Here is a 103,471-nt window from a genome sequence, read left to right as displayed (position 1 = left end):
AGAGAGAGAGAGAAAGGAGGAAGGCAGGAAGGGAGGGAGGTGAGAGAAAGAGAAAGAAAAGATGAGCTACGACCTCAGTGCCCTTGGTTAAATAAAATACAGCCAGTTTAATATAAATTCCTTGGAATTTTATGATTCGTTGCTTAACTGATTTACAGCACACTATGGAAATATCAATATACTGACAAAATTTGTGGCTATATCTTGTGCTTGTTAACAAATTATCAGTAATGATATTTTCAAGATTTATTTGGAATTGCTTATATTCCTTTAAAATGTGATTTTTTTCCTTTCACCATCTTCCCCTAAAGCAGAATTCCAGAGAGACATTCATGTAAGACTTTTGTTGTCACATACATAGGTATAGCATCAATGAATCTATTTCATTAAGCAAAGCAAGAAAGCTAGGCTAGCTTAATGTTAATTATTAATGCACTTATAACATGAATCACAAACCTCTTAGATGCCATTCAGCCAAGTGATTTCAAAACTGATTGCCCTTGAGTCACATTGTCAAGGTCAAAATCTTTAGATTTTATTTAAGCCAATAGGGGGAGTAGATTTTTCTTAGGGATTTTGGGACCAAATCTCTAAAGTGTGGATCTAAATACGGAATCATGTGAGAATGTTTCTTAAATAGGCCAAATAATACAATGGATATGTATATAGTGAATGGATAGCCAAAAAAAGATAATCAAAAGTAGCTAAAACCATCTGCCATTATTAAATTATATTATATATCATTATGAATTATAATAAAGAAAAGAATACTAGGGGCATCTTTCTCTCATTTTGATAAATATGTATTAAGATATATATCCCTATAAACAGTGAACTAGATTTTTCTAAAACTCTGGAATGCTTCAGAATAATATCTCCAAAGATGATTAAGTCTAAGAAGAAAACACACACACACACACACACACACACACACATCTACCTCCTTCTAAATAAAAGATACAAGTTTATCAAGACTTTACTTATCCAGGGTGCTTTTCAAAATATTTATGTTTTTCAATTCTTCAGTGACCAAATTCATTAGATCAAATTCACTTAAGGGTACCCATGATTCTGAAATTCTGGATAGTTACGCAAAAACTAGAAGCTAGGTAAATATCTGTGAAGTTAAGAGGTTGGTATAAAACTGATTCTCCTCAGCACTTACATTTCACCTCAAATAACTAGAGAGCTAAGCCACTTGCTAACTCTGCACTATAGACCATCTGAGAGGGAATCAAGCAATACAAATCCAACATGAAAACACAGTTCCTATAGTAAACTAATTACTTTCACCTTTACTGAAATTAATGTCATCTGGTGCCTTCATTCTCTTGATAACAGGGCAAGTGCTTGAATCAGAATTATTGCTATTATTGATTTATTCATTCTAAAAATACTCATTTAGTGCCAAGAATTGCACTACGTTCTGGGAATATTCCCTGAAAGATCTCACAAGCTATGGGAAATAGACACATAAATACAATTACAAACAATTATGGATACAATTGAACAAGGAAATAAGTAAATAACCCAGCCTGGGAGTAAAAGTACACAGAAAAGATCCCAGGAAATGATGTTTCCTTGTCTGTCTCAATAATTGAAGAGAAACTTAGCTCTATGAAGGTGATGGCAGCCCAGTGGAATTGGGTAAGGAGGGGTGGTGATACTTGGAGAGCATCCCAGCCAGAGGGGACATCTTGAGCAAAGTCATAAACAAAGGAAAAATATTGCATATGGAAAATTACAAGAATTGTCACTAGGCCACCTGAGACCAAAGAATGCCATTTAAGCTTTTCTTTAATTAATAGCTCCCAATATAAGAGACATACACTCGGACACTATGTACATACCCAACAGATTTTCTTCATGTGTGATCCTCAAATTCAAACACTGAACATGTAATTTTGTGACCTTAAGATCACCAGATTTATCTTTATGCAAAAAAATACTAGTGGTTACACATATGGTATTAATCTGGAGAGATGAAAAAAGCCTTCCTTTCTCTGGGTACCCTCCCTTACCACACCTTACTCCTTACTAGCTTACCTCCCTTACCCCTTGCACCCTTTTCCATCCAATTTTAACAGTGCCTTAAATTGCATTATTAAACAAGTCTTCCTATAGAAGAATGGTCCCCTCTATCCAAGCACTCTTAAAAACAAAAGGTTTCATTGAGTTTATTTAATGTGTGTAGCTTATTACAAATTATGAAAGACTTTCATTTACAAGATCACATTTATTCCTTATAATTATGCTTCAGACTGAACTAATTTCATTCCCATGACTGGAGGAGAAAAATTAGATATGATGAATTGCCTGAAGGCATGCAAACAGTGATGAAGAAGGAGCACGAGGTAGCATTGTTTCTCACAATTTAAGGTCTTGGTTAAAACACAGATTCTGATTCAATAGGTCTAGAGGGGAACCTGAGATTCATCAGTTTTAACAAGTCTTCAGTACCACTTGTTCATGGATCACACTTCGAATCTTGACAGAGTTACAGTGTGAAAGTTGAAATTGGCTGACCTGGGTTTGGGTCCTGATTCTGTTGGTTATCAACCTGATAACTTTTAATCAATCATTTCTCTTTAATGAACTTCAGTTCCTTACTTGTGCAGATACTGGGTTATAGTAAGTGGTTTCTCTTACCCCTTCTACTTGCAAGATTTTATGACTTTTTCATTAATTTATTCATCGATATAAAGCCACATTTCCTTTGCTTATTCCACCATGAGATTTTTTCTATTGTATTTGAGCTAAATGGTTAATAATGAACAGAGAAAAATGCCAGTAATATGGGAGAAATGTGCTTTTTTCTGAAAGTTCAATCTTCTTACATATTCAGAGAAGAGGAAATTTATTGCTTGCTTTACTATGAGTACATACTGAGTTTTATATGCAGTCATTTCAATAATTGTCTCTACAGTATTCTTTGAAATTTATAGAACATATTACCCAATAACAATGTGATAGGTTAGCATTTGTTTATATACTCCTGTGAGGAAATACTTCTGAGAGATCTTTTAAATGACTTGTAAATATTGCCCTCTGGTGGAAGGATAGACAATTATTTTAGTCCTTAATTACGTAACTAAAACTACTGTTTCCTTCCTCTCTTTCTCTCAGTCTCTCTCTCTCTCTCCCTCTCCTTCACTCCCTCTTTTACTGTTCTTAGTACTTGTGAAATTAATATCTATAACTAAAAATATGAAGTCCCTTTTGTGGACAACACACTTGCAATTGCCTGACCAAGCACTTTAGAAGTAAGTTGATTGTCTAAGAATCAGTTAACCAGAGTTATTATAAGGAAATTTAACTCTATTAAGATTTATAAATGATATGGTAATCAGACAGTAGGAAAATGGGTTAAAGTTTCTAATCCCAATAGAATAAATTACGATAATTTTATAAATATTGTGAAATAGTAATGGAAGTTTGATACATTTCCTTCCCCATTACCAAAAAATATATTTTAAAGGCATCCTATTTAATGCTATTCACAAATCTTTGCTGGAGCATTTTTTAAGGCAAATCTATTTCAGAAAATTCTTTGAGGAGTCTAATTCCAAGGATATTTTAAATGCAACATTTTCTATTGTTTTTTTTTTTCAACAAATACTCAACATATAATTTGCACATGTAGTGGGCTAGGCCCTTTTCTGGAATATAGTAAACCAAAGAACTCAGGACAGCACCACAGCTTGTTATAATAGATGTAAAGAGTGTATATTCCTGAAGAAAAAGGTGTTTTGAAAAGCTATTTTTTTAACAGTATCACTTTTTTATTATTTGACTTGAATTCCTAAATCCACATTCACTCTAATAATTACACACTTCTTTCAGGTTGAGGCTATACAAATAAGCTGTAGGATTCATCTGTGACTTGTTTCTTATCAAGGCTTTTTAAGTGGACAGCTTTTAGTTCAGCTTTATTTGACTTTACTTGGCAGTGTTAGCCGCAGAGACATTTCCAAGAAATTATGATTATACAATTTCTTGAGTGTCGGAGTTAGAAGAAATAATTTGGTTTGTCTTATCCACATCTGTGTACATAACCCAATATGCTGCACTGCTGTATTTAGTGGCCTTGTATAAAATATCCTTTGATTTCCCTGTGATCTGTCTGATTAAGAAACTGGAGGCTGGAAATTTTCAATAAAGCACATTGTAATCGTAAGCGTATATTTTAACTACCCAAAATGTATGTATATAATCATTTATGCTATGTGTTCTTTTAGTGTGTATCTTACTCTGTATAATTTACCATTAGAAAGATGTATCCATTTTATTCCCTTCCTTTCTCTCTGTACTCAAGGAAAAGAAACCAGCCTTCTTATTCACTGCACACCATTATGCCTTGGGAAAATCCAAGTTTAAAGTGAATGGAGACCAAACACTGTTGTTCTAATGCCAGAAAAGTACTTCTAATTTTGAATCCCATACTATAGGTAGAGAGTAATGTGATAAATTACAGAAGGACTTTGAACACTCTTTAAACTCTCAAAACTATTTTCTTAAAGTGAAAGATGTGATTGTATAAAGGAATTCTGAGAGAAATTAGGACAGAAAAGAGATGCAACTTGAAAAAAGAATAAAATAAATATATATAGGTCAATATGAAGGAGACCAAGGCAGAGATCAGCATGACTTAAGATATTTTACAGGTAAATAAAGAGATTAAGTGACAAGTAACATGTAATATCCTTCAATCTGATGAAATATTACCTAATTGAAATGTCTCCCTCTCTCTCTGGGTCCTATAAGGGTCCTACTTAGCTTTCATCAACCTAGGTTACTGATTCCCTTCCTTTGAATAGCTTATGCTTGGCATTCCAGATTGTGGAATATTATCTTCCTTGGAGGAAAACATCTAACATTATTGAGATCTCCCACTTGGCTGCAAACACTTAGATATTTTTTTGTTTCATTGTTCACATTTTCTAAGTTATTTAAGCTATCAGAAGCAGAAGGTAGGGGAATTTCACTTCTAGAATAGTTAGAGTGACATTTTCCAAAGTAAAATATGGATACATAGTTTTTTAATAGGACAGAATATTTGAAATATAGAATATTTCACTGCTGTAAGCATATTCTATCACAATTTTGGAGAAGTAAAAACAACAGCAATAACAATAGCAAAAAGATGTAATGAAATACAGTGGCGACTATAAATCTTTTCTAGCTGCTGCCCTCTAGTGGTGATAAAAGAAAAGATTTCTTAAAGTTAAAATGGCTAAAGTGCGCTGATTTAAATTATTTTAAAATCAGCAGGTAAACATGTTTCAAATAATATTCATATTACTTGTGTGTTTTTTTACTAGCATAAAGAATAAATGGGCACTGACTAATTAGCACTGAAAAATTGTGCCACAACTTAAACAATTTTGTTTATGTCTGCCTGTAGGATTATGGTAATGGTAAAGACACCATCATACTGTTGTGAGAACCATGGTGAGTAGGTCTTATTGTGTAAGAAAAAGAGGCTGTGGTCCTTCACTGACATTTTGGATACTGAGTACCATTCTCTGTGCTCATTCATTGTGGAGGAACAGAATTAGAGATCTGATCAAACCATACCTGAAACCTGCTCTCTAACTAGACTGACTTTCCAAAAATTTGAGCCACTGAGTCCCTTTTAATTAATAATCAATTAAGATGTCCTTCAGTAGGTGAATGGATCGCTAAACTGTGGTACATTCAGACAATGGAAAATTATTCAGCACTGGAAAAGAACTATCAAGCCATGAAAAGGCATAGAGGCACTTTAAATGCATATTATTAAGTGAAAAAAGCCAGTTTGAAAAAAGCACATGCTGTATGATTCCAACTATATGATATGCTAGAAAAGGCAAAATGATGGAGAAAGTGAAAAGATCAGTGGTTACCAGGACTTGTGGGGGTGGGGCACTGGGAGGGGAGGGATGAATAGGTGGATCACAGGGGATTTTTAGGGCAGCAAAAATACGATACCATACTGATGGGTACATGTCATTGTACACTGGTCCAAATCCATACCATGTACAACAGCAAGAGTGAACCCTAATATAAACTATAGACTTTGGGTGGTTATGTTGTGTCCATGTACGTCAGTTGTAACAAATGTACCCCTCTAGTTGGGGATGCTGATATTGGGTGTTGGGTAGGGAGTATCGGCAAGTCTCTGTACCTTCCCTTCAATTTTGCTACAAAACTTAAACTCCTCTAAAAAATTAGGTCTTCATGTTTTTAAAAAGACTAGTATAAACCTTGAGCAGATCTCATGTTTCTCTTTTTTCAGGGATAGTAAAAAAAAAACATTTATCAGAGAAACAATTCTAATATTTCAGTTTATACCATTCTGATCAAGGTTAGCTGAATCCTCCCTAGGGAAGCCTACCTCTCCACCTTCATCTTAACTAATCTCATTCTTGCTCTTTACACTCCATGAACACAGAACATGTGCATTTTGGGGTTAGGACCTGTTCCGGCTTCCTACCATATTATCTTTTTAAAAATTCTCTTCATTACAGGGAGCTTGGGTGACTCAGTTGGTTAAGCATCTGACTCTTGATTGCAGCTCAGGTCATGATCTCAGGGTTATGAGATCCAGCCCCACAGCAGGCTCCACGCTGGGTGTGTAGCCTGCTTGAGATCCTCCCTCTCCCTCTCCCACTCCCCCACTCGCTCCCTTTCTCCCTCTCTCTCTCAAAAAAAAAAAAAAGTAAAATTCTCTTCTTTCTGGATCATATCACTATGGAGAACTATCTTACTATCTTGTTTAATTTTCTGCTTACTCTCTGTTTTAGTTTCCTATTGCTACTGTAACAAGGGAACACAAGCTTACTGGCTTAAAATAGCACACGTTTATTATCTTAGAGTTCCATAGCTAGAAGTCTGACACAAGATTCACTAAGCTAACCTCAATGTTTCAGGAAAGCAGCATTCTCCTGGACACTATAGGGAAGAATGCATTCCTTGTCTTTTCTAGCTTCCAGAAGCTTCCTGCATTCCTTGGTTTGTGGTCCCCAGCCACAAATCAAATCTCTCTGACTTCTGTTTCCATCATCACATCTCCTTCTCTGATTCTGCTGCTTTCTTCTTTCATCCATAAGGACCCTAATGGTTATATTAGGTTCACCTGAATAACCCAGCATGCTTGCCACATCTCAAGATCCTTAACTCAATCATATCTGCAAAGTTCTCTTTGCCACATAAGAAAACATATTCACAGGTTCTGTGGATTTGGATGACAACATCTTTCAGTTTGCCGCCCATAGTATCCATTGGTTCTTTGTTTTGTGTTTTGTTGTATCTAAGTCAACTAGAGAAAATTCCTAAGTGGCAGAACTGTGCCTATTTTGTTTTCATTTCTATCCCTGGCACCCAAAATATTCCTGCTACAAGGAAGGTCCTTAATAGGTTTTTTATTGTTGTTGTTATCTGTCGTTTTTAAAGAACATGTTTATTTTCAGTCAACCATATTTTCATTTTTCTGCATTAGAGCTGATGGAAGAACAGCTTGAGACCATTCATTGGCCATCCCTAGCCGTTCAGTGACCTCATCCCCAGTGGCAGGCTGAGTGCTCCAGTCCTCGCTAGGGAACTACTGGGTAGGCACAGAGGGCACCTGCATGCCATCAGACCTCAGGTTGAGTCCCGGTAAACCGACCCTGAAATCCCTCCTTGGTCACAGCCTTTTCAGCAGCAACGTGATCTTCCTTTTCCATCTCTTCAGGATCCCTGTAGAAGCAGAGATCTGACATGGGTTCTTACATGACACCACCCATACTCGGAACTTCTAGGTCAGGATCACCACATCAGACCCCCTGTCGTTGTGCAGAATGGCATGTCCGCATAGGACAGTCTATGTTACGTGGAGTGATGTAGACAGGTTAGCATAAGACATGTCTTTGAGAGGCTGGTGGTCATGCCTGGGATCAGTAACCATCAGAAAATGTGGCTCCTGGGAAGCTGCCTGCATCTGGCTGTGAAGGTTCCAGAAGCCAAGCAGCCAACAGTAAGAGTAGTTCTGGTAGCAAACTTCAGCCCGTCCCCCTGGCCGGTATTCCTGGAGGATGTGCCACTGATGTCAGCCACATCTTCAATGGCAACAATGGCGTGAGCCATCAGCAGAAGCTGCTTCCAAGTGCTTTTCAGATTTATGATGTAGATGCCATCACATCACATCACACCATGGGTTTCCTTCTGTAGACGTAATTGCAAGTCAATGTTGGTGCCACTTAAGCGGGATCCTGCTGCAAGAAACTTGAGGACATCCTTCTTCACTTGCAAGATATCTGGGCTCCAGACATTGTGAACATTTCCCTCTAAGTTAGGGTGGAAACCCAGGACATCGCCATATAGACAGAGCACTGTTTGGATGACACAGAATGGTTCAGCAGGTATGTTTTAACAAATGAGTAATTGATGTTTGAACTTTGAGTTGTTTTCTGAAGAAAGTGAATGGATTTTGTCCTTTCTTATGACATTTGGCTCCGAAATGGATTCTTGGTCACTAGTCTCCCAGGCTCCAGGCCATTTCTCACACCCCTGTGGGATTTATCTGCTGGAAGCAACACAGATCTTTCCACCTGTTTTTGCAAAATCTTTCAGAACTTCTCTTTCAAGAATTATTTCACAGTTCCTCCTGACATCTGCTCATTGGTCAATAGCTGGTCTGAATCTGCCATTCCAAATCGATTTCCCACTTTCCCTTTTTAGTTCTACACACTCCAACAAATTGGAGCCCGCTATTACCCACAGAAGCCCTACTCCATGCTCTCCGGGCTGTGTGCTCCCTACCACTCACCCATAATGCCCTTGCCCTTGCCTTCATTTACCAGTGCCCAGCACAGCTCATGATTCCAGACCCAGATCAAATGCATGCTCTTTAATGAAGTTCCTTCCTTTATCCCCTCACTGGACAGTGAGATCCAGCTCTGTCATTGGAAGTAATGAACAGCCTTGGAGAAGGTAATTAAAACTCATCAAGCCTCAGTTTCATTATTTGTTAAATGGAATGAGTTATATCTATCTTTTGCAAATTAAATTAAATAATGCATGTAAGCCACCTCTCACAGCGCCTGACACATGGGAGTAATTATTAATATGATGATGATGACAATGATGATGATGATGATGATTTATTTAAAACCCTTGTATGAAATGTCATTTTTAACCCTGCAGTCTTCAGAAACGGGGTTCATGTTTACATGATGTGCATTTTCCATAACTCTTGCCAGACAGGCAAACAGTAAATAATGTTGAATAAATATATCCTCCTAAACTTTATTACTGCGTTCTGCTTGTGGTAAAAGGTACTGTATTAGTTTCCAAGGGCTATCACAACAAATTACCACATACTGGGTGGCTTAAAATAACAAGAATTTATTCTCTCACAGTTTAGGAAGCTGGAAGTCCAAATTCAAGGTGTCAACAGGGTTGGGTTCCTTCCGAGGGAGAAATCGTCTCCTGTCTGTCTCCTAGCTTCCAGTGGTTGGTGGCAATCCTTGTCCTTTCTTAGCCTATAGATGGGTCACTTCGACCTCTGCCTCTGTCTTCACATTGCTTTCTTCTCTGTGTCTCTGTGTCCTCTCTCCTTAGAAGGACTTTGGTCATTGGATTTAGGGCCCACACTAAATTCAGAATGTTTGATCTCAAGGCCCAAATAAGGTCACATTCTGAGGCTCAGGTAGACGTGAACTGGGAGGAGACACTGTTCAATCCACTACAAGTAAATTCAAGGCTCCTTCTTTCTTATAACAAATTGTAATTAAGAGTCTAATTTCTAGGGGCGCCTGGGTGGCACAGCGATTAAGCGTCTGCCTTGGGCTCAGGGCGTGATCCCGGCGTTATGGGATCGAGCCCCACATCAGGCTCCGCCGCTAGGAGCCTACTTCTTCCTCTCCCACTCCCCCTGCTTGTGTTCCCTCTCTCACTGACTGTCTCTATCTGCCGAATAAATAAATAAAATCTTAAAAAAAAAAAAAAGAATCTAAATTCTAAAACTGCACTGCACTGGTTCAGGCCCTGGCCTTTTACAGGTTGTGTGGTTTCGGTTACATTGCTGGACTATACCCAGTTTCAGTTTCTGGATAAAGAAAATGAGGATAATAATAATATCTACCTTAAAGAGTTTCTGTGTGGGGCGCGTCGGTGGCTCAGTCGGTTAAGTGTCTGCCTTCTGTTCAGGTTATGATCTCGGGGTCATGGGTCTGATCTCGGGGTCGGGGGATCCAGCCTCATGTCAGACCTCCTGCTCAGCAGGGAGTCTGCTTCTCCCTCTGCCCCTCCCCCCACTCAAGCTCCCTCTCTCTTAAATAAGTAAATAAAATCTTCAAAAAATAAAAATAAAAAAATAAAGAATTCCTGTGTGAATTAAGAGAAATAATCGTTACAAAGGGATTAGTATAGCTTGGTTGTCATTAATCAAGCAGTAACTGTTGGCTGCTTCTTTTAATTTTTTTAGTTTTACAGGGCACATCTCTCTGGAAAGCTCACTCCCCTTTCCACTTTTTACCTCATTAACTTCTAAATATTTGTGGCTTCAGCTTAAGGTTTCCTTCCACGGGGAGGGATTCTCTGACATCCTCAGTGAGATCTAATAGTCGTCCATAGCCCTTCTTTCAGTCTTTATCACAATCGTATAATGATGAACTACTATAAAACAATAATTGAATGCACTTTAGGGAAGAAACATTTGCTCTCTGGCTCCTCATGGAGGTATTCACTGCACAGGGACAAGAACTCTGCCCAGTCTGATAGGGGCTCAGATGGCCTGGAACTGGATCCCGGTCCCTTCACTCTTCTCCCTTGCCCAAGTCCCTCTGTCTGTGCAAGTCTGTTTCCTCACGCAAAGCGGCTTTAACACCCTGACTCACCCCAAGCAGTTGTTGTGAGGATTAAATGAAATCCTGCATGAAAAACACACAGCTCATAGTGTCTCTCACATGCAAAGTGCTTAAAAATCGCTCATCAGTATTGTGTTTTCAGTTCCTGGGACTTAGCTGGTTCAATGAGAGAATGAGCCATGAGCCAGGTCATTGGTCAAATCTAGGAATATGATCTGTGCCCCAGAAGAGTGTGGCAATTCGATAGTTTCCAGTGACCTTGTCCTCATTAGAGATTTAAAGCCCAAGGGAAGAGCTGCCTACCACCACTGCCCCCAAATAATTTTCTTTCTTATAGCCTTTACAATCCCATTTAGAACCAGAATTAAAAAAAAAAAAAAAGGTTCAGAGATCCAATTTCTTTCTAGCCCTAGGGTGGTCTTTTGGAGATGGAGAAAGGCCTTTGGAAGGGCAGTGAAACCGATTAGCTAAGCAAGTCTCGATCCTTACTAGTGACGTGAGGCTGGACGCAACAATGCTTCAGTGCAGGGAGGGACAGAAACTCCTCCGGACTTCGCAGCCTGTTGTGTGCTTCTCTGCAGTCTAGGAAAATAACAACCACGGTGCTGTGTGAACACAAAAAGGCAGCTTTAAAATTTTAAATAAGATTATTCACTACCCAAAGTATAGATCGGCATTCCAGAATAGAGACCACTGAAAAGCATGCAGTATTATTTCTGCCCTGTCTTCACAGCTGGAGAGGCAATTTTGTGGTCTGGTGTTGCCATCGGACTGACCTGGTTTAAAACTCTGGTGGAAATGTCACTTTTTTTTTTTTTAATGAGTCATGAATCACACAGGTTTTAAATCTACTTTTTTAGGGGTTGACAGTTTGATGGCTGAAGTCATTTAATTTCCTTAAATAGAGGGAGCTGAAACAATTATATATTTATATATATATATATTTTTTTTTGCTGAGACACATAATTTTAGAAGTTGAAGATTATTTAGCCATTTTCCAACTATTCATTAAAATTGATTTTTGTGTATTCACCTTACATGCTATGACCTTGCTAAATTCAACTATTATTCTATTAGCTTTTGTTAAGGTGTTCTACATGTGCGATCATGCCATTGACAAATGCAGCTTTGTTATTTCCTCTCCAATCTCTATGCCCTTTATTTATTTATTTTTTGCCCTATTACATTCATTAGGACCTTCAGCACAATGTTGAATGAAGTAGATTAAAGCAAAAACCCTGGTTTTGTTCCCCAAATTTTCCCTAGGTTTGATGTTAGTGTAGTTTTTTGTTGATGCCCTTTATCAAGTTGTAAAAATTCTCTTTTGTTACCAGTTTGCTGAGGGTTTTTGTTATGAATGAGTGTTGAATTGTCTTTTTATTTTTCTCCAAAATTTTAAGTAACGTGATTGCATGATTTTTCTCCTTTATTCTTTACATGTGGCTAATTATGTCAATGAACTATTGAATATGAAACCAACTTTGCTTTGCCCCTTTAGGATAAACCCCATTTGGATGTGATGTATTGTAATATTTATATGTTATTGATTCGGTTTGCTAACATCAATTTAAAGATTTTTGTTTCTATCTTCATAAGGCATAGAAGCCTGTGCTTTTGCTTTCTTGTAATATTTCTTTTTGATTTTACAGAGTAATGCTGGCCTCATAAAATGAGTTGGAAGCAATCTCTCTTGTAAGTCCCTGGATAGACAGATAGATACTAGGTATAGAGATATTAGCCAATTTAAAGTCAATAACCAGTAATTTAATCATCTCTGTCATTTCTACATCTGCTTCTGTTGACTTGTTTGACTTCTGTCATGGATTATAGTTTCCCACTTCATTACGTGTCTAATAATTTTTTATTATATGCTGAGCTTTGTAAATGTTACACCGTTGAATGTCTGCATTTTCCTTTCTTCCTTTGAAAACTGTTTTTAAAATGCAGTTATATTATTATGAATCCATCTGATTCTTTCATGACTTATTTTTAAGCATTGTTGAGTAGCCTATACCCTAGGGCTAAGTTAATCTGTCTCACATGAGACAACTCTAAGGTATCATACAAGGTGTGACCTTTCTAGGATCTCTACTGATTGTCACGGGCGTTCGCAAGTTCTTTCCACCACACATAGTAAAAACTCTGCCTTTCCCCGTATCAGCATGAGCTCTGAGAACCGTTCAGCTGATAACCACCTGGGAATCATTTGCCTGACCTCACACACAGTTTAGTAGTTGGCAAGAGAATTAAGGGAATTCCTGTGTAGATTTCTGGAGCTCTCTACATAGGTTCTTCTTTTCCAGTGGTACATCCTGCAAATATCAGCCTTCCCAGCAACCTGAACTCCAGTATCTGTCCCCTCCACTCAACAAGCCAGGCCCTGGTGGGGCCTCCTCTCCTGGTGGGGCCTCCTCTCCCTATTATTCAGCCTTGAAAGTGCCTCCAGGCAGAGAGCCCAGAGGCTAAAAGAGTTCTCTTCATTCTTTTCCCTTCTCTCAAGAAGCCCAAATCAGTGAGGGCTAGTTGTTTACTCTTTGCAGGAAGTCCAAGACCAGTACCTCTGATATGCCAGAAGCAGAAGTGCCCTTCATAGGGTCTTAATAATAATAATGTCCCAAAACCCTTAATGATAATAATTAATAATAATAATAATAATAATAATAATAATAGGGTCTTACATTGGAATTTAATACTCACGTTTGTGAGTCCTCTAGCACAAAGTCATGAATGGTGGTGCTGATAATTACTGTTCTCCCTCATCTGCCCACCTTTCAGTTCACAGTAGCAATAAATCAATGTTTAGGGTATTATTTAATCATCATGTGTATGTAAATATACTAAAATCCACTGAATTGTACCCTTTAAATGACTGAATTGTATATGATGTATTTATACTTCAATAAAGAGGTCTTTTTTTAAAAAAATGCATTTGGCTTCCATTTGCAAACCAAGAGCTAAGCTTAGAGATGTCACCCATAGAGTTCTTTCAGTGCATAGGAAAAAACAAAAAATAACCTCAGTTTGCTATTCAAAAATAATCTTGAGCAATAATGGATTTAGAACTGGGGAAAAGCAATGTATGACAAATGGGAAATCTCGCTGCTTTGGAGGATGGTGACAGAAAGATGAAATCAAAAAGAGGAAAGAATATTAATCAGACATGAATTTCAATTTCCCCTTCCTAAGTGTCAGTCCAGAGAGGAATACGTATCCTAATAAGGTGAGGGGATGTAAGCAGATGCCCCTGGTGCCCCACCCCTTGCCCTTCACTCTCCTAGAGTTTACTGCAGCTTCAGTGCACAGTTTCCATAGAGACAGTTGGCATCCCACCCCAAGTGCCTGCATCTCTTGACCTTTTTCAGAATGATTTTTCTGGCTGCTAGAATGTTCTTGGCTTGCAGGGACAGGTAGAACTTCATAAGAGTTATTCCTAGAAGCAACCTTTAATCAATGAGCCATGGACGTTGGTGGATAAAAACCCCATCTTGTCCCTCCCTCAGTGTAAGAATTCCGAACTTTGTTTTCAACAGTATCTCTGAGGATTCTCAGTAAAGCTGAACTCTAGTGTCCTATAATGGTAGCCCACTGATAAACACATGCTTTATTCCCTGTCCAATCTTCTCACTCCTTGGAATCACATACTAAAGACAGTATTTCACCCAATCCTTATTGCATTCTCTGCAACAAGCATGGGAAGACTGAGAGCGGGAAGTACTTGCCCTGATATCCAGCTGGGTCTCAAGGAGGAAACTAGGAAGTTATACAGAGGACTCGGCACTAATATGGATCAGCCCAACATAATAACAAAGAATGGGTGGGTGTGATCAGGCCATTTAGTTGTCCTCCTCAAGCCTCCCTCAATTCTTTTTTTTTTTTTTATTTTAAGATTTTATTTATTTATTTGACAGAGAGAGAGTACAAGCAGGGGGAGTAGCAGGCAGAGGGAGAGGGAGAAGTGGGCTTGCCGACCAGGGAGCCCAATGCGGGGCTTGATCCCAGGACACTGGGATCATGACCTGAGCTGAAAGCAGACACTTAACTATTGAGCCACCCAGGCGCCCCAACCTCCCTCACTTCTTGTGTATAGCGGGTCCTAAGGTGAGAACCTGTAAAACTTCCATTTGGCGCCCTTGGAAGACGGAGGGCACTATCCAGCGGAGGTTGAGAGCAGGCCCCTGGGCCAGGGGGCTAGATGAGGCCATCACATAAGCTGAGAGGCCGCTAGCTAGCAAAACCTGAGGGCAAGTAGAGCTGGCAAGAGGAAGAGAGTTGCTCCTCCTGGAGTGTATTATCCAAGCCAATATCACAGGTTTGCTTGTCATAGAATGCCACCAGGTTCCCAGTGGCGGTGCCTACAAAGGTCATTTGCCAAAGAGCAGTGGAGAACAGTGCACATAGTCCAAAATCAGTGGGAGACGAGAGACCCTTCTCCCATTCCACATTTCCCTCCACTAATAAACTGGAACACCATCTTTGCTGTAGAAACAAGAGGGGAGGCAGGCCCCCCTGAGAGACGAAGCATTTTTATCCAGGAATTACGGAGATTAACCTAAGCGTTCTGTTTACTTTTTTGGTTTCAACTAACTCGGGAACTAGGTAACGGTTAGAAATTATATTTCTCCTTGCTACCAGCAGGTGGCGATCAAGATAAGAATGATTACAGACAAAAATAATCCTGCTTATCTCCGTTTCTAATATAAGTTAAATTGTGAACTCAACTGTATACAAATGAAATTACTATTTTGCAGAATCTCCATATTCATTTTATCAAATAGACTGTGTTATATCCCACATTGTTAACTTATTTAATCTTTACTTTCGGGTTATTTCCAATATTTGCCTGTTATAAACAATACTCCCGTGAAAAGAATATACTTGAACTATCAACTTTCCACACAAATTTCTCTATCTGCAGTTTACGAATTTATTATTTCTGTAACATAAATTTCTAGAATTAAATTGTTTGCCAGTTTGTAGTTCGCTGTTGTTTTTGACTGTTGTGAAAAACTTCGGACACATACAAAAGTGGAAAGAATAGCTCTGAAAACAGTTATGTCCCCCCACTGAACTAGAACAAATGTGAACACCTGGTAATCTTGTTTTATTCATATCTCTTCCCATTTAACTTCCCCTCCCCATCAGGGATTATTTTAAAGGATATAATTACTGTGTCATTTCACCCACAAATAGAATGTGTCTCTAAAAGATATATATTCTCAAAATTATAGCAATAATGCCATTACCATACCTAAAATTTGAAAATGATTCCATCATCCATTTTGAGATGAAAAAAATAGTTTTCTGGAAGTTTTTATTATGAATGGGTGTTGGATTTTGTCAAATGCTTTTTCTGAACCTATTGATATGATTATGTGGTTTTTCTTCATCAGTTTATTGGTCTGATGGATTAACTGATCAATTTGTGAAGACTGAACCAGCCTGGGGTGCCTGGCTGGCGCAGGCGTTAAGCGTCTGCCTTCGGCTCAGGGCGTGATGCCGGCGTTGTAGGATCGAGCCCCACATCAGGCTCCTCCGCTATGAGCCTGCTTCTTCCTCTCCCACACCCCCTGCTTGTGTTCCCTCTCTCGCTGGCTGTCTCTCTTTGTCAAATAAATAAATAAAATCTTTAAAAAAAAAAAAAAAAGACTGAATCAGCCTAGCATTCCTGGGATGAGTGCTACTTAGTTGTGGTGCATAATTCTTTTTATACATTGTTGGATTTAATATTTTGTTGAGAATTTTTACATCGATGATCAGGAGAGATATTGCCTGCACACTAATTTTCCTGCATAATAATAAAGTTGAGCACTTTGTCATGTATTTATGTATTTATTTTATTTGGAAAATTTTTTTTTATATTGTGTGTTTAAGCCTCTGAACCATTTTCAATAACAGGTTGTCTATCTTATAAATTTGCAGCAGTTTCCAAAAATATTGTGGATATGTCTTTGTCAGGAACATATGTTGTAAATACCTTTTCCTATTCCAGGATTACAATTTCAATTTTTTTATTGATACATAATATTCATAGAGTACAGTGAACAGATATGTACAGCTTAATGAATTCACGGTTACGTATACACCTGTGTAACCCAACTCAATCGAAAATATGAAACATTTTCAATAGCACAGGAAATTGCTTCATGCATTCTCCCAAAGGACAACTCCCCCTGAAAGTAACCATTACTCTGACCTTTCCTATCATGGTTCACCTTGCCATGTTTTGTAACTTTATGGACACCAAAAACATGTACATTAGACATGCAAATGTACTCCTTTGCGTTGAGCTGCTTTTATGCTCTGTGAAATGTAATCATGATACTTCATTATTTCATTGCCGTTAGCATTCTATTTAATTACTATAACACAACTTAATTCTCCATTATATTGTTGTTAGATTTTTAGATAGTAGCTAGTTTGGAGTATAATAAATAATGGACTATGCTTTACATGTCTTCTGGTGGATTTAAGTATCTAAATATTGTTCAGTCACAGGGTAAAGTAATGTTTAGAGTTAGCAGCTCATACCAAACAATTTTCAAAGTGTTGGTAATAATTTTCGGTCCCATCAGCAGTGGAAGAGCATTCCACTGGCCTCTTTCCTTTCTAATACTTGTATTGTCAGTCATTTCATATTTGCCATTCAGAGAGGGGTGTACTGGTCTAATTGGCATCTCTCTCATGACTAACGGTGCTGTTTACCTTTCCATAGTTCATTGGTAATTTGGACGTCTTTGGTAAAATGTCCGTTTAAAGTCTTTTACCCAGTTTTAAAAATTGGGCAGTCTTTATTTCATTTATAGAACTTACTCATATATTCTGGGTATGAGCCATTTTGGAAATACTTTTTATCTGTGGCATATATTTTCACACTCTTAATGTTGTCTTTTATTGAATAGAATTTCCTACTTTTAAAGAAGTTAATGTATCTACCATTTCTTTAATGGTTGTTTTGCTGGTCCCTGGCCATGAAGATAGTCTCCTGATTTGGGTCATTTGTGATTTCTCTTTCTCTTGATCATTTCTTGCTAGGCATTTATTAATTTTGTTAGCTTTTTCAAAGAATTGACTTTTGTCTTAGTTAATATTCTCTGTTGTATGCTTGCTTTCTGTTTTATTTTTATTATTTGCTCTTTTCTCCATTCTTTGGCTTTATGTTGCTAATTTTCTTCCTATATATTTGAGATAGAAGTTTAATCTATTTTCGTAATTTTGTCTAATGTATGCATTAAAATCCAGGTATTTTTTTCTTAAAACAGCAATTTAGCTGCTTCCCACAAATCATGAAATGGCAATATTCATTTTCATTTAAAAAGGTTACCTAATATCCATCGAGATTTCTCCTCTAATCCATATGGCATTGAGAATTGTGTTGCTTAATTTCCAGATATTTTGAAAATTTTCCAGTTATCTGTCTTCTACTGAGTTCTAGTTTAATCTGCTGTGGTCAGAGAACATACTCCAAATGATTTCAGTTCTCGGAAATTGTGTTCGCTTTATGGCCCAGGATATGTTCCATTTTGGCTAATATTCCATGTGCACCTGAACAGAGTGTGTATTTTGCTATTTTTGATGTAATGTTCTCTCTATGTCATGTTGATTGATTGTACTGTTAAATAGGCCATGTCCTTGTTGCATTTTCTTTTTCCTGTTTAGTCTACCAGTTACAAGAGCATATCAATATGGTTGTGGATTTATTATCCCTTCTAGTTCTACCAACATTTCTTTTATGTATTTTCTTGTATGTTATTAGTTATAGATCTTTAGAATAGCTATGTATTTCAAAAATTACTGTTTTTTATTATAAAATATCTCGAAGTCTAGTTATTACATCTTGCCTCATAATTTACTTTGCCTGATATTTGTATAATCTATCTTATTTCATTTAAGTTAGTGTCTCCATGGAGTATCTTTTTTCCATTCTGTGCCTTTCAACCTCTTTGTGTCTTTATATGTGAAGTCTCAACAGACAGCCCTGGGATTTTACCAAGACTATTTATCCATGGTGGGCCCTGAACTTAAATATTTTCCCCAAGCCCTAAGTCTGTTGAATGCTCAGCTCAGCTTCTCTCCCTTTCAGCTAGTCCTTTTTGCTTTTGGAATCTCCAATTTCCTTTAGGAGAAAAATCACCACAAACACGGGCTGACCTCGCTCACTGTGTTTTTCTCCCCTCTCTTGGATACTGATTCTAAAAGGCTGCGAGTCCCCCCTTTGCTTTGTAATTCTGATATTTCCAACTTTTTAAAACATTTCACCCAACTTTTCTAGTTGTTCTCAGAGTTTCCATGATCTGAACAAAACCCAGGCTATTATTACTGGAAGTGTAATTTCTTTTTGGTGATTATAAAAGCGGCGGGTCTAACATGTTCCCATTAACAATGATGATTTCTGGAAGCTTTTCGTAATTTCTCCTCTTAAATTCATTTCTCCTTCTTTTTCTTTTTGTTTACATTGCTATTCTCTAACTTCTTTTGATGCTTAGCCTATTTTTTCTTCGTTCTGTTTGAATAGCCGAACTGAAGGCTGTACACTTCCCCTAAAAGCAATCCAGAAGTATTTAGTACACTCACAAAATTTGAGCTGCTCAGAACTTCTGGATCCATGTAATTAGAATTATCTTCTAGGTTCTATTTTGATCGATTTTTTTGATCCATTAGTTATTTCACAATCTGTCACATACTTTTCTAGTTATCTTATTGTTTTCTAGTTTCATTTTATTGTAGACAGAGAAAACCTTTCTGATTGATTTTAGTCCTTTGAAATTTTCTAAGTTTTTTTTAATGACCTTACATTTGGTCAGATTTTGTGTTTACAACGTTCTTGAAAAGAAATTCCTATTCTTAGTTATTGAACACGGCATTTTATGAAGGCAAATTGGCTCCATTTTTTAGTCACATCATTCAAATGATCAATAGTTTCATTAATCTGGTAAAATTTTGTTCATACAGTCGTTTTGGTTAAGCTGGAGCTGTAATTTCCAGAAGTCTTTTCCTTATATGGTGTCAGGTGAGATTTGCAAAAGAGGCAGACAGAGTAAAGCGGCTGCTACTTCTCTCTGGAGATCTTTGCAGCCAGATAGAAGGACACACAAGACGGGAATCTTGTCTCACTCTTCACGTCCAGATCTTGCTGACCAGCAGGGAAGCTGGGCTGCAAACTCGCAGAAGTAAGTAGGTATACAGAAGCAACAACCTTCCAAAGACTCCTTCACTCGCCCTCCTTCCCAGTCTCACTTCAGCTCTTGAATATCCACACGTGCTCCAATTTGTCCATCGACGGCAGTGTTCCATGAGAGGTGAACAGTGCCTTTCTCTGACCCTCCAAATCTCCCTTTCCCACCATTGATTTCCATTTTCTTCCACAGTTTCAAAAGGCTTATTTTTCTATAACAAATTCTATATTCTACAATATTCATAGTTTTGCTGTCCTGATTAAATTCTGAAAATCTGTGTATTCTTTCAACCTAAAATACATCTTTCATACAGAGAATGTGATGTATTCACCTTGATTTCTGGCCAGTGTGCACTTTTCTTTTCTTGAATATATAGGTAAAAGCAGATATATTTTATCTTCTCTCTCTTTTTTTTAATTAAGTAGAAACTATAAGTCTAGGGCTCTTAAGGTATAAGATTTGGATTACTTCTGCACACTGCAGAATTAGAACAGTTCTACGAACTTGGAAATCCTGAGTCTACCTGCCCTGATGAATGGAATGACAAGTTTGAGAGTTATTACGAAAAAGTGCTCTAGGCTAGGAAATTTGGCATTGTTAGGAAATTCTTGAGTCTTATACCCACTGAAATTTAACTTGGGAGATTTTTTAAAGCTCCTCTCCCAGAGATTTTTTTCCTAGAGATCTGGAATAGGACCAAGGGATATGCATTTCTCACAATTATCCCAGATAATTCCAATGCATGTGGTTGTGGGTTTCTTTTTCAGAAGTATGGGATTTTTATTCAGATTATACCTCAACATACTATTTTTCTCCCTAGGGCTTTCTATTCACCTTTATCCACCACCAAAGTAGAAAAAATAAAGAGGCAAAACAATGAAAATAGTTTCATTGCTTTCCAAACTTCTGGACCACGCAGCCTCTTACTCTGAGGAATTTGCATCTCTAAATCTCACAAACACATAATCTAGTGAATTAAACATGTTACATGTAACACATTTAATGTTTCTAAACAAAAAGAGGCTTAAAAACCTTTTGAGGAGGTTTTTAAGAAGAAGAATTATATTAACATTTTACCGTAAGGATAAATTGAATTCATGCCAAAGTATTGCCTTATTCACTGCATGAGTTGAATCTCTTGAGATTTATATACGTGTTACTACAGAGCAACTTTCCCTGCGTAACCCCATATTCATCTCCTCGGGGGAAGGGAAAAATGGAAGAAGGAAAACAGAAAGGACCACTCATTTTCTTGGTTAACACCATGGCACAAAATCGCTCATAGGAAAGACATTCCTAGTCAAATGTTTTTGGGGGGAATGGAAGAAGGTATCTCACATACATTCAACCATGCTCTTCTTTTTAATATTCTCATGAATTTTTACATAATGCTGGAATACTCGACATACTTGAATTATCACACATAAAGCAGAAGAGTAAAAATTTTCTAGAAAAAGAACAACGTAATAGTTACAGTGAATCATGGTAGCGGACTTCAAAGCCTAGCCAACAGTACTTCTGGAAATGCTCTTTTCCCCATTAACATTCTTTGCTAACATAATAACTACTGCTAATTAAAAACAACTATTATAGAAAGGTTCTTTCAAAACAATAGATTCCCCTTTTGCATGAGCAGTACAAATTCCTCACCCTCAACTGGAGTCAATCAACAGAGATTCATGGTACATGTAGCACCTCACAGTGCAAAATCACTTTGGAATCAAAGTTTTACTTTTGACACCTAACAGTTTTCAACTTGAAACTTTGGCTTTTCTCTCACCCTCACTAAGATGGCTTAGGAGAGACATTCCTCTTACCACCCACAGCAGCACCACGCTGCCTCCCAAATGCCTCTCCCCATTGCAAGCAAGCACAGCTTTATAAGGACAGAACTTTATACCGTTCATCTTCTGTCCCTCTTATCATCTTCTTTCCATCTTCTCCATGATAACTGCCTTAATGGCTTAGTTAAGAGAAGAACGTTAAAGCCAAGAGGAGTCATGAGATGCAGCAAAAATAGGACAGCATTCCATCTAATTAAGATACTCCCTTCTTGATGGATTCCTCTGAAATAAGTGTTTTGAAGAGGATTCTGCTTCTTGTGTGCAAAGAAAAACTGATGAAGGCAAGGATTAGGGATGACATTTGAAAGAGGTTTTTTTGGTTTTTGGTTTTTGCACTTAAAATTATTTCAAATAAAGTCTCAAATGTTTCTCGGACCATTTCTGAAAAAAATAAGTATGGGTTTGATTGAATGATAAAAACATTAGCCATGCTGATAAATATCAACTTCTTTTTAGTCATCAGGTGCTCTTGATTAAGCCCTCCCATAATAACATGAGTTTAATTAGATAAGCCAAATCTACCTGAATTGATTTGGCTTTAGATTTTGGTTAGCAACCTTTTAGGAAAGTGAGGGATACTTGTATTTCATTTTAAAACCTGTGAAACAAGGAAAAACTTCTTGGTGGAAAATGGAAACATGAATACAAAGTATTTGTCAATAACGTTTTAAAAAGGAAATATCTACCAATCATAGGAATTATTTTCTTGTCTTAAAACTATTTCCTCTCTTGCTAGTTTCTCCATACATTCTAGAAACCTGACACTTGAGTTGGTTTGTTTTTAAGATTGCAGTGTACAGATAACATTGTGAATTAAATTTGTCTTTATTTATCTTAACACTCTGTGTCTATAAATACTGTTAAGCCATACAAACTAAAACTTATATCCAAGAAATCAATTTCCACACTCTTCCTTATTTTTATTAGCACCGAGGAAGAAAGCAATACGTATGAGCTGTGCAAAGGGGCAACACTGTAGTAACACAGAGTTTGATATGACAAACCAAAGATACTGCATCTGTGGCTTTACTTCGTAATAACACTGACTGGTGTTCTCAAGCAAGAAATAGGTCTCCTCCTCCTATGACATCATTCTTCAATAATGAGATCATTTTAAATTACACCAAAAAAAGTGTGTTTTTTTTTTTTAAATAAAATCTACCCAGTGGATGACAAGTCATTACTGCCAGTATTGGGGTAACAGTCTCATGGTTTTATAAAATTCATAATCCTCATTTCTACATGCTTAATATAGATCATTAGTTAATACTACCTGCCATATACTTAATGTTGGCAATTCTACAAAAATGTATTAGTATCAAATAATGAAACTACTTTTAAAAAAATATCTTGTGATAAAGTTTCTTCTTTTGTATACAATTAAAAAAACACCATTCTTTTGGAACTGAAATGTAATTTGAAGCTAGAGATGCAAGTCCTATATCGGAACTGTATCTCTCACTTTTCAGTGTTAAAAATATACACGAAGTATTTTTTTAAGAGAAAGAAGAACTGGTGTACATGTGTCATAGGCCTAAGTATGAAAGAAATAATGCAATTAATTTTTTTTTTCACTTAGCTATCAAATCCATCACCCCCTTCTTACTTGGTTGATCTACTTTTGGTGTTAAACTCTGTGACTGATGTAATATTGACAATTTCTCTAAAACGAGCTAATATTTGAGATGTTACATCACATCAGATGAACAGCACAACCACTTCTTGTGTGTCAAAGGCATAGGGACAAGGCACTGAGCATTGTATGAAGTGATGCATCAATAGAAAACAGTGTAAACTCATTAAAAGATTCAAGATTGCTTTAAACAGAGAGATCAAGTTTCATAAACAACTTGTACCTAACTTACACAAAGAGCTTATGCTCAAACAGGCTTCATGATGCAAAATACGCATTGTAGAAGAAAAATGATTTTTAAAAATAATTCAACGATTTTTTCAGATTAAAGTCAATAAATTAATCAATATTCATTGTCTTGCATTCGTTAACTACTAAGAAGACACATTTACTTCTCTATAATATCTTTCATTTACTTGAAGAACGGAAGCAACCTAACAACTTCTTAATGCTGTTTTCCAGATAAGACAATCCAGCCTTGAAACTACTGTTACCAAAATGTTGTCTTTAAAGAATAGAGTTGTTAGTTTTGTTGAAACCCAAATGTTCAGTCTCTTAAAAAATCAATTCTGCACTGACCTGGAAGGGGAATCTGGGATTCTGATGGAAGTTTAACTTAACTTACTCAGGATGATTTTGGGAACAAACCCCTGCCATGATATTTACCCAACATTTTTAATATGTGAGTTTTCTCAAGTCGTCTGATTTGGGTTTTTCATTCACGTAGTCTGCGATGGCAAGATATACATGGCTCAGGAGGCCTCTTCACTTCCCTTCTTTTTATCCCAACATTTTTCTTGATGGGAGGAGTTATCAAACACCCCAAGAGAAGACCATGAAAATGTGCAGATGCACTGGAACGTGATGGGACAGCCCAAGTCCAGTGTTTAATCTAAACTGCAACATTCCATGATTTTCCAATATTCTGATTCAACATGCACTCTTAACAATCATTTCTAGAACGTCAGAAAACAATATCTGGGGAGAGCAGAGCCAATGAAGCAGACAAGTGGTATTCTTCCAACTTCACAAAGGTGACCTCTGTAGAAGTGTACAAAAACTTTGAATTAAAAAAGAAGGAAGAAGAGGTGGCATGAAATTGACACATGCCTTCTGGCCTCTAGCCCAAAACCCAAGGAAAATTGTGAAGCCAGACAAGCAACCAGTTTCTTGCTCATTATGTTGATTAGACTGTTGATTTAGCCAGTTGTGCCTTGTTTTCCTGAATCAAGACTTGTTTGGCAAGTTCACTAGAATTAATTCTCAAGTTCTCTTTTAATTTGTTAAGCTCAAAGTCATGGAGAATCTTGATAGTCATTAACTTTTCTCGCTTGATTCTGTCCAGAACATCTTTTGGAACATCAGGGATCATCCAGGCCAACAAAAATTTAACCAGAAATGCAACATGCTGGAGGAAACATAAGAGAAAATCAAGGACACTGTTAGAATTGTCAGATGTGCAGTAGAAAGCTCTTACAAATCAGTCCATTCATTCAATAAACTGTGCTCAACACAGAAGGTATGAGGAAAAGCAAAAAGATATGGTTCCTGTCCTGGAACTTTCCCAGAAAGACAAACATTAAATAATATATACTAAAATGTGTAATTACAGAAATTCCAGTTGATCATGGTTATTGAATATACTCTTTATCGGTGCTCACCCCTGAAAACCTAATAAAATATTTGTAAGGGAATTTTATGAAATGTTATAACTCACAAAGACAAAGAAAAAAAAGGAAGGAACAGTGATAACAGACTCAAGAGAGTAAAGAAAGCTCGCACTTAAACTTGCAGTTGGTGATATGACGGTGGTAAAACCCAACAAGTCAAAAGCCAACTTTGTTTAGATCTTCAATAAAGCTCAGGAAAGATGGTCCTAAGGCCTATGAAAGCATACATGTGGGTGGAGTTGAAAACCAAAGAAGGAGCCAACATTTGGTACAAGGAACAGCTGGAATTTTCAGGATCTCTCTCCCGTCGTCATCCAGGTACTGCTCTTCTCCAACCTCACCCTGGCAGCAACTGAGTAATTTACTTCATGCAGAAATCAAACCAGAAAGCTGTGAACTCAGGAGCACCAGAGACGGTGGATGATGGAGGAGTGGTGCCATCCTGAAAATAGGGCAACTACGTGAAATTCAGGGAATCCTAAGATCCTTAGTCTTCTTTGTCTTGCTCAGCTCTCAGAACACAGGCAGCCATAAAGAGCTCCATAGAAAGGAGTTCAGGGGACTTGTCTCTGGGGAAAGTAAATAGTCTGTGAAATTAGAACTGCAGATACCAAATTTTGTAGGTTTCAAATGAAAAGATCCCCTCACTACCTCATCGCCCTACAGTGAAACCCACCAAGTGACATTCTCCTATGTGCACACAAAGCTTATAATCAGCTTTCATTTATTCACCCTGAAGTATGAGCGGATTGCCAAGAATCAGCAAATACGTAAGACAGTCTCTAAGGCAAAAGCAAAAGATTGAAACAGACAAACAGAAACTAAGAAGAAACAGAGATAATGAAGGAGCAAAAGAACAGCAGAATAAAAAGACAAAAATATGAGTTCATCTATTTATAGGAGAAAAAACAATTACAATTTCAAAACAGGAAGTATAACACCTGAATAACAGAGCTTCCAGAAAGACAGAACAGAGAAAAGAAGGAAAAAACAAAAAAAACAAAAACAAAAACAAAACACGTACAAGCAAATTTTCTCAACTTGAAGGGTAAGTACATTTTCAGATTCACAGGGCTCAGTGAGTGTCCAGAAAAATGAGTATTATCCAATAACAAGAAACTGTCTTTTGATGTTTCATAAAAGAAGGACTAGTGAGAGAATCCTTAAAGCTTACTGATTTATAAAAAGATCATAAACAAAGACTGGGGAATTGGAATGGTATTGCATTTTATAACAACATTGAAGTTGACAGAAAAAAGAGGAATGTCTTCAAAAATGTCAGGAATACCTAAATAAAGTTGGTTGAAAATTTTTCAGAGAAAATGACTTTCAATCTCGAATTCTATACCATTTGATCATCTGTGAGGAAAGAAAAGAAATGTTCAATATTCAAGGTCTCAACGACTGATCACCCATAATTTTCCTCAGAAAATTACTGAAAAATGTACTTCATCAAAACAAGCTAGTAAACCAAGAATGGGAGAAACACAAACCACAGAAAATATAGTTTTCAATATAAGAGAAGGTGAAGAGAAGTCCCAGGATAATGGTGAGTTAGAGCCTGGCATAATTAGAAACATTAGTAAGAATAATAAATAAACAAAAAACAAAAACTCTCTGGTGCAACTGACCAGACTGAAAGGTGATCTAAACTTATGATGGAAAATATGGGAATGAAAGAGTGATAAAGTCATAAAGAACAGAGAGAGAGAGGGGAAAAATATGGGGAAGGATACACATAAGACTGCTCTCTTTTTCATCATGGAGAATTTGTGTGTGCTTGCATTAGACTTTACTATTGAACTTCATGGCAGAGTGAAAAAGTGCCTTCCCTTTATTTCTCTCTCCTTTATTGGCCCTCTCGTCTTCCGATATAGAACATCACTATGAAATTTACCCAAATCCTCCCTCTGTATTTGTTCTCTTTTAATGCATGCCCTATATCCATAATAAGATTAGATATTCTACAAAGGGGGAAACATAATATAGTGGACAGAGCAGAGATGTGGGAGTGATAGATCTGGCATTGAAACCCAGCTCTAATATTAGCTGATTATCTTTAAACCCACTGCCAATTCTGCTGAGTCTCAGATTCATTTTTCAAGAGTGAATAATAAAGTCTAACTCACAAGGTTATTATTAGTGTCTGGAACCAGTATGTAATAGCTCTTCAGTAAAATCAGTGCGTTCTCTGTCCTTTTCCTGACCTCGAGGGAAGAGGCCCTATTTCTTCTTTTCTTTATGTCACCTTGATATCTTCAACAATAGTAAGAGAATAATAGGCAACAACCCATTGTACTGAAAATATTCCTAAGTTGCTTTCCAGGACAACGAATACTTCCTTCAAAACGATTTACTGAGATAATACTAGTTTTCTGCTGAGCCAATACCCTTAGAAGTCTGAAGGGAGAAGACAGACTAAGTGGAATGCAAGTTAAGAGAGGCTTACCTCCATAACGATGATGAAGGTCATCTTGGCAGCGAGGACGTGCCAGTACTGCATATTATGAAAATATTTCTGATCATGATCAGGAGGATATCTGTAATCTCTGTACCTGAGAAACAGAAGTAAATGCAAAAAATTAGTTATAGCTTCCAAGAGAGACCTAGCATAAATTCTTATTATTTCTCTTAGACACCTTTAATTGACTGCAAAATTAAGTCATAGGAAGGTAACTGCTATTATGTTACATTTCATTTTTGCGCAGATAAAAATCATGGCCACATGTTACGTATATATAGTTTGGTGAAGCAGGAGACACAAGTGAAACTTCTCTCCTGCCCTTCAAAGTCAAATTTCTCAAAAGAGTCAGCAAAATGATTCTGTCTCCATTCGCTCTCTTCCACTCCTTAACAGACTTAGCTCAATCCACCACTCCACTGAAACGCACTGTCTCCTGTCATTAAACTGAAGAAGCATGCTAATCCTCATCTTTTTTTATCTTTTGAGAATAGGACTTGACATTGTTGACCGTTTTTACTCTTTTTAAATTCTGTTTTCTTTTGGCTTATCTGACACTGCATTGTTTTTATTTTTCTTATTATTCTTCTGGACTTTTCTTAGGGCTCAACTTTGTAAGGTCACTGTTTTCTACAAAGTTTCTAGGCATTGATGTGCTTCAAAGATTTAGTCCAAGTAGGAAGTGATGAAATCAAGAAAACGGACCCATGTCCATGCCCTTAAGCACTATACTATGACTCCTCCATATGCAAATCTACAATCTAACAATTGTTTGGGCTACCTATGTGTCTATCAACATTTTGCTGTCTCTTGCTATTTCCCAGATGAAGTAGCTCAAGGTTTAAGTGAAGTGGTCTTGATGTATTAGATGTATATTATATATATAACCTTGATATACTATACATAATCCTTATATCCTGTATCTTTATTATATACAATCTTTAACTAATTGAGTAAAAAGACCCTCACAGTACATGAGACGCTGAGTGTGGAAACAGGTTCACAAATCTAATTTCATGCTCCCTGCATGGAAGAAACCCTTTACGTGGGATGGATGGTGTATTTATCATACTATTTCTCCTATTCTCACTCTATCTGTTTTTAAGAACATACAGTTAAATTCAAGTAGGTTAAATGCAGATATAATATGATAATGCTGTATGATCTAATAGATGTTATATCTTGGGACCAAGGGGCATTTGTTGGTGAGAAATCTCTACAATAAATTTAGAAAATAAGAAACAATTCAAAATTGATATTATTTTTATCCAGAATATTCTTTTACTTTTGAACATTTTGAAATCAGATTCATACGATGAGTGAAGTCTAAAACTGATGCGCTTTACCCAGGATATTTATTGCCCTGAGTAAATCCTTCACATTTCAAGACATGGAGGAAATGGAGAACTTAAAAAATACATTTTAAAAAGCAAAATTAAAAGCTAAGAAATCAAGAGGAAACCTGCAAGTGACGAAGTCTCGTTTTCCCGAAGGTGCAGTGTGGTTTGGAAAATCAGCTATGAGGAATGTTGACAGGCTGTCATTGACATATCCTTTCATGGGCTCAGTGGCATCTGTTGAGTAGGCATAGTAGTAAACTAAACGGGGAATGATGTCCGATGTAAATGCAACAATAAAAGCCTAAAAGATAAAGCAAGAGGGAAATCTTGAGCTAACAATCTAGTTTTTAAAATACCTGATTTGCGTATCTCTCCGTTCCATATGGATGCAAATAATTAAAATGTTATTACAAATTACGTTAATATATGAGTCTTTGGCCTACAACATGAAATAGTCCTTTTCAAGTCTATGATCAGTATTCCACGGATTCCCAGCTAGAGAGCGGCCAAGTTGAAAACTGAACCTGATGTATCTAGCTGCAAAAACCATGCTCTTTCCACCATGCCTTGTTATTTCTTACATCTGTTTCACAGCACATTTCTACTGCCCTTAACCAAATTCACTTGCTTGAACCAACTCCATAAGCTAGGACAGTGTGTGTGCATGTGTCCGTACGTGCGTGTACACGCACCTGCACGGGTAGGTGGTGGTGGGGAGGCAATGGACAGAGAGAGAGAAGACCACGTGATGGTAAATTTCCCACAGTTCAGTGCAATTAATTTCAATATTTGATTCTATAGGAAGGGTATTTTCCCATCCTTCGTAAAGCTCTGGAACAGTATAAATACCATGTTTCTTTTAGGTTAGGTAAGTCCATTTAAAACCATCTGGCTCTGCCTCCCACATTTTTAGTGATAGGTTGTTTTGTTTTGTTGAAGATTTTATTTATTTATTTGAGAGAGAGAGACAGAGATAGCGAGAGAGCATGAGCAGGGGATAGAGGGAGAAGCAGGCTCCCCGCTGATCAGGGAGCCTGATGTGGGGCTGGATCACAGGACCCTGGGATCATGACCTCAGGTGAAGGCAGATGCTTAACCAACTGGCACCCCTTAGTGGTAGCTTTTTAAAAAAACTTTTAATATTACTTTGATAGCTACTGGTCCAGTCAGGTTTTCTATCACTTACTGAATAAACTTCCGCAGTTTTTATTTTCTAAAAAGGTGACAATTTCAAATAGATTTTAAAATTTTTTAGAATAAAGGAACATATAACAGTCTCATAATTTTCTCACCTGTATCTTATAACTCTTTTTTTCTTGCTGGAGATTTTCAGAGTTCTGTTTATTTTATATGTCTTTTCAATGAACCAACTCTTGATTCACTTAGGAATTATAACACTTTTATTTGTTTTCCAATTTGATTATTTCTGATAATATCTGTATTAGTTATTTCTTACTACTTTCTGTTGATTAGTTAAGTTTCTGAACTCATTCTCAGCTCATGCTTTCAAGTCTTCTTTTTTAATAATAAAAGCATTTATTGCTATGAATTTTTCTATAACTATGGTTTTAGCTAATTCCTATAGGCTTTCATTTTAATTAAGTGGTCTTTATAATTTCAATTTTGCTTCTTCTTTATACAATAAAGCTTACTTAGAAGTGTGAATGTTAGGTGGTTAGATTTTTTTTAATTATCTTTATTATCAACTTTAATTTTTATACCATTAAGTGTATGTAAATATATATGGTAAAAAATTCTGCTTTTGGGGAATTTAGTTGTATTATCATTTTTTAATAAGTACTCCATAAACATAACATGTAAATGTTGCATATTCTCTATTTGTAGTATACCACATCATGTATAATCAAGTTTTAACTGTGTTATTCATAAATCTTTTATACACATTTACATATTTTCTGTCTACTTTGTCATGTGCTATGAAACTGTGTCATGATATTTCAAGGAGAGTGGTTTTGCAATTTTCCTTATATTTCTAAGAGTTTACATGTCATAAAATTTCTCTATGTTGTTTAGTGCATAAAAGTATAGGGATGGGGGGGCACCTGGGTGGCTCAGTTGATTAAACATCTGATTCTTGATTTTGACTCAGGTCATGATCTCAGGGTTGTGAGATCGAGCCTGGAGTCAGGCTCTGTGCTGGGCGTGGAACCCGCTTTAGATTCTTTTTCCCTCTCCTTCTGCTCCTCCTCCCCGACCCCCATTCACCCACATGCTCTCTCTTTCTCTCTCTAAAAAAAATTAAAAATTATAGGGATGATTTATAGTTATGGACTGTCACCATGATGAAATCAGCATAGATAAAAATTGAGTAAAGCATCATTCATATCTTCCCATCCCCAAGAAAACAAAATAAAATACAAAGCCACCCAAGCAAAATGGGTCCACTTACATTAGTTGCAACAGAAAGGACAGCCATTCCATAAAGAATGTCTTGCCAAACACCTATGCTGTGAGCTTTGGCAGCTACGGGTCTCCTGTACTGAGTTGTAAGTTTCCAGGCATCCACTCGGATCTCTATAATATTATTCAAGAGAGCAAGAAGAGGAGCCAAAGGAAAAGAGGCCACAAATAATGTAACAAATCCAAACTGGATAACTGTAGGGAAAAAAGAAAAATTAGTGAACTCATTATTACGAAGGAGGAAAGGGGGAAACTCTGCCCGAATCCTGCAATGTCCTCATTTTGGAGGGATCTACACCAACAAAACACTCCAGGCCTCTTTCCATTTGCCCACTTCCTCCTCCCCACTGGAAGCATAGTGACTTAGTTGCTGGCTAGAATAGAACGGAGAAACTGGGCATGTACAGCTCAGTTCTGTCCTTGCTGTTTCTTTTGACATCTGCTTGCCTAAAGAAAGCATCTCTTCTTGTCAGACAAGAGATTCTCTTCATTCTTCTTAAAACATAGCCTTTTATTAGGGGCTATGTTTAGGTCTATGCTGGTCTAGTCTTTATACTGGTAGTGACACATTAGCGGGGTAAGCAAGTTTTTCTTTTCCTTTCTTTTTTTTTTTTTTAAAGATTTTATTTATTTGACAGAGAGAGAGGCAGCCAGCAAGAAAGGGAACACAAGCAGAGGGAGCGGGAGAGGAAGAAGCAGGCTCCCAGCGGAGGAGCCTGATGTGGGGCTCGATCCCAGAACGCCGGGATCACGCCCTGAGCCGAAGGCAGACGCTTAATGACTGAGTCACCTAGGCACCCCTAAGCAAGTCTTTCTATCTTGCTAAATCTATGAGATCAGGGATAATGACTGATTCATTTGTATGCGTCCAAGAGCCAGCATGTGTTGGGTATATAAACGTATTCAACTACAACAGTGTACAAACTACGCTGTTTAAGGTTTGAAGATGCTAATGGGTGAAAAGGCAGTGCAAAGGAAGATATCTGAAAATAAATCAGAAAATCAATCATCTAAAACATTACAAACATATATAAACTACATGTGGGCCAAGGAAATACACAATATTCTGGAATGAGGTGTTTGTTAGGGTCCTGATCCTCTGTACTATCTTGACATCTTTCTAAATAAATTTTATTCTCTTTCCTCATTAAGACTTAACACCTATGTAAGTTAGCTTCTCTTCCCATTTTTGTTCTATTGTTTCTAACAATGAAGTATAAGAATGCATTCAACTGCTGGTCTGGGCTTCCCACATGAGTGGAAACCATGTAATAAGAGATACAGGAATGGCTTTCCACTGAAGGGAGAAAGAACAACTCTTCTACTAGTAATCTATTTTTAGATGAATTTCAAGTGTTTCTGAATTTCAACTTTTCTCATAGGAGTTTCTCAAAAGAATTAGTCTTGCCATTTACTAAACCAAGTGAACACCACTACTGGACTAAAAGACAGAAAATTCAGAGGAAGCATCATGCAGAAACAACTTGAATTTTCTGGGCTCAAATCCCACATTTTTCCTTAAAATCTTTGTGGCCCATGGCACAAATTGACCCATCCAAATTTCAGTATCCCCTAAAACAAAAGGCAGTGATTAATGAGTACTCTGTGAAATGTTTCAAGATTAGGGATAATGTACATAAAACACCCAGAATGAACTAACTCGGCTGTGTCTCAATAAATGGTAGTTAATTTTCTTATGAAACCTTGATTTCATTTTTTAATTTCAGTGATAATCCCTAATGCATTTATGTACAAATGCATTTGATACTTACACAATTAATTAAAATTACAGCTGTATCACCCTATAAAGTGAGGACTGCCCAATTTTACAAACAGCTATATGAAACGGACTTCTCTCGATTTGTCCTACATTTACCTATTTCTATCCAGGTATCATGTGTATGTATCACAGTGGAGAATCAGTAGCAATTTCAGGTCATTTTTTCATTCCACCATGCTTTTATGGGCCTTGAGAATAAGTAAAGCAAATTGTCCTCCTTAATTCTACCAGAGAAGCAGAGAAGTAACTTGAGAGGAAACATTTAAGTAGACTTTACAAGCAGTCTCCATCATCATCCCTCCTAAAATTTCACCTCAAAATCTCTTCTCTGTTCAGTCCATAGCATTTTTTATGCATTTCTTGTGTTCAACGTGAACTTGCCCACACAACTGTTTTTAGCCCACTTCTTTACAGCCTGAAATAAAGGACTTCCACTAAATGTATGTCAGACTCTGGAAATGTCTTTCAACTTATTCTCTCTCTGGGCTGTCAGTGAGGCAAACAGGAGAGCTATGCAAGCTAATTTGAGACAGGAGTTAAAAAGTGATCCTTACTTTAGTTGGTTCAACAATCTTAACATTCAATTGATAGGAAAAATATCTCTAACATTGGTGTTTTGAAACTAAGCTTCATTCTGCATTCTATCTAGTAAGGAATATAACAATTCACCTGTCTTTTCATCCACCATTCAATGATTTATTGGACGCCTATTATGTGCAGGGCAGGAAGAAATATGAAGAGCTAAAAAAACACTTACTTTACTCAGCCTGACTCTATGTTTCAAGACAGTGGTTAAAAATTACCTGTTTCTAAGTACTCATAGAATAGCCCGAGAGATCCAAAAGTTTCAAGGTCATGATCCTGCTCCCATCGACTGTAAAGCTTTTCAGAGTTGGTCCGAGCTTTTCGACGTCTCCACCAATTTAGAACCATACTGTTGGAAGTCATAAAAGTAAATACATGATTAGAATTTAAAAGAAATGATTTAGAAAACCAGGGTGTTAGATCTAGAAATTGGTGGTAAGAGAGGTTAAGTAACTTAAGATCACAGAACAAGAGTGTAACCACAGCTAAAGTCGAAATAAGGATCTAGTCTTTTTACAACACATGCTGAGGTCAAAGTTCATTCTTTCTTTTTCTTTCTTTCTTTCTTTTTCTTTCTTTCCCTCTCTTTCATTCTCCCCCCCTTTTTTTAAAAGATTTTATTTATTTATTCGACAGAGATAGAAACAGCCAGTGAGAGAGGGAACACAAGCAGGGGGAGTGGGAGAGGAAGAAGCAGGCTCATAGCGGAGGAGCCTGATGTGGGGCTTGATCCCATAACACCGGGATCACGCCCTGAGCCGAAGGCAGAGGCTTAACCACTGTGCCACCCAGGCGCCCCTTTCTCTCTTTCTTTCTTTCTTTCTTTCTTTCTTTCTTTCTTTCTTTCTTTCTTATTTATTTATTTATTTATTTATTTATAAGAAAATAAGACAACCCTGACTCTCCCCATGGCAATATATTTACTCAGAGACAGTTCCGTTAAAGAGCATGAGGAGGACAGGGTCACCATAGGACTGCTTTTTTTTCTATTTAATTTACTAATCTTTATGTTGTCATAATACTCAGAAGGATGCTCAAGGAAATGAGAAATTGATTACAAGAGAAAATATATGGCAAAGGAAACATAGAGGTCTATCAAACACATGAAAATAAGGGCAATAATCCTAAACAAAATATTGCCTAACTAAATTCCATACTATTTGAAAAATAATGTATCATGGTAATGTTGGATTACTTTAAGAAACAGAAAGGTTTTTTTATTAGAAAAGCAATTGATGTAATAAATGACAGTAACAGATTTAAGGAGAAAAATATACAATTATGTTGACTAATGCAGAAAAATGCATTTGATACATTTCAAGCACCTATTAAAACCTATTTATGATGGAAAAGCAGGAAAAGAAGGAAATTGCTTCAATCTGATCAAAACCATCTACCAAAATGCCAGGGCAAACATCATTCTGAACAGGGAAAAGTTAGAAGCTTTCTCTTTAGAATCGAGAACAAAATAAGACTTTGCATGATCTTACTCAAGAATCTATTAGACAAAGCAAAGGAAACAACCAACAAACTATAAAAGACAGCCTACTAAATAGGAGAAGATTCTGCAAATGACATATCCAATAAAGGATTAGTATCCAAAATATATGAAGAACTGATACAACTCAACACCCCAAAAAACAAATATTCCAATTTAAAAATGTCAACATGAATAGCCATTTCTCCAAATGGACATACAGATGGCCAAAAGACACATGAAAAGATGCTCAACATTGCTCATCATCAGGGAAATGCAAATCAAAACCACAATGAGACATCACCTCACACCTGCCAGAATGGCTAAAATCAAACACAAGAAACAGTAAGTGTTGGCAAGGATGTGGAGAAAAAGGAACCCTCTTGCACCGTCGGGAATGCAAAATGGTTCAGCCACTGTGGAAGAGAGTATGGAGGTTCCTCAAAAAAGTAAAAATGGAACTATCCTATGATGCAGTAATTGCACTACTGGGAATTTTCTCAAAGAATAAAAAAACACTAATTCAAAGGGATACATGCATCCCCATGTTTATTGCAGCATTATTTATTATAGCCAAATTATGGAAGCAACCAAAGTGTCCACTGATAGATAAATGAATGTATGAAGATGTGGTAGGGGCACCTGCGTGGCTCAGCTGGTTGAGTGTCTGACTCCTGATTTAGGCTCAGATCATGGTCTCAGGGTTCTGGGATTGAGCCCCACATCGGCTCCACACTCAGCAGGGAGTCTGCTTGAGATTCTCTCCCTCTCTCTCTCTGCCCCTTACTTGTTCTCTCTCTAAAATAAATAAATACATCTTTTTTAAAAAATGATGTGATATGTGTGCATACACACACACACACACACACACACACTCTCTCTCTCTCTCTCTCTCTCTCTCCATGGAATATTATTTAGCCCTAAAAAAGAATGAAATCTTGCCATTTACAACAATGTGGATGGATCTAGAGAGTATAATGCTAAGCAAAACAAGTCAGGGAAAAACAAGTACCATAGGCTTTCACTCATATGGGGAATTAAAAAAAAAAAAGGGAAAAAAAGAGAGAGAGAGACAAATAAGAAAACCAGACTCTTAACTGCAGAAAACAAACAAATGGTTACCAGAGAGGAGGTGGGTGAAGGAATGGGTGAAATAGGTGAAGGGGATTACTAGTACACTTATCTTGATGAGCACTGGGTAACGTATAGGATTGTGGAATGCCTATATTGTACACCTGAAATGAATATAACACTGTGTGTTAACTACATAAATTAAAACTAAAAAAAAGAAAGTCATCTTACTTCAATAAAGCAGCACTATGCCGAGCAAATGTTATGAATTCATGGTCAATTTAATAAATAATTTTCTGCAAAAAAAAAAAAAAGAATCTACAGGAGATCTTAGCAAGATGAAAAAGAAAAATGCAAAAGAATTGAAAATGAAGAGAAGAAATCTCTGACTTAGATTATTAACAGTACTGTGAATGAACTGACTGCTTAGAAAACCCAAATGAAGTTAGATAAGAATTATTAGAAAAAATAATGGAGTTTATCTACATATTTTATTCCTATATACCCACAAAACACAGGAAGAAAACATAATTTTTAAAAAGATACCATTTACAATAGCAACTAAAATTGAAAGTACCTTTAGATGGATTTGACAAAGTCCTATAAGACCTATACGCAGAAGTTTAAATCTTTATTTAAAGTCATTAAAGTCCAAAATAAACATTCATGAAATAAAAAGACTTGCTATTATGAAAATGCCTGTTGTTTTATTGAAACAACTGAAATGTAATTTCAATAAAAAAAACAAAATATTTTTCCATGTGGGGTCTGACAAGATGTTTCTAAAATCCGTACAGAAAGACAAAAGACAAAAGATAGCCAATATATTTCTATAGATGAAGAATAAGTTGGTAAGACTTGACCCACCAGAGATCAAGACTTACTATAAAGCTGTATTAATTAAGAGAGTGTAGTATTAGTACAAGGATAGACAAATCCTAGAACAGAATGGAGACCTAGTAATAGCCTTGCACTTGCTATATGGCATAAGCTGGTATTGTAGATCATGGAGAGTGGAGAAGAGGAACTTCTTAATAAATGGCAAACACAACAATTACATATATGTGTGTATGTGGGAAAGAAATTAAATTTGAACTTCATATCAAACACAAAAATCTTTTCCACGTATATTCAAACTTTAAAAGATAAAGAATAATATTAAAAGGTTAAAAATTAGAAGTATATGAGAATATCATTTTGATCTTGGGGTAGGGAAGGATTTATTAATTAAGACTTGAAAAAGGCTAACCCATAAAAGAAAAGATTGGTAAATTCTACCGAATTAAAAGTTTATTCTTTTATCCATCTCCACCAGAAGTTCCCTAGAGAATGATTCAGCCCACAAGGGTATATTTGCAATGCCAGAGACATTGGTGGTTGTCACAACTGGGGAGAGGGTGGGCTGCCAGCATCTAGTCTGTAGAGAGTCCAAGGATATGCTAAACTTCTCGCAACGCAGAGCACAGCCCCTACAGCAAAGAATTATCTGGCCCAAAATGTCAATAGTGCTGGGGTTGAGAAAAATAAGACAAAATTTACGTTGGGATATAATGTACCCAACACACATGACCAAAACCCAACAAAAATACAGTCACCAGAGGTTATAAAGTATTCAAATCAATTAGAAAAGGACAAATTGGTAGAAAAATGGTTAAACAACATCAACAAGGGTTTCATTAAAGAGGAAACACGTTGGCTAAAAATGCTCATTCATGTTATTAATCAGGGGCATGCAAAATAAGACCAAAGTGAGATATCATTTGTACCTTCCAAATTTGTAAAATTTAAAAGATGACATGAAGTACTATAGCAAATGTACATTAAAATGAACACTTACATGCTACTTATATCCAAACTGAAAGACAAAGAGTGAGGGCACAGAACACCTGAGATTTTTCAGACAATATCAAAAAGATGGGCATACATGGAAATGGAATCACAAAGAAAAGGGGATCACCCAGGTTGAGCAAGAAAAACCTCCCAGGAACCCCAAGAGCACGTCCATTTACTAACTGCTGAGTCCTCACACGGTAACCATTATCTTGAATTTTATAATAAGTACTTCCATGGTTTCCTAAATATGGTTTGATTATCTATGATCCATTTTCAGTTAATTTTTAAATGAGGTGTAAGGTTTACAGCAAGTTTTGCTATTTTGCAAATGGAGGTCCGATTGTTCCAGCAGGAGTTGTTGAAAAGACTGTTCTTTCTTCACTGAGCTGCTTTTGCATCTTTGTCAAAAATAAAATGGCCACATTTATGTAGACTTATTTCTGCAATCCTTCCTCTGTTCCATTAATACAAATATGTATCACTTCACCAATCCCAACATCTTGATTAATACAGTTTTATAGTAAGCCTTAAAATCGAGTAGTATAATTTTTCCAACTTTATTTTTTATCAGAATTGTTTTGCCTATTTTAGTTCTTCATCTTCTAAATAAATTCTAGAATCTGCTTGTCTACATGTACAGAGAGAAATTCTGCTGATGTTTTGACTGGAATAACAAATCTATATATCAACTTGGGGGATAACTGGCATCTTTACTAATTTGAGTCTTCCAATCCGTGAACACAACATTTCTTTCCATTCATACAGATTAAACAATTTTTTCCATCAGAATCTGTACTTTTCAGCATACAAATCCCATATATTTTTTAGATTCATATCAAAGTACCTCTTTTTTTTTTTTTTTTTTTTTTTTTTTTTTTTTTTTGGTGCTAACTACCTCTGTACTGATCAATGCTTCTTCCATCCTAAACTTTCATTTTGTATTCTTTTCTTGCTCAACTACACTTTTCAGCGACGGTCCATGAATGTAAACTCTTTTTATGTCTAAAAGTTGTCTTTATTTCACCCGCACTTTATACATTAGTTAAACTGGTTCTAGAAATCTAAGGTGCACATTAATTTTACTCAGAATCTTGAAAACACTCCACTGTCTTCTGTATCTAATGCGAGGAGTAAGAAATCTGCGGATAGTGTAGATGATATTCTTTTCTCTCCTGAAAGATTTTTAAATTGTTTAGCTCTCATGTTCCGGAGTTATGCCATAATGTATCCGGGTGTGAATTTAATTTTATTTATCTTACTTCGTAATCCGAATTCTTTTTTTTTTTTTTAAAGATTTTATTTATTTAACAGAGAGAGAGACAGCCAGCGAGAGAGGGAACACAAGCAGGGGGAGTGGGAGAGGAAGAAGCAGGCTCCCAGCGGAGGAGCCTGATGTGGGGCTCGATCCCAGAACGCTGGGATCACGCCCTGAGCCGAAGGCAGATGCTTAATGACTGAGCCACCCAGGCACCCCCATAATCTGAATTCTTTTTCATTTCTGAAACTCATGTTTTTCTTCATTTCTGGAAAATTTCCAGCAATTACCTATTCAGAGAATTGGTGAGAAGGAATTGGTGAAAGAATTTTTTCCTCCACCATTTACTCAATTTACTCAATTTACTCAATTCTTTTTTTCTGGAACCACTGGTAAGTTAATACGGAAGCCTTTAATATAATATAGCTTCCTGTCACTTCAATTTTTTAAAATCTCATTGTAGCTCTGTTGTATTGTACAATGCGGGAATTTCCAGTACTGTTTTCCAATTCATTAATTCATTCTTCAATTGTGCCCAATCTGCAATTGATATCATCTACTGTACTCTTTATTTAAAGTACCATGTTTCATTTATGTAGAATTGGTTCTGTTCATATTTATTTGTTCTTGTTTCATTTATACCTGTTTTTATTTAAATTATTTCTTGACCCTTTTAAATGACAGTATCACTTCCTTTCATGTTTTTAGGATTTGCCAGAATCTTCTAGTTAGAGTAAGTTCACTTTCTAAAAACTGATTCTTCTAGCAGCCTTTGTAGCATGAAATCTCATCATAAGTTTTGGAATTTTGCTTTGTAGGCTTAATTTTACTTGTTTCTTTTTTCTTTTACTTCCTGTGTGTCTGTCTCCTTTCCTCTCTCTGCATATTTATTCTCCCTCTTGTGTTTGGTTCAGGAGTTATCCCCATTCTGCCCTCCAGGCTCTCAATCTAGAGTTGGGACCTAAGATAACAGTTTAGAGTTATTTCTCTACAGTAACCGGGATGTGATTTATCAAATACTGTTTGCAAAGATATGTCTTGTTCTTCCTTTGCCAGCACATGAAATAGAACCCCAGGAGAACTACTGAACTGTGGGGAGAGGGGGGGAAGCAGAGAAGGAGGATGTTTCCAACCTTCTTTCATGAAGAGGTGAGAATAATCCCAATCCCTAACTTCAAGTACAGTTACACTGGCTGAGCCCTGGTCTTAAGTGGAGCCCTTTAGTCTACTTGATACTGTAGGTGCCAAACCTCGATGCTATCATTTCCTAACTAGGAGCCCTGCAAGATGACAGCCTTATGATTCTTTCTCTTTATATTCATGGAAATTTTCAACTTGTATTTGAGATCAACTGTCACTCTGTTTTTCTCTTTTCATAATATATTCATTATTGCTATGCTTTTGGAATAGGAAGCAATCCCTTCACATACCAAAACTTCATTCATGACCAATTTTTATGCCTAAGTGTGTCCATGTCATGTGGATATTTTTACAGAGTTCAACTTTCAGTAATCTTGAGAAGTAATATGCAACATATAGAATAATGTACAGAGGATAAAACATTTAGGTTTTATCCATAAAAATGGAGATATCCCAATGGAATCTCCATAGGAGAGGGAGATAATACCTTTTTCTCAACTTCACTCAAGCAATAAAAATCTATATCTAAAAGCCTATATTACCTTAATACATTCCTGACTGTTGATTAAAAGTGAATTTTTGTTGTTGACTTAACAATTTGCTAACAATGATACCATGATAATCAAAGAATTCTTCTTCCAGAGGAAATCTCTCATGGTTACTTGAATCAAGAAAAACTTGTAAGTTGTACATACGGATAAATGGCTTCTTTGACATTTCCAAAGATCTGTTTTCCAGTCATTATGATGGTCAACTGGGTTGTCAATTCTATTAAACAGCCTCCAGGATCACACTAGTCAGAAACAAGAAAAAAAAGAAAAGTGAATGATGAAAGATGGATTTTTGCCAACAAAAGAAATCTTAGACCCAAAGATTAGAATCTGAAGATTTTGATGGGAATGGGTATTAAAGATATATAAAGATATTTAGCTCAACAGTTTCAAGCAGGATCACTAACCAGTTATAAGATAGCTGCACTAATTCAGATTGCTGGATCTCATTCTTAGAAAATCCTGAATAGGGCTAGGAGTTGTTGTTTTCTCCATGTGATTTGGATGCAAGGCAGGTATGGAAACCACTGATGTGGTCTAGCTCTAGGACCCACAGTGGAGCCCTTCCTGCTGTACTTCTGGAACGCTCTCTCTCCTCCTTTGTGAAGCCTCCAGGAATATAGAACACACTCATCCCATTTCATAGCTCATATTTTATTCCTAAATAATAGGCACAAAATAACTGCTTGCCCTAAAGGAACTGGAAAGTCTACCAAATGAAAGGATTGTAAGACCAATACTCTCTGTGGAGAGAGTCGGTGTCTTAGACTTCTCTTAAGTCTTGATAAGATCTGAGTTAGTACTGGGTACACAAAAAGTATTTAGTTAATACTGAGTTCCTGAAGCCACAAACCTCTCAAGAGAATCCTTACCTCTTCACTTCTCCACACATTAAACAAATATGTGTATTTTCCAGGATAGCCCACGAACTTCCCTTTAAAGAAAGCCACGTAGAAGCAGGACGAGTAAAAATTCACAAACTGAAACAGGAACATTTTCAAGGTAAGACTGCTCTCATATTCCTGGTAAGTTCGAGGAATTTCTGTTAAGTAATAAAACACCAAGGTTAAATTTTGCATCTTTCTGTTTCTCCCTGAATTTTGTATTGCCTGGGAGAAGTCACATTATTAGTCATATTATTCTGAGAGCCTGTTGAAATATGGCCCAGTGTTTGTCCTAAAAGACCAATATTGAGGAACTATAGATTTGTTCTTGCCTTTCTATTAGAGACTTTGTATTAATCTAATCACTGGAGAAGCCTAGGAAGCAGTCATCGCTATATTTAGATGGATAAGCTACTTGCGTGGAGTCACACAGTCAGAATATGGAATTCAAACCAGTATCAGACTGGAGAGGCTTATGCTCACCCGGTTACACTGTATGATATCCTGTAAACATATTAGATCTCTCTCTCGTCTGTTGTCAATCAGGTTTAAACAAGGACAGAAGATGATTTCCAAACTAAATTGTGTTTTCCTCTCATGAATTAAATGATTATATCAATTTTGAAAAGAATGTCATGCAAATGGTGGCAGTAATGATATACTTTCTCTCCCCTTTATTTAAAATGCATGATCATGATCTAAAATTTAGTGAATTCCAAAGGTAAAGAATATTAGATTCCTTTTACATCACAGAGAAGCATCAGGAGGTGTAAGAGAGTCAGGGAATCTGTTTTTCTGAACTGATGATCTCCCAACAGCAGGAGCTGATCCAGCCAAATTGCTGAGAGCTTCAATGATACTGAAATGGTAACACATATTATTCTAAAGACACAGACAGTTCCTCCATTTTAGTGACATTTAGCTGCATTCTTACAAAATCTCTAATGTGTATACAAGTGATTTTTCTCACTAAAATCTGTGATTTTTTAGATGCTTTGTTTTTAAGTGCTATCTGCTAGATATTTATTAACAGAGAAAAGCAACAAAATTGGGCAAGAAGTACAAATGTGAAGACAGCATTTAATGAAAGTTGCTTCCTAGCGCATGCTCTCTTTGGTTACTGTTGGACGCAATGATGGTGTAGTGACTTAGAGGAGGGACCTGAGCACACAGAAGAGAAGCTGAGGCCGGGAGGGAGGGGGGTCTCGATCTCACTTACAACTTGCCAGGGTCAAGGCGAGAAGCAACTGTGCTCCACACTCCTCTCCCTGACTGAATCTCCCACTTCAACTGTGACCCCTTTACTGTCCCTTGTAGCTGTAGGAGAACTTTTACTAATTTAAAAGGAAAAGAGGGGCACCTGGGTGGCTCGGTCAGTTAAATGTATGATTTTACTTCGGCTCAGGTCATGATCTTAGGGTCGTGATCTCGAGCCCCATGTAGGGCTCCACGCTGGGCATGGAGCCTGCTTAAGATTCTCTCTCCCTCTTCCTCTGCCCCTCCTCCCTACCGTGTGCACACATGTTCCTATCAGCCTAAAAATTAATTAATTTTAAAAAGGAAAATAATTCAGGGTCTAAGACCTATGGCAACTGAAAAGAAAAGTATTGTATTTTAGATTTACTCAGGAGGAACTGATTGTTTTGTTTTTCCTGCAATGGTTTGCAAAATCAAATATCTTCCAAAAACCATACACATCAAATAAAAATTATCTGTGTCTTGAGAAAAGTAAGGATTTTACTTAAAAGTCAACTAACCCAATCAAAGGAGGGTTAAGGCAAGAATACTCTGAAAGATCTACAGAGCCTGATTTCTTCCATTTAGTTGTTTTTCTTGCTTCTACCATAATGGGCCTAAATGTGGCTGTTAGGGGGTTCTGACTACCAGCCTCTGCATCTACCTATAGAACAAAACTGCCTTCCCATGTGCCTTTAAACACTGCCTTTAAAAAGGAACTCGCCAAGGGATGGTCCAAAATGGATGTATAGCACCGGTAGAACATTTTTTTCAGTGTCACACAGATGACCTGGCCAGCTTACCCATTTTTGTAATCCACGCAGATATCTTTTCATAAAAGAAATTCAAGATCAGGATGACAATAAAGTTCAAGCAGGATCCGGTGAGTGACGTGGTTATCTGGGGAGTGAGGAAACTTTTGACGTGCTTGAAGGACGCTTCACTTTCCATAAAGCTAGCGAATGTAGCAAACACTGACAGGCGGTACACAATCACAGCTACCATACACGCGATGACAAGGGCCATCTGGAAAAGGGAAACAAGGAATCAGGCACTCTGGTCTCTATCTTTGCGATGCGTACACATCTGAAACATACTACTCTCTTCATCTCATTATCTTAAGGTTAGCCCCTCTGACTTGGGATACAGACCAAGCCAGTCCCTCTCACAGAGATGGCAGGAAAAGAACACTGGCAACACAAAAGGGTTGGAGAGAAGACAAGACATATGGTTGCAGCTGGGTGAGTCTAAAACAGACAAGTAGCCATTGCCCATCCTTTAGGCCTTTCTTCTACCAAGCGTTAGAAGACTAGCCAGAAGGCCAAATCCTGCCTGTGGCCTTACTCGCTCTTGTATGGTTCTTGAGTTAAAGATGGCTTTTTGCTTTTTTTAAAGGTTATAAAGAAAAACAAAGATGATTACATGCCAGAGATTTTTTTGTGGCCCACAAGCCTAAAATACATGTGTCTTCCCCCAAAAACGGTTGCCAAACTCTGCCCCAGGATTGTAGTTAAACAGGTAGTGTGAAGGGGCGCCTGGGTAGCTCAGTCGTTAAGTGTCTGCCTTCGGCTCAGGTCATGATCCCTGCGTTCTGGGATCGAGCCCCACATCGGGCTCCCTGCTCAGTGGGAAGCCTGCTTCTCCCTCTCCCACTCCCCCTGCTTGTGTTCCCTCTCTTGCTGGCTGGCTGTGTCTCTCTCATCAACTAAGTAAATAAAATCTTTAAAAAACAAACAAACAAACAAACAGGTAGTGTGAAGACCACGTACCTCCCCAAGAAGAACACATTTAGAGATTCTGCTTCATTTCCCCTCAGAATGTTACCATCAGAGTTCTGACCGCCTGGCAGTTTAGATATTTGTATAGATCCTACATAAATTTTAAACACTTCCCGTATTGCAAAAACCCAAAGATCTGGGGATGCCTTTACCTCAGTGATTGGAAAATCTGATTGTGAAAGTTGGGGGATTGAATCAAATGGAATGAATACTAGAAGTAAAAGATAGAATAATCTTTCCGGGGCCATACTCTAGATTATTTCTCAAGCAGTGCCCTGAATTGATTATTGCTCTATTATTAACAGAGTATTATTTACTCTATCACTTCTCCTCAGTGACTGTTATATCATCTAAGAAAACACACATTTAGAAGGGAAAAATCAATACCTTTTCACTAGAATTATTAAAGATAAAAAATCATGGGATAATATGAACCGTAAGGTTAAACTCTAGTCAACAGCTGCTAATTATTTATAGTTCAAAATGCTAAACTCTCAGAGGGTTAACACTGCTTCTTTTCCTTAAAATTTAAGGCCAACTATGAGAGGACACACATTTGGAAAGTTGGAGAGCAGGAAATAAATCGTGGTGATGGAGGAATCTATTAGTTAAAAGGTATGGAAAAAACCTGACTCCCTCACCATGAGACATGCTAATTAAATTCTTCAAGTAGAAGTAGTACTTTCTTCTATTTCAGTGAGAAAATAAATTTTAAGAGTATATGCCTCTTTTTTTTTTTTTTGCATTTTGTAAAAATATTTTAAGTGGAGATAAAGATAAATTAATGATTTTTTTTTAAGGAAAGAAAAAACCAAATAGTCTGCAAACGAATTGTCTGTTACACTGTTCTGGTTGCTGGGAGAGGGGGGAGGGGCAGGCTCTAAGATGAGGCACCAGTCTCTTTCCCCCAGCACTTTCTCCAAGGTTCAATTATGTCACTTTCATGTGAATCACACGTGATTTTATATAGGAGCTCTATTCAAAATAAAAAGACTGGGGAGGGACACATGGCAGATGAAACTCCTGAGCTAATCCTGATATGATTGCACATCAAGAGATGAGAGCAGTTTTCCGAGAATGCTCACCCATAACGTCACCGTAGCTCCCGATAAAAAGTACCATGGAAGACGACTCCAGAGAGGCATGTAAGGTTCCATCTCCTGCAATTTGAAGAAATCACAGCAAAATTCAAAATCTACCCTCAAAGTTGGGGTGCTAAGCAATAGTCAAAACCACAAAACCCCAGTTACGGTAGAAACCTCCCTGAGTGCACTAGGGCTCACGGGCAGCTACACTCTAGCAATGGTGCCTTCCCTTCAAGGAGAGACCTTCGGGGCTCTTAGGTGAGATATTTCACACATGATATGAGACATAATGGATACACATAGCCTCAGGGTTAAATTAGAGTGGTATTCAGGGCTTAGTACAGAGGAAACAAAGTCAAAACCTGAGGGCTGCTGCATAAGAGTACGTGCTTTAATAATACTACAGTTTTATTCTAATTGAATTGAATCGAACTGCATTGCTTGATAATTGCTACGCATGATATTAAATAGGGCACCATCTTTATATTTACGGGATTGTGTTCTTCCATACAGTTCAGGGGACCGGACTTCTCTACCTTGATGTTTTTCTAAGTCATATAGGGAAGATATTCATTATATCAGCTGAAACTCTTAGCTATATCAAGAGGCAGTGAGATCTTATCCAAAAAAAAAGCTATATTTACTATATTGCCACATAGTAAAAAAGATCTGTCAGCAGAAATCTAAATCATGTAATCCCATCTAAAGGATAGGATTTTTAGGGAGGATTTTTACACCATGAGGATTTTTAGGGAAGACTGAATGCAAACAGAACTCGACAGGCAGATGCAAGTTGGTACAGCCACTCTGGAAAACAGTGTGGAGGTCCCTTAAAAAGTTAAAAATTGAGCTACCCTATGATCCAGCCATTGCACTACTGGGTGTTTACCCCAAAGATACAGATGTAGTGAAGAGAAGGGCCATATGCACCCCAATGTTCATAGCAGCTCTGTCCACAATAGCTAAATCGTGGAAGGAACCGAGATGCCCTTCAACAGATGACTGGATTAAGAAGCTGTGGTCCATATATACGATGGAATATTATTCAGCTATCAAAAAGAACGATTTCTCAACATTTGCTGCAACATGGACAGCACTGGAGGAGATAATGCTAAGTGAAATAAGTCAAGCAGAGAAAGACAATTATCATATGGTTTCTCTCATATATGGAACATAAGAACTAGGAAGATTGGTGGGGGAAGAAAGGGATAAAGAAAGGGGGGGTAATCAGAAGGGGGAATGAAGCATGAGAGACTATGGACTCTGGGAAACAAACTGAGGGCTTCAGAGGGGAGGGGGGTGGGGGAATGGGATAGATCGGTGATGGGTAGTAAGGAGGGCACGTATTGCATGGTGCACTGGGTGTTATACGCAACTAATGAATCATTGAAGTTTACATCAAAAACCAGGGATGTACTATATGGTGACGAACATAATATAATAAAAAAAAATACTACGATTAAAAAAAAAAGAACTCGACAGGCAGAGTAGCTGTCCAAGAGCTCTACTGAATGTGTGTGCATGTGCGCATGTGTGTGTCCAATATGTATGTGCTTGTGTACGCATGCTTGCTTGTGCACGTGTGTGTGCGTCCACACACACGGATGAATTACCGACACAGACTCAAAGGGAGGGCTCTGGTCATCCTGAACCACTAAAGAAGCACTGTGAGTATGGCAAAAACCCTGATTTCAAAACCATTCAAGCAGATGATTCACAGTGAATCGATCCCTACTGTTTTCAGCTGGTTTCAAACACAAACATTCAGTACTTCTTGTTTTTACGGCAATAAGTTTAGGCCTGCTTTTAATTTCCTTTTTATACCATGAAATATGAATAGATACACTTTATGTCATGATCATGACAATGCCTCTTTTAATTATTTTCCTAATGTCCTACAGCCACCCAAGTTGTTAATATATTTTCTGAGGTGATTTTCCCCCTTTGCTCATTTACTGCAATTTTTGTAATGTCTCAGTAAAGTTGATAGATGCTTAGTGAGTGCATGAATGCCTACACTGCGCAAATAATCTTGAGTCTTATACCACAAGAATAGTGGCCCGAACAGAGTGGGAAATTCTGCTGAAGAGATTGTTAGAGACATACTCTATTCTCCCTTTACAGCTTCAGGCCACACAGTGATTATGGATGATGGAAAGGTAGGGATGCTAAGAATATGTGGCCAAGACTCCAGTCTTTGAAGGCAAAGTACCTTGCATTTTTCACATTAAAAAAAAAAAAAAAAAAGGTACCAAGAAGTCAAATTACTCAGTCAACAACATATAGGTGATATTTGTCAGTGAAGGATCCCCAGATCTGGACTTTGCTGTCTAGACACTAGCGCAATGATCTTCCCATTATAATAAATTAAAAGGGACTAGGTGAATAAAATCTGGTCTAATAAAACAATCACTCATAAGCTCACTATCTTAATACAATACAACTTTAATTTGGTATATTAACTTAGTATCATTTCCATGTGTATATATATTTATATACTAAGTCCACAGCATACACATTATTTTCCATTTTCCTTTTACTTCATTTATTACAAAAGTATGTTATTTCATGACATGATGTCTTGTATTTGCTTCAAAATCATCTCATGGCAGGGAGGAGCAAGTGTGAATGAAACTAGACTGTCCATGAATTAGTATTCACTGAAGCTGGGTGGTGTGTCCATCCTGGGGTTCATTGTACTTTTCTATCTACTTTTTTTGTAGTATTTGAAATACATATGAGAAACAAGGAAAGAAGTTAATAAGATTTATATGTTGGCGAATATTTTGAAGGCAAATTAAAATATACGCTATTACTTGTGCGGCAACCACAGAGGTGTGTCCATCGAGATACGTTGGCCATGGGTTCCCTGACCTACCTTAGTCACTGCATTCATCTTCCTGTGTTTACACATCGCTTCAAATTCCGGTCTCAGCTGAAGCTGCTGCTGCTCCTCTTCAAAGTCCACCAGGTCCCACTCATACTCCATTCTGGCCTGTCGTTGTTTCCAAAACTCCAAAAACAATGTGACTGTAGACAAAGAAATGTATAAAAACAATTGTAATCAAGGATGGAGAAATAAAGTACATAAGAAAATAATCTGGTTTTTTTTCCCTCTACTTTAAAAAACCATGTTGGTTGAATGATGGTTCTTTTGTCACTACTATGTTGGCTTAATAGCATGTAATAACATTGAAATAACTCATGTAGAAATTCAAGTTAATTTCATAGCAGTCCATGCAAGATAAACAATGATACTCTGAAGTAATATTTAAATTTAACTTTTTACTAACACCTAGATTTTGTTTGCATGTTTTTTTACTGAAATCATTCAAGCAAGTATACCAGTTTTTCAGGCTTAGGTAAATTTAAGGAAAACATGAGAGGCATTCCCATAGCACAATCTCTGTCTCTCTGTCTCTGTCTGCCTCTCTCTCTCTCTTTCTATATATGTGTATATATGTGTGTGTGTGTATGTGTGTATACACACACATATATATGATAAACTTTCAATTGCAGCATAATCTTAATAAATTTTCAATTGCAGCATAACACATTTACAGAAAAGTACAAAAAATACAACTGTACAATCTAAAGAATTTTCACAAAATAAACACTCTCGAGTAATCAGCATCAATATCAAAAAATAGAACATGACCCCCAGAAACACTTCTTTAGGACTCTTATAAGATGTAAGTGTAACTAGTATCGTGCTTCTAATATTATTATAGGATAGTTTCACCTGTCTTTGAGTTTTTCATAAACTGGTGACATGCCACAGGTAGTTTTTGTGTTAGGTTTGTTTCAGTTCAACTTCTCTTGTAAACTGAATCCATATTGCTGTATGTAGCAAAAATTCATTTATTTTCATTGTTGTATAGTATTCCTAAGTAAATCACAACTCTGTTTTTTCTCGGATTCATGGTCGTTTGGGCTACTGACAGGTTTTCTGCTATTACAGATAGTGTTGCTGTGAATAATCTTAGACATAAATTTTTTGGTGGGCATATGCATGCCTTTCTGTTGGGTATCTATCTAAGAATGGAATACGAACACAATCAATATTAACTTATAATTTTATCACCTGTGATTCAAATTTTAATGTGTCATCTGACTCATTCCCTACTTTTATTTTAATTTAAAATTTTTATAATTTTTAATTTTTTTTAAGTAGAATCCCAACATGGGGCTTCAAGTCACAGCCTTGAGATCAAGAGCAGAGCTAAGATCAAGAGTCAGACACTTTACTGACTGAGCCACCCAGGTGCCCCTTTATCTCACTTAAAAAAAAAAAAATTATTGTTAGAACACCTAACCCGCTTTTTACCCTCTAAACAAATTTTAAGTCTACAATACCCTACTGTTGACTATAGGCACAAGGTTGCACAGCAGCTCTCTAGAGCTTACTTATCTTACTTAACTGAGACTATATGCCCATTGATTAGTTACTCCTCTTTCCCTCCACCTCCCCTTACCTCCAACAATCTCCATTCCACTCTCTAATTCTATAAATGTGACTATTTTAGATACCTCATATAAATGGACTCATGAAGGATTTCTCTGTGACTGGCGTATTTCACTGAAGAGAATGTTTTCAAGGTTCATCCATATTGTCATGTATTGCAGAATTGCCTTCTTCTCAAAGGTGAATAGCATATCAAATGTACATACCAACAGTATATGGTGTATATATATATATATATATCACAAATTCTTTATCCATTCATTTGTCAATGAACATTTAGGTAGTTGCCACAATTCACTTATTGTGGATAGTGCTGCAGTGAACATAGGAGTCCCAACATCTCTTCAAGATCCTGATTTCAATTATCTGGAGTAAATACTCAGAAATGGTATTACTAGATCATATGGTAGTTCTATTTTTAGTTTTCTGAGGAATTTCCATACTGTTTTCTAGCTGCACCATTTAGCATTCCCACTAATAAGGTACAAAAATTCATTATAATTCTCCACATCCTCACCAGCTCTTGCCTTTTGTTGCTTCGGAAATAGCCATCCTGACAAGTATGAGATGACATCTCACTGTGGTTTTGATTTTCATTTCCCTGGTAACTAGTGATACTAAGCCTTTTTTCATATACCTATTGGCCATTTGTATATATTCTTTGGAGAATGTCTATTTGAGTCCATTGCCCATTTTAAAATCAGGTTATTAGGGTTTTTTCACTATTTTAAAAAAGATTTTATTTATTTATTTGAAAGAGAGAGTGTGCACAGGTGGGGAGGGGCAGACGCAGAGGAAGAAAGAATCTGAAGCAGATTCCACACTGAGCACAGGGCCTGATTCAGGGCTTGATTCCACAGCTGCGAGATCATGACCTGAGCCGAAACCGAGTCCAATGTCTAACTGACTGTGCTAACCAGGCACCGTGGGCTTTTTTTATTACTGAGTTTCAGGAATTCGTTACGTATTTTGGAGATTCACCCCTTATCAGATAAATGATTTGCAAACATTTTTTGTTTGTCTTCTCTTTTTTGGGTTGTCTTCTCACTATGTTGTTTTCTGTTCTGCACAGAAACTTTTTAACTTGATGTAGTCCAGCTTGTTTTTTGTTTTTGTTACCTGGGCTTTGGTGTTATGGCCAGGAAATCATTGCCAAGATCAATGTCATCGAGCTTTTCCTTAAATTTTCTTTTAGGAGTTTTACATAGTTTCAGGTCTTACATTTAAGATTTTATCCAATTATGAAGTGATTTTTGTGTATAATGTAAGATAATGATTCAATTTCATTCTTCTGCATGTGGATATACAATTTCTCCATACCATTTGTTGTAGAGACTACCCCTTCCCCATTGTGTATTCTTGGAACTCTTGTCAGAGATTAGTTACCCATAAATGCATGGGTTCATTTGTGAACTTTATTCTATTCTACTGGTCTGTATATCTGTCTTTATGCCAGTGCCATATTGTTTTGATTACTGTAGCTTTGCAATTTTGAAATCAAGAAGTGTGATGCCTCCAGCTTTGTTCTTTCTCAAGACTGACCTGTTTACTTCAAGACTTTTGTGATTCCACATGAATTTTTTTCAGTTGTTTTCCCTATTTCTGTAAAAAAGGCCATTGGAATTTTGGTAGAGATCATATTGAATGTTTAGATCACTTTGGGTAGTATGGAAAAATTAATAATATTAAGTCTTCCAATCTATGAGCATGGGATGGCTTATTATATTATTCCTCCAAATATTTAGAAATATAGGTATTGCTTGCTTTGCATGGTTCCAGTATGCATGGGTTTCCGTTTCCATGGGTTAGTTACATAACACCAGTCCCCCATCATGACTCAAAATTCAGGTACTGCAGTATATTAACTGTGAACTGTTTCATAAAGCACAAATTTTCCTGTAGTTCTTCAAACCACAAATCACTACATAAATAGCAGATGTGTATCATGATTATTTGACCAATCACATCACTTTAAATGCTGCTGGTATTTGAACAACTGCATTACTGTTATTCTGTTAATGCGGAGACAGCAAATCATGCTTTTGTGTTTTCTCGTCTTCCATGTGACATTTTACAAAAATGAATATCAAAAGATAGACCTGATCAACAAGGACGATAGTATAGCAAGAAACGAAAAGTGATAACAAATAAAACATAAATGGAGTTATAGAAGAAATAGGAGACCGAGAATATTGACACTGCTGCCATTTGAGAGACTCTACATACACAGCCAGACAAACCTAGCAAGGGCAAACCTGCTGACATAAACGAAGAAAGCAGTTGTGAGGAAGAGGGATGATGTCTCATAGGAAGTGATGTTGGCAAAACCTTCAGCTTAAACAGACTGTCAGTGATAGTTCATTACAATGAAAGCACAGAGGATAAACTAATGCTCACACCAAATTGTTCTATCCTTGGATACCTTTCCCCCCCTTTTCCCTATCAAAATCCTATTTTTTTAAAAAAAATCCAAAACAAATTCCATATCTTCCATCATTATCTTAATTCCTTTAGTCAAGAAATAATTCCCCCTCTGTACTCCCTCAGCACTTAAAATTTAATGAGAGTATGTATCAGATTCTGGCCAAATTAGATTGCGACCTTCTTAAGAACAGGTTATATTTCACTCATTTTTTAATTCATTTTTTAATTTAATACTGACTGAGGCAGATGGCTTTTACTCATTTATTCATTTCTTTACTCATATATTCAGTAGATACACTGTTACTAGGAGAACAAAGTTTTAAGAGCATAGTATAATTAACCAGTGTTTTAATATTCCAATCTTTCCCTGAAAGAGATCTACTTGCATACTCAGAAGCTGTTACCTGAAGGTCTGGCTTCCCCAAACAGGCTGCATCTAGGTGCTAAGATCTTCCCCCTTTGGGACCCTGACAGCTTTTGGCATATTCCCAAATACTGGGAACCACTAAGAACAAAGAAAGCAGTGTAGACAATCACAGAGTTTAGAGTTCAGACTGGATTGATCAAAAAGATTCATCTCCTATACCAGATCACATTGTCAGGACTGGGAGAGGTAGCTGTTTTAAATAATGTGCAGAAACCAACACACAGAGACAAAGCAAATGAAGAAACACAGGAATATGTTCCAAACAACAACAATAAAACAAAAACAAAAAGAAAATAAACCTCAGTAAATGACCTTAATGAAATGAAGATAAATGATTTACCTGATAGAGAGTTTTAAATAATGGTCATAAAGATGTTTACCAAAGTCAGAATAACAATGTGTGAACAAAGAGAAAGGAAATATAAAAAAAGTAATAAACACAAATCAGAGAGCTGAAGAATGCAATACTGTACTAAAAATTTCAATAGAGGGATTCCACAGAAGATTAGATCAAGTGAAACAAGGCTCAACAGACTTGAAGACAGGGCAGTGGAATTCAATCAGAGGAGCAAAAAGGAAAAAGAGTGAAGTTAGCTAAAAGGACTTATGAGACATTACCAAGCTGACCAACATTTACATTACAGGCTCCCAAAAGGAGAAGAGAAGTAAGAAAGGAGCAGAAAACTTACTCAAAGATAAAATGGTTGAAAACATCCCTAACATGGTGGGAGGGGTATATCAAATCCTGGAAGCACAAAGCATTCCAAAGGAATCCCAAAAGACCCACACTAAGACAAACTATAATTAAATTCTCAAAAGTTAAAGGCAAAGAGAGGATCTTATAACAGCAATAGAAAAACAACTTGTTAAGTACAAAGGAACCATCATAACACTATCAGCAGATTTTTCAGCAGAAACTTTGCAGGCCAGGAGAGAGTGGCATGATATAGTCAAAGTGCCGAAAGACAAAAACTGCCAACCAGGAATATTCAACCTGGCAAGCTCTCTTTCAGAACTGAAGAAGAGATAAAGAGTTTTCCAGACAAGCAAAAGCTAAAGGCGTTCATCATCACCAAGATGGCCCAGCCTTATAAGAAATGTTAAAGGGACTTCTTTGATATGAAATAAAAGAGTGCTAATTAGTAACACAAAAACATATGAAAGTATAACTTCACTAGTAAAGGTAAATATACAGTTATATATAGTTAAATTCAGAATACTCTAATGTAATGGTAATGGGTAAGTAAGTCATTTATAAAACTACTATGAAGGTTAAAAGACAAAGAGTAGTAAAAATAACTATACGATAACTGGTTAATGGATAAACAAGATGAAAAATGTAAATTGTGACATCAACAGCATAAAAAATGGAGGGGAAAGTAAAAATACAGAACTTCAGTATGCATTCAAAACTAATTTGTCTTAGTTTACCATAGATTATTACTAACTATAAGATGTTTTATATAAGCCTCGTGGTATGCACAAAGCAAAAACCTATAATAGATACATAGAAGATAAAAAGAAAGAACATAAGCATACCATTAGAGAAAATCATCATAGCCCAAAGCAGGAGGGCAAGACAGGAAGGAACAAAGAAATTATAAAACAGCCAGAAAAAAATTAACAAAATGGCAAAAGTAAGTCCATACCTACCAATTATTACTTTAATGTAAATAAACTAAATTCTCCAATCAAAAGTCTTGGAGAGGCTGAATGAGTAAAAAACAAGACCCAAATATATGCAAACTGCAAGAGACTACAGCTTTAAGGACATACATACTGAAAGGGAAGGGATGAAAAAAATATTCCATACAAATGGAAACCAAAAGAAAGCAAGGTTAGTTATACTTCTATCAGACAAAATAGACTTTAGACAAAGGCTGAAATAAGAGGCAAAGAAAATCATTATATAATGATAAAGAGGTCAATCAAGCAAGAGGATATAATATTTGTAAATATTTATCCATCCAACGGCGGAACACCCAAATAAATAATACGAATATTAAGAAAACCGAAGACGGAAATCGACAGTAATAGAAATAGAAGTAGGGGACTTCGATACCCCCACTTTCAACAGTGGATAGATTATTCACACAGAAAAATCAATAACGAATCATTGGACTTAAATTACACGTTAAACCAGAAGAACTTAACAGACATCTGCAGCACATTCTACCCAACAAGAGCAGAATGCATATTCTTCTCAAGTGTACATGCAACATTCTCCAGGAAAGATCAAATGTTGGGACCAAAAGACAAGTCTTAATAAATTTAACAAGTTTGAAATCCTATTAACCATCTTTTCCAACCACAACAGTAGCAACCTAGAAATCAATTATAAGACAAAAACTGAAAAATTCACAACTATGTGGAAATTAAACAACATGCTTCTGAATAATGAATGAGTCAAAAAGAAATCAAAAGAGAAATCAAAAAAGTATTGGAGACAAATAAAATTGGAAATATGACATACCAAAACTTATGGGATGCAGCAAAAGCAGTTCTAGGAGGAAAGTTCATAGTAATAAACGCATATATTAAGACATAAAAAAAAGCTCAAATAAACAACCTAACTTTAGACCACAAGAAACTAAAAAAGAAGAACAAACTGAGCACAAAGTTAGTAGAAAGAAGAAAATAACAAAGATCAGAGTGCAAATAAATGAAACAGGGACTAAACAGACAATAGAAAAGATCAATGAAACTAAGAGCTGTTTTTCTTCTTCAAAAAGTAAACAAAATAGACAAAACTTCAGCTAGACTTACCAAGAAAAAAAGAGAGAGGACTCAAATAAATAAAATTAGAAATGAAAGAGGAAACAGGACAACTGCTACCACAGAAATACAAAGAATCGTAACAGACTACTATGAACAATTATATACCAACAAATTGCACAAGCTAGAAGTGGGTAAATTCTTATAAATACAACCTACTAAGACTGAATCATGAAGAAATAGAAAATCTGAACAGACCAATGACTAGTAAGGATCTCGAATCAGTAATCGAAAACCTCCCCACAAAGATAAGTCCAGAAGAAGATGACTTCACTGGTGCATTTTGCTAATCATTTAAAGAATTAATGCCAATCTCTCTCAAATTCTTGCCAAAAATATAATAGGAGGGAAGACTTCCAGGCTCATTTTATTAGGCCAGCATTACTCTCATACCAAAACCAGACAAAGACATCATGAGAAAGGAAAACTACAGGCCAATATCCCTGATGAACACAGATGCAAAAAACTTGAATAAAACACCAGCAAATCAAATTCAACAATACATTAAAAGGATCGTACACCATGATTAAGTAAAATTTATTCCAGGGATACAAGGATGGTTCTACATGCACAAATCAATCAATGTGGTATACTACATTAATAAAATGAATGATAAAAATTTACGGTCATCTCAGTTGATACAGCAAAAGCATTTAAAAGAATTCATGATAAAAATTCTCAACAATATCGGTATGGAGGAAATGTACCAACATAATAAGGGTCATATATGACAAGCGCACAGCTAAGATCAGTCTCAGTGGTGAAAGCTAAAAGGTTTTCCTCTATGATCACGAACAAGACAAGGAAGGATGCCCATTCTTGCCACTGTTTTCAATAAAGAACTAAAGTCCTAGCTAGAACAATTAGCCAAGAAAAAGAAAGAAATGGCATATAATTTGGAAAGAAAAAAGTAAAACTTTCTTTATTTGCAAATGACATTAATTATGTATGGAAAGTCCTAAAGATTCCACCAAAAATAGAATAAAGGAATTCAGGAAAATTTGAGGATAAAACATTAGTTGTTTCTAGACACTAACCACATACTATCAGAAAGAGAAATGAAGAAAACAATCCCATTTTCCATAGCATCAAAAGGAATAAAATGTCTAGGAATAAATTTAACCAAAGAGGTGAAAGATATGTACATTGAATACTACAAGATATAGATAAAAGAAACTCAAGAAGACACAAATAAATGGCAAGATACTCTATGCTTATGGACTACAAGAATTAATACTGTAAAAATGTCCATACTACCCAAGCAATCTTCAGATTCAATGCAATCCCTATCAAAATTCCAAAGACATTTTTCATAGAAATAGAAAAACAATACCAAAATTTGTATGGAACCACAAAAGACCTGGAATAGTCAGAGCAATCTTGAGAAAAAAGAACAAAACAGTAGGCATCACACTACTACATCAAAGCTACAGTAATTACATTTTATAATTTATATTACAAAGCTATAGTAATCAAAACAATAGAATACTGGCATAAAAACAGACACATAGACTTATGTATCATAATGAGAATCCCAGAAATAAACCCATGCATGTATGATCAACTAATATATGACAAAGGAGCCAAGAATATTCAATGGGAAAATGACAGTTTCTTCAACAAATGGTTTTGTAAAAACGGATATTCATTTGCAAGCAAACAAAGCTAAATCCCTATCTTAGACCATATGCCAAAATCAACTCAAAATAGATTACAGACAGAATGAGCATAAGACCTGAAACCAGAAAACTCCTGGAAGAAAATATCACGGGTAATAAGCTCCTTGACGTTGGTCATAGCAATGATTTGTTAGATTTAACATAAAAGCTAAGGCAACAAAAGCAAAAATAAACAAGTGGGACTACATCAAACTAGAAAGCACAGCAAAGGAAACCATTACCAAAATGAAAAGAATGAGAGAAAATATTTGCAAATTATATATTTGATAAGGGGTTAATATCATATATATATGATACAACTCAAGAGCAAAACAAAACAATCCATCAAACTGGACACAGAATCTAATTAGATATTTTTCCAAAGAAGACACAGAAATGGCCAACAGGAAGGCACCTACGTGGCTCAGTTGATTACTTTGTCTGACTCTTGATTTTGGGTCAGGTCATGATCTCAGGATCATGAGATCAAGCCCTGTGTTGGGCTCTGCATTGGGTGTGGAGCCTGCTTAAGATTCTCTCTCTCTCTCTTCTTCTGTCCTTCAACCCTACTCATGAGCACATATGTGGTTGCTCTCTCTCTCTTAAAAAAAAAAAAAAAAGCCAACAGGTACACGAAAAGAGGCTCAACATCACTAATCATCGGGAAAATGAAAATCGAAACCACAATGAGATATCACTTCATACTTGTTAGAATGGCTGTCACCGGAAAGACAAGAGATAACAAGTGCTGGCAAGGATGCAGAGAAAAGGGAACCTCTGTGCACTGTTGGCAAGAATGTAAATTAGCACAGCCACTACTGAAGACAGTATGGAGGTTCCTCAAAAAATTAAAAATAGAACTACCATATGATCCAGCAATTCTACATCTAGGTATATATTCAAAGGAAACAAAAATCACAAATTTGAAGTGATATCTGCATCCCCATGTTTACTGTGGCATGATTTATAATAGCCAAGTCAGGGAGATAACCTGTGTCCACTGATGGACTATGAATGGGTAAAGAAAATGTGGCATATATGTATACAGTGGAATAACATCCATCCATAAAAAGAAGAAAATCCTCCCATTTGTGACAACATGGATGGACCTTAAGGATGTTATGCTAAATGAGATAAATCAGAGAAATACAAATACTGTATGATCTCACTTGTATGTGGCATCTAAAAAAATCTTGTAGACACAGATAGATTGGTGGTTATTGGAGTGCGGGGTGGATGGATGAAAGTGGTCAAAAGGTACAAATTTTGGGTATAAGATTAATAAGCTCTTACAATATAATGAACAGAATGGTGATTATACTTAAAAATATTGCATTGTGTAATTAAAAGTTGTTAAAAGAGTGGACCTTAAATGTTCTCATCATAAGAAAAGTAAGTGAAATGATGGATGTTAACCCAGCTTAATGTGGTTATCATTTTACAGTATAAACATATATATCAAATCATCATGTTGTACACCTTAAACTGATACAATATGAAATATCAAATATATATCAATAAAACTTGGGAGGGCGAGAAGTGACCAAATGTCTCAACAGAGAACTGGTTACATAAAGTGTAATAAATTCATAAAAGGCAATTCTATTCAGTCATAAATACACATGCCCACACACACACACCCACATATCCACTGCTCTGAAAGGAGTCTCATCACTCACTGCTTAAACAATGAGTAGACATAAAACTATGTACATCAGTTATGTAAAATTATATGAACCCACATGCCCACACACAGAGCAAAAGATTCTGAAATATCATGGCTAAGATAATGTTTCTGTTTCTAATAATGTTAACATTATTTTTTCTCTACTTCTATATACTATTTGAATTTTTTATGATGAGTATGTATTTTCATTATGAACCAGAAGTGAAATAAAAAGCATTTCCTATCTGCCCGTACAAAACATAGTAAGCATGATTTTCAGGTCTCAATCCCTTGAACTAGTTGTTCCTTTAACCTAGAATGTTTTTCTTCACATCTATTCCGCCAACTCATCCTTTGATTCGGCTTCATTATTTATTAGTGGTGGTACTAAAACAAATATCCTCAAAGTTCCGTTTTCCTAAAATTTGGCCACGATCCTCAAAAACCAAAGGTGAACCAACCCACTACTAGAGTAAACTTTTTCTTCACAATTCTTCCAGTGTCTGCGTGTTCCATGTCCGGCTGCTTCTCTATCTGCGATGAAATAGAAGGTGGCTGTGGGTGCACACCCTCTCTCATTGGAAACAACTGCACACTACCGTATTTGCTGTAACTGGTGCACCTCTCATGCACCGCTGATTCTGAGTAAGGACAGAGGAAGGACTTGGAAGCCACATGAGAAAGATATAGCTGGACTTAGCAAAGTTGGGGTAATTAGAGGATTGTTAGTAAGATTTCTCTGTTCTCTGTTCTTTGAATCTAGGCTGTTCTCTTCAGAGCACAGCAGCTCAGCATTTAACTCTGCTAAATCCCTCTGCTTCACACCCACACCCACACATTTGGGTGTCTTTTTGCCTGGATTAAGCTACCCTTGTTCTCTTGCCCAGTTTTTAAATGCACATATTGTTGAAGACTTTTTTTTTAAGTTGGAAAGAAAAAGGGTCTATTTTTTCCCAGAGTCCCCTGAAATTTGGAACATGTTTTAGAAGTCTTTAGGCTTCCTCCTGATGAGTTACTCTTACATAAAATATTTTCCTCACAGGAACAACTTCATGACACCTCTACTTCTCATGTAAAATGAAAAAGATGAAATACGGGGACATTTCCAAAATTAAGGGGAATTCCACTTTACATGGAAGATTTTTAACAAATGGAACTGGAAGCTGGAACCAGAATTATACACAGGGAATTTAGACTCAAACATGGATTTATTAGCCTTCAACAGTTGTTGATTTTTGTTCAACTTTGTGCCCATGATTCAATATCTTCCAGCCAACAAATACTTATGTGTATTCTCTCCTGCATTAAGTACTTCCTGAGCTGGGTTTTTTTTACCATAGCACTGGGAGACAGTGTGAGCTAAATACATACAAAGTTTCAAAAATGGTATTATCTCTCAGGGAAATAAAGAGATGATTAATAAAGACCTTTCTGGACCAAGGACCAAGGACTACAGACCACCGATGCAGACTCTATCAGTGTACTGAGGCTAGCTAGCAAAGACACAAAGGCCCCAAATCATCTTTGATATATAAGGTATGCCATCTGTATACACTATACAGATGGGCTATATAACACATAATAGGGAGAAAGTTATTTTTTTTTAAGATTTTATTTATTTATTTGATGTAGAGAGAGAGACAGCCAGCGAGAGAGGGAACACAAGCAGGGGGAGTGGGAGAGGAAGAAGCAGGCTCCCAGGAGAGGAGCCTGATGTGGGGCTAGATCCCAGGACCCTGGGATCACACCCTGAGCCAAAGGCAGACGCTTAACCACTAAGCCACCCAGGCGCCCCAGAAAGTTGTTTTTTATGTGACTATTTACTCACCCCAAATTCCCATGAATATTGCAAAGAACACTGTCGACTCATTATCAAATAAATGGGAGATCTGTAAAAATAGCAATAACATCACAAAGGCTACTTAGTATCAAACGTGATAAAAAAAAAGAGAGAGAAATTGCAAGTCTTTTCACTGTTCCACAATCCATACATACCTTTGAAGCCAAGCACGTGGTATTTAGTCTCCAATAATCACACACTTGGTCACAGAGTGGGCACATGATAATCTGACCTCCAATTGTAGGGTCACAGATCTCAGTGCTGCAGAGGGAACAGCAAAGTTATTTTCCAAGGGATGTGTTTTCAGGTGACAGAACCACTGTTTATACTGCTTCTCACATATGGCAAAGGGGCAATAAAGCAGCAATTTCTGTAGTAGGTCAAGTCATGTTTTGAGAGACAGAAGCGTTAGAGTTGATCATTACAGATTTTCCATAAAACACCAGGTGAGGGGCAGCTGTTATATTTGGTGTTTTGGTTTGGTTTGTTTTTTTCAAAAATATCAATAATCTGCCTGCCATCAGGAAACATTCTGAAACACACGCCAGGGAAATAATAACAACAGTCTCAGTATAACAGCAAGACGTTCTCTCTGTTTGGGCAATTCAGCTGCACTCACCTGTTTGAGTTACCATCCATTGATAATAAGCCGTAAATGAAACAAGCTAAGCCAACGATAGCTGCAAAGGACAGCATTTCGGTGTAAAAGCCAAGAAAGACAAAATACATGGCAATTTTTTCTCCAAAATAATTCCTATGAAAGAAGGTAGAAAAAAGATCAAAGGTTAGAAGAATGGTACCCTCCAGAGAGCTTTGGTTTTGTATACAGACAAGATCTGTAGTCCTGGCTCCTTTGTTTCTAGCCCTGCAATTTTGGTAAAGGTACTAAACTCTCCTCACTTTAGTTTCCACCACACAAAACACAGGATGATGCTTACCCACAGAACTGGTATAAAGACTAAAGGAGATAACACATATGAGTTAGAAACCAACTGAGTATAAGTGAAGTTTTAATTTTGAAATGAGGTAATTTGAAAAGCTTCTAAGTTTTAAGGAGAGTTTAAATGTATTGAAATAAAGTGTAGAACGTTCTGCAATGACTTCTAGCAATTAAGATCAAATTACATTCACAATGTGAATGGAGTTTTGATTTATTTCTCTTTCTAATATAAAGAAGGTACTCTGACCACATTAGACAAGGTTCTATGTATAAGCTTCCATCTTCCTGCAATTTTGGATCTCTCGTGGATGTTTATAGGATTGTGAGATGGGTAGCAAACCAAGGAATTAAAAATGACCACTTAATAAGAGTTCCACAAAATACGCAACTGAGCTCTTGCTTTTGACAAAAAGTTGAAAAGTTACAGCATTACGTGTCTTAAATCTTTAAGTCTCTCCACCAAGGTTTTTTTCTTGTTTCTGTTTTTGTTTTTCAGACCATGTCCAAAGGAATCCCTTAAGGAATCTGAGAATCCCTTCAGGAATCCCTTAAGGAATCTGAGGATATAGTCTTCTCTGTCTCGAAAAACACATATTTTTAAACCAGATTAATCCTCCTTATTCATATGGAATTCAGCTTAGCAAATCTGTGAAATTTTTCCCCAGTTTCCAAGGCAGATAGATGTGATCCCCACTGCGTTCCAATAGCATGCTAATTCACAATCTATTACGTCGCTTAATATTAACTTGCAATTTCCATACATGCTCAAGAAGACAACTCTAAACATAAGGGTATAATTTCCCAATATTTACATATTTTCTTATTTCCAATACTAATTTTATTGAACCTCATATTCTTCAGTGCTCAAAATTCCTAATCTTTTCTAATTAAATAGGTATCTCACTGCTTATCCCATCTTTCATTCTTTTCACTGATTATAAACACTTTTGCACTGTTGTTTTCTCTTGTTCTGTTCCTCAAATCACTATAAACTTGAAATCAAAGTATAACTCCATCATAGTCCCTTGTTAATTGGCCATTCACAAATTCCTTAGGTTCACTTACACTTAGGATAAGTGAACTCATTTTTTTCTTTTCTGCTGAAAAATATAGCAATTACTTCAATACTGCATAACATCAAAATCTCTCTCTTTTTTAAGATTTTGTTTATTTACTTGAGAGACAGATATGAGAGAGCACAAGCGGGGGTAGGGACAGAGGGAGAAGGAAAAGCAGACTCCCTGTTGAGCACAGAGCCCAACACGGAGCTGGATCCAGGACCCTGAGATCATGACCCGAGCAAAAGGCAGATGCTTAACCAACTGAGTCACCCAGGTGCCCCATAACATCAAAATCTTTTAATAAAGGATAAAATATTTGATTTTGTGGAATTTACTATTCATCATCTCTATTTCCACTTGATGTTTTAAAAATTACAAAACCGGGGCGCCTGGGTGGCACAGAGGTTAAGCGTCTGCCTTCGGCTCAGGGCGTGATCCCGGCGTTATGGGATCGAGCCCCACATCAGGCTCCTCTGCTATGAGCCTGCTTCTTCCTCTCCCACTCCCCCTGCCTGTGTTCCCTCTCTCACTGGCTGTCTCTATCTCTGTCGAATAAATAAAATTTAAAAAAAAGGAAAGCATTAAAAAATTACAAAACCAATCATTTTTTGAAGTGAAGATATCAATATTACTGCTATAGATTTAACCGAAAAATTCTTTGGGAATTCATAAAGAACTGGATAGTTCAACAACCTTATTTTTAAAGAACTACCTTTTTTTCTCTTTCAAATTTCAAGAATCTAACTCCTTGAGAATTAAAAAAAAGAAAAAAGTCTTCAAGAACTTCAGATCTTTAATTTAGTATTAAAAAATTCTTTAAAAGAGAAATTCTCAGATAAGCATTTATTATACATGGAATCATAGAACTTATTTTACTAAACTTTGGACTTCGGAAGCTTAGCAATCACAGAGTAACAACAAAACCATATCTTACAAATGTAAATGCAAAAGATATCTCAGACTTGTATTATGGTAAAAATGTACACAGTATTGAAATAACATTTAAGGTGTTAAATTATCTCATTATTCGTAACAAAGAAAAGGCGAGAACTCTAGTAATATGAGATACTCTATAAAGACTCAAATATAAAGATAATCTTTCTTTTGAGTATTTATTTTTAGAAAAATGAGCCTTATATTCACACCTACGGTATTTTCTTATTCTGCCCATTTTACTTACTAGACTTTAAATCCATCTGTGGCCCCATAGCATCTGAACAGCATGTTGACAGGTAGGAGACATTCACTAATATTGTTTGTGAGATCTGGTGAGAAGGCACTGGTCTAATTTTGTATTTCCAAGACTTAGTCTGGAAATAATCAGCAAATAATCAAAAGAATGATGATACAATTGAGCTGAGTATGGGCTTGAGGAATGAGCAAACAGTGCAAACATTTGATTAAAAGGGATTCATTTTTATAGTGAATTTATGACATTTGAATAGCATAATTATATTCCCTATAAATATACTTACTCTAAGCTATTTACTATATAGGCATATGTTAAGAATTAAGCCACTCAAAATAGGTGATATCAAAAGAAAAAATACAGAGAGCTCTTAAATTGGAAAGAAAAAATAGGATCAGAGGGCATATAATACGGAAGACTGATAAACCAATTCCTATTTTTTCTTTAAAAATCAAATCTAATATGACAAAATGATCAGTATCCAAAAGACAGCAAAACAATTTAGAAATGTTTGAACATGGAACTTAAGTTTGGTGTAGAGGTAATGTGAACTATGTGAAATCTCAGAAATCAGACTCCTAAATTCTGAATCTCATTCTAGCCATCCCAAGTCATCTTGTTTTCCTTTTTTTTTTTTTTTAATTTTCCATATCCAATCATCCACTAAATGCAATAAATTTTGTTATAAAAATCTTTTTCTAATCCATAGTCTCCTCTCTTTCCTATTACCGGTATCTTGCCTGTGACCTTCAATACCTATTACTGAAAATTTTTAATAGCCTCCTTACTTCCCTGATTTCAATCTTGCATCCGTCTCTCAACTATCTTCCTTATTTCCAATGATGTGATGGTTCTAAACCAAAAACTGAGCCATGTCTTCTTCCTCCTTCAAGTGGTTTTATCCCTTCTTTTAGCAGTGTTCTGCATGATGTTCCTGATAAACATTCACGTCTCACCTGCTCCTCCTCCTACATGAAGAACTAAACGTACAATGCTCTTCTCAGCCCAGTGCCCTGTACGATGTCTCTCCGCCTGAGACATTCTTACCTAACTTGTTTACTTTGGAGCTTACTACTTATCTTTCAAGACACAGCTCAAGAATAAGTGCTGTGAAACTTTCCCTGAGCTTCTCATAAAAGTAGGTGCTTTTTCATCTGTGCTCTGTTCTTTCCTATCGCTCTGTTATAATCATTATACATTTGGGTGTCTTCCCGCAAATATATTCATATTAGGATACCAAGTTCTGATTATCTTTGTAGCCCTACTTTCTTGCCTGGTATCTAGTGATGTTTAATGAATGTTCATTAAAGGAACTGTGTGCATGGTAATCATGCGTCTATGGACAATTCCTTTCTCTTTTTAAGGATGTTTTTATTTTTATTATCTTGCTATCAAGTGCTACCAAGTCTCTAAAACTTTTCCTAAAAACCATAAAATCAACAAGGAGAAGAAATAAAACCATACCCAATACAGGCCTTAAGCATCATGACAGAGAACACCATGATATATAACACCTATAAGTAAAAACCCAATTCCAACAGAGCACCTGCCACCTGCTGCCACAAACCTGAGGTACCAGAGAGCAAGTGCAATTATGAAGTATTCAAGAGAGAGAATAAAGGGACAACTAAGTGAAAATCTAATAAAAGACAGGAAGAAAAACAGGAAACCTGTCAGAAGAATGAAAATGACATGGAGAAGTAAAAGGAGTCTCAGAGAAATTGTTTGATATAAAGGCAGGCCAAAAAAGACCAACATAGGTATAACTGGAGTACAAAGAAAATCAAAACACTGGAAAAGAGCTGATATTTTATTTTATTTATTTATTTATTTTTAACGACTTTATTTATTTATTTGACAGAGAGAGAGACAGCCAGAGAGAGAGGGAACACAAGCAGGGGGAGTGGGAGAGGAAGAAGCAGGCTCCCAGCGGAGGAGCCCTATGTGGGGCTCGATCCCAGGACTCTAGGATCATGCCTTGAGCTGAAGGCAGACGCTTAACGACCAAGCCACCCAGGTGCCCCTGATATTTTAAAACTATAATCCAAGAACACTTTCCAGAAGGAAAAAAAAAAAAAATAGAAGGTATACATTGAAAGGATCCAGTAGGAACCAGGAAAAACTAACTTAGAACAATCACCTCCAAAACATAATGTGTTAAAACAACCAGATTTTAAAACAAACAAGCAAGCAAACAAAACTCTCGAAGCTTCCTAGCAAAATGATAAAGTAATATTCAAGGACAAAAGAATTTTCTACTCATGAGGACACCCTGGAGGCATTTCCACCAAGCGAGGACACCCACTATCTCACTACTATTTAATGTTGTTCTGGAATTACTAGCCAATGCAACTGAACAAAAGAAAATAACTGGAGACCTAAGAATTGGTAAAGAAAAAAGTGACCTATTTCTATTTAAAAATGACAAGTGGGATACCTGGCTGGCACAGTTGGTTAAGTATCCGACTCTTGTTTTCAACTCAGGTTGTGATCTCAGGGTCATGAGATCAAGCCCCATATCAGGCTCCATGCTCAGTGTGGAGTCTGCTTGAGTTTCTCTCTCCCTCTGCCCCTTCTACTCATGCATGCATGCCCTCTCTCTCTCTCTCTCTCTCTCTATCTCAAATAAGTAAATCTTTTAAAAAATAATAAATAAATAAATAAATAAATAAATAAGACATAGTAATATACCAGGATAACCTTAAATAATCAATTATAAAATTAATTCAATGAAGAATTCATCAAGGTGTCAGAATATAAAATTAAGATGCAAGAATCAATAGCATTCAATATATAAATAATAACAGGTTAGAAGATATAAGAGAATACATAATTTATACTAGCAAAAAAATATATAAAATATCTAGGATTAAGCCTAAGAACGTTGCCTAACCTACACAAAGAAAAATCTAAAGACTCCTGAAAAACCCAAAAGTAGGCTTGAACAAAGAGATATCTTTTCCTTGACATGCCTTTTCCTTGATTAGAATGACTGAATTATCATGAAACTATCAGTTCTACCTAAGTTAATTTATAAATTTAATGTGATTCCCATACAAATACCAATGATCTGTTTTTTAGTAAAGAGCTAGATAAGTTGATACTAAAGTTTATATGGAAGAATAAATATGCAGAATGTACAAGGAAACACTGAGAGTAAAAGCTATGATGAAGTATTAGCCCAACCAGATTTTAAAACATACTACATAGTGCTACATAGTAAAACATACTGCAGCAAAGGTGCTACATGAGAACAGCCTGGTACTGATACATGAGTAGCTAGCTAGATCCAAGGAATAAAACAGAATATCCAGAAAGAAACTCAAAAGCATATAGAAATCTAGTATAAGATAAAGGTAGTACCTCAAACCACTGGGACATCAATAAACTTCTTAATAAATGGTGTTGGGACAAGTAGATAAAATTAGATCTACTCCTCACATGAAATGTAAGAGTAAATTCTAAATGGATCAGGAATCTAAACATAAAAAATGAAACTATGGAAGTAAAAGGAAATGTAGGAGAATTCCTCTACAACTTGTGTGTACGAAAAAGGCATTGTCACTAAAAATCCAAAACAATAAAAATTTTTATAAAGTTGACTTCATGTAAAATAAGAAAATACTTCTACATGGCAAAAACCAAACAACCAAACAAATTAAAAAAAAAAAAATAAGCAAAGTCAAAATTAAAATGACAAATTTGGAGAAATATTAGGAATCCGTATTATAAAGTGTTATAAAACCTCAGTATATAAAAAATTTAAAGACGTAAAGAAGGCAAAAATTCTGTAGAAAAATGGACAAAAGATATGAATATACAATTCATTAAAATAGCTACAAAAATGTCCCTTAACTTATGAAGAAATGTTCAATTTCATGCATAAAGGGAAATACAAATTAAAACTACACTAAAATACCATTTCTCACCCGTCAGCTAGCAAGAATTAGAAAACTTGACAGTGCACTCTGCACTTTCATACACTGTTGGTGGGGATTCCAAATAGTCCAATCCCACTGAGAGGGAATTTGGCAATTTTTAACACAACTACATATGCACTTACCTTGCAACCCAACAACCTCACGCGTACGGACCCTAAAGACACTCCCAACAATACAGAAATACACATATCCATTGTTAGTCACTGAAGCACTTTTCTTTGTAATTATGAAATACTAGAAACTACCTAAATGTCCAAGGACATGTAATGGTGTACCAGAAAGCGGAAAAATGAATGACGATGTCTCCCTGAATTCATATGCATTGATCTTCAGGATATTTCGCTAAGTGAAAAGAGCAAAGTGCTGAAGAGTCTATATAGAATGCCACTTCTGTTTAATAAGGAGAAATTTTAAAGAATACACATACCTGCTTCTTTTGATAAAGATAAATCAGGAAACAACAAAGTTGGCGAGCTAGAAGGGATAGGGAATGAGAGAAGAGGGCAAGGAATGGGTGAAACGGATCTGGGAAGGAGTGCTGCATCTGGGTTTTAACTAACATTGAAAACAAACTGAAATAAGCCTTATTTTGCCAGAAGTGAGAAGGGTAGAGTTTCAGGAAGGAAAAAAGAAAGAATGTTAGAAGACACGGGATCCAGTTCCAAGGGCTCCCAATGGAACTTTGGTGAAAGAACGTTGAGGGACAACTAGTAAATGTGGAAGGAGTGCTGCAGCTGGAAACTCATTTTTGCAACCCAAACGGTGACTGACTCTTGGGTTCAGGTGAGAATGATTCTCACGCTAAGTCTAGGGAGAAATGAGTAGCAGAACTTCCCATAGATTGTTTATTACTAGCAGGGTAAAAACAGTGGAGCAATCAAACAAATTCTTAACTGGATAATCAAAATTAATATTTTAAAAATGAGGAGCTTATTGGAAGCAAGGGGGAAAAATATAGAGAGTTGTGAGACAGGATCGCACTTCGACTGGATGCTCAAAATTATCAGCAACAACCTGGTGCTCCCGGAGCTAAAAGTCATCCCCAAAGACGGTGTCCATGGCCAGTGCTGCTATCTCTAAAGTCACAGGAGGGGGCAGGTGGGGCTGAGACCCAGGCCTCCGAGGAGGAGGTCCTGGCAAGCTGTGGGCTATCTGATGGGGCTGGATCTGCAAGTGTTGGCCCAACTGTAAACAGCATTCAGCCACAGCAATAGGAAAGCACTGCCACAGTCAGGAAAGAAGCGTTGTCGGGGAAGTGCTCACAGGAAGCAAACAGGAAACACATTAAAAAAACAAGAGAAACAAATCCTCTTTTTCTCCTCCCATCTTTCGGTCTCCTCAGTGCTTCTTGCTGGCAGAGCCCAGCAGTGAGCTCACTGGTAAAGCATACTGGTGATATTCAGAGTTCCAGCCTCAATTTCACAGAGCAGATTATAGAAAGGTGGGCTGCAGCTGAGGAATGATAGCTTAATGACTGGTACAGAAATGAGATCACATTAAGTGTTAATCTAGGAATCCACTATCCAATTGCCACTTCCTACCTGCATAACCGCAGGCCTTGCCCTCCATCTCCTGCGTCATTTCCTTCCAGGCATCCTGGGGAGTCCCCAGGCGTGTCTCACCTGTACTAGGAATATCTTTGGGGGACAGCTTTCAACACTGTGTCCAGGTCATCGTGTAAGGATTGCAGCTCCTCCAAGCCAATGGTGCTCATTTCTCCAAGAAGGAATTCCCCTTTCCCCCTCTGAGTTTTTTCACCAAACCCCATCTCACCCTCTATCCCAAAAAGTTAATCCTCTAAGAGTAGGGTTTTCAAATTGATTGGGGTGTAATTCATATGTAATAAAATGCACCTAAGTGTATAATTTGATGCATGCATTCAAGTAACTGAGTAAGAGATAGGTGAGGCTAGGTAGGTGGCTATGTGACCAGGCTCACAGAAATAAATCCCAGATATGTTGGAGTGCCTGGGTGGCCCAGTCTGTTAAGCATCTGCCTTCAACTTAGGTCATGATCTCAGGGTCCTGGGATCAAGTCCCACAAAGGCTCCCTGCTCAGCGTGGAGTCCGCTTCTCCCTCTCCCTCTGCCTCCCGCCTCATGCTGTCTCTTGCTTTCAAACAAATAAAATCTTAAAAAAAAAGAAATTCCAGATGTGGAAAAATGTTATACACAAGATACTAACTAGAGGGAAGAAAACATACCAAATCCACCTTGTTTGTTCTAAATATAGACGAGATATTTTCAAAATATTTACAAATCCAACTTGTTTGTCTTAAATGTTATAGACGAGATATTTACCAAGTTCCCTGGTCAGACTGACCATAAAAGCCAGCAATGGCAAACCATCCGGGACCCCTCTCACTCTAGAGAGCTTTCCTTTCTGTTCTCAACTTGCCTTAATAAACTTTCACTTCACTTCACCCTATTTGTCACAAGATTCATACTTCAGCTCCATGAGACAAGAACCCTGCAATCATGCAACATAACTACCGCCACAATACAGATCATTTCCATCATCCCAAAAAGCTCCCTTGAGACCCTTGCAGTTAACTCCTTCCCCAACACCCAGATCTGGGCAACTCCTCCTTTAATTTAGGTCCCTATAGTTGTGTCTTTTCCAGAATAATGTTTTATAAATGGAAACATAAGACTATGCAATCTCTCAATGGCCTGCTTCTTTTCCTTAGCAAAATGCTTTGAAGATTCATCCTTTGATGCTGTATGTATCAGTAATTTATCTCAGAGGAAAAAATCCATTGTGTGAATACATGATAATTTGTTTATCCATTTATCAGTTGATGGGCCTTTGAGTTGTTTCCAGGTTTTTCTTATTATGAGTTAGGCTGCTATGAACTTTCAAATAATGGTGTTTCTGTGGATATATGCTTCATTTTTCCAGGATAAAGACTTAGTAGGAGAATTGCTGGGTCATACAAAAAGTGCATATTTAACTTAATAAGAAACTTTTTTGTAGAGTCAAATTTTTTTGTAGAGTTGCTCCACCGTTTTGCATTCCAGCATTACTTAGAGATTTCAAGTTGCTCCACATCTCTGTCAGCACTTACTGCTGTCAATCTCTTAGAGTTTAGCTATTATAGTGGGTGGTATAGTAGTATCTCAAAGACAGATGTTTTAATTTTTATTCCTCTAGTGAATACAGATGCTATGTGTTTTTTGATTACTAACTGGCCATCCATAAATATCTTTCTTTGGTAAAGTATCTGTTATAATCTTTTGTCTATTTTTAATGATTTTGTTATATTATTGAATTGTAAGATTTCCTTAAATATTCTAGATGTCCTTTGTCGCTATGTGTGCTGCAAGTATTTTCTCCAGCATGTGGTTTGCCTTTTTATTTTTATAACAGTGTCTTTTAAAGAGCAGACTTTTTTTTTTATTTTTATGAAGTCAAATTTATGTATTTTTAAATTGTACTTTTTGTGCCTTTTCTGAAAAGGCTCAATCCCAGGCCATATAAATTTTTCACCTAAACATTCTTCTACAAGTTTTGTAGTTTTAGCCCTTACATGAAGTTCCCTGATCCATTTCAAGTTAGTTTAAATTTTTGTACAGGAAGGGACTGAGATACCTGTTTTGCATATGGAGTTCCATTTGTTCTAACAAATGGACTATTAACAGGACTATCTTTTCCCCAGTGAATAACCAGGCACCTTTATTGAAAATCAACTGACCATATATGTGTGGATGTACTTCTGTACTCTTCTTTTATTAAGGTCTCCATTTGTTAATAATTTCAAGTATACAGAAAAGTTGCAATAATAATTCAGATAACTTCCATATACTCTTTAATTCTTTTATTGTAAAAATGTTCCATTTGTACTTTCTCTCTCTTCATACAACTTTCTCTCTCTCTCTTCATATATGAAGAGATATAGATGTTTATCTATATATCTATATCTATATATCAATATCTGCCTTTGACAATATAGATATATACAGAAATGGATATAGATGTAGATATCTTTTGATGAACCATTTGAAAATAAGTTGGTTGAATATGTCATGGTCCTTTACCCCTAAATATTTCATTGTCTCTTCTTAGAAAAAGAATATTATCTTACATAACCACTAAAAAGAAACCTTAGGGATAATAGTTGTTTTCTGCAGTTGCTACCTCTGTGATAACATAGTGTCTTCTTTTTTGCCTTTTCAGTTACCTAGTTAAAAACTTTTCACCTACGTTATCAGTTCTTTACATTAAATTTTGTTAAAATTTTACATTTATTTAAAAATATCATTTCATCATTGAACTAGAAAAGCAGTATAACTTGCTATAAATGGAAAGTTATTATAATAAGAAGATGAAAAACTTTTAAGAGTTATTAAATTTACGCTAGCCACTGTCACCTGATTAAATATCTGAGTTTCCATTTTGTCGTAAAAGGAAATTTGCAAGGGCTAACAAAGTATTACAGATATAGCCCCACTGACCCAAGATGTAATGTGTTTGTATATACCTAGGGTCATAAATACAAACCTTTGGAGAATACTCAAAGCAGAAACACCTGTTGATAGTTTAAAATGTTAAATGAATACATACTTTAAATATATTTTGAACAATAAAAACTATGTAAACTATATAAACTATTCTGATGACTATGCTTCTCTAAAAATATGCTATGAAAACATTTTCCAAGGGCCCAATGTCTGCAAATGTCCTTAGCAGCAGGTTTGTGATAGCGAAAAATCTGGGACAGCCTGTTTTCCGACAGAAAAACAGATAAATGAATTTTGCAACATTTATAATACAGCACTCCGTGTTCTGTTAAAAAGCATGAGATAGATACATGTGTATTCTGGAGGAGTACCAATAATATATTATTTAACACAAAAAGAAAATCACAGTAGAAAGTAAATAAAGATGCCTTTGCTTTTTCTAAGGAAAAAATACGATTGTGTATGCATTTTATTATGCATGCACATAAAAATAGAACTGAACAGATATACCAAATCAAGGGCAGTTGCTTCTGCAAAGTTCGACAGAGGTAGGATTTCACTTAAGACTTTGCAAGTCTCTTTAGGATTTGAATTGCTCATAAATGTGCTTCTTTTGTCGTTTAAAAAATTTAAATATATACCCTAGGTATATACAAACACATTGCATCTTGGGTCAGTGGGGCTATGTCTGTAATACTTTGTTAGCCCTTGCAAATTTCCTTTTATGACAAAATGGAAACTCAGATATTTAATCAGGTGACAGTGGCTAGCGTAAATTTAATAACTTTCAGAAGTTTTTCATCTTCTTATTATAATAACTTTCCATTTAAAAATTTAAATGACCATTATTCAAAACAATTAAAACACCTATCCAACGAAGAATTCATGTAATGATTTATAAAAAATACCAGCTTATCTGTGCTATCTGCCTTTCATTTGTTCTTAAGAATTTCCCCTTATTTGCCTTAAACGAAACCGTTGAGATAACTGTTCAACTGATTTGGACGTATGCACCAAAATCAGTCTCATGAAAAGGACAGGGTGATGTTGTGCAAGCATAGCACTACCCGCGTAAATCACCGAGTGAAACACGAGGTGTGTAGCAACCAGGGTCTCATCTTTACTGAAATCACCTTTACTGAAATCACAGCACGAGTCCTCCGACATCCGGTATGTACGGGGTATTGTTGGGGCTCAAGGCAGGAACCTGCAGCGGCAGTCTTCTTGCTTAGCCAATGAAACGGTCTAAAGAATTGAGGTCAGGGAACCAGCGCCTTGACGGATCTCTGAGATCTACGCGCGCATGTGCGCACACACACACACACACACACACACACACACACACCTCCATACACAAGCTTTCTGCTATCTTCTAACTTCCTGGACTCAGAGAAAAACAAAAGAAAACAAAACAAAACTAATATATATGAAGCACTAAGTGCTAGTCCCTATGCTAAAACATATACATGTCTCATCTCATTACTAAATAGCCCCATAAGGAAAGTACCATTGTTATTCCCATTTTACAGATGAGCCTCATAGAGGTTAAATAATTTGACCAAGTTTATGTAGCCTCTAAGGGGAAGAACTTGGATCTGAACCCGCCTACCTAAATACCTAAACGCCCAACCTCTGAATTATCAAGCTACCTCTGCATGGTTAAGAGCTTTCCAGCAACAGCATTCTGCGCACCAAAGGAGTGACTCAATGATCGTATGGATACAAATCTAGGAAGATGTAACATGTAGCGGGTGAAAACAGTGGTAAAAGAAAGGGAATGAGATGCTATTGTGAATAAAAAATCACCTCATCATGCTTTAATCAGTTTGATACAATGTAAGGAACTTACCTAATCAAATCTAAAGGCTGCTCCTTGTAAAAATAGGAAAACCGAGCCCAATTCTGGCAAAGTATGTACCTCTCATTGACAGGATTGGGAGGTTCTGAAGGCTTCCAATATTGACCCTACAGATATTCAAAAAGAAAGTACTTGAATGACAAAGCAAAAGACAGGGATGAAGTAAACAAACACAGCTTTTTAAGGTTAGTGCATGAGGCAAATTGTTCTTTTCCTTTTGATTTGAACTTTCATATTCCACTGATACACAACTATCTCCTAAAATCTACAATAAACTATGACAATAGTGATAATCATTAAGATCCTCCACTCAGGGAGTTAAAAACACAAGTTAACATTTGAGACTCTGGCCATACTCCAGCTGCTCTTTCCTATGGAATGCCCTTTCTTCTCTACTCAAATTCTACTAGGGATTCATGCTGACTGTATAACTGGCTGGGACTTTCGAAATACACTAACACTTTTATTTTATAGATGGAAAAATTGTACTCAAGCAAAGTTCAGTGACCGGTCATAGTGCTATGACAGGAATCTCCTCCGCACTTGTCTGGTCCTCACTGGTAATCATTGACACAATTTCCCAGAAAATTTAAAACACGCATGACAAACGTCAGCACCAAAGACCCTCAGTACTGTTTCATGCATAAGATTTTCCCAGTGTTACATACTGAGTTGCCTTCTTAATAATATCCCTTCAGGACAGAGCAGAGTATTGTCTACGCATGGCAGTTCAACACATTCTTTTAACTGTTCGCGCAGACAAGTGAACTGCTGAGGACAACATGAATAAACAACCAACTGAAAATTAAGCACATGTGAAAATCTCTATATGATAAGGTATAAGATTTTATATCACCTAGATTCCAACTTTTTTCTTCTTCTGCAGCTAATCCTACTGAGTCTTGAAAAATGAAATAAAAAGGTAGCCTATTTGGGTATCTTGAAAAATGATTCTTGAAAGCACAGAGGGAAAATCCAGTACCTAACCTTGCATTCAGGATAGAAAAAAAGAAAAAAAAAAAGTAAAACTAACAGTAAGTTACAACGATCTCTCACAACAGCTAAGTACCACTGATTTTCTAGTGATCACAAATAACTCAGCTGGAAGGCTGGATGTACAGATTAAAGTTGCTGGTGACTTGAGGATGTTAGTTTGGCTTAATGACCTGGTAATAGTAAAATGAGAATTAATGCCCTAAAAACAAACCAACAATCCTCAAAATCTTCTAAAAGGAAATGAGCCCTTTTGTGAAGAAAGACTGACAGATAACGCATTGTATAGTATTACCCACTATATATCTCTCTACCAAATGACCATGGCATTATATTGAATCTTTAATCCCCTAGAAGTTCTTTCGCCCCAGAGGGGGAAAAAAATGTGTGTGGAGGGAGGGAGAGGGTTGGGGAAGGAGGATGGTTTCTCTAACACTGGAGTTAATTTCATCTGAATTGGTACTCCCTAATAAAAACTGCCACCCATTTTGGAAAATTCTGCTGTACTCTCATAGAAAACATATCAAAGATAATCAACGAGACAGCGTTGAACAGACCTAGTTCATCAAAAAGCATCTCTCCCTACAGAGAAATCATTTGTGAAAGGAAGAGTCAAATCGATGTGTCAGACTTCATTTTCTTATTTCAACATGCAGCCACAGCCACCCCAACCTTCAGCAATCACTACCCTGATCAGTCCCCAGCCATCCGGAGGCAAGACCCTCCACCAGCAAGAAGACTGCAACTCGCTGAAGGCTAAGAGGATGGTTAGCATTTTTTAGCAATAAAGTACTTTTTAATTAAGGTATGTACATTTTTTAGGCATAACGTAGTGCACACTGAATAGATTACAGTTTAGTGTAAACAACTTATATATGCAGTGGGAAACCAAAAAAATTCACTTTTTAATGAGACATGAAGTAAGCAAATGCTGTTGGAAAAATGGTGCCAATGGACTTCCATGACACAGGGTTGCAAGAAAACTTCAACTGGTAAAAAAAACAAAACAAACAAACAACAACAACAAAAAAAACAACCCACAATATCTTCAATGTTCCATGAAGCAAGGCACAAGAAAAGGAGGTATGCCTATAATGAAAACCAATCATGTATCTAATGAATGAATACATAAATGCATATAATTTAAGTCAAAACTTTATAAGTGAGAAAAGATCTAATGGGTTCACATAGAAATTTCCAAATATTCTATTGTGTAGTGTTTTTTTTTTTAAATAAAACTGCTGTCTTCAATATGGGTTCTAAAGGAAATTCACATACAAAGGCAACATTTTTTAAAAATAAATTTCCATTGAAACCACAGTGTAAAGAGGTATTGACCATGTATTTCAGCATAACCGGTAAAGTTCTCACTGGGAACTAGGGAGGCTTTGGGGGATTTTCCCAACATGAAAAAGAATTAAGCAACCTGTCATAAAAGGGGAAGCAAAGGGAAGATTCTCTCTCCCAACAAGGCGACCTCTGAATGTCAGAGGGAAAGTGGGCTCAGTATTTCAAAACCAAGCTTATACTTACATCATGGAGTGGATAGGCGGATGAGTAAGTATTAGAAGTTAGCAGTCTTTCAATCCCAAACTTTTTCTTCCCATCTTCTATGCCAAAAGGACACCGTGAAAGAATATAATAAACCTATGAAGTAAGCATTAGACACACATTTCAGAAGTTTATGCTATCCACATTTTTTCCCATCACAATTTAACAATGTCCAACTTTGTCTGAATGTGGATACAGGCTCTCATGAAGAAGGAACCTTCCCTCTGTTGTTTGAGGGAAGGTGGAGAGGGTGAGTTCATGTGGAGTTTGCAGGTACTTTAGCTCCTGGGTATGAGAGCTCTCTGTTCCCTCAGGGAGAGGCAGGAATGCTTCTGGAATGTTCCAAGCTCCTCTGGACGTCTTGTGCCAAAATTCCTATAATCAGGCCTTCAAGTTGGGAGTGTAATGTCACCACTAACAGTCCAGTTGGGGGAATATGGGATAGAACTGATACTTAGCTATGCTGATTACTTCAGATACTCTGAGGATTTATACACGGCCTCTTCCTGACATCTGAATTTATTAACACAAGATGACCATATCTCTACAACTACTTTGCAATCACCTATACCTTTGCATCAGTTTTTTCCTCCATATAATTTGGGCTTTGCTGTCCTCTGCTCTCACATTTCTGCCAATTCAATCCTATCTGCATTTTGTTTTTCAGCAACTTTTCAGACTTTCTGCTCTTCTGCTGAATATGGTCTTTTCAGCACTGTTTTCTATCTATTTCCCTTCCCCTCCTTTTCTTAAATCTCACAAGTTAAAGAATTGTTGGTTAGAGTGCTGGCTGTTCTTGAATCACCATGATGGTAAAAATATCATAATTTATGAAAGCAGTTTTAATTTTTACAAATAATGTGATAGATATTAATTATTTTACATACTTTGGATTCTTTCTTTCTTTTTTTTTTTTAAGATTTTATTTATTTATTTACTTGACAGAGAGAGAGAGACAGCCAGCGAGAGAGGGAACACAAGCAGGGGGAGTGGGAGAGGAAGAAGCAGGCTCCCAGAGGACGAGCCTGATGTGGGGCTCGATCCCATAACGCCGGGATCACGCCCTGAGCCGAAGGCAGATGCTTAACAACTGAGCCACCCAGGCGCCCCCGGATTATTTCTTTAGGAAAGATTCACCAAAACTAGAAGTCCGTCCTGGGGTATTAACAAAGTGGAAAATTTTACTCAACAGATATTGAGACTTATTATGAAGCCATGGTAAAAAAAAAAAAAAAATACAGCATGGTATTGTCAAATAAAAACAAATCTGGACTTAGAAAAGACATTATATGAAAAGATTATTACAAGAGGGGGAGGGAAACTATTGTAATAGGGAGACCTGTGAACATCTGAAAAGTCAGGCAAAAGGGACTTTTCTTTTTATTCATTCATTCACTCACTCATTCATTTGGGAGAGGCAAGCCAGGTTCAGGGACTGTCCTTCTTTGCAGTAAGGAAGGGCTATTATACATGCCAGTGTTGGCTTGGGTTAATGTCATCAAAGTTTAGGTTCCTTGTGGGAGGAAAGTTTAATTAATGTTCGGTCAAGTCAGCTAACAAATACTTTGTTTTGATCAGTGGGGATAAATAGTTCAGCTAGCCATTTATCAGACCAAGAGTGAGAATATGGAGGGCCTATGTTTGACTCTTACTACTACAAACTGATTACAAAAGGGAGAAATTATAATGCTAATTATAAATCTAAAAGAACTGAAATTTTCCTGGTGTCAAAAGGGAAAGAGACTTCCTTGACCTCTCTGTTCTTAGAGCATTTCCTTTAGAGAACTCATAATTATAAACTCTTTTTCTATCTGTTTGAGATTTATGTAAATCTGTAACAAAGCTAAATAAGCCTCTTGACAGTTTTACAACCCAGGAGTGATTTCCTTAAGTTTTCTAGGAGCCATCCCTTTTAAATGTAAACACCAAGCAAACCAGCATCCCTACCTCCCTGTCTCTATGGGAAAGTATCAGGGCACCTAACTCCAACTTGTAACTACTTGCTTGGCATAGAGATATGAGAAGCTTAATTTTTTCTTGGCATAAAGACAACTAACATAGATGGACACTTTAATTGCCAGGTGAATTTAGGATGAACTATGTGGCAAACGGTGCCGTCAAGTCAAACTGGCAGATGGAGGCAGTGGTTATCTATGAATACTCATATGTACCCCATATCCTTTGCAGGAAGTAGCTTCCCAGAACGAGAAGAGTGGGGGATATCTTTAACGGTCCCTGTTTTCTAGGACTACAGAACTCAAGTAACGTTCAACATTGTTGGTATCAATACGAAAGGAGACTAAAAGATCAAGGCTGCAGAACCGGGCCCCGAAGTAGACCTATGAATATATAGATACTTGAGTTATGGCAAAGGTGGAACTGAAAAACGGTCTGAAAAGTTGAATGTTTTCAATAATTGCTACAAAGTAAATGACCACACATACGGTGGGAAGTTGCACCACGCACAAAAATGAATTCCAGGTGGACGCCAGTTCTCAGTGTGGGAAGTAAAATAATACAACTTCAAAAAAATAATATAGGAAATTAACTTCATGGTCTTGGTGGTAGTTAAAAGACTAAGAGCATGATTCATAAAGAAAAGTCTTGAGAAATTGGACATTAAAATTAAAAGCATCTGTTTAGGGGCGCCTGGGTGGCACAGCGGTTAAGCGTCTGCCTTCGGCTCAGGGCGTGATCCCGGCGATCTGGGATCGAGCCCCACATCAGGCTCTTCTGCTATGAGCCTGCTTCTTCCTCTCCCACTCCCCCTGCTTGTGTTCCCTCTCTCGCTGGTTGTCTCTATCTCTGTCGAATAAATAAATAAAATCTTAAAAAAAAAAAATTAAAAGCATCTGTTTAGCAAAAGAAGCCATTAAAAGAAAGAAAAAGGAAGCACAGTAGGAAAAGATCAATAACATATATGATAAAAAAAAGGGCTCACATAAGGACTATATAAACAATTCCTACCAATCAACAAGTAAAAACTTAATTGACAAATAGACAAGAGACTTCAGCAGGTACTTCACAGAAGTGCCTATCTAAATAAGCAATGAACACATCCAAACACATATCCGAGAAATGCAAAGTAAAACCATAATGACACATACACAAATAAATTTCAATACAAAGTAGTGAAAATGAATGCACGAAAACTCATGCAAGAGCTAAATTAATGACCCAAACAAGCGTTGAGCCAAGGAAGCCAGACTCAAAACAATATATACTGCATGATGCCATTTTTATAAAGTTTAAAAACAGCCTAACCTCTGCTGTGGGAAGTTAAGTCAACTTCTGCTGAAGACGATGGGAATAGTGATTGGGAAGTTAGTAGGGCTTCTGGAGAGCAAACAAGTTTTTCTCCTTGATGTGGGCGGTAGTACACGGCTGTGTTTGTTTTGCGATGATTCAGTGAGCTGTTCGATTACGACTTGGGGGCCTATCTCTATATTATGTCATAATTCAAAAAGAAAGAAAAGGATTGGTAAATTCTAGTGTCGAGAAAGATGTGGAACACGGAGCACTCTCATAGGTTGTTATTAGGACTCTAAATTAGTACATCTTTTTCTAAAGAGTGATAGTGTAATATTTTAAATGTGTGTGCCCTTAGATTCAGAAATTTTATATCTGGTATCAATTCTTCAGGAAAATTTATATATATATGCTAAAATATGTAAATACCAGGTTGAAAACTACAGAATTGCTTGTAAATCAGTCAGAATTGGAAATATATAAACATGCTAGGTGTTATAACATATACACCACGAGGCTCCAATGTCATGGTGGTTGGAGATGTCTGCTTTGAGAAGCATGAAGTTCAATACCAGCGTTAAGATGCTCTTGGAATACTTTGTTTGTACATACATAAACTTGAGTGTCCTAAATGAGGATAGGAAGGAACGTTTCCACATTAATCTCCCAAATAACTTCTTCAACAGAGCAAAAATAGTTCTGCTCCATGGTGAAGGAGGAAAAATTGCTGTTTTAATGCTGAATTAATCTAAGGTATCCATGTTCTTTATACAGAACAAGTGAAGAGAAATTGATACTAATATTTCTATACTTGATCAAGTTCCTGATTTGCTCCTCCTGGTTCACTGGTGCTTTGTTAGCTACTTTTTAACATAACAAGTCTATCTAAAGTACTCTACAGTTTGCAGAGTGCTTCACACAGAGTCTTTCATTTGATTTTGACAATAATGTCAGTATTGACCATCATTAGTTCTATCTTCAGAGAGGTTATCTTACTGAGAAAGCAGCAGAGGTGTGACCTGAAACCAGGTCTTCTGATTCTGTGTCATAGGCTCTTGACTCCCTCAAAGGTTGCCTCTTAGGTTTATAGTTGTGATCCTGGTGGTGGTTTTTTATTTCTGGTAAGAAAAGGGAGAAAACTTTTGGGTTTGGAGATTCATGTTTTTATATGTAAATTCTAGACATTGTATTTCATTAAATATTCCTGTCCGTGGATTTTTTTTTTAAATATTGAGAAACTAGAAAAATGATTATTTCAAAATCCTTCTTAAACACTGAAGAGTACTGAACCTAAAGGGAATATGGTCTCAAATCCGGAAAAGAGAGTAAGTGATCTCTAGGGGTTGGGTCCTGTGATTGCTAGAAACCTGGTGATCACATTAATAAGCAAGAGGGAGAAGGGGTCAGAGCACCAAAGAACCAGAACTCTTCTCCTTCTAAAGTCAGATCAATAATAACACCTAACACTTATTGAGCACCTAGCATATTCAGGTATCAAAGTCTTTCATCCTTAACTCATTTAATTCTCAGAGTAACCAATGAGGTAGACTTTATTCCTATCTTAACATGAGGAAACAGTGGTAGGGGAAGCAGGATTCTTTAGGAGAGAGGCTTTTAATGGGAAACGTAAAGATTCGAGGACTAGAAATAGAGAGGAAATATTATTATTCAGGACTGAAAATGGTTTTGAATGAGAGGAAAAAGTTTTGAGATTTCTCAAATGCTATCTATATAAAGAAATTTTAAAATTCCATTTTCATTTGCAATGACCACTATGGCTCCTGCTGTGCACTGTATTTGTAAAAACCAAACTCTAAGTTTAAAAAACCATTTTACAAAGAACGAATAAAACCGAAGCCCCAGCTCTCAGTTAAGAGCTTTTTCCAGGATTACGTGAAGCCTCTATCTCAACTGTGTCCGCACTGTCAACCTTCTGTGTTAAACGAGTTTGATAAGTCAGTAGGCGAACAGGTTTAAGTGGTCCAGATGGACTTTCGAACCTGCTCCATACCACCAAATACTTATCAAAATGTCTGCAGACACACCATGCAGACATAGCATCACACATGTGTACACACACACACGTACACAAGCACACGCAGGCACACATTCTTCACTTGAAGGGATGTGACCAAAGGTCTTCTCTACCTACAATTCTGTTTCTTGATGAGGATGGAAAGAAGCTTGACTCGTCTTCAATGAGGAAGAGTTCCTGCCGATGTCTGGTGAATTGGGCAGTGAAATATTCAGGACGAGGGTGCCTCACGTTCTTTGGAAGCTTCAGAGGCCCGAGCATATAACTAAAGGGGATATTCTCGGCTGGAGGAATGTCACTCTCCTTAATAGGCATTTTGATCCCCAACACTTCAGCGTAAGTAACTAGTACCTCCCAAGGGGCGTGGATCTTGACAAAATAAGTCCTTCCATCTTCAGAGTTCTGTAGAAAAAGAAGGCAAAATAACGGGAAGCATCATGATTTATTTGTTACCAAACTGATTAAAGAAACAAAGTTTTATAAAGTCTCAAACAAAATAAAGATGTCACAGCCTTTTCAATTTATTGAAATTTTTCAGCAAAATTTCTAGAGGAACAAATGCTCAAAACATATATCTATATAGGACACTTGCATATACATGTATGTATATGTGTAAATGTTGTGTGTATGTGTGTGTGTATGTGACAGAGACAAAGAAAGAATATTCTAAAAAATATATTTCAGAGTCGATGTACACTAGCCCCAAATCCACAGATACATATGTGATTCTGGGCAATCTCTTAAGTTATTGGTCACTAACCATGAGCTCAGACCTGTGCTTAGGGTATATGAGGGATACATACAAAGGATAAGACATACTTACTCTTCTTACTCAGCTATGTATGGCCTATACCTAGAGGAACCACTTTAAGTAATAGGGTTCATGACACAGGAGAAGTTATAGATTGTGTGGTATAACACATATTTATTAGTTCAGTAAAAACACAGATAAATAAGAACTAGACAATACTGGAATTTCATGGACAGAGTGGGATCCGAAATAGGTCTTTAAAGACCATTTTGAAGGAAATTCTAGAAAAACAGTAGATGGCAAAAGATTTTAAAAAAATAAATAAAAGAATTCACCCTGAATAGAATTATGTATGTTTATTTTTACAACATTCCCCACATCATCTTATATTCAAAGCACTGACCTACTTACTCACTGGGAAGACCATAGGCCCTACCATCTACGTATCTGTAGCTAAAAAAACTATTGTATTGCTCCCAAACACGAAGTCTATCTGGTCAAAGGCTGTAGTAGAAGAGAACAATGCTTTAAACACCAAGACTCTGGTACAAATTAACAGGTACATTTACCCTTTTGTCTTCAACTTCCAACTCAAGACCTGTTTTTCTGAGATTTTGTTCAAATTCTTTTCTCCTTTCCTATGGAAAAACAAATCAACAGAGTCATGTAGAACACTTTTATTTGCCTGGTGATAAAAAGACTTACTATTCGAGATGGTCCTCTGTCCCTTCCACAGTTATACATAAAAGTATTTTATGTATTACCCCCATCTTAGCACCATGTCCTGCTATTCACCTGTGCTAAAATTCACAATATAACTATAAAAATCCAATATATCTAGGAATAATTTCCAGGAAATGTGCAGGACCTCTATCTGAAAATATGCACAAAACTTTACTAAAGAACATTAAAAAAAACTTGGTAAACAGGAGACATATCATGCTCCTACTTGGGAAGGCTCACTATGACAAACACATCAATACTCTTAAAAAGAAACGATATATTTAATTCAATTTTAAGCCAAAATATCATTATGACTTCTTAATTTTGAAGAACAGAATAGCGTCATTTACAAAAAAACTTAATTTAATTTAATTAAAACAATCATTACTTGTGGGCTTCAAAACAATGCATTGATTGTTGAAAAATCCTTCAGCCTTCATTATAACTTAAGTGTGAAGAATTTTATAGTAACCGAAAATTTAAATGGCCTTATGATGATAATATGGAATGCTTACCTTCAAATGGATAGGTCTACCTTGATATATCTACAAATTTTACAAAGAGTAAAATATAATTTAATGTGCTTTTTTTCTCCACTTGCAAATTTTGATACAGATGAGAAAAGGTCTATGATAATGGTTCAAAGTTTCCTCTCCACTACCCCTTCCTAATTGCCCTTCTTTTATGTTATCAGATTGAGGCAAACAGCAAACTTCCAGAAGACCAAAGAAAAAGGGGGAAGGGGAGGTGGACAAGAAAAAGGAGGGGGGACATTCAAAATATTGTTATCAGAACTGAGAAGGCAAACAACTTTTTCATTCTCGTAACAAATGTCTTTGCAAGTTACATGGCTGCCAAGTCTCTGAGTTCAACAAAAGTGAAGAACTAATAGGATTGTTAGCCAATGGACCATTAAACACTACTTTTATGATACAGTACTGTAATTTGGAGATAGAATTCAGGAGTCCAAAAAAGATTAAAACTGCTTAAATGATAATCTTTCTATTCCAATCTACTTATTTACCTGAACAAGCTGAATTTATACTACCTTATAAAAACAAGAGAGGAACATAGTTGAAGTTGAACCATCTGATTTTGGAAACAATTCTTGTTCATCTACTAATGAAGAAAATATATTTAAAGTCCCTCTGTCCATCTCATTAACTGATGAACTGATAATGAATTTATTTTTTTGTTTGATAATTGTCAAATTTTGTAACACACTCATGATGCTTTATCAATTATGTACTTGTACAATTGTTTAAAAACCCAAAACGAAAGAAAAAGTTTAAGACCTAGACTGTTCCAGTTAAGGGAAATAAAAACATTTCAATGCATATACATATATTTGTTGCAGCAAAAGTACAACTGAACAAACGAAAGACTCCCAAAGGTAAAACATTTACTTGGAAAAATTAAAGTGGGGAAAATGGGATGGAAATTTTAGGTGAAGGAGAAAAATAAATGATGTAAAATTTCAAGTGTGGAAGAAGGATTTCTTCATATAACTCATTTTTTTTTAAATGGATGATGGTGGGTGTCAAATTTCCATGATATTTAAGTTCTATGGATATATGCTAAAAAGCAGTTTAACTGGACCATTAGCAATACATTGTAAATTACATCCTTTGCAACTATTGAAATGTAGGATCAATAACTGTAGGTGGGGAAGACCTGTATCTAGATCAGGATTTTAGGACGGGCGGGGGATGTTCAGGAGCTCATTTTGGACCTGCTAAGTCTGAGATGTCTATGAGACTTCCAAGTAGAGACACAAAAGAGTCATGTGGGAGAGAAGAATGGACTGGAAGGTGAACTTTGGAATTAGCACAGATATGGTTTTACAACTGTGACACAGAACATGTCATCAAAGAAATGCATGCAGGCTGGGAAAAGAAGAGGATTATGGATTGGACCCCAAGGCACCACAATAATAAAGGATCAGGGAGAGGAAAAGATTGAGAAGGAGCAACTAATGAAATAAGAGAAAAACCAAGGGGATATGGAGTTCTGGAAGTCAAGTGAAGAACATACATATGAGAAAGGAATGACAAACTGTGGCACATGCTGCTAACAGGTCAAGGAAGATGAGGGTTGAGACTTGATCACTGGGTTTATTTATATGAAAATGAGCGGAAAGGTTGAGGTGATGGCCTGATGGGAATCGGTTTAAGAGAAAATGGGACAGAACAAAAGAATTTGAGAAAAGAATAGTAGCTGGCAGGGAAACTGAGATCAAGTGAAGGTCATTGTTCTTGGAGAGTGGGAAAATGAACTGAATGAGGAGGTGAAGCATGACTACTGAGGCATGACTGACTTCACTCAGCTGAGGTCCATGGGCACAAACATGCAGTAAAATCTGTAAGTGAACTGCATGTCCTTCTTTCTGCCTGGTTCCAGTACACAGTCGGTGGAAAGGCGAATTTAACTGCAGTTGCTATTTTGCCAAGGAAGCACAAGTGAGAGAGAGGCAGGGATTTGAAGGCACAGGTAATAGAGTCATTGCATTTGTTGACCATGAGATTTAAGCTGGGTCAGCAAAGGAAAGCAGTGGCTAAGGACCAGCAGTGAAAAGGGGGTTAAGGTAATTGTATCTTGTCTGGTCCTGCTTGAAGGAAGCGTATTGGTCAGAAATATTTGAGGGGTTGGTCAGATAGTTGGATGCTTAGAATAAGATGATAAAGACTTGTAGTTATTAGTAATGACAAGATCTAAGGAAGGGAATGGCTGAGCCAGAGACTAAGATAAATGGAAAGGGGAGTTCAAGAAAGAAAGAGGATAGGATGCTAAAATACTCATCTATGTATGCACTGCAATAACCAACGACTTAAGAAGGAATATTGGTGGAGAGAATGAGAGGGAACCAGAACTCAAACTGCCGAGAAATAAAAGGGAAGACACAGCAGCAAAGCAGGGCAATGATTAATCTTATCAGAGTTAAAGCTTGGGGAATTTTAGGGATGAAGGAGGAAGAACAGACTGTAATCAACAATTAGATGGGAGGAGGGCAGGCATTTACCCATCTCCAGAAAAAGGTCCTATGAATAAAAACCAACCACTACCTGAGAGGACTCTTGGAGAAAGCAATGAATCTCAATGAAGAGCCCAGTTTCAGGGGGACATTCAGAGAAAAGAAAAATGGTAACAGTGGGTGGATTTCAGATGGAAGGGCTTCCAGGGGAAAAGGGTGGAAGAAAGGCACAGGGTCTTATGGGATAATAGCTATTGTTTTTGATTTTTATTTTATGTGATATTTATTTCCCATGTAAGGATTAGTAAATGTTTGTACGTGCTTACACATATGGATTCATTTATTAATTCACTATTTCAAATATTCAATGTTCGTTGAGCATCTACGATACTGCCACCCCTGTTTTTGGCATCTGGGTATACAGCAGTGGACAAGACAAAGTCCTTGGTCTCATGAACTTAATTTATGGTGTTGGACACAGTAAACGAGTTAAAGGACAAATACATATAAGCTCGGAAAGTGATATGCTATAATAAAAAGAAAACAGGATAAGGAATAGAGCATAATGTGAAGGCTAATTCAGACAGCATGGATTAGCCATACATTTTCAAAAAGAAAACTGTCTGCAAAAAATAAATATTATATTCAGATATACACCTCAAATTTTGGAGATCACACTTAATACTGTGGAGCTACATAAAAAATATACCAGTCACTTGGAAGAAGATAAAGAAGGCAGGGTTCAAAATAGTCCAAAAGGGGCGCCTGGGTGGCACAGCGGTTAGGCGTCTGCCTTCGGCTCAGGGCGTGATCCCGGCGTTCTGGGATCGAGCCCCACATCAGGCTCCTCCACTATGAGCCTGCTTCTTCCTCTCCCACTCCCCCTGCTTGTGTTCCCTCTCTCGCTGGCTGTCTCTATCTCTGTCGAATAAATAAATAAAATCTTTAAAAACAAAAACAAAAACAAAATAGTCCAAAAACACAAACTGACTTCACACAGCCCATCCATACTTAGGTCTTCTCTCCCAGTCTCAGCTTTCAGTAACATTTCAGAGGCCTCTGACTTTCACAATTTAATTCCATGGGAACAGCCCGGTTGGAATCATAGAAATTGCTTCTTTTAATGATTCCCATTTCTCTCCCCTAAGTACTTACCGCCTTTAATTCTGCTTCTTTCTTTACGTCATCAACATACGAGAGCACAAAGTCAATTTGCCGAACCCCATCTCGGAAGAAGATAGAATCTTTGCTTTGTTCGTCTTTTTTAAACTGCAGGAGACAGGAATGACACCACTTTTACAGTTTTATTTTCAAGTGGCAAAAACATGAAAAGAATTAGCTGAAATTTGGTCTAATTTTTTTTTTCAGTCCTGAAATGGCAAGTGAAGACAAATCACCCAAGTGTCAATCAAATGATTGTGTTTGTTTTAGAAAGTGCAATTCCATAAAGGAGATATGTATATATAAACAAGAAAGACCCAAGATGAAGCTAAGCATTTACCTACATGCACACACAACAAAAATGCTGCAATTATGCCAAAATGTAAAATGAACAAAGGTATACATTGATCCCAAAACCCATATTCAGAGAGACACTTGTTATCTTCATTAAAGAACATACCAGTTAGTCCAACAGATAATTCATGTTCACACACTACTTTGGGGGTGTAATTATAGACCAATTAAGGCATCTCGCTCTAAGAAAATTAATTTGTGACTCATGCTTATACTCTGTTTTCATAAAATTGCCACTTTCTAATTCAACTTTTGAAGGGTTAAAATAAAATCCAGGCGCAGTTAAAAATTAGAAAGCAGGTAGCTTGCCAGCTGGGTTTACTACAAATAAATGCTCATGCAGCTCTCCTTTCAACACCAGTCCCTAAGTGAGCCAGAATCCATCCTTTGTTTAAAATCTGTGTTATCAATTCTCTCAGTATAATAGTTAAACTGACAAATTCAATGTTCCCATGTTGTCTAGTTCATTAATTCCTTCCCTTTCAAAACCACAAAAACACTAGAGGCTTCAGAATAGATCTCATGTTTGACTGATTTGGCCTTCCTCAGACTTTGTGATACCTAATATGTAATATTTGGAAGGGCCCATGTGTCATACTTAGAATGATGCAAACAGATGATAGAGTAGATGTCCGTGATCTCTCTAACCCTGTGATTTATAACCTCACATACGCAATTTTCCAATTGCGTCAGCTAACCTGTGAATGGAGGACTGGATGTTTTTACTTTTCATAACTGGTATTTATGTTAGTTTAGGAGTTTCTGGTATGGGACTCTATGCTGTTTTGTACCCAAGGCAGGCCAGGGAGACCGCCCCTACAAAGGAATGGATATAGATCAGTCATGCATAAGTCAAAAATCTCATGTTTGACCTGGTCTTTGGACAAAGTAACTGTATTTTATCTAAGTGAAGGCAGAGTTGATGTGTCTTGGGAAGAACTCCCAGTGCACAGGAGGAAATGAGCGGGAAAATAAACAAAGAAACAAGACACATCCAGGGAGTCTGGAGAGTCAGTATCACAATATAGTAATTCAAACATTATGTCTGAGTTCTCTGCACCCTAACAAAACATGCATAATCATCTCCCTTTTCCTAAAACAAAGTAAAAGCATCTGAGAAAACTCACTGTTACCATGTTACCTCTTGATTTATATAAATCACTACAGAAAGGAAAAGCAATCAAAACAAAACAAAACAAAAAAACATTTGAGCTCTTATAAATTATCATAATATTAGCATATTTTATGAAGTCCACCAAAACTCATGGAATCCAAACTGAGGCAGGAAAAAAAAAAAAAAAAAAAGACTAATTGGACTAAATATTACCAAAGCTAAAATTAGGGGGAAAAAACAATAATTCTTTTGCTCTTAGTTCATGACAGCTGAAATTTCCATGGTAGAGATTATTTTTAAAATAATATGTATTTACAAGTGTTTTATATTGTTTGGCAAGCTAAATCTAGGTCCACAGAGAAGTTCTGACGACAGAGGATGTATACATAGAAATCAACAAAGATCACACTCAGAGTATTTGACTATTAGGGAATAAACAAAGTAATTAGAAGAAAGTTACTTTAATTTTTCTGAGTGTTCAGTCAAATGGATATATATACTTCCCTTCTGAAAGCCAAATGCTACCTAGGAAAACCCAAATTCCATCATAATGTCATGCCTTAAAATTAACAGTAAAATGTTTAAAAATATAGAGAAATCACTGGCAACCTTATTGATCACCAGGAGGCATATGGAGGCAAAAAGCTGGTTGAAGCAAACTAGGGAGAAAAGCCTGATAATTTTGTTACATATAACTGAAGGCTATCAAAAAACGTCATTCTTCTGTTTTGCTCAAGACATGACAATAAGATAATACTTTGCAACGTGATGTGTCTGTGTTTATATTTCATTTGTTCTTAGAAATGCCCATTTATAATGAGGCAAACATCTGGGTGGCTTTTCTTTGAATGAGATAGTTGTTCTAAGGTTCATAGTCCAGGATCCCTATTGGGAGCTCAAAAACTTCTAAAACTGTAGGCAAATAGTGTGTATGTATGTGTATATGTATGTAATATATATGTATGTGTGTATACATATGCACATACCAAATATAAATATTATATATACCAAATATATATTACAGTATGTATAGGTATATATACTACATATAAATATGTATACACACCAAATATATATTACATATAATATATACATAAATTACATGTATATGAACAGACATACATATACATTTTTTAGAAAGAGGGTCCACAGCTTTAATCAGATCCAGAAACAATTAAGAATCACCATTCTAAAATCTTAATTGCCTGGGGACTGGGGAATCAGTGACAAAGTTCCCCCAAATCACAGGTATATATTGGAATAAAAGTCACTGGGGATTTCACTGCAGCCATCCAAAGCATAAGCAGCATCATTCAGCACTTGTTTTACCATAAGACGTCGCCTCAGGAACAAATTGAATCGTTTTGCAGACTGTGAAACAATCAACAGAAAGTTAGGAAATCCTGCCTGACATTAAAGATTCCCAAAACACAGGCATGCAAATACACATTCAGTATGATCACTCAGGTGAGTGCGTGTGTGTGTGTGTGTGTGTGTGTGTGTGTGGCATTTAAAGCTAGAGTGTGGGATTAAGGAGGGCACGTGATGTGATGAGCACTGGGTGTTACACGCAACTGATAAATTATTGAACACTACATCTGAAACTGATGATGTACTATATGTTGGCTAATTGAATTTAAATTTAAAAATTTTTTAAAATAAAGTTGGACGGTGGGAGAAGCTAGTAAGAGGAAAAGAAGAACAAATGTAGGAAGAAAACAATAAAGAATAAAGGAAAGGGGGAAAAAAGAGACTTCAAAGTAAATTTCCTTAAGTTCTTTATATAGTAACTTTAAATAATATGTATTTATGGAACTGAATTAAGGAAGAGAGGAGAGAGAAAAAAAATAATGAAGGAAAACATGAGAAGAATGGAAAAGTAAAGTAAAATATTAAGTATGCCCATATATATCAGACAATGACAGTAAAATCACTACAATTATACTGTATGGTATGGGAAGTTCAACTCATAGCATAAAATATTTCATAGCCTCCCAAAATACTGGAGTAAAGTAAGGGAAAGTCATTTGGTTATTTAAATGCTGAGTTGTTTTCAATCTTCAGTTACTATGACCTTTATTTTTAAACACCAAGGCAATTACCTAAAACATCTGGGAAAATCAATAATATCTGAAAGAAAACCAAACAATGGCACAAATGGCTGTGTGTATTTTATAATATAATGAAAGGTAAATATTCTAATAAAACTGTCAATAAAAAGTTTTAGTTCCCGTCATGGAAAAAGTTTTGCTGAAACTGTTGTTTTCTTAAAATAAGCTAGAGACCTAAGCAGAGGTGACTACTGCAGTGAAAAATCCCTGCTCTGTAAACCAAGGACCTACCATGTTAGCTGAGTTAATACTGCTGTTGCTTAAGAACACAACAGACACAAGACGGATGCTGGTCATTGCATAAAGCATATTTTATTTTACTTTATTTTTATTTTTAAAATCCTTTTTTAATTTTTTTAAGATTTTATTTATTTATTTGTCAGAGAGAGAGAGAGATAGTGCGTACAGCAGGGGGAGAAGCAGGACCCTGGGATCATGACCTGAGTGAAGACAGACGCTTAACCAACTGAGCCACCCAGGAGTCCCTGCATAAAAGCATATTTTAAACTGCATTCTTCTGCTGGGCTGACATTTTTCATCTCAGCACTTTGATTTTCTTAGATCTTTCATGAGATCCACAAGTTACTGTTATTCTCAGATGTTTTTTCCTAAATTCATTACAGAATCACGAAGGGAAAGGAAAGAGTTGTGCACTAAGGGGTGTTTCAGGACATCATTAAAACTGTCATGGGCTCTGTCTGGCCTATTTGCTTTCTGTGGGCTCCTTCCACCATTAAAAAAAATTTTTTTTCAAAATAAAAAGAAATAAATGAGGGGAGCCTGGGTAGCCCAATCGGTTAAGCCTTTGTCTTCGGCTCACGTTATGAATGATCTTGGAGTCCTGCGATCCAGCCCTGCATCTGGCTCCCTGCTCAGTGGGGAGCCTGCTTCTCCCTCTCCCTCTGTTGCTCCCCCTGTTTGTACTCTCTCTCTCTCTGACAAATAAATAAATAAAATCTTAAAAAAATAAAAAGAGGGGCGCCTGGGTGGCACAGCGGTTAAGCATCTGCCTTCGGCTCAGGGCGTGATCCTGGCGTTATGGGATTGAGCCCCACATCAGGCTCCTCTGCTATGAGCCTGCTTCTTCCTCTCCCACTCCCCCTGCTTGTGTTCCCTCTCTCGCTGGCTGTCTCTATCTCTGTCAAATAAATAAATAAAATCTTAAAAAATAAATAAATAAAAAATAAAAGAAATAAAAAGAAATAAATGAATATACATATATGTATATATATGTGAATATATATATATACACAATTATATTTATGGGGTTTTTTTGTTTCTTTAATTCTGATTATAGAAGAAATTAAAACATTTCCATGGGCTCCAAAAAGCATCGTGGGCCCTACTACGCACAGGACCCACTGTGCCTATAGAATATGTTGGCCCATTGGGTGCTTAGGTAGCTCAGTCAGTTAAGCATCTGCTTTCAGTTCAGACCCTGATCTCAGAGTCCTGGGATCTAGCCCTGTATGGGGCTCCCTGCTCAGTGGGGAGTCTGCTTCTCCCTCTCCCTCTGCCCTGTCCCCCTGCTCCTGTGTGCTCTCTCTCTCTCGAATAAATAAATAAAATCTTAAGTTGGCCCTAGGGTCATGAATTAACTAAGTACCATACATTCAAGAGCTACTAAGAGTGCAGGATTTAAAAAGTTACCTAAATGATTCCTAAAAAGCCTTCTTCAATAAATACATCTAATATCAAGTTAGTTTGCAGCTTTCCCAATACATATGTTATCTTCACAATATAAAAACCAATGGGATCAATACCAGCAGTTGGTCCTGAAAACATATTGACTCGACAGTTAATATCTTTTAAACTTGATTTTAAACGTATTACAAGATCACCACCAAAGGACTTGATTACAAAAAGATAAAATTATGTTCTAGAGATAAAAATTATAGAATTAATAACCTTATTATGTATTTCCATTATGTGCTAAATTATGTTTGCTTTTTATTAAAAAATGGATAACACTGAAACTAATGAAAAAGTATTTTTTAAAATCATTGCTATTTCCATGTTACCGTAGTAACTATTTGATGTATTTATTTCTGGCTTTCTCTAAGCACTGAATTTTTTAATATAGTAAATCATTATACTTAATGTATGCATTTTTCTTGCCTTTTTCATAATATTACCATAATATTAAAATAAATTTTCATATGTTATAAACTTTTCATAAAGTTTTTTCTATGTAATTTCAATTAATTAAATTTAATCAAATTTATTTGTAAGAAGACACTCTAGGAAGAGAGTTGATAACCGGTATTATTGGTGTCACATAGTAGGAGTTGTCAATAATATCTTTCTCTCATTATATATAATCTTGATCATTCATCTGCATTCCTTTTACTTTATGTATTTCTTTTTTCTCACACCCTTCCTTGGCCATTTTTGAACGCCTTCAACAGGCCAGCTACTGACCAATACAGGCACTACTCAGTGTGGTACAGCAGGAAGCACCTGAGAGACTGTTGACTCCAGCTCCTGTCTCAGCTACTACATCATTGATGACAGATGAGCAGGGCGTGAAAGTCCAATATCATAGACAATTCTGGAATATATACTGTAAGCGAATGAAAATCAATATAACTCATGGAGTTGTAATACAACAAGCCATTCAATGCTCTAAATTTCTAAGCAAGAAAAAGTCCAGTTGCTCTTGAGACTACAATTTCACATTTAAATCTACATTAATCCTTGATGTTAAGAATACAGATACTCAATCTACAAACTATGAATGCCACTTACTGAGTAGACCCTACACAAGTCCTAAATTTAAACAAAAAAACCACAGCAATTAAAGAGTATCACTCTATCTTAATTTCTTTGTGCCAAACACTGGGTACTCTATGTTTAATGTTATCAGGTAGGTTCTTATTAATTATCAGCAAATGGTAATAAAGACATATAACTAGCTAGGTACACAAAAGGCTTACACACCCTTGGTGTTCACCCAGTAAAATAATAGAAACAACCAAAAGTCAACTACCAGCAAATTCTTATGACATTGGTAAAATAATCCTTCTTGAAAAATATGTTTGTCTAAATCCTAAACAATTGCTAAGTTTCTGATGAGTTTTAATATTGTATATGTAAGTTTCAATTTAGTAAATGGAAGTTAATTTGGAAAATCCCCAGTTATGTGTGACCGTATCTGGATATGCCGATGCTTATGGATTCAGCAAAAGACTTTGCTTTGACAGTATATTTGTAACTTCCTTGACGATTGCTTTGAGTGCCTTTCATACTCCCAGCCTCTGTGGTCTACTTATTCCTATGCTCAAACTGTAGCTTCAAAATACACAATAACAGCCATGTGGAATTTCCTTTCTATCTTCTAGTTTGGGAATCAGACACAGAAATATTTGCAAATACTTGCAATGGACCTTAAGAATGTACAGTGAAACACCAAGCTTTAAGACTGTTCCTCGAAGACTAGCACATAAAAATCATAGAGGAACAATTGACCATGTAGCAAAAAAATTATGGACATGGATATTTGCACATAAAAAAAATCCAATTTATGAGAAGAATACTAGGAAAAATGACAAAAGATTCCGGTCTTACATGGCAAGAAAAATCAAAATTTCAACGTCGGAATTCCTCAATCAGTTTCACCAAGAAGTAGACACTCCCCCTTTTTTTTAAAGATTTTATTTATTCATTTATTTGAGAGAGAGAAAGAGAGAGAGCACAAGCAGGGAGAGAGGCAGAAGGAGAGGGAGAGAGGGAATTCCAGGCAGATTCCCCACTGAACATGGAGCCCAATGCAGGGCTCAATCACACATCCTTGAGACCATGACCCCAGACAAAATCAAGAGTCAGACATTTAACTGACTGAGCAGCCCAGGTGTCCCGACACTCCTTCTATAGTAATGGGACATATAATGTCAATGTTCACTCTCATTTAGTCATTTTCTTTGTTTTGGTTTTGGAGTTTTTTGCAGAAAAAAAACTTTGGAAGTTTTTTCCAAAAAGAATTGAGGATGAAGTTTCTAGTGAAGATCCTTCTAGTGGAATTTTTTTCCACTGTGAAGACATCTGAAAGCAGATAGAACAGATCTCTAAAATCGAAGACATGCAGAGTATTATGATTTCTCAGGAATTTACTGTGAAATGGGATTATATGAATTTCTAATACCCTTATGCTTAAGACTTTTCCTAACTATTTGTATATCCATTGCTTTAGAGGAGAGAAATTTTTGAAGTTAAAATTAATAAAATGTATTATTTTTATCAACTGTGAGTATATTTGACAACTTTGGCTATACACTAATAGCTATAAATATGCAAAGCTCAATTTTAAATACACCAATGAGACATTTGCAGAAGGTCCCCAAACAGGCACTGCAATTCATTGCTGAGATAGGCCAATATGCAGGAATATGGTTTCTCCCTTTTTTCCAAAACTTCAACTAATATAATGTTAAAATATTCATTATCCTTTTTTGTAATAACATATTTAGTTTTAATTTTTATTTTTTAACTAGCAAGACTATATATACAGTATATATATATATATATATATATATATATATAATGCAATAATATACAATGTTCACTGATGTATTTATTTTCTGGCCAACATTTTTACTCATTTCATCATTAAGCCTGAAATATATTTTGTCATACAGGGGAGCTATTTTAAAAAAATATTAACTATTCCAATTATCAAATATGCTGTGCATGGCACTCTAAACAAAGAAGAGACTGGCTCAGAATTTTATAACAATGAGTATTCTAGTGAGGATTCTGAATATGTTATATTAAATACTATAACAACTAATATAGATAAAAGAACCTTAAATATTTTCTAATACTACTACCATCTTATTTTGTTAACTGAGACCACATAAAAGGATGCTCACATGTTGAATAAGCCTAAAATGAAGAGGTTAAAAAAATGTGGCAGAGAGCCTTCTATGTGTTTCCATTTCATACAAGGAAACCTCACTTTTCTCCCGGCCATTCTGACTTCCTTTGTGAATGACCCCCACATAGAGAAAGCTCTGGGTCTTCTGACATTCTACTGCCTTGGTGCCCGTACTATTCATGTGGCATAGCATGGTGCTTTAGGATATCCCATATGCTTTAATCATAAATATATATATGATTATTTATGATTATATATATGATATATATATATGAAGGTCTAATTGAAAATTGAAAAGATATTTATAAGAATATCAAAAATATAAAGTATCTATGAACAAATTTAACAATAGACGTGCAAGACATATACTAAAAATGAAAACGTTGCTGAGATGGATTAAAGATCAAAATAAAGAGATATATTCCATGTTCATGTATTGAAAGATCAGTGTTGTTAATATATAGATTCTTCTCAAATTCATCTAAAACTCTATGCAATACCAATCAAAATACCAGTAAGATTTTTTTTGTTGTTTAGAAATTATCAAAGTGATTCTAAAATGTTTATGGAAATGCAAAGAATCTAAAATAGCCAAACAATTTTGATAAGGAAGAACAAAGTAGGAGTAACACTCTGCCTGATGTTAATACTTACTCTAAAGTGGGAGTAATCAAGACAGTATAATACTGGCATAAGAACAGACAGATGATGGGACAAAATAGAGTTTAAAAGTAAACTCACGTATACACAGTCTACTGATATTCCACTGAAGTCCCAGTGTAATTTATGAGAAAAGGATAGTCACTTGAACAGACAGTGCTGTATTTATATTACAAATAAATAAACTTCAATCCTCACACAAGTCATCTACAAAAGTTACCTCCAAATAGATCACAGGCCAAAAGTAAAAGTTAAAACTATAAAACAAGAAAATCTGAGAAATCTCTCTTACTTGGTGTAAACAAATATTTCTTAGAACACAGAAAGCATGGATCATAAAAGAAAAATATGAGAAATTAAACTCTGAAGACTTCAAAATTTGTTAAAATATTTTAAGTAAAGTCACAGACTGGGAGAAAATATTTGCAATGAAAACAGCTGACAAGGCCTTGCGTATAGAGTACATAACTCTTACAACTCAATAGGAAGTTAACTTGATTTTTAAAAATATGCAAAAGATATGAAAGGACAGTTCACAGAGGAAGACATATGAATGGCCAATAAGCCCATGAAAAGACGTGTAACATCATTATTTATCAGGGAAATGAGAATCAAAATCATATGATACCACTATCTTCCATTAGATTACTAAAATTAAAAAGCTGACAATATCAAGTGCTGGTGAGGGTGTAGAGCAACTAGAACTCTCATATATTACTGGTAGGAAAGAAAAATGGCAGAACCACTTTTACAAATAGTTCAGCATTCATATAAATTTACACATGTTCTTTCATATGACCCAGAAATTTTACTCCTAAGAAATTAACGAAGATTAATTAAAATATATGTCTATACAAACTATATATGTCTAACATGAGTGTTCCTAACAGTTTCATTTGTAGTGGTCCCCAAACTGAAAACAATATGAACACCCATCAACAGGTGAATAGAGGGGCACCTGGGTGGCTCAGTCGGTTAAGTGTCTGCCCTGGGATCAAGCCCCAACTTGGGGCTTTTTATTAATAGGGGTATGTCAAAAGGATATAGGTCAATCAAGAAAGTTCCCAATAGCCACACCAATAACAATTTGAGCAACAAAATAAATAAAATAGTATTGGGCTTATAACACAAAATAGAAAATAAATATCCATGAGTCCATCCTGGAATGAATGAATGAATGACTAAGAGATAAATTTACCATACAAAAGAATGCTAAATAATTCATTTACCCTTAAGAACTTGAAGCACAACTCCCCCAGTCCTTAAGTGTAGGCTTCATAGATTGACTTTCTTCCAAAGAATATAGTATAGAAAGGGAGAAGAAAAAGAATAACTTAATAGCACAGCAAACTGACAAACACTACTTCAAGCCAGACAATCAAAGTTAACATCAAGAACAGTAAGTCATGGTGACAGGACATACCCTTGATATAATGTGATGGAAATATCACTTAACTTCTACAGTTTTCCTCCCCAAAACACATTCACCCCAGTCTAATCCTGAGAAAAACATCAGAAAAATCCCAATTAAGGGACAGTCTACAAAATACCTAATCAGTATGCCTCAACACTGCAAAGGTCATCAAAAACACAAAAAGTAAAAGAAACTGTCACAGCCAAGAGGAGACATGCCTACTAAATGCAGTGTAGTAAAAATAAATTCAAAATGGATTAAAGACCTAAATGTGAGAAATCCTAGAAGAGAACACAGGAAGTAACCCCTTTGACATTGCTGCAGCAACTTTTTTCTAAGTAAGTCTCCTAGGGCAAAGGAAACAAAAGCAAAATTAAACTATTAGGACTACGTCAAAATAAAATGTTTCTGTACAGCAAAAGAAACAATCAACAAAAATAAAAGGCAACCTATAGAATAGGAGAAGATATTTGCAAATGACATATTTGATAAAGGGTTAGTATCCAAAATATATAAAGAACTGAAACAACTCAAAAAACAAATAATCCAATTAAAAATGGGCAGAAGACATGAACAGACATTTCTCCAAAGAAGACATCCAGATGGCCAACAAACACATGAAAACGTGTTCATCATTGCTTACCATCAAGGACATGCAAATCAAAACTACAATGAGATATCACCTCACTCCTGTCAGAATGGCTAAAGCCAACACCATAAGAAACAGCAGGTGTTGGGGAGGATGTGGAGAAAAAGGAACCCTCTTGCACCGTTGGTGGGAATGCAAACTGGGTGTAGCTGTTGTAGAAAATAGTATGGAGGTTCCTCAAGAAGTTAAAAATAGAATTACCCTACAATCCAATATTCATACTACTATGTATTTATCCAAAGAACACAAAAACACTAATTCGAAGGGATACATGGCACCCTATTTTTTATAGTAGCATTATTTACAATAGCCAAGATAACAGAAGCAGCTTACATGTCCATCAATCAATGAATGGATAAAGAAGATATGGCATAGGTATACGTTGGAATATTATTCAGCCATAAAAAAGAATGAGACTGTGCCATTTGGGATGACATGGATAGAGCTAGAGAGTATAATGCTAAGCAAAGTAAGACTGTCAGAGAAAGATAAATATATATGGTCTCACTCATACATGTAATTTAAGAAACAAAACAAACAAGCAAAGGGGGAAAAAAGAGAGAAACAAACTAAGAACCAGATTCTTAACTACAGAGAACAAACTGATGATTACCAAAGGGAAGGAGGTGGGGGGGATGGGTGAAATAGGTGATGGGGGTTAAGGAGTGCACTTGTCATGATGAGAACAGGCTGATGTATGGAAGTGTTAAACCACTATATTATACACCTGAAACTAATATAACACTGTACATCTGAAACTAACGTAACACTGTATGTTAACTATACTGGAATTAAAATAAAACTTACAAATAAATAAATAAACGCAATGTAGTATCCTAGATGGGATCCAGAAGTAGAAAAAGGACATTAGGGAAAAACTAAGGAAATCCAAATAAAGGATGGACCTCAGTTAATAATAATGTATCAATATTATTTCATTAATTTGTAACATACTAATGCAAGATGCTAGTAACAGGGAAAATGGAAATGGGGTGTAAGAAGTTTTATGCACTGTATTCATAATAAAACTGTAAATCTAAAACCACACTCAAGTAAAAAGTTTATTTGAAAAAGAAGCTTACTGTTTAATTTTCACAACTTACTGTTCAACCAAAGACACTGTCATCATACAGCACTGGAGGAGATAATGCTAAGTGAAATAAGTCAAGCAGAGAAAGACAACTATCATATGATTTCTCTCATCTATGGAACATAAGAACTAGGATGATCAGTAGGGGAAGAAAGGGATAAAGAAAGGGGGGGTAATCAGAAGGGGGAATGAAACATGAGAGACTATGGACTATAAGAAACAAACTGAGGACTTCAGAGGGGAGGGGGGCGGGGGAATGGGATAGACCGGTGATGGGTAGTAAAGAGGGCACGTATTGCATGGTGCACTGGGTGTTATACAGAACTAATGAATCATTGAGCCTTACATTGGAAACCGGGGATGTACTGTATGGTGACTAACATAATATAATAAAAAATCATTTAAAAAAAAAAAAAGACACTGTCATCATAAAAAATGAAATATCATAAATCATTTTCAACTCATTTGGAACCTAGAATTTTAAGTACTAGCATATGACATAATGGGGAAATGATTTACAACTCATATCACAGGCAGGGGGATAACAATAAATATGTAAACAGTTCCAAAAAAAATCAAGAGGAAAAAGAAATACCTAACAGTTTGACAAGAAAATAGACAAAATAAATGAACAGAGTTATCCAGAAAAATAAATAAAATGACCATCAACATAGGAAAAGATGAATGTCCCACTCATACTGAGAGAAAGGCAAATTTAAACCACACTAAGATACACAGCTAACTGATGGAGCTCCCAACAGCCACTAGCTATCCCACCATCAGATAGGCAAAAATCTAAACTCGTGACAACATGCGATTGATGAGGCTGTGGGCAAATAGGCATTCTCCTACACTTGTTAGAAATGCAAATCAGAGGAGAATGTGGCAATATGTGGCAAAATTACATATATGTTTATTCTTTTATACAGAAATCTTATTTAACACCGGCCAAAATATTATTAAGACGGACTCCCAAGGGTATTTATCATAACAATATTTGTAATAACAAAAGATTAAAAACAACTCAAATGTGCATCAATAAAGGGATTGAATGACAACACCATGCTAACCCCTCAAAATGTAATATTATACAACATACAAATGAATAGGAATGAAATCTATATATAATATTGCATAAACTCAGGTTATGTTAAGTGAAAACCAAGGAACAGACCAGTACATATAGTATGCTGCCTTTCGTGGAAGAGACAGGAGGAATATAAATATACACACACACCCATATATGGAAAAGTAAATGACACATTAAATGGATAAACCCAAGTAAAAATGACTACTACAGAGGATTAAGAGGAAAAACAAGGAAGAAAATTTTCTCTGAAAATGCTTCATTTCACAGTTTCATCCTCAGATTTACCTTCAAGCTAATAAAGGCAAAGCTTCAGGGCTGCTTGCTGGCACCAGCCCCTCCAAGGATTTAGAAGGACACTCTAACAATATGTTCTCATGGTCAAATATTTTGTAAATTTTTTAAGGTAAATTATTGTTTCATTATTCTTCTTAAAGAGTGACACCAAAATAGCATAAGCTTTAGGCTCCGTTAAACCTTATTAGATTATTCTCAGGCATGTACTTACAGGTAAATGGATTGAAGGGATAACGTATGAAGAAAGAATACTAAACCACAATTCAGAAACTCGAGTTCTAGTCCAGGATCTGCCTCTTCAATGTCTGGATAATTTTAGTCATTAAACCTCTCAGACCCTTCATTTTTTTCTCATTTGTAAAACTGAGAAATTAAAATGCAAGCAAATGGCTATGCTTTATGTGTATTTCTCGTTAATATATTTGATGGTACTTTTATCCCCAAATAGCTGATTTTTTTCTAAAGTAATAAACTCTCAAATATCATGTACGAGGACCTGAAAAAATAACTGACCCAGGAAAGAGAGCATCACCCTCTCTGACTACAAAATAATACCCCATTTGTGTCCACGCAGGAAAGTATAGGACTAATGGTTGCTTACCACTGGTTCTTCACTGATGAGAAAGCTGGTCTCTCTGCTGCTCAGGGACTGGAAGACAGAACGCTGTTAATAATAATGCAAGTGGGGAGCATATAACCTTCAACGACAAAAGTTCTAGGTTCTCAATACAGAAATACTAAACCTGCCATTCAGAGGACTTATGAAACACCTGAAATTGAATGCAAAACTGTGTGTATATATCTGCATCCATGTGTGTGTGTTCATGCTTGTGTGTGCAGGCACGCACGTGCGTGTGTGTGTGTGTGTGTGTGTGTGGAGAGAGAGAAAGAGCTTTAGAGAGAATGAGAATTTTGAAGGTAGCTTTATCAAATCATAAAAAAAAAAATCAGAAAAGCCAGAAATAGTTTAGAAACTACTATATTATAGAGAAATAACAAAGAGCGCCACTCTTTGAATGATGCTACGCCCTGAACAGGACCACAAGGAAAGGCAGAATTAATTAGCTATTTTAGACCTTTCAACATTTGTTTGGAATTATTAAATAAATACTTATTAAATGAGATAATTACGTTATTTAATTTATTAAATTATTAAATAAGGTAAATACCTTAGGAAACACACCACCAGAATTCTTAAGGGATCTGTACTTACAACCCAAGAAAAAAGCCACACGTTGATATAAATACACACAGAACACTTATAATTAAAGCAACAGCTATGCCTCCATTGCCGTATGGTGGATTTTAAATCCACATGTTCCCTGATAAATTGCACACCACAGCACATGCTCCTGAGACCACGCCCTATCACTTCTCCGTGGTCTCTAGTGACAGACACCATAGGGTGCTAGGGAGAGGCAGCAGTCAGCAAAAATGACCTGAAACTCATGTCTAGACTGGGAATTCACTTACCTGGTTCTTGGAAAATCACAAACAGCCATCATTATACCCAGGTGATTTTGGGCAGACCAATTTTGAAAATAGGAGATAAAAAGTACTATCAACATTTTAAAAAAATAATTCAAAGGGCATCTGGGAAATACACAATTGCAAAACGCGCCAAAAAAAAAAAAAAAAA

General features: G+C 36.4%; 1 protein-coding gene across 1 annotated transcript; it reads right to left on the bottom strand.

Annotated features, from left to right (window-relative positions):
* Positions 1–24,665: 24,665 nt before the first annotated feature.
* On the bottom strand, positions 24,666–92,059 carry ANO5 (anoctamin 5). The gene is made up of 20 exons (XM_008686947.2): positions 91,994–92,059; positions 90,981–91,058; positions 88,178–88,291; positions 83,898–83,966; positions 82,695–82,979; positions 77,276–77,389; positions 74,741–74,856; positions 61,921–62,055; positions 61,457–61,562; positions 61,290–61,350; positions 48,925–49,076; positions 46,047–46,121; positions 43,987–44,209; positions 41,936–42,105; positions 41,208–41,305; positions 33,955–34,085; positions 31,361–31,566; positions 29,073–29,251; positions 27,599–27,704; positions 24,666–24,887 (listed from the first exon to the last, which is right to left on the bottom strand). The coding sequence occupies exons 1-20, from the start codon at positions 92,057–92,059 to the stop codon at positions 24,666–24,668; spliced, it is 2,706 nt and encodes a 901-aa protein (XP_008685169.2).
* Positions 92,060–103,471: the final 11,412 nt, after the last annotated feature.

Source organism: Ursus maritimus, unplaced genomic scaffold (genome assembly GCF_017311325.1).
Source record: "Ursus maritimus isolate PB19 unplaced genomic scaffold, ASM1731132v1 scaffold_23, whole genome shotgun sequence".
In the NCBI taxonomy this organism is placed as follows: domain Eukaryota; kingdom Metazoa; phylum Chordata; class Mammalia; order Carnivora; family Ursidae; genus Ursus; species Ursus maritimus.
This window is presented reverse-complemented; position numbering and strand designations above follow the sequence as displayed.

Bases quoted from the DNA above. Each gene is read 5' to 3' on its own strand.
- ANO5 (XM_008686947.2), bottom strand. From the start codon at position 92,059: ATGACCAGCATCCGTCTTGTGTCTGTTGTGTTCTTAAGCAACAGCAGT. The intron at 88,292-90,980 runs GTAAAACAAGTG...TGTCTCCTGCAG, and splicing joins TCCTGAGGCGACGTCTTATG to TTTAAAAAAGACGAACAAAG. The intron at 77,390-82,694 runs GTAGGTAGAGAA...CTTACTTCATAG, and splicing joins CCTCATCAAGAAACAGAATT to GTTTATTATATTCTTTCACG.